The following is a 123048-nucleotide window of genomic DNA, read 5'->3' as shown; positions in this document are numbered from 1 at the left end:
AACTTTTGCTTCTATGTGGATGATTCCCAGATTTGTATTTAAGTCCTGATAACTTCTCTAGTCCCATATCACAACTGCCTTCTAAGCATTTCCATTTGGGTGATCTGTCACCACTGCAAATCAACATGAAAGTGGGTCAGTGAAAAGATTGCTAGACTTGAAGTCTTCAGGTTTGACTTGGCAGCTCTGACACTTTCTAGTTATTTGACCATTTGTGAATTGCTTTTCCTCTCTGAACCTCAATTTTATTGTAAAATTAAATATCAATAGGTGCACTAGCTACCTTGCAGTTTTTTTAAATGAAGAAACACTTTCTAAACCTTAGAACATTCTAGAAATGTTTGTTCAAAATGAAATTTAAAATATAGCTCTCTTTTTTAATTATCCCATTTTGTTTAGTGCTCCTACATCTTCTAGTCTAGAAACTGTAAAATCATCTTTGATTCTTTCCAACTCCTTTACTCCTTAATTCAGATTGTTGTCAAATCCTGTCATCTGTTTCTTTTTTTTAAGATTATACGTGTATATTCATTTTTTATGTATTTCCATCTGACATATATCAGGAGAAAAAAATCAGAACAAAAAGAGAAAACCATGAGAAAAAAAAAAAAAGAAAAGATATGTAAGGTGCTATTGTCTCCAGAGATTGCCAATTGCTATCTGGGAGGAGATATGCTGTGTCAACTCAAATCTTGCAGACAGATTCTTTTTTCTGTAGAGAGCCCTTGTCTCCAGACAGTTGCCGCCAACTCTGGTCCAGAGTAGTAACTTCTTCTTCCTCCAGAGAGCCACCTCAAGTCTGGCCCAGACAAGATTTTCTCTCCAGTGCCACCCTCTTTTATCCTCCCAGAGAATGGGCCTGGGATAACGCAAGGGTTTCTGGGAAAAATTATTTCAATCAATGAACTTGCTCCTCCTAAGCATGCAAGCTCCTCCCCAGGAGTTCACAGATGTAAAACTCCCAGTAAAGTCAGGAACTAGAGAATTGTTAAGTACCGACTTAGCACTTAGTAAGAACCTAATATCTCATTATCTCATTAGCACTTAGTAAGAACCTAACATCTCCCCCTTTCTTTTGATTTAGAACATAGGGTAGTCATGACCTTGAAACATAAATCCATCAATATGGGAGGCATTACACAAAATTACATAGATTACATAAACACATAGTAACATAAACACATAGTAACATAACACATGCTAGAAGTATGTAACAAATAACATGATCAAATAATCATAAATTGAGCATTTATAAATGTCCATAAGTCCATTGTCCATTAGTCTCATCTTGTGTTAGGAAATCCAATGATTCCTTCTGGTTTTAAAGTTCTTTAACAGTCTTCTTATTAGCCATGCTCTTTCAGTGTCAGGTGTTTCTTAGATTTTCTACTTTGTTTTGAGGTCTTTCTCTTTTTCTGTCTCTCTCCGATGGACAAGGCAAATACGACTCATTGGCACCCATCTGATTCCTTCTACATCTGAAGAAATACAAGCAAACCCTCTTCCCCAGGCAGTTAACCTGTCTGGTCCCTTCCATTCACCACTTTCTGGGTCTCTCCACATCACCTGGCGATTATCTAAGGACAGTGGAGCTGCTTGCACTGGACACTGCCCTTCTGGTTTAAAAGGCCTGTATTCTCTCCAAGTGTAATCCATTTTTGCAATCTGATTGCCTTTTGGCTGACTTATCAGGTAATCCCTTTCTGCCTGTGATTGCTTTTCTCCTGGTTGATCAAATCAGAGCCTTGACCTTCTAAAGGCTCTTTGGGTGTAACATCAGCTGCCATCATGCCCCAAGTCTTTTTTGCCTGGGGCCCTGGACCTGGGCCACTCATCCCGTTTCCCTGAATTATTCTACACTCTGATGCCCAATGGAGTCCCAATGGAGGTGAAAATAGTATTCTTCAATCTGCATTCAGTCTCCATAATTCCTTTTCTGGATGTGGATGGCATTTTCCATCCAAAAGTTTGCTGGAATTGACTTGTATCACTGAATTTCTGAGAACCAAATCTATCACAGTTCATCATCACCCAATCTTGCAATTGCTGTATACAATGTTTTCCTAGTTCTGTTTGCTTCACTCAGCGTCAGTTCATGTAAATTTTCCCAGGCTTTTCTAAAAGCAGCCTACTCATCATTTTTTTATAGAACAATAATATTCCATTACTTTCATATACCATAACTTATTTAGCCATTCCTCAACTTTTCCAATTCTTTGCCACCACAGAAAGAGCTGCTACAAACAAATTGTGCACATCTGGGTCCTTTCCCCTCTTGTATGATTTCTTTGGGATGGAGACCGCTATCATCTGTTCCTATACAATATTTCTTTGTATTTTTCCTTTTATTCCATTCCCATTATTACTACGTTCCTCCAGGTCCTTACCATATTTTGATGACAACAGCTCCTTTCTGAATGCTATTATTGTTCCAATTTGATATTTGAAGAACTGAAACTTAAAGAAGTTGTATGACTTATCCAGAGGCATATAGACACATCTAAATCTGAGGCAATATCAATCCAGGTCTGCCCAACATCATGGACAGTGATCTATATACTATACTATATAGTTTTTATTGTTTCAGCTTAGGTGAAACAATATTACAAAGGGCAATTAGTCCTGTAGGAAAAATGTAGTTTACACTTTACATAGACATTTGGCTGGCTAAACACTCTTACTCTGAGTTTCATGGCTTTACAGTAGGATTTGGTTAGAGTTTATTAACACAATTATTGAAAAAACAATATTAATTACATGTAGGAGGGACCTTAAAAATCATTCAGTCTAATGGTGTCAGACTCAAATTCAAACTGATTCCTGCAGGCTACCTATTGACTTTGTTATTATTCAGTCATTTCCAGCTCTTCCTGACACCATATGGGGTTTTTGTTTCTTTATTTGTTTTTTAAGCAAGATACTGGAATAATTTGACATTTCTTTCTCCAATGGATTAAGGCAGAGATGAAGTGACTTGCCCAGGATCACAGCTAGTAAACATTTGAGGCTGGATTTGAACTCAAATCTTCCTGACTAGAGACCTAGCGTTCTATTCACTGAACCATCTAGTTGCCTCATAGGTACTATGTTAGGGCAGTGAAGTGGCTGGCTTAGTGGATAGAGCTCCAGATTTGTAGTCAGGAACACTCATCTTCCTGAGTTCAAATGTGGCCTCAGATACTAATTAGCTGTGTGATCTTGAGCAAGTCACTTAACCTTATCTGCCTCAGTCTCCTCATTTGTAATAACAATAATGCTGCCATATTGTCTTAGAAAAACATAAATTAGCATTATCTGTGTTGTATTTTATTTTGTTAAACATTTCTCAATTACATTTTAATTCAATTTAAATTTAATTTTAATTCAATGGTTTTATGGCATCATGGGTTGAACACCTTTGATAATCCAGCCTCCTCATTTTACAGTAAGTTCAACAACTTGCTCAGAGACTCACAGATAGCAGGAGAAAGATCAGAACCCAGAAAGTCTGGCTCTAAATTTAGTGTTCTTTTCACTGAGTCTGACTATCTTTTGAGGCAACTTTATGTGGTAGATGTCTGTAAAGGAGAAATTCAGAAAATGATATTATCTCTGGACTTTGGGAAAAGCTTCATGGAAGAAGAAAGACAAGTTAGGACTTAAAGAGCATTGCACTTTGACACTAAAAATCCAGCCATAAGTTGTAGTTTTGTTAGGAACTACATCAGAGAAATGGAAATTTAAGTTCACCATGTATAAGGAATCTATTTGTTGAGATGACCTAGATAGAAGAATCTAGACTTTGCCTATAGGTAGAAACTGTTGTTCTTTGTGTTTCATTTTCAAAAAGGACCAATGACATCACAGAGTAATGCCTTGATTTGCCTCTGCAAACCTTCTAATGCTTAGAGGATGTCAGCTAATTTTAAGATCATAGTTTCATAGAACAAATAGCAGGTGGGAATATTCCTTTTATTTACTGGCTTCAACATCTCATTTGATACTTAATTACCATATGTCTTTTTGTTTATTGCTCTCTAATTGCTTCATTTATCTTAGTCTTGTCTCTCCAATTAGATTGATTGCAAAGCTTCCTATTTGATCTTAGGTTGCATTGAAAGAATAGCATCCAACAAAAGGGAGGCAATAATCATATCATCATCATGGTCAGAATGAATATATTGTATTCAATTGTGAATACTACATAGAAGGAAGGATATTGATAAAATGGGACTTTTCAGAGGAGAATGAATAGGATGAACAGGAAATTGGAGATCCTGCTTAAGGGTTAATTGAAGAAAAAGGGGCAATTTATGCCTGAAGAATAGAAGGGAGGGTTGGAAGAGGGAAGACATATGCTAGCTATTTTCTAGCATTTGGGCTGTCATATTAAAGGGAGATTAGATTTAGCCCCAGGGCAGAGCAATGAGTAAAAGGTAAAGATGAGTAGATCCGGGGTTGAAACAAAAACCTTTCTAACAGTTGGGGCTGACCCAAAGTGGAATGGGCTTCTTTAGGGAGTAGTGAGCTCCTTCCTCATTACTGAAAGGCTTCAAATGGAGTCTGAATGACCATTTGTGAGAGATATTATAGATAGGATTCTCCTTTGGCCACAGCAACTCCTAAAATCTGTTGTTCTATTATTTTATTATAACTGAGGGCAGGAATTGTATTCTCTAATTCTCTGGTAATCCACACAAAAGGTAACATAGTAATATGTACATAAAAAAACCTTCAATAAACACTTACTGGATGGCATTTAAAGTTTCAAATCGCTGTTGAAGGGTTAGTAGAGAATGGGATGGGGTCCCTGGGAGATCTTCCATTCCGTTAGTTGGGAATACAAGGCAAAAGGTAACCCAGAGTTCTTTGTGCCTTCCTTAACATCTGAGTTCAGGTCCTGACTTTTCCATTTCTCCTCTGTGTGCCTCACTTTTCTAATCTTTAAAATAACAATATTGAGCAATGGATATGGAACCAGAGAACCTGTTTCCCTCTGGGGCTAAATTTTATTATAAGTAAGAATTTGAAGTAAGTGATCTTTGAAATAGATGAATAGATCCTTTTTTATCCTAAATCCTGAAATATGTTTCTTATCATGAAGAACCCCAGATCTTCCATTCTCATTGCAGTATTTTCATTTCCAGTCCAAGATTCTAGCTCAATGCTGCCAATTTGGAGTAAATCCCTATTTCATAAAGACTAGAAATCAACAATCCTCCAAATCTCTTTTACACATACTCCACAGTCTATATTAGCTCAGGCATTTAATAAGTCTTATGCTCCAGATGTATTAGGTTATGGGTGTTCTCACTTGACTTAACCTCACCCACTGGTCTCCGGCTGGGCCCAGGGCCCAGATGCCAAGAAGCTGTTTGCAAAAGGTTTCAACTAGGAAAAGTACTATTAACTGTGCATACAGTGCAGTTGTCTACGGACTAGCAGGAAAGGTGGAGATCATTTCCCCTTCTACCTCTTTTTACTGGGATGGGTGGAGACTCCTCCCTAGCTGGGAAGCTGCTTCTTGGTCTACTGGAAAGACTTCTTGGCCAGAGTTCTAATACTCCAGAACTTGGTGTGAGATCCCACTATTCTGACCCTTCTACTTATATAACAGGGAAGGAAGGGAACAGAGAACCTGTGAAATAATAGCTCACATTTGTATAATGCTTTAAGTTAATAAATCAGTTCCCTCACAACCACTCTGCCTAAGAGGTTAGGTTTGTTTGTTGTTATTTACAGTTCAGGAAATTAAAGACTTAAAAGATAAAGGGACTTGCTAACAAAAGACTGTCACTAGATAACATACTTGCTTTTGCTACTTAAAAAGGCTCTGGTGGAGTGGAAAAAGGACTGAGGGGAGGAAAACAAACTTTTATTACCCTTATCACTATTCTTAATGCTCTACAATATCATCTCATTTGATTATCAAGATCACCCTGGGAGTTAAATTCTCTCCATTTTACACTTGAAAAACCAGGTTAAGTGACTTGCCCAGAGTCATATTGATAATAAGCATGTGAGATTGGATTAGATCTCAGGCCTTTCAGAATCTTCCTCCAGCATTCTTTATTATACTTATCAGCCAGATTTATAGCTAGACAAGCTATATGTTAGTGTTAGTTCTTCTGCTGAGGGCAGTTTGTGAATCTATCAGTTCTTAAACTTTTCAATGACCTGGACCCCTTTGGAAGTGTAGTGAAGGCTAAGAACTCCTTAGAATCATTCTTTTAAATGCATTAAAAATTTTACATAGGATTACAAAAGAGATCAATTATATTGAAATACAGTTTTAGAACAATTTCTTAAATGTTACCAAGCCACAATTTAGGAATCCTGGGAAAACGTTTGCTAACATTTGGATGGATGGGGGTTAAGGTTGTCTTTTTATTTATTTATTTATTTTCCCTTTTTCTAGGCTGGGGTTAAGTGACTTGCCCAGGGTCACACAGCTAGGAAGTGTTAAGTGTCTGAGACCAGATTTGAACTCGGGTCCTCCTGAATTCAAGGCTGGTGCTCTATCCACTGTGCCACCTAGCTGCCCCTAAGGTTGTCTTTCTATGTTGGATACTGAGAACCACTTTGGTACTAAGTTCCAGAGAAGTTATAGAACTGTCGCTTTCCCAGGGTTATGTAGCTAAGTAGTGAAGATATTGTCCTTTAAATTTCTCCCGATTCATATTTTTGCATTCTTCCCACTACACCCCATTCCACTATGATATGAGGCTGGCTTCCACTTCCAAATGTCATTCAGTCACTAAGCATTTTTTCTGTTGTTGTTCAGCCTTTTGTCCCTGACTCTTTGTGACTTCATTTCCTAAACTGGAGTGGCTGGCCATTTCCTTCTCCAGCTCATTTTACAGATGAGGAAACTGAGGCAGAGTTAAGTGACCTGCCCAGGGTCACACAGCTAGGAAGTGACTGAAGACAGATTTTAATTCAGGAAGACGAGTCTAGCCTGACTCTAGGCCCCCTGGCTTTATCCACTTCACCACCTAGCTGTTTTAAGCGTTTATTCACCATACTAAGTGTTGGGGATACAAATGCAAGACAATCCCTATCCTCAAGAACTTCCCAGTCTAATAGAAAAAGAGATCTCTGTAAATTGGGTGTAAAATGAACTGCAGAAAGAAATGGAAACCATTCCGATATCTTTGTAGAGGAAGCCTCCAATAGGGAGGAGTGGGACACACTGAGTAACAGTAACAAAAATGAATGAAGGGTCATCACTATGCCTGATGCTAATTCCCCATCCTCTGAGTTGTAGATCCCAGAGCATCGCCCCATTGCGTGAAGGAGAGAGAGGGCAGGAGCTCCGAGTAGTCCTCCCCGGACGCCAGAGCTAGGCCTCGAGGGCCGCAGCTTTTCCTTCCCGCAGCCATCTCCCCCTGCCGCCAGGGATTGCCCTCCGGGAAGAGCGTACCCCGGGAGACCCGGGAGAAGGGAGGGCGTCTGCACCGGGAGCATACCGGGGCTTCCCGGCCCCTCCTCTCCTGCAGCGGGGTCTGCGGCTCGAGCGCGTTCCACTCCGCAGTGGTGGGGGACTGTCCCGCAGAAGCCAGCCGGGCCTGAGGGGCGCACGCCAAAGCCCGGGGACCGAGATGGGGCCCGCTGGCTCCGCCCCCACCCCAAGGGGCGGGGCATCACCTGCGGGCGGACCGGCTCCAGGTAACCTAGGCTCAGCCTATTACAGTCTCCTGGGCGCGCGCGCCCTGCCCCCTGCACACCAGAGAGGCTATTCCTGCCGCAGCCTAGCCGGGCCCGAGCGAGTCAGGGAGCCGGCGGGGCCGCCGCGCTCTGTCCCCAGCAGCCGAGGAGGGAGCCGGCGCGAGCCGCGGCGCCCGCCCCCCGGGGTCGAGATGGTGGAGAGACGCTTCTCCAAACTCGTGCAGAAACTTTCCCTGCTCAGCTTGACGCGCCAGTACGAGCCAGTGGAGGATTCGGAGCTGGAAGGACTGGTGGTGAGTGGAGGACTCCCGGCGGGCGGGGAGAGGGGATGGAGCCCCCGGGGACGCGCGGAGAGGCTGCGGGCCCCTGCGCTCCCCGCTGCGGCGCGGCTCAGCTCCAGCCTCCAGGGACCGCGCCGGTGCCTTCCTCCGTGTCTCCTAGAGGGGGACCCCAGCGGGAAAGGAGGCTGCGAGCCGCAGTGTACGGGCGCCAGCGGAGGTCTGAGGGGCTGGGCGGCCGCGGCTGTCTGACTTGCTGGGGTAGGCTAGGCGGCTCCTCTGCAGGTGAGCGAACCTGAGCAGCGGCGCTGATCCGGGATGGGGCAGGGCAGGGGATCGCGCGCGTTCCCGGGCACGGGCGCGGGCACCGGCACCCCGGGAGCCGCCTGCTGGACCCCCTCAAGGCCCGGGACCCGGGAACCCCAAACCACACAGGCTGTGAGGCTGCTCGCCAACCGCGCAGGATTTCCCCGGCTGTCCCGCCGCTCTCCCTGGGGATTCTGAAATAAACAAATCAGGTTTCAAAATAAAATAGGTCGTGGAGACTTTAAAGTAAACATTTATTAATAAAAACTCCAAAACCTCATCTCTGGGTGACTCCCTCCCTCCACCTGTTCAGATTGTAACCCAACGCAAGGCTTCCTCGGGGTGGTTCTTTGTCCATGTCTTCCTGAGGCTGGTGAATCACAAGGAATCCCTTTTCTGATCCCACTTTCAGTTTAAATACTGTCTGCCCAGCAGCCTAAGAAGTGATTGAATCCCTGTTATTTTTAAAGCTTATATTAACCATTTTCTTGCACCAAGCACTGGGCTAAGGCAAGAAAGATAAAAACCATACCAGCCCTTAGAAAGCTTAGAGACTTCCGATCGACACAAGACAACTGCAGGAAAACTGTAATATCTGTAATGCAACAAGAAATGTTACTCACTTCGGTGAATCAACACGTACTCGCTCCCTTCTGGGTGTTAAGCAACTAAGCAGACACTGAGCGGAAGCAGAGGAAAAGAAAACTTTCCCTCATTGACTCCTCAGTCCAGTAGATGAAAGAAGCCTGAGAGAAACAATTGCTTGATTTAAATGAACTCTGTCTACTTTGAGAAATATCATTTTAGACACATATTAACAAAAAAATAATGCATGAGTTCTGATTGTTAATGCTATGATTACACAAAAGTAACCACAGCCAAAATCAGTAAGAGGGGTTTACTCTAGATCTCTGACTAAAATCTGACCTGCAGAAGGCAGTAGCTGATTCTTTCCCTCCCTCTGCTGATTATCTCCAATTTATCTTATTTATACGTTGTTGTTTGCGTGTTATCTCCCCCCCCCATTAGATTGTGAGCTCTTTGAGATTGGGATTATTATTATTTTTCTTTGTGTTCCCAGGGTTTTTTTTTTTTTTAATTGTTCCCCAAAAGTTAATGTGATCTTTATTTCTTTTTTTTATTAATTTTATAATTATAACTTTTTTTTATTTTATATATATATATTTTATAATATTATCCCTTGTATTCATTTTTCCAAATTACCCCCCCTCCCTCTATTCCCTCCCCCCGACGACAGGCAATACCATACATTTTACATGTGTTACAATATAGTCTAAGTACAATACATGTGTGTGAATATCATTTTCTTGTTGCACAATAAACATTAGAATCCGAAGGTACATGCAACCTGGGCAGACAGATATTAGTGCTAACAATTTACATTCCCCTCCCAGTGTTTCTTCTCTGGGTGCAGCTACCTCTGTCCATCATTGATCAACTGGAAGTGAGTTGGATCTTCTTTATGTTGAAGATTTCCACTTCCATCAGAATACATCCTCATACAGTATTGTTGTTGAAGTGTACAGTGATCTTCTGGTTCTGCTCATTTCACTCAGCATCAGTTGATTTAAGTCTCTCCAACCCTCTCTGTATTCCTCCTGCTGGTCATTTCTTACCGAGCAATAATATTCCATAACTTTCATATACCACGATTTACCCAACCATTCTCCAACTGATGGACATCCATTCATCTTCCAGTTTCTAGCTACAACAAAAAGAGCTGCCACAAACATTTTGGCACATATATGTCTCTTTCCGCTCTTTAGTATTTCTTTGGGATATAATCCCAGTAGTAGCGCTGCTGGGTCAAAGGGTATGCACAGTTTGATAACTTTTTGGGCATAATTCCAGATTGCTCTCCAGAATGGCTGGATTCTTTCACAACTCCACCAGCAATGTATTAGTGTCCCAATTTCCCCACATCCCCTCCAACATTTGTCATTATTTGTTCCTGTCATCTTAGCCAATCTGACAGGTGTGTAGTGGTATCTCAGAGTGGTCTTAATTTGCATTTCTCTGATCAGTAGTGATTTGGAGTGTTCCCAGGGTTTAATACGGTGCCTGGTACTTAGTGTTTAAAAAATAATAATAATACTTGATTTAACCTTGATCTCCTGCAAGGGAGCTTAGTTCTAAGTTTTTACAAACTACTGTCAGGAATACTATAGAAGAGACTATAGAAGAAGGTGGAAGCTTTCAGGAAGGCAATAAGCCTTTATTAAATGCCCATTTATTGTTATTGTTCTTGTCCTTGAGTCATTTTCAGTTATCTCCTACTGCCCACAGTCCCATGTGAGGTTTTCTTCACAAAGATACTGGAATGGTTTTCCATTTCCTTCTCCATCTACTTTTACAGAGTAAAACTGAGGCAAAGAGAGCTAAGTGATTTGCCCAGAGTTAAAAAGCTATTCAGTATCTGAGGTTAAATTTGAAATGTGCTAAATAATTCACAAATATTCTCACTTGATAATGAATCCCTTCCACTTCTAAGATTATTTGTGATGGGGAAAGAAATGCAACTTGACAATTATATTTTCCCTGAAAAACCAAGTTAAGGGTTTCTTATTTGAAAGAGAAAGAGAATCTGAAAAAAGTGTAGTATTTAATACTTTATGTAATGTTTAATTTATATAATTTATAATGTTTCATATATTTAATGTAACCTTCCCCATAGATTGTTCAGAATGTTTTTTTTTTTTTTTTTTTTTTTTTACTTTTTTTTAGATAATTGCTTAACATTTTAACATATCTCAAATGGGTAGTAATCAACAAGCACTCATCTGTCAACAAGATTTATTAAATCCTATGTGCTGACCACTGATCTGAGGTGCTGAGGACATATGCACAAAAGTAAGACTGTTTTGGCTTTCAAAGAGTCTACATTTCATTGAGTAATAAAGATTATATTCTGAGTATGGACATGGACCTCAGTGTGAAGACATGCTCTTTTAGTTTATCCTGTATTTTATAAAATGAATTATGCAAAGAAAGACTGTTTCTGACTTATTTTGGTAAAGTATCATATAATGAAATTCATAAAATCACAGACTAGCTGAAAGGAATGTGAGAGATCATCTTGTCCTTAGTTAACAGATGAGTGAGACCCAGAGGTCACCTATCCAGTTAGTGGCAGAATGAAGATTAGGACCCAGTTGTCCTGATTTTTGATGGACAGAATGGAATGATGGGATTTGTATTCTGGACTTTGTAAACTTGTGCAAATCATTTATTTAGATTTCTGTTTTCTTATTAATGAAAAGGAGATATCAATCCTTGCCTTGCTTCCCTCATTTTCTGAAGATCAAAGGAACTTGTGTATGTGAAACTCTTTGAAAATAGTTATTTTGATTGCCCAAAGATGCATTTTTTAATTTATGGAAGAAAGATAGAGACCAATCAATGGTAAAACCTCAGGCTCAAAGCATTCTACTTCCAACTTCCTTGCTTAATAATGAGATAAGCACAAAGAATGAATACAACATAGCCTTTGGATGTATGCAAAAAAAGCACATTAAAAATTGTTTTCTCTCAAAAGTTAATTGGAAGGGAAGAAAAATGGGACAAATAGGATCCCACTAGTCATTGGAAAAACTTAAAAAGCTGCAAAAATTTGTCTTTTTAGGCTACTGTAGTATAGCAGGAGGAGGCACAGTGGATAGAGCACCAGGCCTAGAGTCAAGAAGACCAGAATCAAATCTAGCTTCAGATTAACTAGCTGTATGACTCTGGCCAAGTCACTTAACTCTGTTTGCCTCAGTTTCCTCATTTGTAAAATGAGCTGGAGAAGGAAATGACCAATCACTCCATTATGTTTGCTAAGAAAATCCCAAATGGGCTCATGAAGATTTGGACTGCAACAAAAGTATAGTGGGAAAAGTTTTGACCTATGAGTCAATAGACTTGTGTTCTAACCCTGACTTTGTGATGTGACCTGGGGCAAGTAACTTCATCCCTCTGAGCCCTGATCCCTAAAATGAGGATCTTCTATGATCCTTCCCATGACAATATTCTATGTCTCCTTTAGGAGAGCTAATTTTTGTTTGTTTGTTTTGGAATCCCCAGTGTTCAGAATAACACATTTATTGAATTTCCATTGTGACATTGGAATACTGATAGTCAGTATTCCTGATACTTAGGACTTTTCAGCTCCTGATCTGCTAGTTTTGGAGAAGGATTGGAGTAGAGGCAGTTACATAATAGTTAACTACAAGACAAGAAGGAGACTTCTTTTTGGAGACAGTTATCATGATGAGAGGATGAAGTACCCCATTCCTTGTTTCTAATTAGCCCATGTAAGCCTTTTAGAAAAACCCACTCTTTTTTTCCTCCTAAGGTTGCATATTTTGCTTTTATTTTATTTAAATTTTTTTCAATATATTTTGTTTTTCCAAATACATGTAAAGACAGTTTCAACATTCATTTTTGTAAGACTTGTGTTCCAAATTTTTCTCCCTTCTTCCTTTACTCCTTCCTTCTCAAGACCGCAAGTAATCTGATATAAGTTAAATATGTGCAATTCTTTTAAACATATTTCCATATTTGTCATTTTTGTGTGAGAAAAATCAGATCCAAAGGGGAAAAAAAAAAAACACAAAGAAACAAAAAGGTGAAAATACTATGCTTTGTTCCACATCCCATGTCTATCGGGATTGCCTTGAATCACTGCATTGTTGGGAAGAGCCAAGTCCATCACAGTTGATCATCACATAATCTTGTTACTGTGTACAATGATCCTTTGGTTCTACTGCTTCACTCAGGATCAATTCAATTCAGTCAAGAAACCTATTCTCGACACTTAATAGAAGAAAAGGATCAAATATGGGAGAGAAAAGTTCCAAAAATTGGACCAACCAACAGTAGTACCCTGACAACCACTTGTGACTAAAATAATGAGCTGGGAATTCCACCTTCTCTGATTATTCAGGGTGTGCCCTGAGAAAGTTACTTAGGCTTTCTCCCAGTACCTCAGCTTTCCCTTCTGCAAAATGAACCTAAGAGCTACCACACCTGTTTGTCTCCCAAGAGATCATATTGCTGGATGAGACCTGAGAGGCCATTGAGTCCAACTTTTTCATTTTAAATGAGGATGAGGAAACTAAGGTATTTACCTAAAGGCACATGGCTAATGAGTCACAGAGAAAGGATTTGAATTCTGATTCAATGACTCCAATGGCTACATACCTGGCATGTAGACTATATTGCTTTGTACATAGTGGGGTATAGTGATATTATGAATCAGATTATGAACTGAGAACTCCATGGAAAAAAGTGCTCTCAGGCAGTTCCCAGATTATGAAAAAGTTGTGTTCCAAAGGGTCAGTGGTAAGGTCATCCATTGTTTGGAATTTGGAAATCATTTGCCATCGAAACAATATTGTACAGGATAATTAGCTTCCTGAACCAGACAACAAAGACCTAATTTAATAGTAGTAATATCTTATGTTTGCTAAGTGCTTTAAGCTTTATAATACATTTTTTCCCCCAACACATCTTTGTGGTAGAATGTGTAGGTATTAGCCCCCGTTTTATAGAGAAGGAAATTGACCCAGAGAAGTAAAACCAACTTGGGTCATAGAATTTAGAGTTGGCAAAGACTTTAGAGATTATCAAAGTCAAATCTTTTATGTAAATATGAAGAAAGAGAATCACAGGAGTTAGAACTATAAAGGATTTAAAAGATCATTGAGTATAAACCTTTCATTTTACAGATGAAAAAACTGAGATTTGGAGAAATTAATTAGCTTGCCCAGAACAGATTATAAATAGCAAAGCCAGGATTTGGACATAGATCCTCTTATAACAAAGGCCAGGAGCTCTTTCCATTCCACCAAACTAGATGTCTGAGTCTTCAAAAACTAGAGAAGTGGGTCATTCTTAGCCAAAAAAGATCAATAAAATGGTAATGGTAGGTCAAAGAAAGGGGTTAGGACAGCTTGTGTGCCTCAATGTGAACAGCTACTCTTCTGCCATAGTAAGTCTCCACATTATATAACTTTAAAGCAGAAAAAAGGAAAAACTGAAAAAGAGAGGGGGAGATGACCTACTGAAATTACAGCTAGGGAATAATAGAACCAAGTTGCAAAATTTCCATTACTGCTTTCTAGTGTCTCTTAAAGCTAGACTGAAATTCCAAATAAAAGCATTTCTTTTATTTCTTGGTAATAATTATTTCCCCCCTGACCCTTCCATACTTTTTAACTGTCTTCTACCTTAATATCTTGCAGTTATTTGAAGATACTTACTAGCTCTGTATGACCCTAGGTAAATCACTTAATCCTGTTTGCCTCAGTTTCCTCATCTGTAAAAATGAGTTAAAGAAGAAAATGGCTCCCTAAGACACCAAGTCCATTCTCCACCTAGACTAGCTCAACTAAACTGAAGTTTGAGGCTCTTTGGGCCTGGTCTGTTGCAGTTATGAAGGCTCCTACTGGATTAGCTGCTCTGTTTCAAGACACCAAGGCTGGAGTGGAGGTGGGGTGGAGAAAAGAGAAATCTTCCTCTATACCTACTTCACTCTACAAGAGTCCTGGGGGAAAATGTACAGAGTATCCTCAAAAATACAATCTGCTGACTTCTTTTTTTGATCAACTCTTAAACTAATAAGCCATACCAGGGTTTGACTAGTTTTGATGTTTCCATTTAACAAATGATTATCATTATAAATATCAGGCCAGTGCCTATCATACAGTGAGTGTTTGAGTGTTTAATAAATGCATGTTGCAGCAATAACAAGATTAAACGATGATCAATTCTGATGGATGTGGCTCTTTTCAACAGTGAAATGGTCTTGTGATGGAGTGAGCCATCTACATCCAGAGTGAGGACTGTGGAGACTGAGTATGGATCATAACATAGTATTTTCACTTTTTTTGTTGTTGTTTGCTTGCATTAGTTTTCTTATTTTTTCCTGATTTTTGATAATGATCTGTTTTGATCTGATTTTTCTTGTGCAGCATGATAATTGTGGAAATATGTACAGAAAAATTGCACATTTTTAACATATATTGGATTACTTGTCATCTATGGGAGGGACTGGGGGGGAAGGGAGGGAGAAAAAAATTGGAACCCAGAGTTTTTCAAGGGTGAATGTTGAAAATTATTTATGCATATGTTTTGAAAATAAAAAGCTTTAGAATAAAAAATACATATTTTGATTTGTAAAAGGAAATTTAATCTAATGAATTGGTGACTTCTTGATTACCTGTAATTTTGGAAAATAATTTGAAGTCTTCCCTAATTCTGAATAATCACTGAATGACTATAACGAATTGTAATGCCTTCCCCTTAGGAACTAAAACTGGTTTTCAGTCTTAAATCAGTGTCCAATAATTGATCATCTGCGTCTGTGTTGTAGGAGGCACTACAATGGATACATGGGATACATAAATTTGTTATTTATGATCCTTTCCTTCCAGTAACTTATTATGCATTTGGGGAGACAAGATGTGAATGTATACGTGAAATTATTATGTCCAGATGGCCCCAAAGATGAAATATAAGTCATTATTTTCTTTTTTCTGTGTAGAGTTAGGGGATTCTAGACATGGAAAATTGCATATAATGTTAGATTTGGTTAATGGATTGGCTAGTTTCACTGAAAAGGTTTTTTCTCTTTTATTTTGAAAGGGATGGTTCCCTGGGGGAAGAAGGAGCAGAAAGTGTATTAGGTAGTAGATAATATAAAAACCCCATTTTATAAATGTTTTAAGAAACATTTAAGAAACAAGTTTGAGAAAAAGATGTTCGGAAAACATGAAGAGAGGCCATTTTTAGCTGGGGCAGGATAGTTGGCAGAAGGTGGTAAGGAAGACTTCACAAAAAAGATGAGACTTTAGCTTTGAAAGAAACTGAAAATTCAGAAAAGCGGAGATGAGGAGGGTATGCAGTCCAGATTTGGGGGCAGGTTGTGAGAATGCATGATGGCAGGATAGGGATTCTGAAATCTGGAAAATAACTTAATATCCCAGTCTTTTTGGAAGGTAGAATTTGTGATGAGGAATGTGAATTGAGAATAGTAAAGTAGGTTGAGAGCCGGTAGGTGGCACACTGGTTAGGGTGCTGTTCCTGGAGTTTCTGAGTTTAAATTTGGCTTCAGACACAAGTTGTGTGACCCTGTTTGCCTCAGTTTCCTCACCTGTAGAATGAGCTGGAGAAAGAAATGGAAACCATTCCTGTATCTTTGCCAAGAAAAATACCAAAAAGGATCTTGAAGAATGGAAAGGAAACAAATAAACAAACAACTAGAACAAAAGTAGGTTGATATCTGAGGGTGAGGAGTTTGCATTTTATCCCAGAGGCATTTGATCAGGTGAATTTGAATCTTTGTGTCCAAATCATTTCAAGATGATTTTGGCAACTGGGTGGAGGCAGGATTGAAGAGAAGATCTTAGAAGCAGAGAAACCAAAGGTCCCAGGATTGTGCCGGGAGAGAAAGGCGTGGATGCAAGAGTTATTGTGGAGGAAGAATGGACCGGATTTAACAAATGATTAGTTGTGATAAAGAGTCAAAGGTGATAGAAAGATTTTGAGCCTTGATAATTGGGAAGGTGGTGGTCTCCATGGAAATAGGAAAGTTGGTTAGAAGGATAGGGAAAGGAGTAAAGGTAGTGATTTACTTCAGAAATAAAAGAGTTGTCACAAAATAATATATTATTCCATTATCAAATCAGTTGTATAAGTGGGCATTGCTTTATGAGTTCAAAGAAGGGAAAAATTACTGTGACCCATAGAAGGCTTTGGAGAGGAGAGTCACCTTGAGCTTCCTTGAAGAATGGGGACAGACACATGGTGTTGAAGAAGGGAGGGGAAGTTAAGGACAGAAAGGGAGAATAAAATAAGTTTAATGATTACACTACCCCTGTTATATAGGTAGCAGATGAGTAGTCTCATCCTTCCTTTAAAAGCCAGCTCCAAAGTGACATAGTAGGACCAGGTGTATAGTCAGTCAACCATTCATTGAGCAATTATTAAGCATCTACTATGTACCAGGCACTGGGGATACAAAGAAAGGCAATCAACAGTTCCTTTAAGGAGCTTACAGCCTAATGGGAGAGACTACAAGCAAGCAGCTATGTACAAACAGGATATTGGAAATAATCCGAGGAGGGAAGGAACTCCTAGCATTTGAGGCAATCAAGAAATAAATGCTTCTTGTAGTAGAGATTTTAGTTGGGTCTTTAAGAATGGCTGGTGGTAGAAAAGAAAACAGATAGGATTGCAAGCATGGCAGACAGCCAGTGAAAATGATTAGAGCAGAAAGATGGAATATCTTCTTCAAGGAACAGTAAGACCCGTGTCCCTGGATCACAGAGTACATGTGTAAAAAAACAACAAATTAGGAAGAGCTTTGAATACCAACCAAAGGATTTTTCTATTGATCCTAGAGGGATAGGAAGCCATTGGAGGGGTTAAATGGTCAGACCTGTGCTTTAGGAAGATTATTTTAACAGCTGAGTGGAGAACAGACTAAAATGAAAAAAATTGAGGCCAGAGGACAAAATAGAAGGTTATTGAAATAGTTCAGGTATGAGGTAAGACAGGCTCCCTTCCACCCCTCTACCTCCCCACCATGAAGTTTTTCTTGGTCCTTCCTGAGTTCTCTAAATCTCCCTTTCACCTGAACTCCTTTAGCACTCAATCTTTATGACAAATTAAGCCCTACTTATAATCATTCTTTCTTTCTTTCATTGGCAACAGTTGAATATGAAGGGGCCCTTAGATACTGCATTCCTTACTTAGAATAACACCTGGATTGGGATCCTTCATGACTGGGGGATGGTAGGACCTTCCACATTAATGGAGAAGTTCAGAAAGGGGAAGAGTGCAAGTAAAGATAATGAGTTCAGTTTTAGATATTTTGAACTTAAGATATCTAAAAGGCATTTGGAGATTCGAGTCTGGATGTGTGGAGAGAGATTAGGTCTGGATACATAGATCTGATAATCGTCAGCATAGAGATAATCACTGGAATCATGAGAGCAAATAGGTACAGAGAGAGAAGGGAAGAGAACCCAAGACAAAGCCTTACTAGAGTCAAAGGTTTGGGGGTATGATTTGGATGAAAACCAAAAAAGGGTCAGGCTGGAGAAAGATCAGGCAAGGAAGAGTCAGAAAATAAAGAGAAGAAAATATCAGGGAGAATTGTCTGATAGTATCAAATTCTATAGAAAGGTCAAGAAGGATAAATGTCATTAGATTTGGCAAATAAATCATTGGTAACTTTGAAGAGAACAGTTTCAGCTAAATGATGATATTGAAAGGGAATAAAAGAACATAGAAGATCATAAATAGTCTTCTCTAGGAGTTTCACCACAGAAGGGAAACACAGAATGATAGCTAGTAGGAGGAATGAGTCAAGTGAAAGGTCTTTGTGTAAGAAGAAGACACTGACTTATTTGTAGATAAATAGCAGCCAATAGACAACAAGAAACTGAAGATGAGAGAGCAGGGTGGTAGAAAGAACAACCTACTGGAAAAGATGTGTAGAATGGAATCACTTGAGCACATAGAGAAGTTTGCCTTGGCAAGAAGAAAGGCCATCTTGTTATGTGAGACTAGGGTGAAGGAGGAGATAGTAGAGAAGGAATCTTGATGGTGTAGGATGGGAAGAAGGGGAGAAGGGGGAGCTTTCAGCAAAAGACTTCAATTTTTTCAGTAAAATATGAGATAAGGTTCTCTATCTGTTGATTCCGTTTCACATGTAGCATTAAGAGATATGATCTGAGATCCAGTTGCCCTCTGAAGAATAGTAGTGTCAAGGATAATATTTGTAGTGTTGTTAGCCTGAAAAAGAAGAGGGAAAATAATCCCTAGGAGGGCAACCAAGGCTGGATTTGCTTCCAGTGAGAAAAGGGGATAGTATTACCCTTCTCCAATATTGGTAGTCTAAGAATAATAAATTCAGAACTCAATCCCTTCCCTGATCACTCTTACAGAGGAGGTAATTCTTAAGTTTATTTTGACCAGTTTAGCGGCTTCCCAAAAAAACTATATAAAAATCATCACAAAAGGCCCAATAGTGACTACACCCACTTATCCAAGCAAAACAGTAAATAGAAGTCAGAGAAGTTATACAGATTAAAATGGGTAAAATACACAAAAGTAAAGCAGCTTTTCATTTGAGAACAAGATAAGATCTCAGCTCAACCAAAGAGAGAGGGCTGGATCTCACTCAAGGGGAAGTTCTTTCTCTGAAGACTCTAGGAAAACAAACTGGAAAGTGGGAACACATAGAGGAGCCAGTTTCCCCTATGTGTCTGTGGGACCTCTCTCCGTATGTCTTCCTAGAAAATCTCTGGAACCAGCTCAGTAATAGCCTTCTGCAGATCCAAAACACTGTATTCAGGTCTTTGACAATTAGGAGTCTGGTTTACCTAGCATGAAAAAAATCTCCAAGCTCAGATAGAAGCTGGTTACACATTATACTATGTACTGTACTGTACTATGTTATATATTCATACATATGTACTACATAAAGTATGCATGTATATATGTAAAATAGCTTCCTCTGTGATATGTGTGTGTATATGCATGTATATATGTATGTATATATAATGTGGTCATATAGTTTCATTTATAATATATCTCAAATAGATATTAATATAATTAAATAATATATATTTTATCACAAATATGTATGTGAAATTATACATATATCTATATCATCTATTTGTCTACTATCATTTATAAAACAAAAATCAGGGAGGAAACTTTCCATTCATCACCTCTTCCTTTCTTCTTTCCCCTTCATCTTTCCAAATCCTACCTATCCTTCAAAGTTTAGCTGAAATTCTTTCCCTCTCCTCCATAAAACCATTCTTGGTCTTCTGGATTTCACTAATTTCTCTTTCTTTTTAATTTCCTCCTATAGGACTCTGCCACAAATTCACACTTAATTATGCTCATTCATTATTCTTTCATTCAACATCAATTTCATTGACTATATCTGTAAGTACTTTTCATTCCTAGGGCAAGCCTTCATTATTCCCTTCTTACACAAACAATGACTAACAAGTCATCTGTTCTCTTCTTCCTCCAATTAATTCAGTTCTTTCCTCAGAACCTTTCATTGGACCCTACTATGTTCAAAGCTGTTTGCCTGGTATTCAAGAATCTCCCCAGTCTGACACTATGGTTTCCTCCCAGTCTTATCTCACATATGACTATCTCTCTACACTCTATGATCAATCCCTTGTATTCTTTCTGCTTAAAAAAGAATTTTTTTAACCTCTCTGCTTTTGCTCACACTGTTCTTTATACCTCCCCATTCCCACAGAAATTGACTGAAAGTTTTCTCTTGTAATCTTTAAAAAACCCAAACAAAACAATATGCATATTGTTCAGTTGTTTTTCAGTCATGTCTGACTCATTGTAACCCCATTTGTTGTTTTCTTGCAGAGACAATGGGGTGGTTTGCCATTTTCTTCCCTGACCCATTTTATGGATGAGGAACTTAGGTAAACAGGGTTAAGTGACTCCCCCAGGGTCACATAGTTACTAAGTGTCTGAGGTCAGATTTGAACTCAGGAAGATGAATCTTACTGATTCTAGGCCTGGCACTTTACATAATTTATTCAACAAGGAATTTAAAAATAGACACCTCCCACTCCCACCCCACCCCTTGTCCTGGCTATTTTCTACCAATTAAAGATCATAGAAGAAATGGAAAGAGAGTAGGAAAAGAAAGCCAGGAAGACAGAATTAAAATGTTGTTAAATTCCTGACAAACTTGCAAAATGCCACCTCTTTCAGGAATTCTTCCTTGGTTTGTCCCAGTAATTTTGCTTCAATTGTCTAATACACTATATTTGTGTGTATATTTATATTGTTTTTTGTCTGTATATCTTATTATTATTCCCCTGCCTCCAACTAGGCCAGGAGCTCCATAAAAAAAGGGACTATGTTGTAACTAAAATTTCTAGCTTTCCTACCTTCCTCTATGGGGAAAATTATGGAAATAAGTTCTTTGATCCATATGTGCACACATATAACCATTTTGATTTTTAGTTTTTCCTCACCCCAAAAATATATGCAAGGAAATTTACATAAGAGGCAACTAGGTGGTGAAAAAAATAAAGTGCTGGGCTTGGAGTGAGGAAAACCTGCATCCAAAAGTAACTTTAAATCCTTATAGATTTTGTGTCCCTGAATTTCCTCAGCTGTAAAATGGGGATCACAATAACACCTATCTCCCAGAGTTGTTGTAGGGATCAAATGAGAGAATATTTGTAAAGCACTTAGAGCAAAGTGTGTGACATATAGTAGGCATTTAATAAATACTTGTTCTTTTCCTTTTCCCCTTGTCCATTTTTGTTCTAGGTAAAAAGTATTCCTAGTTATGGCTCTGATAAGAATTCAACAAGTATTTATCAAGCACTTTCTATGTTCATGGCAGTGCTTAAGGGATTGAGGATGTAAAATTGAAATCTATTAATCAAAAATAATGTGAAGAAAAGCTTAAGGTAATAAAAGGTAATTTAATCTAGGGCAATGATACTTTCTCCCTGGAGCTTTCACCAGACAAATTATGTTCAAAAGATTATCTACCCTTTGGGAGGTAATTGTTGGGGGAACAATATTTAGAAGAGTCTCTTTTGAAATTTAATAAAATGATATGAGCCTGTGCTAATATGATAATGGTTAATTTAATCAAGACAAGATAGAACAATACCAGACATTAGCAGTGTCAAAGATATTTCTGTGCTTTGTAGGATTGTTTTTAATTTCATTTCATTTTTCAAATATAATTTCAGATTTCCTTTGAGAAATTTGAGTCCTTTTAGTTATCTTAAACTTCTCCCTGAAACAAAAGGCCTTTTTTAAATACCATTTTTCTACTATTGAAATCATAGGAGTACAAACTCTAAAATACTATCTTGTTTTTAAATTCCATATTATTGAAAATCAGTACCGTCAGAGGGCAGTGGAAATGCACATGGATGGGTTTGAACAGGCTGCAACAAAGAACAAATTGAGCCCTACAAAGAAGAGTAAAAGTAAAGGACAATATCAAAGAACTACATGATTGAAAAGGAAGGTAGATTGATCACATAGTATACAAGAAGGAGAAGTGATACACAGTCCATGTGTTCCATTGGTAATTCTTCAGGGTCAGAAGAAATGGAGAAAGTTCCCCAGCATGTTGGATAGACTTCCTTTGACAAACTTGTGATAAGACATGAGCAACAGTAGCACAGAATGAGCAGCTCTTTGTGTTACCATAAAGAACATTCATTCATATAGAGGAGATTGCAGATCTATTTGAATATTTTTGAATATGGCAAAGGCTTGGACTTCTATTCATGTCTGCTACAGAGATGTTGTAAGTGGAGGAAAATGCTATTGCTCAAGCTACGATTGTTTCCTAGCTCCCTTCTGAAATTGTCCAACTCCTTCAGAGCCCAGCTTGTTTAAGAATAAGAGCAGGTGCCAAACTGTTAACATTGAGTAATCAGATTCCACCACCCATTAAACGGTAAGGTGTGAGTACAGCATCTTACCTCCATTTAGCTTATCTCCAAGACTACAGGACCTTTACTTTTTCTTCTTTTTATCCTTCTCCTGTTGTCTTCCATGTGTGTCTTTTTCTTTTCCCTCTTTGTCTCATTAGATTTTTTTTCTAACTTTCTTTTTATTTCCTTTTATCCCCCTTTATCTTTTCTTTCTCTTTATTAACTTTATTTGTTTTATCTTTGAATTGAATATATATGTATATATAATAAAGTAAATTTTAAAGTGTTGCAATACTGTTGTAAATATTGAATAAAATGTTCTGTTTCCTGTTGGATGAACAATCCATTGGATTAATCTATGAGCACATGTGTTTTAGCCACTATAGATTGACTGTTCAACAGGAAAGTCCACAAGTGAATATGAGGAAGAGATTAGGCAGAACTACACATCTTCAGCATAGTCAGTGATCCCAAGTTGCTAGGAACAAAATCTCATTTTTTAGCAACAATATTCTTCTTTTGATACAATATGACTGCAATTCATAGAATGCCACATTTTTCAAAGAAGCAAACTCGTGAGTAATCCAAAAAGCAAAGGCGAGATAAATGTTGGGTTTAAATAGACTGGAAGCTTGTCTAAAACATACCCAGAAAATAAACAATAAGAAAAGAAAGTGGAGGGAGCATGTAGAAAGCAAAGAATGAGAAATATATACCCTAATGTATATATATATTATGTAGGTTTTTAAGGTATTGAGGGTATATAGATATATATATATATCTATATACCCTCAATACCTTAAAAACCTACATAATTTTAAAAATCTAGAAGAAGAGTTCCAGAACACTGGATGGACCCTCACAGAAGACTTACATCAGGATGAGTACATGGCTTTTACAGATAAGTTGTGGGCAAATTGTAGTCTTTGCCATTGGGAATAACCATATTGATTTGAGGACCCATTGAGGTCTGAGGCTTCCTTTTGTCAATTAAAGAAATAAATTGGGGGTAGCTAGATGGTGCAGTAGGTAGAGTACTGATCTGGAAGGAAGGAAGGAAGGAAAGAAGAAAGAAAGAAAGAAAGAAAGAAAGAAAGAAAGAAAGAAAGAAAGAAAGAAAGAAAGAAAGAAAGAAAGAAAGAAAGAAAGAAAGAAAGAAAGAAAGAAAGAAAGAAAGAAAGAAAGGAAGGAAGGAAGGAAGGAAGGAAGGAAGAGAAATGGCCTATTTTATTCTGAGAAAGGAAAATGTTTTTTTTATTTGTGTATATCCTCTAAATTAGAGTCACTAACTCTCAGGGCAAAAATAGATCCTTCCCCATATTCTCTCTTTGTTTGCAACAAAGAGAAGAGACATAGAGATTGGTGTATGATTTTATTGATATAGGAAACTCTCAGATAAGGAAACTCTCCACCAGTCCAAGTTAATGTCTGTCAGTTTGTTTGTTTTTTGCTGAGGCAACTGGGGTTAAGTGACCAGGGTCACACAGCTAGGAAGTATTAAGTGTATGAGACCAGATTTGAACTTGGGTCCTCCTGACTTCAGGGCTGGTGCTCTATTTATTGCACCACCTAACTGCCCCTGATCTCTGTTTTAAAAGGCATAATCTTAAAAAATTGTCTGGAACACTTAGAAATTATGTGACTTGACCAGGTTCTCACAACTAATATGAGCCAGGGGTCTTCCTGGCCTTTACCCACTGTGCCATGTTAAGGATAATATTGCATTGCTCACAGAGCTGGAAAAGCTATTAAAAAATTTCTCTTTAAACTGTATATACTGAAAGTATAAAAAATTATTTCAAGTTTAACAAATCTTTTCCAAATTAATAATTGAGAGATTAATGGTTAGTATGAAGGCTTGAATAAAAATTTGGACTTAGTAGATCATCTAGTCCACCTCCTTCATTTTGCAGATAGAGAAACTGAGGCTAGGAGAAATTAAATTACTTCCCCAAGGTCATGCAGGAAGCAAGAGACAAAGCTGGTATTTAAATCCAAGACCTCTGACTTGAAATCCCATTTTTCTACAATTCAATTGTAGTACATGGAGGAAAAAGTCTATTTCTACTCAAGAGCATTTTGTGTATAACAGCATGAATTGCTGTTACATACAGTGCATGGGCAAGTCAACAGTATTATCTCGTTAAGGATTTATGATCTATCCTGCTTTCCCTTCATCCTTTATTGGGCCATATTCTTTGGGAAGCAGAGGAAAGAAACACATTAAATTCTGTTTGTTTTCACTCCGAAAAGGGAATTGTTCCTGTTGCTGACTGTAGCCCCATTCTCCCAGTCTGACAGGATACCTCAAAGGTGATTCATTCTTTAATGCCTTTTGTCATTCAGTCGATCTGTCATTAAGCTTTGTTAATACTTTCAAAATGTCTTTCAGGCTGTATTGCCCCATCAGGCCTATTAGTACCACCCTGATGTAGGTTCTTATGGTCTGGATTCCTGGCAGACTTGCTTCTTCACTGGACTGACCAGCTATTTTCCCCTCCTGCTGCACATGCACAGATAATGCAAATTGTTCTGCTGAAAATGTTATATTTGATATGATGTTCTTTTGTTGGGAACCCTCCCACAGGCCAACCATTTACTGTTAGCAGCTCAGATTTTTAATAACAAATCCATAAGGTAGGTCACAAGAGAATTATTGTCCCAATTTTCCAAATAAACAAATGAAATTCACGGAAATGAAATTACCATATAGGTTAAGTATAGTAACAACGTCAGGATATGAATTCAAGGCCCTGAGATTATCCTGAAATAACAAAACTGTAACATAAATAACATTTTTATATAGCTGGGGTGTGTGTGTGTGTGTGTGTGTGTGTGTGTGTGTGTGTGTGTGTGTGTGTCTTCCCAGAGCTACCACAGTAGGTAGCACACAGGTCCTGAAGTTAAGATCTAAGTTCAAATTCTGCTTAGACCTTTGATCGCTGCCTCAGTTTCCTTATCTGCATCCTTCATCAAATGAAGATTATAATAAAACCTGATTCCAAGGTTGTTGTAAGGATCAAATGAGAGAGTGTTTATAAAGTCTTTTGTAAACTTTAAAGCCTTACATAAAGGTTAGCTATCATTATCATCATCATCATAATTATTATATTATTGAAGGAATTTAATGTTATGTCTTTTTGTTAGTTATGGACAAAATGTTTACATATATAGATAGTTAAGAATTTGATCAATTTTATAGATTAAAAACAGTGTAACTCTTTGCACACTCTATCCCCTTTTGTCACTATAGAAGCAGGATGAGGATATAGCACTGAGTAATTTTTTATTTGTCTTTTTCCCCTGGGTTATCATAGCCAAGTATTTTGTCACCAAATGGCCAGCTTATTAGTGATGACCTCCTTCATGCTGACCTTGGCTGCTTCTTGAGAAACAGAACTAGGCTATTTCAGGCACTTTTCTCAAAGTCTGAGACTATAGCCAGGTAGAAACTCCCAGGCTTGCATTCCTCTGGCAGAGCTTTCCAGAGCCTCTGGCAACCTCCGGTAACCACAATGAGAGATCAGAGGAATTCTTTGTGGAATGGTGTCAAATCTGCTTCCTTGCTTGAGAGACTCTAGTTCACCTTGTCTGTTAACCATATTTTGTGCATTTGTGTCTAGGCATCTCAAATTGTGAGTCTCATTGCTGGCTCCCTTTCTTGTATTTTGTCTCTAATGGACTTCTGTGTCTCTCTTGTTATTCTTGCTATGTTGTAGCTATTCATTAGGGGACCTCACTTTGTGTATAAACCTTGGTGGTTTTCCCCTTCCCTCTTCCTTTTCTGGCAAAAGCCCTTTTAGTAAACTTTTTTTTTTTTTTTTTTTTTTTTTTTTGGCTGAGGAAATTGGGATTAAGTGACTTGCCCAGGGTCACACAGCTAGGAAGTGTTAAGTATCTGAGGTCACATTTGAACTCAGGTCCTCCTGACTTCAGGGCTGGTACTCTCCACTGCACAAATTGCTGCCTCCTTGGTAAACTTTTAAGATAAAAAGCAATACACTTTTCCTATCTTTGATTAAGTATGCTCCATTTCTAAACAGGAACCCATCATCCCTGTGTTTTTTTTTTTTAAATAATAGATTTTAATTGTCAAAATATATGCAAAGATAGTTTTCAACATTCACCCTTGCAAAACCTTGTGTTCTAGATTTTTCAACTTGCCTTTCCCCCAAGATAACAAGTAATCCAATATATGTTAAATATGTGCAATTCTTCTAGGCATATTTCTAGATTTATAATGCTTGTTACACAGGAGAAATCAGATCAAAAAGAAAAAAATGAAAAAGAAAACAAAAATCAAGCAAACAACAAAAAAAGATGAAAATACTATGTTGTGATCCACATGCGTCCTCTCTCTGGATGCAGATGGCTCTCTCCATGAAAAGTCTATTGAAACTGGCCTGAATCACTTCATGTGTGGTCCAGAAATTTAAATCTTAGGTAATGCAGTGAATAGAGTGCCTGGAGTCAAGAAGACGCATATTCCTGAATTCAAATTAGACCCAAATACTTACTAGCTGTATTACTGTGGACCAATCACTTCACCCCGTATGCCTCAGTTTCCTCATCTGTAAAATGAGCCGGAGAAGGAAATAGCAACCCACTCCAGCATCTCTGCCAAGAAAACAGCAAATGGGGTCTGGAAGAGTTGGAAATGACTAAAAATATCAACATCACCTTTTCTGTATTCATCGAAGTAGATGTTTCCCTTGCTCCTGGAAGTTCACTTTTTTTTACCCTAAGTAAACAGTTGTGCTTGCCTCCCCCTTTAAGTGACTTGTCTTCATCATTTGAAATAAATGTACCCTTCCCGGGTGCAAAGGTTATATAGCTTTTTGAGACAAGGCATGGCTATCTATTGCATGCACACCCCAAACACAGTTCAGATTATTTCCTGGATACACCCTGCATTCAGGTGTTTTCTTGAGCCACACATCTGGTGACTATCCCAGCAAACAACTTTCTTTATCCCTCCTTGAAAAATATCTTGCAGATAGTTAACTCCATTCTTTCCTTCCTACATTTCTCTTTTCTAATTAAAGACAAGTGTGTTAATTCTTAATCTAAATCTCCAATCCATTTGCTTCTTTTTATAAGAAGGGCTGATACTTTCCAGCATTGTTTTAGCCAAATCCCAGTGTCTTCTATATCCACTGTGTTATTCCTGAACAGAATGAACCATCTGTAATTTTGGCCTGAGCAGTAGAGTCACCATAAGGTTCTCTAGCCTTCCTGCTTCTTTTTCTGTTGATACATTTTCTAAAATAAGCTGACTATCAGGGCAGCTATGTGGTGCAATGGATAGAGCCCTGAAGTCAGGAGGACCTAAGTTCAAATCTGGCCTCGGACATTTAACACTTCCTAGCTCCATGACCCTGGGTAAGTCACTTTAGCCCAAATTCCTCAGCAGCAGCAGCAGCAGCAGCAGCAGCAGCAGCAGCAGCAGCAGCAGCAGCAGAAGAAGAAGAAGAAGAAGAAGAAGAAGAAGAAGAAGCTGACTATGTCTCTATAAAATTCCTTGCACTTGTGATTTAAAAAAATTTTTTTTAATATGAACTTTACAAGCAGGAGCATTTCAATAAACAGTAGAAAAGTGGATTTAATTACATAGTTTGATTTAAAAATATACATTCAATTTAATCAAATTGTGACAAAGCTACCATGCTTTTCTGTGTCTCATTCTGAGCTTCTTGCTGTTCTTTGCTCTTAAGAATTTGAACCCAGAAAACTTTATCAGAGGTTCTGATAAAGGCCTCATTTCCAAAATATATAGAGAACTGACTCTATAAGAAATCAAACCATTCTCCAATTGATAAATGGTCAAAGGATATGAATGGAAATTTTTCAGGTGAAGAAATTGAAACTATTTCTAGTCATTTGAAAAGGTCCTCTAAATTATTATTGATTAGAGAAAAGCAAATTAAGACAACTCTGAGGTACCACTACACACCTGTCAGATTGGCTAAGATGACAGGAAAAGATAATGACGAATGTTGTAAGGAATGTGGGAAAACTGGGACACTAATGCATTGTAGGTGGAACTGTGAATGAATCCAATCATTCTGGAGAACAATTTGCTAAAAAAAATTGTACGTACCCTTTGACCCAGCAGTGTTACTACTGGGCTTATATCCCAAAGAAATCTTAAAAAGGGAAAGGGACCTGTATGTGCAAGAATGTTTGTGGCAGCCCTCTTTGTAGTGGCCAGAAACTGGAAGCTACGTGGATGCCCATCAGTTGGAGAATGGCTGAATAAATTGTGGTATATGAATATTATGGAATATTATTGTTCTGTAAGAAATGACCAGCAGGATGATTTCAGAAAGGCCTGGAGAGACTGACATGAACTGATGCTGAGTGAAATGAGCAGAACCAGGAGATCATTATATACTTCAACAACAAGATTATATGATGATCAATTCTGATAGACGAGGCCCTCTCCAACAATGAGATGAACCAAATCAGTTCCAATAGAGCAGTAATGAACTGAACCAGCTACACCCAGCTAAAGAACTCTGGGAGATGACTATGAACCACTACATAGAATTCCCAATCCCTCTATTTTTGTCCGCCTGCATTTTGGATTTCCTTCACAGGCTAATTGTACACTATTTCAAAGTCTGATTCTTTTTGTACAGCAAAATAACTGTTTGGACATGTATACATATATTGTATTTAATTTATACTTTAACATATTTAACATGCCATCAGGGGAGGGAGGAGGGGAAAAGTTGAAACAAAAGGTCTTGCAATTGTCAAAGCTGGAAAATTACTAATGCATACAATTTTTGTAAAAATTAATTAAATTAAAAAAAAAAAGAAAAAGAAATGACCAACAAGATGATTTCAGAGAGGCCTGGAGAGACACATGAATTGATGCTGAGTGAAATGAGCAGAACCAGAGATCATTATATACAGCAACATCAATTCTGATGGATGTGGCCTTCTTCAACAATGAAAGGATCCAAATCATTTCCAATAGAGCAGTAATGAAGAGAGCTATCTTCACCCAGAGGGAGAATTGTGGGAAATGTGTGTGGACCACAACATAGCATTTTCACTCTTTCTGTTATTGTTTGCTTGCATTTTTGTTTTCCTTCTCAGGTTATTTTTACCTTCTTTCTAAATCTGATTTTTCTTGTGCAGCAAGATAATTATATAAATATGTATACATATATTGGATTTAACATATATTTTAACATATTTGATATATATTGGATTACCTGCCATCTAGGGGAGAGGGTGGGGAAAAGGAGGGGAAAATTTGGAAGGGAAGGTTTTGCAAGGGTCAATGTTGAAAATTTACCCATGCATATGTTTTGTAAATAAAAAGCTATAATTAAAAAAAAAAAAAAAAGAATTTGAACCTAGCTTCAAATTTAGGTTTAAGTTTCACTCTAAAATTCCATCCTGTCACACTCTGGCACATTCTGATTTTTCAGATCAGGAAATGAATTTTCAGAGAAGTGAATGACTTACTTAAAATCAATAGATTAGTCAAGGAATATAGCAAAGACTACAACCCAAAGTTTTCTTTCTACTCTACTACATGATATTTACACATTACATGTTTATCTTCTTTTTTGGCCTGGAATGAAACATTCAAAGTGAGGAACAAGAAATGAAAATTCCTGGGCCAGGTCTCAGTCACTGGAAGAGGTGCATACAGCTATGTATGGCTGGATTGGGGAGGGAAGAGCAGATGGTTATTAAAGCCATAGATGGGATAATTTTTAGGTCAAAGAAGGAAGAGCATTCAGGCTATACAGAAGCCTTGAAAATTACTCATTTTCACAGGATTTGTTAATTAAAATACATTTTTTGATACTAGATCTGTGATTTTATGCATGTAGAGAACTATAGGTAAGGAAATTTCCTCCACCAATCCAGATTACAATTTATTCTGCAATTTATATAGGAGTGCCCAGGAGTTATATTATTTGCCTGGGGTCACACAATCAATATGAGTCAGAGCTAAGACTTGAATGTACATCTCTGACTCCAAAGTCAGCTCTGTTCACTGGAATTCAACATGTAGCTGAAATCCATAGTGAATCAGTAACATTATTATTAAGTGGAAGAAAAAAAAAAAAAAGGAATACTAGGTGGTCAATAGTATATTTACATTCAAGTTGCATGGAAAAGTCCAAGAAGGATATATTCCAGGAAGATGACATAATGGCTACTTACTTTAGCTAACTAATCTTTCAGCAAATAACACTCTATTTCTATGCTTCAGTTGAAGTCTTGAGCCATCACTGGATTTTGAAAATAATGTGAAAAGGTATTCTGTGAAGGTCAGTTTCCTGGTTGGAGGCACTCGGTTATAAAAAGGACCATTTATCAATTCAGAACTCTGATATACTGACAAAAACTCTTATTTGTCCCAAGTAAACAACCAGTTGGAGGGTAAAAACAAAGATGGAAAAGTGGTATGCATGCAGAAAATTCTAGTTCTGTGCAATTGCAGATGTGGTAGGTAGAACATTGTCCTAATTTTACTTCAGCTCTCAAGTTATTTCACCAAGGCAGGCACTGTCCTAAGTGCTAGGGAAACAAAGGAGGGCAAACACAGGTACTACCTCAAGGAGTTCACACAGTCTACCCATGGGAGAAAATAATATGTAATAAATATAAATACAAGCAAATGAGGCAATGAATGCCTCAAGAAATTTATAACCTAATGGAAGGGGAAAGTAGTGGGCAGGCATTGAAAGAGTGTAATATGGGAAGTTGGGGTCTAGAGGAAAAAAATGATGACTTGAGTGGAGGCATCATGGTGTAGAAATGATAACAAAGTAAAATAGATTTATCATTTAGTATTTTGCATTTCAAAAGTCCTGGGCTTTTCATCTATCAGGTCTATTTTTCTGTCTTTTTTTTTTTTTTTTTGGTATTTGTTTTTTAATTATAGCTTTTTATTTTCAAAATATATACATGGATAATTTTTGACATTCACTCCTACAAAACACTGTTCTTATTTTTCCCTCCCTTCCCCCCTCTCCCAATCACCAACTGATCAATATATGTTAAATATGTACAATTCCTCTATACATATTTCCACAAGTATTATGTTCTACAATATAGAACAAGGAAAACCAGATCAAAAAGGAAAATAATAATGAAGAAAACAAAATACAAGCAAACAACAACAAAAAAGAATGAAAATACTATGTTGTAGTCCACATTTAGTTCCTACTGGCTTCTTGCTTGGTGCAGATAAGCTTTTTTCATCACAAAACCATTAGAACTGATCTGAATCACCTTATTGTTGGCATGAGTCATGTCCATCAGAATTGATCATATAATCTTATTGTTGCTATATATGATGATCTGGTTCTGCTCATTTCACTTTGCATCAGTTCCTGTAAGTCTCTTCAGGCCTGTCTGAAATCATCCTGCTGATCATTTCTTATAGAACAATAATATTCCATAACATTCATATACCATAACTTAATCAGCCCATTGATAGGCATCCACTCAGTTTCCAGTTGCTTGCCACTACAAAAAGGGCTGCCTCAAACATTTTTGCACTTGTGGGTCCCTTTCCCTCCTTTAAGATCTTTGGGATAGAGGCCCAGTAGAAACATTGCTGGATCAAAGGTTATGCACAATTTGATAGCCCTTTGGGCATAGTTCCAAATTGCTCTCCAGAATGGTTGAATCAGTTTACAACTCTACCAACAATGAATTAATGTCCCAGTTTTCCCACATTTCCTCTAACATTCCTCATCTTTTCCTCTCATTTTAGCCAGTCTGAGAGGTGTGTAGTGGTACTTCAGAGTTGTCTTAATTTGCATTTCTCTGATCAATAGTGATTTGAAGCACCTTTTCATATGACTAGAAATGATTTCAATTTCTTCATCTGAAAATTATCTGTTCATATCCTTTGACCATTGGAGAATGGCTTGAATTCTTATGCATTTGAGTCAATTCACTATATATTTTAGAAATGAGCTCTTTATTAGAGCACTTGAATGTAAAAATGTTTTCCCAATTTATTGCTTCCCTTCTAATTTTGTCTGCATTTGTTTTGTTTGTACAAAAACTTTTAAACTTAATAAATCAAAAGTGTCTATTTGGTGTTCAATAATGAGTTCCAGTTCTTCTTTGGTTACAAATTCCTTCCTTCTCTATAGAGCTGAAAGGTAAACTATCCTTTGTCCTTCTAATTTGTTTATAATAACACTCTTTATGTCTAAATCATGAGCCCATTTTATCATGTTAAATGTGGGTTGATGCCTAGTTTCTGCTATATAATTTCCAATTTTCCCAGCAATTTTTTGTCATATAGTGAGTTCTTTTCCCCAAAGCTGGAGTCTTTGGGTTTGTCAAACACTAGATTACTATAGTCATTGACTATTTTATCCTGTTTCTTTGCCTCATTGACTACTCTGTTTTTTAGCCAGTAACAAATGGTTTTGATGCTGTTGCTTTATAATATAGTTTTAGGTCTGGTACAATTAGGCCACCTTCATTTGCATTTTATTTCAATAATTCCCTTGAAATTCTTGACCTTTTGTTCTTCCAGATGAATTTTGTTATTAATTTTTTTTTTTTATCTCTGGGAAGTAATTTCTTGGGAGTTTGATTGGTATGAAACTGAATAAGTGGATTAATTTAGGTAGTATTGTCATTTTTATTATATTAGCACTGCCTACCCATGAACACTTGATATTTTTCTAAGAGTTATGGTCTGATTTTATTTGTGTGGAAAGTGTTTTGTAATTGTGTTCATATAGTCCTTGACTTTGCCTTGGCAGGTAGACTCCCAAATAGTTCATATTATCTACAGTTATTTTAAATGGAATTTCTTTTTGTATCTCTTGCTGCTGGATTTTGTTTGGTAATATATAAAAATGCTGATGATTTATGTGGATTTTTGTGAATTGTTTCTAGTAGTTTTTAAATTGATTTTCTAAGATTCTCTAAATATACTATTATATCATTTGTAAAGAGTGATAATTTGATTTTCTCCTTATGTATCCTAATTCCTTTAATCTATTTTTTCTTCTTTTATTGCCAAAGCTAACATTTCTGATATAATATGGAATAGTAATGGTGATAGTGTGCAACTTTGTTTCACCCTATCAGGTCTATTCTTTAGACATTTTAATATGCAAAATTATTCCTTGCCCAGTCTGAGAAAAATGGGGAATAAAAAAAAAAAGGAAATTAGGACAATGTTAGAATATATGGCCTTTAATTTGGATTCATTTTTGCCAGGTAAAATAATGAGCTGGAGAAGAGAAAGAAGAAGGGGAGTTAATGCCATTAAACTTCTGAAATTCCTTAGAAAGGAATCTAAATATGACATTCCTGGAAAAAATCACAGTGTAGGATGGGTCACATGCCTTGATTTTTGAGAGACATGCAAGGAGAAAAGTTGGAGGACTTCGGGTTTAAGGGAGAATAATAGCATTTCACTTTAGACATGAGTACAGCCAGTCACTATGAAAAGTTGGCAGTTGCTGGGTCAGTACAGCAAAGCAGAATGCCCCTTGGCATTGAGCCAGAGCACATATCTAGCTTTCTTTCTGACAGAGGGCCAAACTCTGTAATTTTATCAAGCTGATTGTGTGGGACTTAATTAATGAATTGTGCTCCCCTTATAATTCCTCTCTGCTCCATGCCATTTTAAAATGTCAGTTAATATTATTGTTTGATGGAAAAGAAGTGTGTTATAACACAAGAAGCATCAATCTCAGGTCTTGTGTTTAAATCTTGCAAAAGACACATGCTTGGTTGTATTGTCCTGTGCAAACCACTTATTCACTCTGTGTTCTAGACCAGGGATTCTTAAATTTTTTCTGTTCTTTTGCCCAAGAAATTTTTATGTGACTCCAGGTATATAGATATATAAAATAGGTATACAAATCAAAGAATTGCTGATAATAAATCATAATTTCATAATCCCCGTGTTCAGTTATGAAACCCCTTATGGGATTGTGAACCACAGTTTAAGAAACTGGCTTCCCTAGCCAGCTTTTCCCTAGCCCAGTTTTCTTTTTTTTATTTTCTGAGGCTGGGGTTAAGTGACTTTCCCAGGGTTTACAGCTAAGAAGTGTTAAGTGTCTGAGACCAGATTTGAACTCGGGTCCTCCTGAATTCAAGGTTGGTGCTCTATGCACTGAGCACCTAGCCACCCCTAGCACCATGATTCCAGAGGCCTAATGATAAAGAATGTTGCCCACTTGTGCCAGAGAGATAATGGACTCAATAGTCAGAAGGACATTTTTTAACATGGACAGTGTGGGAATTTGTTAGCTGGAGTATGGTTATTGTTATAGGGTTTTGATTTTCTTTTACAAAGTAGGAGATAAGAAGGGAAATAAAAACTTATTAAATGAAAAGAAGAAAAAAGTAATTACAAATAAATTATAGAGAAGGTATTAGTATTGACAGGAGAAGTTTCCTTACCCAGGAATTCTTTAGATGAATGAAATTATACATTTGGTCCTTTTTTCGATTGCAAATATTTGACAGAATTTTAAAAAAATTATAGATGAGGAAACTTAAAATGGCAAAACTGGAACCCTAGTGTCCTGACTGTTGTGATATTTCTACACTATATAGGTCACTGCTGCCTTTTTCTCCTTTTCTGGCTCTTCATTCAGGTTGCTCCCATTTACTGTGAGTGCCCCTTAAGGCTCCATCTTGGACTCTCTTTTCTATTTACACTCTTGCCTTGAACTCATAAGCTTCTGTGGATTCATTTATTCTCTCTATACAGATGATCCTCAGATATATTTATCAACCCAAAGTTCTCTTCTGATATCCATTCTTGAATTTTCAACCACTTATGGGACATTTCAAATCGAATGTCCTGTAGATATCTTAAACTTGTCTTGTCCAAACCTGAACTCATTCTGTTTCCTCCCCCCAAAACTTCTTCCTAACTTTCCTATTGTTGTCAAAAGCACTGTCATCCTCTCAGTCATACTGGAAAGCTCTCAACCTGGGTTATCAACTTATTTCTCTGTAGCTATCTCCCATATCCAGTCTGTTGCCAAAATCTGTCAATTCTTTCTTGACATCCGTCTCCCTCATTCCAATGATTCTGTTATGACCTTAGTGCAAATCTTCATCATTTCATACTTGTACTATTACAGTAGAATCCTGGTTGGGTTTCCTGCCTCAAGCCTATCCCATACTATTCCATCCTCCATCCAAACTGATCTTCCTAAAGTCCATGCCACTCCTCTACTCAGTAAACTCCAGTGCTTTCCTTTTGCTTCTGGAATCAAACATTAAGGGCTCTGTTTGGCTTTTAAATATTACTGATCCTACATTTCTGGGTGTCTTGCATCTTATTGCCCCCTATGCCTATCTATCTTCCCTATTCTCTGACTCAATGACAATGACCTCCTCACTTTTTCTCACACAAGATTCTTCACTTCCCTAAACTGGACATTTTCACCATCTCTTCCCCTTGCCTGGAATACTCTTCATCTTCCCTTATTTCCTTAAGGTCCCAGCTAAAATCCCATCTTCTCTGGAAAACTTTTCTTGCTTCCCTTTCATCCCAGTGCTTCCTCTTTGTAGATTATTTCCAACTTATGCTGCATTTAACTTGTTTGTAAATAGTTATTTACATGTTGTCTTCCTCATTAGTCAATAAATTCCTTGAGAACAGACAATGGTTTTGCTTTTCTCTATATCTCCAATATTTAGCAGAATTCCTAGCACATAGTAGATGCTTAAAAATATGTTTGTCTACTTATCTCTATAGTCAATTCTGTGAATGGTGAATGCATTGATGAAGCTATGATCTTCCTTGATGCAGGTAACAAGACTTCTGTCTTTGTTATAGTATTTATGAATTACCCTGACTGGAAAAAAAATATCATCACTTGATGGTCAGCTCTCTGGCACTGAGGCTGTCTGTTTTTAGTTAAGGTGGGAGTCAGACAAGAGCCTATGTCCATCCCTGGTGCCATCCTTGAGGAATCATGACATTTTCAGATTGGAAGGGACTTCAGTAATCACCAAGTCTAAGCAATATCTAAAATGAAATTCCCACCACAATACACCTAGCAACTGGTCATCCAGCCTTTGCTGGAAAATCTCCAACAAGGAAGGACCATTTAACTGCTGCCAGCCTCAGTTTCCTCATCTGTAAAATGAGAATAACCCTAAAGTTGCCCTGAGGATCAGATGAAAAAATATTTATAAAATACCTTGCAAATTTAAAAGGGCTATAAAGATGCAAGCAATTATTATTAACATGGCTATTTGTGTTTGGTATATTCCCATATTCCCTCTTAACTTTTGCAGAAAAGCATGATTATTATGATTATTTTGCTGAGGAAATTGGGGTTAAATGACTTGCTCAGAGTCACACAGCTAGGAAGTATTAAGTGTCTGAGGACAAATTTGAACTCAGGTCCTCCTGATTTCAGGGCTGATTCTCTATCCACTGTGCCACCTAGCTGCCCAAAAGCATGATTATTTTTAATTTTATTTCATCTAGTACCATCTACTGTATAGATCATTTTACCAGTTCATCCCAGACTATTCAAGTTCCAGTATGTCTATCTTTAAATGTCTATCTTTGCCTTTTATTTTTTTTATATTCTAGTCCTTTCTACTTAATCCTGGCCCCACTGAGCCCCCAATTTTTTTTTGTAACTAAGCCAATAAACGACATATGCCATATTCTGTAGCCTTAAGCCCCACTTTCTACCAAAAAGAGGTGCTTCAGAACTAGGGCTTTAGGACTGAGGTTGTTCATTACAATTTATCAACATTCAACTGCCTTGTCATCATTTGTATTACTGTCACTGTTGTGTTAATTGTTATTCAGGCTGTTGCCTTCAGTCTACATTATTTCATAAAAATCATTCCATATTTTTTTCACTTCTTTATATTCCCTATTTCACATTATCTGATGATATTCCATCATATACCTATAACATAATTTGTTTCCATCCCATTCTGTTTCTTCCACTCTTGCCTCCTTCCTTCCTATTCCTATACACATAATTTGTTTCCATTCCATTCCATTCTTGCCTCCTTCCAATTCAGCTTTCATATTATTTCTAAAATAATATTTCTTATGCAGAGACCTGACCAATTCATTCTTTTGCCCAAAAATTATCAATGGCTCCCTATTATCTGGCAATAAAACTTCTAACTTTGTCTGATATTCAGTAAGCTCCACAATCTGCACCCACCTCACCATTCTAATCTGCTGTATTGAGAAATGGTTGTCAGAAGAGTTATAGTATTCCAGGGGCATGTATTCTCAGTGACATGATTATGCTCTCCTTTCCATACAATCAGAAACTTCTAGAATTGAATAGTATTTTAGAGAGAATCTAGGTCAATACCATCTTGTCAGGTGTACAAATTCTTCCTACAACATCCCCAACAAGTAGTCATTGAATGTCTAATGTCCACCATCTTAAGCTGTGGTTCCCAACCCCATATGGAGTCTCATAACTGAATGTGGAGGTGTGAAATTAATTATAATTTATTATCAGTAAATGTTTTCTTTGTATATATTTACATATGTGGGATCACATAAAAATTTCTCAGGAGAAAAAGGGTTGAGAGTAGAAAAAGTTTAAGAAGTCCTGATATGGCTTACCTTCAAGGATGGGGAGCTCCCTTCCTACGAAAATAAACCATTCTATTGTCAGACAGCTCTAATTGTTAAGAAGTTTTCCTGGTTTTGAGCCAAAACCTACAGTATCCTTCTAACTTACTCCCTCCTGATGATGTTTGCCTTTTCAGCTTCCTGGTACACAGTTGTTGGGAAACAACCATTCTCTCATTTTTTTTCACTCTCTTCCCCTATTTCACATTCTTTTTAATTCCCTCCTGTACTTTATAAAAGAGGAGAAAGGATTCACTTTTTTGATGTTGTTACAGTTTAGTTTATTCTTATTCTTGAAGCATCTATATCTTGATTTTTGATCAAGAGGAAAACAAGTAGTTCTGGATTTTTAATACACGAAGAGATTTTGCTAACCACAACCTTTTAAAATATTTATGGCCCAATAAAACATCAAATAGGTCATGGGGAATAGGTTTGAGTCATTATAAAGAGGTAGGAGAGAGAGAATTTGTAAATTCTATTTTGAAATCCAGTATTCACATAGTATGTTTGTTGAATGAAGGTGTCAAAAGACACTGATCATTATAGTTTTTCTGGGTTTTGATACTGCTAGGATCATTTGTTCCTTCGTTCAACAACGAACATAGTTTTTTGAAATAGATATTCCAGTGCAGGTCTTTGCTCTGTTCTTTCTTATTATCTTTGTAGCCATGGACAAGTCTTCTCCCTTTTTTGAGCATAGAACCTCTAAACCAAAGTCACTGTGGAAAGCACCAACAGAAAAAAAGATTCATTTTTGGGGGACCCTCCCAAAGCTGTTGCTTGCCTCCATCAAGGCAAACAAGATCTTCAAGAAGGTTGCATTCTTTAGAAGGGAGGAAAAACTATATTAGAGCACCAGCTTGACAAAGAAAAATTAGAAGAGGCAGTTTCTTTCATGAGCAGATGAACTACATACAGACATCCCTATTTGCTTTTCAGTTGGTACCAGAGGGATTTTTCTTAGATATTCTTCCAAATGTTACTGTTCTTTGTATTCTCCCTCTCAGCTAGTCCTTCCTTGCCAATTGCATTAATCCTCCCTGTTTCAGCCTTTTCTATAATGATGACTTTCTGGTGTTTATCTTTAGTATACAACTTTCTTCCGAGCTAGAGCTTTGCATCTCTGGCTGCCTGCCAACACTGTACCTGGATATCCCATTGGCATTTCAACACATCCTGTTCTAAAGCAGTTACTTTTTCACCTAAAACTGCTCCTTCTTCTCATGTAACTCTCTCTCTTTGGTGCTGTCATTCTCCTTAATCCCCATAGGTGACATTTTGGAATTATTGTTGTCATTTAACTGTAGATCTCTCCCATTCTTGGCTTGTCGATTTCACTTTCTCTCAATGTCTTGCCTCCATTCTTCCTGATTCTATTATCACCACTCCCTTAGATACTAAGACAGAGATGTGTCCTTTACACCTGAGCTTCTTAATTGTGATTCATGACTCCATATGGGGTCAAATAACTGAAGGTGGGGACCAGAAAATTATGATTTATTATCAGTAAATGTTTGATCCACATACCTATTTTATTTTATATACTTATGTCTGTGAGGTCATGGAAAAATTTCTTGGAAGAAAAGGGGTCATAAATGGAAAATGTTTAAAAAACCCTGCCTTAAAATATGTTTAGAAGTATTGCACACATTTAACCTATATTGAATTACTTGTTATTTAGGAGAGAGGGGGTAGAGTAAAGAAGGGAGAAAAATTTGGAACACAAGGTTTTGCAAGGGTGAATGTTGAAAGCTGCATATATTTTGAAAATAACTTATTATTAAAATTTTTTAAAAAATCTGTCTTAGATAATTGCAGCCACCCTCTAAAGGGTCTTCTTGACATCGCGAATCCATTTTTTTATTACTTCCAAGTGAAATTTCTTAAACAGAAATCTGATCATGTTATTCTTTTACTCATAAATCTTCAGCAGTTCCCTGTTATTCACTATCTGGACACACTCAATCTTTCCATTCTTCTCTCAAATTCATTGGTCTCCTTCATATACTCAATAGTCTTGAGTTCTTTATTTTCATCACAGACTTCTTTGCCAATCTGGTAAAGCCTATAGTTTCATATGCATGAAGTAAAATACAAAGGATTATAAAAGAAACCAATTATATTGAAATATAGTTAATATTTTTAAATGAGTTCATGGATTAAAAATCCTTGCTTATTCCAAGATAATATCAATAGATTTTGGACAGAAAATGCCATCCACATCCAGAAAAAAAATTATGGAGGTTGAATGCAAATCAACACATGCTATGTTCACTTCTTTTTTTCTGTTTTTTTCCCCCTCTCCCATGTTTTTTCCCATTTGTTCTGATTTTTCTCTCCCAACATGATTCATAAAGCAATGTGTATTAAAATAAGCTAATTAATTTTTAAAAAGGAAAAAAGAGAGAATCCTTGCTTATGGTTCCCACCCTTTTTGAGTATGAGAGTCCAGAATTGTCACATACACACACAAAAAACAAACAAACCCAAACACATTTATTTCTAATGATGAGTTATATTATTAGTATCTATTAAGTATCTATTAGTATCTGTTAAGAAAATGTGATGACAGAAAGTTACTCAAATTTGATCACACTTTAAAAGAATGTGTATATTTATGAAAATATTATTCACATATATGAAAAATGGTAATATGTAACATGTGATATTACATGATACATAGTACAATAATACATGAGGCATGGCCAGATGAGAGTTTAGAAACAGACAGAAGAGGAAAGCAGGAGGTAGCTGACTGGGAGTGAAAAGCTTAAGATAGGAGGAATGAGTTGCTGAATGCAAAACAGAGAATACATACATGTGTAGAAAATATTATGTATTCAATTAACAGAGTATATATTAATTAATTTATTAATTAATTATGTTTGTTATTATTTATATTTATTAAAATATTAATTTATTTAAGTATTGAGTAGTCTCTTCTAATAACTTTGTGGTAGCCCAGGGGTCCAAAGCCCACAGGTTGGGAAGTGCTGATCCACTCAGACTGTTCTATTCTGTGACACCCATGTCTTCATTCACAGTGTTCCTTAAGCAAGTCTAGCTCCTCATCCTTTCCCTTTTTCATTTGTTAGATTTTTTTTAAATTTTCAAAACCCACACATAATTTTCAACATTCACTTTTGTAAAACCTGTGTTCCAAATTTTTCTCTCTCCCTTCTCTCCCCCTTCCCTAGATGACAAATAAGCCAATATATGTTAAATATGTATAATTCTTCTATATATATATTTGTCATTGCTGCACAAGAAAAATCAGATCAAAAAGGAAAAAAAAAAAAGAGAAAGAAAACAATCATTTATTGAATTTCTCCGCAACATTTTAAAGTCTGTGAGAAATGGATTTATTTGGTTTCCCCAGTTGTAAAAATTAAATTGGAGAAATGAAACCCACCGAGCTGTCAGGTGTAAGGGCTGGGGAGTTGGAGAGAGGGTGGAGATTGTCACCCAAAAGATAGTAATAATGTAAGCTCCTCAAAGGCAGGAACTGGGTTTTATAATCAGGGCAGGTGACCTGGGATTTGAAAAGAATCTTTAGTTCTTTGCCCCTAACTTTCCACTATTATCTTCTCCTAGGGAGCAGAGATTGGATTGAGTGGGAAGCACCCTGCTCCTTTAAGCATTTAAGAGCCTCAGGCTTTCTTCCCTCTTTATTAGAAATTGTAGGTTAGAAATCCTAGCCCCTGGGGAAAGGAGGTAGGAAGTTGGGGAGGAGAACTTGAGTTGGGTAATAGAAAAGAGAATACACTTTGCCTGGCTGTGTGTCTCTTTCAAAAACCATGTTTAATGTGTCAGAGATTACACAGCCTTTTTCATGAGAAAGAAATAAACTTTTTCCTCCACTCATATTAAGATTTCTGGTTGTTTTAGTGGTCGCTACTGTCCCACACAAGTCTGACCCAAATGCCTTCTCCACGAAGGCTTCCTTCATTGTAACCAATCACTAATCATTTTTACTCTCAGAGTTAAATTTTGTTTTGTACTTATCATATAATAATATGTCTATATAAATATAGTATTGTGTGTATTTGTACATATGTAACACATTTGCAATGTGAGTTGTCATATATTATAACTGTGTCTTATCCCCCATTTGACCAAACTCCATGAAACCAGTGATTATTATCAGAAAGTTTATTAACAGGTGATGGGTCTTTTTCAGCCATTGAGAAGGAGAGGGTAGAAGGTGGACCCACATTGATCAGATCATAAATCTTGTCAGGTCTGAGGAGCAGCTTGGTAACTTAGAAATAATAAGGAACTTGAAGGGCTAAGGGACCTAGCCTTGAACCCCAGCTGTCATACTCAGCTATGAGATGTTAAACAAGTCACTTCACATGGCTGAAATTCAGTGTCAACTGACAAGTACACTACTCGTTTGGTTTAATCATTTTTCAGTCACATCTGACTCTTTGTGATCCCATTATGGTTTTCTTGGCAAAGGTACTGGAGTAATTTGCCATTTCCTTCTTCAGTTAATTTGATAGATTAGGAAACTGAGGCAAACAGAGTGAAGTAACTTGCCTAGAGTCACACAGCGAGTAAGTATCTAAGGTTAGGTTTAAATTGACTAAGATGAGTCTTCCTAATTCCAATTCTGCCATTCTACCCACTGCACCACTTAGCTTCCCTGAATTCTACTTGTAATATCTGTCTTTCAGTCCACTGATGTGGTAGGGTGGATAGAGTGGTCAGGAAGACCCAAATTCAGTCAGATACTTTCTAGTTATATAACATGGGGAAAGTCACTTAATATCTCCTGCCTCAGTTTTACCTTCTTTAAGGTTAAACCTCCCCCGATTGTAATGCAGATAAAATGAGAGCATATTTGTAAAGTTATTAATTATTGATATTATAGGGTTGTGAGAAAAAATACTAGGTATATATGAGTAATAATATTTTAGAGTCATAGACTTGAAACTGGAAAGGACCTTAAAGGCCATCTAGCCCAATCATCTCATTTTACAGATGAGGAAACTGAGCACTAGAGGCATTGAGGAGTTTGCCCAAAGTTATATAGGCAACAAATAACTAAGCTGAGCTTTGAACCTGGGTCTCTAAGCTTCAAATTTTCCATTTTTTCTAAATTCTCTAAAAAAAATTTCAAAATTCCCTCTCCCCAAAATTTCCTTTCCACTCTGCCACCGATTTATGTGAGGTAATAATAGAAAGACCAAATCATTGATTTATTCCAGTAGTCCCTTATTTTAATCCACTTATGTGGTCTCAAAAGTAGGCAGAAGGGTCTGCCTGGTGCAAGGATTTTATCAGATTCACTAATTAACACCTTGGTCTCCTGGATGGTGATAGAGTTGGGAAGACTCACCTTCTTGAGTTCAACTGTTACTTAGATACTTATTGCTGTGTGACCCTGGGCAAGTCATTTAATTACAATTGCCTCACAAAAAATAAAATAAAAATAAAAAATGATTATCATCTTGGATGGGAGGGAGAGCCTGATCCTGAGGTGATGAGTAATTAAATAAAAAGGACCTTAGAGGTCTCAAAAGGAAAAAAAAGCAAAGACCTACCTTTGGGGGAGGTAAAAGAACAAGTATAGAGGTAGATCCAGGGCACAAAAATTTCCCAAATGAGGATACAATTAAGGAATGAAAGCCCAAGCAGGATTTTCTAAGATCTAGCAAGTTCCTAGTACAACTAGGCAATGGGGTAGTAAAAATGAGGCTTGATGCTAACTATAATATTTACTCAGGAATTGGCCCAGAGGTAACAAATACCTTTATTTTGACTAAAAATAATTCCCTAATCTGGAAATACCAAAACACATCATTCAGGAGCTACTAGTTGATAATCTTTAATTGTGGGTCCTGAAGGTTCTCATCCTGATAAGCAGGGTCTTGCCCTATGTGTTTCTTCATGTTTTATTGCTCAGAAACTCCTAGCTTATATTTTTAAAATGTTGCTTTATAGGCCACACTAATTTTTCAGTTCCTTAGAAGTCAGGTCACATGACCTTAAAATGGTAGGTTGACAAAAGGCTCAATTGGCCATTTAACTTTTTCTTGCTTCCAGCAATTTCCCACACTGTCTTCTCTTTGCCTTTTGCCCTTCTGCTATCTTCTACAATGCAGCAAGATGGAGAAAGGCTTTTCATTTCTGTTGGGAAATATGAAAAAGACTTAATTATTGAACAGGTCAAAACCTCTCTGCTGTGATTAAGTAACTTAATCACTTTTCATAATAGACATTAGATGTCCAGTAGTGCTCATAAGAGCTGTAATCAAGAATAGGGATAGAAAAACAAAACAGAACAAAAATATAAGTAGGAATGTAATTTCTGCTGAGGAAAAAGGCTTAAGGGCTTAGGATCACAGGATTTGAAGCTAGATCTAGCAGAGAATTTGGAATTAGGAAGATGTGAACTCAAATATTGCCTTAGACACTTTAATTGTGTGAATCTAGCAAGTCACTTAGTCAAATTTGCCTCAGTTACCTCATCTGTCAAATGAACTAGAGGAAAAAATCCCAAATCATTCAAGTATTTTTGCCAAGAAAACCCCAAATGGGGTGATGAAGAGTCGGACACAATTGAAAAATGATTGAACAACAAAACATCTGACCTTAATCATCTCACTGGGTTAGGATTTGAAACTGAAAGTCTTATTTTATCTTGGAAAAACTGAGTTCCAGAGAAATAAAACATCTTTAGATCCCTATAACATTCTGGTCTCTCAATAAAGTTACCCTTTTCTCTTTGGTTCATTCTAGAAAATGTTTTATGTTCTCCATAATAGCTCATGTCTCCAAATTCATTCAAAGGTACTCCAGGTTCTAATGTACATAGGGTATTTATGGGTAAAGGACAGAATGCAAAGATCTTGAGGTAACCATTAAACAGACACATATAGTTTTCAACCTATTTGATTTTCTCCAAAATTGGAGACTAAGAAATCCCTTCTTGTTGATGGATGGGAGGGAGGAAATGGCAAGTTCTGATTCCCAGGCCTCATGTTCAGCCCTTAGGATGTGGGAATTATGTCTGTGATCCTCTTCTTACAAGGTTATATACTAGTCAGATAACTTATGTAAAATTTCAAGTTTAGGAGCTCTTGAATTTGGGGTTAATATCTCTAGGAAATTTACTTCCCTGACTAGAAAGCTAGTATCTGTGATCACACTATTTAGACTATTTGTTACCTCTGGGTACTGTCTCCCATTTCCACATAGAATTTTGGAGTTTATGAATATTGTTCCATGAACTACTCTTCAACTAAGCAGGGCTGCAAACGTTTCCGGTTGTCTTGTGCTTTTGGTCCAGGTCCCTGTTTACTATTTGGGGGTGAGGGTGAAGGAAGAAGTGAAGAAAACCCCTCTCCTACGTTGCTATACTATAAACATCAGTAATAAGAGAGAAGGGCAAAGAGGAGAAAGTATGAGTTTAATTGATTTCATATCTCACTATATTAACCAGCAGGCAATTCATGGCATAGTAGTTAGAGTACCAGGCCTAGAGTTGGGAAAAATCATGTTTTTGAGATCAAGTCTGGATTCAGATAGTAACTAGCAAGTCACTTAACCCTTTTTGCTTCAGTTTTATTATCCATAAAATGAACTGGAGAAGGAAATGGCAAACCACTCAAGTGTCTTAGCTAAGAAAACCCCAAATAGAGTCTCATAAAAGAGTTGGACATGACAGATGTTAGATGTGACTGATTAAACACAACATTGAAAAGGCCTTCTTTGTAGACCACTCTTACTACAAGATATTGAACCCCTGACCCTTACTTAGTCTCTGATCACACTAGAAATAGCCTTAGGCATTGTGAACTTAGTCAAATAAATTCTCTATATATTATGAGCATGATTCATTCTTGCTGATTTCATAATAAATGTCTCTTAGATAAGGTTCACTCCCTATAGTCTCATCAAATGGATTTGGGAACTCTACAAGTTGATAAAACACTCCATTGTGTAACTCCATATGAATTAAAGAAAAGAACTGAGAAGGATCTTTGGCAAACAAAACTAAATTAAAATGTAGGTACTTATATCTTAATATGCTTAAAAAAAAAAGCTTGACTATGAAGGGAATTTCTATAAAGTGAATTCTATTTTTCCTTCATTTTGTAGTTGGAAATATGTTTCCAAGAAAAAGTCTTCTAACCAATTTATTTAAGATTTTTTTTATTAAGGAAGAAACTAAGGTTGTGATTCAGGTCTGGTATTTTCATGTTATGGTTCTGAAAATCCTTTTGCAAAACTTTATGGCATTTTTTATTTATAAGATATATGCAATGGGTATTTTTTCAGCATTGACTCTTGCAAAACCTCTGTTCCAACTTTTCCCCTCTTTCTCCTCCACTCTCTCCCCTAGATGGCAGACAGACCCATACATGTTAAATATGTTAAAATATATGTCAAATACAATATATGTTTACATAACCATACAGTTAGACATAAGATAAAAATAACCTGAGAAGAAAATAAAAAATGTAAGCAGACAAAAACAGAGGGAGTGGAAATGCTGTGTTGTAGTTCATACTCATTTCCCATAGTTCTTTTACTGGGTGTAGTTGGTTCTCTTCATTATTGAACAAATGGAACTGATTTCGTTCATCTCATTGTTGAAGAGAGTCACATCCATCAGAATTAATCCTCAAATAGTATTGTTGTTGAAGTATATAACGATCTCCTGGTTCTGCTCATTTCACTCAGCATCAGTTCATGTAAGTTTCTCCAGGCCTTTCTGAAATCATTCTGCTGGTGATTTCTTACAGAACAATAATATTCCATAATATTCATATACCACAATTTATTCAGTCATTCCCCAACTGATGGGCATCTGTTCAATTTCCAGTTTCTGGCCGCTACAAAGAGAGCTGCCACAAACATTTTGGCACATATAGGTCCTTTTCCCTCCTTTAAGATCTCTTTGGGATATAAGCCCAGTAGTAACACTGCTGGGTCAAAGGGTGTGCACAGTTTGATAACTTTTGGGGCATAGTTCCAAATTGTTCTCCAGAGTGGTTAGATTCCTTAACAATTCCACCAACAATGTATCAGTGTCCCAGTTTTGGGGGCATTTTTCTATCCTGTTGGTATCACTGTTTCCTGCCCTCAAAACCTCACAGTCCCTCCTAACACATAGAAAATTCTTTTACATTAAAATTATGTTATTCTCTTTCCCTGAGCCCAAGATTGGGATGTCCCCCTCCTTTTCTTTGACTATAGTGCAGTATTTCATGTATGTGAGGCTGCAAATTCCCTGAGTTCAAAGCTTTAAATCTTTGACTATAAAAATTTTTTGCCTACATAAATATTTAATTTCAAATTCTATAAAGTGAGATTACTTAAAACATCTATGTCATGCTATACCTTGTCATAACACATTTTACCTTCTATTCAATCATTAATTGATGCTTTTGCTTCATAGGCTGAAGAACAATGTGAGTTGAAAACCATTGAGAGAGAAAAAGCAGTGATACCTTTGCCACCCAAAGAAGCTTCTAAGTGTCAGAAAGAAGACTTGTCTAAAGCATTATATGTAAGTAGTCCATGAGAGTAACTAAAGTTGTTAAAATAAAAAGAAACTAATATTCACCCTAATCATAGTACACTTTTATGTAATACTATAACAAAATACTGTTTATTTGTAGTTGTTCTAATTACTTATGGCTTTTTTTGTTTGTTTGTTTTTGATTGATTTGTGGATTAATAAAAACATACACATATACATACACGTGCATTTATACACACATACAACATATATAATCATGCATGTGTGTATGCATGCACATATATGTATATAGATTGTGCAGAAGTATGTATGCATGTATATACATGCCCACATATGGCAGGTGGTGCTGTGGTTAGAGTACTAGCTATGGAGTCAGGAGGACCTAAGTTCAAATCCAACCTCAAGTACTTGGTACTTATTAGCTCTATGACCCTGAGCAAATCATTTAACCCTGATTTGCTCACCAAAAAATAAAAAATCACCAGATACAATATGTTGATATTCTCAGTGCTTGCCATTCCTACTTTTGAATTTATGATGTGAAAAGGTGTTGCCAAATTTCCTTTTTTCTTAATTGATAAATTTCACTTGACCCAGCACACAAAACCCATCTAAGTCTGCCAGTGTATAATCCCCCCAAAAGACAGGCAAAAGGCAGAAAAGAGAGATTGCGTTTTATTTTAAGAAGTATTACAAAATCCTCAAAGAATCCTTTAATTAAATTTGATTTAATATAAAGGTTGAAAGAATCTTTAAAGCTGAAGAATAATCTATCATTAGATAATGTTGGTAACTGAAAATAGTCCATGGAGATAATGGAGTGAGCCCTAGTGATGATCTTGTCACAACTAGCTGTGTGACTCTGGAGAAAAATCATTTTACCATTTCTGGGCTTCTTCATTTCCTCTTGCTGACAAATGAGATAGTTGAGTTCATTGATTTCTAAGTCTCCCCCAGGTCACAAAATCCATGTTCTAAAGGACCCTGGTAGCTTTAACACTCAGTGTTTTAAGATTTTTGAATCATAGTCTATAAATAACAATAGTAATTTATATGCATATCTACATATAACATGCAGATATAAAAAATACATATATACAAAAAATAAAGAGAGCAAGAAACAGAGAAAGACACAGAGAGCAAAAAAGTGAGAAAAACAGAGACAAAGACAGAAAGAGAAACAGAGAGAGACACACACAGACAGAGAGAAAGAGGAAGGTGGAGGAAGGAAGGGAGGGAGATTGTGAGCTTTAAGGTTGGCAAAGCACTTTATTATCTTATTTGATTTTTACAATAGTCTTGAGAGTTAAGTACTAGGGGGTTTATTCTCTCTTTTATTGAGTAAACTGGCTAATAGAGTAAATAACTTGTCCATGATCACACACAATAATTGAATTTGAACTCAGGTCTTTCTACCTCCAAATGGAGACTCTTTCCATCAGGAAATGCTGCTCCCTCTCTTTATTGGCTTAACATGCTAGCTTTTCATTGTTTTTTCAGGTTGATTTACAAAATGGGCTTTCAGAATTCTCTGTAACTCAACGCAGGCTAATCCATGGCTGGAATGAATTCATAGCAGATAACACTGAACCAGTATGGAAGAAATACTTAGACCAGGTAAGATCAGATGTAGGATAAAGGTCAATATTTCATTCCTTGTATTATGCTAATAGACTGCATTTCTAGGAAATAAGCAAAATCATTTTTGAAAATCTGAAGGAACAGGTAATGAATTCACCAGCATTAAGAGAAAGAGACAATAGGATATTTCAGTGCAAGGAAGAAGCAGGGATCTGGCGATCACCCAGTCATATATTCTTGGTCAGAGAATCAGAGAATCTTGAAGGTCCATGATGCTGAGTAATTTTCTCTTCTACGTGTTTGGCTGAAATTTTCAACAGAGTGAATTTAATTACAGATGTAAATGTTTTATTTAAGAAAACCATTGAAAAAAAAAATCTGTCAAGTATTTTTTATGTCCAAGACATTCTGCTAGGAGCCGGATAAGGAAATGGAAGGATTAGAAGGCACAGTCGCTGCCCTAGTGGGGAGGGAATGGAGGCAAAGGGCATGGGTGGCTGGGTTACAGACTAGTTTGAGAAGATAGAAAATAGACAAAAGAATATAAGCAACTAGCAGAGCCCTAAGATGTATTAATTACGTTAAACCTCACAGGTTGGATTAAATGATTTTCAAGCTTCTTATCAGCTCTAAATCCTAAGATAATGTATTTTAAGGAGAGAAAGATTCTGGTTGTGGTACAGCTGGCGACTGATGAGTACTTCAATACCAAGGAGGGGTGGTTCCGCCAGATGAAAATTTTTAAATAGACTATAGAGGCCATTATATATTCATCCAATCAGTTGGCAAATTCTCTACTAGCATTAGAAACAAGAATTTAGTTTTAATTCAAGAAGCACATATTAAATACCAACTATCTGCTGGTCACTGGAACTACAAAAACAAAAGATACAGCAGGATAAAAGCTTATTATTTATATTGGAGACAATAGGGGTCATTGAGGATTCTTCAACAGGACATAAAATGACATGATTGAATTTGTATTTTAGGAATATCAGTTACTCGTAGTGCTAAGAATGAATTGGAGAAAGGAGACATGGGAAACAAAAACACCTTTTAGGCAGTGGGGCAGTAGTAGAAAAAATTCTGAATTTAGAATTAGGAAAGATCTGGGCTCCAGTCTTTGACAGTTAATGGTTGTGCAACATTAGGCATAATCTTAACATTTCTGATCCTGATATAATGATGTATAAATAGAAATTCTGTTGCCTTTGGTGCCTACTTTCGTGTAGAAAAAATAAAGTAGAGACAGAAATTTATTTATACCCCTTTTTCAACCCTATCCCAGTGTCAATGAATGTTTATTAAAGGGATTATAAGGATTAAGTGTAATAGATATGTAATTATAGAAGCATTACATTATTATTATTGTTCTCTTTGAAGGCTGTTGTTGTTCAATTAAACCTGATCTAATTTATATAAAATAGAAGTGGTGACTTGAAAAGAGAAAAATTGGAAAATAAGTGATAGTCTAGAAGAGGACAGATCTGGAGGTCAAGGTAATGAGGGAAGGTTTCCTGAAGAACACTGTGGTGATTTGTAATCATCAATAAAAATAATAATTGATTACAATTACAATAGCAATATAGTAACAAGAACAAATGATAATTATTTAGATTGGGGTAGGGTCACAGAGGGATATAAAAGAAACTTAAGTCTGGAAACTCATAGTTCTACAGCTCTTCACAGTTTATAAAGTCCTTCCCTTTATCAACCAATAAGCATTGATTAAATAAGTTCTAGATTCTAGAGATCCTAGGAGAAACAGAAACTCTTTGCCCTCAGAGAGGTTACATTCTATTAATTTTTCTTAATGAAAAAGTTTACTGTTGTAATTTGTTTTTATATTACAAATACTTATTGATTACCCTGACTCCACAAGAAGTCTTCTGTAATAAAGTAAAACAATAAAATAAAGCTAACAGTGTAGTGACCTCAAGTGAAAGTGTTTGCGTCATTCCACACCTATGTCATCCCACTTCTATTTTTAAATAGTTTTTCTTAATGAACAAGAAGTCTATTTTCTCTTCTTCCCACTTCCACTCTATTGAAACAAAGAGAAAAGAAAACATTCCTTATAAACATAGATGTGGTAGTCAAGCAAAACAAAATCCCCTGATTGGTAGTTTACGAAAACACCCACACCTCTCATTCTGCACCCCAAATCTATCCATGGTGTGTTTCCTTACTGGTCCTCTAGAATCATAAACAGTCCTTTTTTTTCCCCCCAGAGTTTCTCCAACAATTATCATTATCTTTTTTTTTTTTTTTTTTGGTCATCTTTGCCAATCTGATAGTTGTGAGGTAGAAACTCACAACTTTTAAAATTTGTATTTCTCTAAATAGAAGTGATTTGGATTAATTTTTTTTAAATTTTGTAATAAATAGCCTGGATTTCTTCCCTTGAGATGAGAAATGCCTGGAGATAATCTTGGACCATTTATCAATTGGGAAATGGCTCTAATTCTCCTAAATATGAATCAGTTCCTTATATATTTTCGAAACGAGATCTTTATCATAGAAACATGCTGCAAAAAATTTTCCCATATAATTGTTTCCTTTTTAATATTAGCTTTATTGGATTTGTGGTAAGCCTTTTCAAATTTTATGTAATCAAAATTATCCATTTTACATTTTGCGATTCTCTTTGCTTCTTATTTAGTTATAAATTTTTCTTCTATGCACAAATCTGACAGATACTTTTCCCCCTGTTTTTCTAATTTGTTTATGATGTGATCTTTACATTAGTTGTTATATCCATTTGGACTTTATCTTGGTATAAGATATGATGTGCTGATGTAAATCTAATTTCTTCTATATTGATGTCCAGTTTTCTCAGCAGTTTTTATCATACAATGAGTCTTTATCCTCTAAACTAGTGTCTAGTTTTAAAACAATCTTGTGAAATAGATAAGGCTAGAGCCTAGAACTGGGATTTCATCAGTATAGGGAATTCTTGATGAAGAAATTTTTGGATTCCCTAGAGGAAAGTTATGGCAGATAACAGCAGAAGAGAAAAGGAATTAAGTAAAATAAAAAGGAGACCAAAAAATCACATAGGTAACATGGAGGGACTTGGATGAGTGAAGTAATCCTGGAGCTGAAACTGAAGGGAAGAAAGTTAATAAAATTTTGCAGAAATTGAAGACAAACTTAAGGACAATCTCTAGACTTTCATACTTGCCCAGATCCTAGTTTTGGTTTGTAAGTGATGCAGGATCAAGGACAATTAAGGAAGATATAAAAGTGATGGAGTATCAAGAAGGACTAGGGAATAGAATCTGAAGACATTGACTATGTTTTACTCATTGTTACCACTGAAGGCAAAAGATGTAGAAGAAAAAAAACTAATTTGGTAAGCGGGCAGCTGGCTAAAAAGATGATGTCTAAGGATGCAAATTTGATTTTTTGGACCATAGCCTATGTATGAGTGATCCAATGCTGGCCAGAGATGAATTACTCCTAACAAAGTTCAATAAGAATGTATTCATCTGAACAGTATTACACTAAAAAGAATGGCGGGAGGAAAAGACTTCCTGTGAGTTTTTATTCCCCAGAGTTATATGTTCTAAAGAATAACCACAGAAGGAAGAATAATAGCAACTGAGGGACTTGGGGCAAAGTTCAGGTTGCTTGTGATAGGGCATGGGGAAGGAGATGATGGTCCAAATCTATTTGGACATGACTTGGGATTTAGGTTTGGCGTCCAGAAGATCTTCCTAATGATAAGAAATATCCTAAAAATGTAATAGCCTGCTTCAAGAGGTGGTGAGCTCTCTGTCATTGAGAAACTTCAAGTAGATGCTAGATGACCACCTTTCGCTGGTGTTCTAGTGAGGATTCCTTTGATGTGTGGGTTGGGCTAGAATGCTCCTAAGGCCTCTTCCAACTCTTCAATTCTGTGATTCTTTGATCACTTTACCTATGCAGGGGGGCATACTTGTCAGGGTCACACAACCTAGATGCGCAGGTCTTTCTTGTTCCCTCTCCATTCCACCATGTTGCTTCTCACTATGAGGTAGGTAGTTTTTATTCCCATTTTAGTTATCAGAAAATGGAAATGAGGCTCAGAGAGCTCCTTTTTTTTGGATGATTATGTTTATCAGAAAGTTTTTTCACATATTAAGCCTAAAATTATCTCTTTTTAACTTCTACCCATTGCTCCTTGTTTTGTCCTCTGTGAACAAATGAGATTATATTTGTAAGTGTTTAACACAATACCTGACACATAGTGGGTATTTTACAAATTTGGTGATTGTTATTGTTCAGTTGTTTTCAGTCACACCTGACTCTTTAGGATCCCATTTGGGTTTTCTTGGAGTGGCTTGTCATTTCCTTCTCCAGCTTTTACAGCTGAGGAAATTGAGACAAGATAAAGTGACTTGCTTAGGATCACACAGCTAGTAAGAGTCTGGACTCAGATTTAAACTCAGGGAGATTAGACTTCCCAACTTCTGGCCCACACACTCTCCACTAAACCACTTAACTGACCTCTTAATAAATGCTGGCTCCTTTTCCTTTCTCACCCCATACTTCTTCAAGTATGTGAAGATTACTATCCTGTTTTACCAGGTGTGAGACACAACAATAACAGAGTGTGTTTATGTGTAGGGGTGGGGAAGGCTAGTTCCTCCAAACAATCCTATTGTAACATCAACTTGGAAGAACTTTCACTCTACTCACCACCCTCCCCTGATTGTTTTTCAGCCCACGACTAAATACAGTATTCCAAATAGGGGGAGACCAGGCTAAATAAGCAGAATTGTCACCTCCTTAATCCTGGGCACGGGCTTCTATTAAATTATGGCAAAAAGGTAATTTTTGCTGTGTAATACTAGCTTATATTGAGATCGTGGTTTATGAAAACCCTTGGAATCAGATTCTCATCAATCCACAGCTCTTAATTTTAAGGTGATAGAGACATGTGAATTATAATTGAGTAACCACTGAGCAGTCTCTGTGCTCTCACCTGAATCAGTTCTCATTTACTCATAAGTGTTGCAGACTTTGCAATAGGATCTTAGTCATTTTTTGATCTTTAAGATTTCCTCTGTAAAATGAGAGGGTTGGGATGGATTGTCTTTGCAGATGAACTCTAAGTTCATTGTGTCATTCATTATATGATCCCTGGAGCCAGTTAATAACGTCTATGAAGAAAGGCATGTGGGAATAATCATTAATTTGAGGCAACGTCTATCTAGAGTCATAACTAGGACATGATGATTGGAGCTTTGTCCAAAATTTAGAGGGCATTATTGCACATGAGCTCCTTCAAAACATGGAAATATCTGAGTTAAGCAAAAAGAATTAGTAAGAATATTTAACCTAGGAAGCTGTCCTATGAACTGTTTCTTCCTCTCTCCTTGACCACCTGCCCCCTCCTTTAACTCACCTCATCTCCACAGCAGTTTTTAAAGATGTGGTTTGTGCTACTTGCTCTGGGTACAAAAATTGCTAGATCTGTATAAAGCTTCCAAGAACCTTAGTTTAGAGAATGGAAAGTGGTTCTCGGGGCTTCTGGAAACTGTAGTTCACAGAAAAGCAGCACGGAGGAGAAACTGCTGCTACAAGGTCCCTCATTTTGTTCTGCAGGCCAGGCCCGAGGCAAAATGATGAAATAAGCCAAGTTGGTTTTGGCAATTGGCCTTCTTACTTATCACCCCTCAGGAGATTTGTGTGTAGCCTTGTTCTCTGCTTCCCTCCCCCCAAACCTACAGCCAACCCCTACAGGCACCTTGAGGTGTCAGGAACTGATTAGAAAGTATCCGCTTCCAGAGTAATTTCTACTTTGAGCAGGGATCAGAGCCTTAAGCTAGAAAAATAAAGGACTAATTTGGAATTTTAGTCTCCAGTTAGGGTTGGGGAAGAATTTAATAAAATCATAGGGACTGATAGATTAGGCAAAACAACAATTCAATTTGGGGGCAGAGGAACTAGACTGAATTCTGTCTTACTGTCATTAACTATCTGTCTTTATGGTCCTTGTTTCTACCTCCGTTAATAGAGAAGGGGGGGGATACCAGAGACTTAGCACCCTAAACCCCCAGTCTGAGGAAGTCCTGTCTTTCCCTTATGAACCTCTATTCTTTCTAATTTTGGAAGGTTTTTTGGGAGACAATTGGGGTTTATTGACTTGCCCAGGGTCACACAGCTAGAAAGCATTAAGTGTCCAAAGCTGGATTTAAAGTCAGATCTTCCTGACTCCATGCTCTCTCCATCTTTCTAGTTCTAAGAAATTATTCTGTTTAGGGAGAAACTGCCAACACAGACAGTTGTGTTTAGTTGTCTTTATCAAGATTAGGCTCAGTGGTGCAGGAGTCCTGAACATTTCTACAACCTCCAAAGTGTTTCCTAATTTATTAATTTCTTGAATTCCAAAGTTCACATATTTATGGGTTTTAGGAGATTACTATATTTATATAATACATGAGTAATCAAAAACTTTTCCTAGGAATTGAGTATTTGATCAGACCCCATTTTCTACATTTGATAACACTGTGCACGTATTCTAAAGGTCTTATGAACTCTTGTGCAAATAATTGCTTGCATAATCATTTTAAATGAAGGATTGAAATGAATATTCCTACATAGTGTGGCAATAATCCACACAGAGAATATAAATGAAATCTCATGATTAAAAAGATTTTTAAGGATTCTTATCCAATATAAATTTTTAAAAAGATCTTACGGCATCTTGAAGGACTATGGGGGTGGGAATTTTTAAAAAATGAATTCTTGTAAATGCACTTATGAACGTTAATCCCACAGCATAAGCTCCTCCTTTGTCCATTTGTCTTTAATCCAAATACCTTATGAAGAATTATCCAAATTTTTAATAATTCTACTCTTTAGAAAGGGATTTAGCTTTTTTTTTTTTTTTTTTTTTTTCTGTCTCATGAATCCCCTTGGCAGTACAGTGAAGCCAAAGGATTTCTTCAGTTGAGTTTAAATCATTGAAGGAAATGCTAAATTTCACCTAGAAATTAGTAAAAATAAAGATGTAATTTTTGTTCCATCCCAAGGTCAAGCATCCCGTAATCTATACCAGGTTAAAAACCCCTTAATAATAAAAAGGCAATATCATGTAGTAGAAAGAAAATTTGTTTTTGTGTTAAGAAGACCTGAATTCACATTCTCATTCTGAGACATATTGTCTGTGGGACAAGTATTTTAATCTTTTCTTTTCTCAAGGAAACCTCAGGGACTTTTCTGAATGAGTAAAATCACAGGATTGGTCCCTCCCCAGTATTCTTTAGAGACTACTATTAAATCTATGAAAGTTGTATAGAAGTCATTCATTATACTACTTTGCTATTTCATTGGGGCTTTGACCTCATCCATGTCCTTCCAAGAGCAAGAGGTGCTTTCGGTATGTTCAGAGCATTCCTGTGGACCTTGATGTTACATAAGTGGGGAAAATGGGTTGTCCATCAGTCATCCCTTGTTCTTGCTGCATAACGTTCCCACTTCCCTTTTCAGTCATACATCCTTCTGAGAACATCCCTGCCCCCTGCTTGTCTGGTCTGATTCTTCATGGTTAATCTTTTACAGCCTGCTCACACAACTGGGTATCTCTTTACTGTCCTTTGGGTGACTCACTGCTTTAATTTTTCAGTGACTGGTATTCTATGACTTGTAACTTTATACCATTACTAGAAGGATACTGATGCTGAAAGATGGGCCTTGGTTTGAGGTAGTAAAAGTGCTATCATCCCTTTTTTGCATTTTGAGGAAACTGAGGCTTGTGGAAAGTTCGGTGCAATTTTAATTCATAATCACCCACTTATGAAGTGTCAAAGTCAGTACTTGATTTTACATATTCATGATCTAAATCCAGTGTTGTCTCTGATGATAGATTAGTGCAGTAGCAGAAAACAAAAACCTAGAAGGGAAATGTAGAATCTTGCCTCTAATCACACCATTGAACAGATACTGGAGATATTACCGTTGTAGACCTTCCAGTGTTCTCAATGGGTAAAAAACAAGGTGGGATCCAAATTGGTCCAATGTGCAATAAAATCAACTGAGGCAGAGCGCCAGTCCAATAGCAATTTATTAAAGGGACTGATCTCCTTGTGATCTGAGATGCCCTCTGTCTTCAGGGTCTTAATTTTATAGTGTTTAGCAAGGTGACAAAGACGATGCAAAGGAAAATCCAGGATCTCATTGACTGATAGACATATACCTTGATCCTTCGGAAAAACTTACATTTAGCATTGGGCCTTTGAGTTCATAACTGGTAGAAAGGTCAAGGCAACAGTTATTTCATGGCCATTTCCTCTTGTTGCCAATAGGATAGAAGGATGGGGCAACAAAAATAAGCTGTGGGACTTTGCATATGATTAGGTCATCTCTGCCATGTTGGGCTTGGCCACTATAATTTATATTTGGGGTTCAGGTCCTTTAGTTAGCTTCTTGTGGTTAAGCAAGTTCTATAATCTATAGTTCAAAGTTCTGAAGCATAATATCCAGAACTTTTTAGGAGAAATAATCACTATCTCTATGGAATCATACCAAACTGAAAATTACTAATTGAGGTAAAATAAGGGAACAATTATTTGCCACATCAAGGAAAGAAAACAAATAGTTTTACAAACTTTGTGCCAGTGAAGACTGCAGGAACTAGTTATAGAAATGTTAATGTTTCAACTTTTGGGGGGGATCTTAGCTAGAATTAGGAGACTGGGTTGATATTAAATCGAAATTTTAAAAAATTGTATTCATTGACTTTTTTATTGCTCTGAAATAAATACTAGCAGTAAAAAAGTATGAGACCTTCCTTGGTTGTTATTTCTTAGGAGGGGATACAAGCACACACATCCACACTCCTTCTCCTTTGGGGATTTGACTGGACTGAATTCTTCCTGCTAGGATCCAGCACTCTGAACCACAATAGATATTTAATAGATGGATTCTTGATAAAAGTAGAAAGCTTCTCATTCAGAATGACTTCCAATTCTTTCCTCTATTTTTTGGTCTCAAAGCATTATCCAAATTTTTCATGATAGTTCTATTCTTTAGAGAAAGACTTAGCTTTTTTTTTTTTTTTTGGTGAAACTTTTTTTAAGTGAAACTTAGGGTCCCTTTTTTAGGATCATATGTTTAAATCATTGAAGAAAGTCGTAAAATTCAGTTAGAAGTTAGTGAAAAGATCAGTGACAACTTTAAGGAGGAATGGGGGCATCTCCTGGACGTAGACTTTGACTTTGGGACAGGCTTGCTCTTTAGAGTGTTCACTGACTGGATACTGCTTAGAATGCAAAGTCTGTGAAAGCAGGACCCTTTTTTTTTTGTTTTGTCTTTGATTTCTAACTCTTACTGTTGGGCATTACATGTAGCAGTTGGTTGTTAGACTGGATTGGGCAAGAAGGCAGAATAATGAGATCTATCAGAGAAAGTCAAAGAAGTGTCATATCCTTTGCCTTCATGGAGCTTACAGAATTTGGGGGCGTATAAAGTACAGAGGGTGCACAGGGAAACCAGAAGATCCCTCTTGCAAGGAGGTAAGATTTGAGCTAAGGTTTGAAGGAGGCTGGGAGTTGGAGATGAGAAGAAAGAACATTTGTGGTGGATAGCTAATGCAAAGACTTTAGACAATCAGAAGATGGAATATTATATAGGAGGATAGCAAAGAGGCTACTATTGTTAGATTATAAAGCAAAAAGATTTAAGTTAAGTCTAAGATGCCTGGAAAGATATGAAAAGGCAAAGTTGTTAAAGTTAAAATGACAAAATTTAATGGTAAATTGCTTCTGTGGGATGAGTAAGACAGTGTGACCAAGATGTGATCCTGGGTGATTGGGGTGGGAATGATGGTGTCCTTAACAGTAATAAAGAAGTTAGGAAGAAGGGAGAGTTTCTTGGACGAAATGATGAGTTCTCTTTCAAGCATATTGAATTTAAGATGTCTGTGTCATCCAGCTGCGCATTTTGATTTCAAAAAATATGGCATAAAGTGCTAATAAGAATGATAGCAGCATATTGGCTTTTTGTCTGCTTCCAAATATATTGTGTATATATATTCTTGTCATTTTTATGATTTTGCTATGCCTCTTTTCATATCCCTTTTCATATTTCTTTGTATTCATATTTTATAGAACTATAGTATTTATTATATAAGTGTCATAATTTATTCATTCATTCTCCAGTTGTTGGAATACAAATTTCTTTCTTCCAGTTTTTTACTTTTACTTTTAAAAATTCAACTATAAATATTAATAAAATTTTTGTTATTTTGGTGAATATTTTATTTTCCCCAATTACATTTAAAACACTTTGAGTTTCAAATTATCTCCCTCCTGCCCCTTCTCCCTCCCTGAAATGTTTAACAATTTGATAGATTATTATAAATACATTTTTAAATTTTTATTAATTTAGATTTTAATTTATGGTTAAAACAAGTATTTCCATGACATAGTAGAGTAACAAAATGATTGCATATGAAACTGTAAATCTATTATATGCAACTTGCTATTCCTTTTCAATATATTATTATCATGTAAATTTCCTTTTTCCCTTTTTCTTCTTTCCATTTCCCCCAGAGATGACTACCATTAGACATGAATGTATGTGTGTGTTTATATGGAAAACCATTCTCTACATATTTCTATTTATTAGTTATTTTCCTGGATGCAGATATCTTCTTCCTTCATAAGTCTTTTGTAGTTAATTTGCATATTTATAATGCTAAAAAAATGACATATTTACTCAAAGTTGTTCTTAAAACAATATTGCTGTTACTAAATATAATGCTCTCTTGGTTCTGCTCATCTCACTCTTCATTATTTCATGCAAGTCCATCCATGTTTTTGTAAAATCATTGAGCTCATCTTTTCTTATTGCACGATAGTATTCCATCATATATACCCCATCTTGTTCAACCATATTTCTTAGACCACAGGTGGGTATTGGTATTTGCAAAGAAAATGCTTGAGAAGTGCCTTGATGAAAGTTTAATTTAATGGATGAATTGGAAGACAGTATAGAAAGAATTGAACAATGGATATTTTTTGGAGAACAGAATCTTACTTGTACCCATTCCCTAAGCAATACTTATCACAAAGTCAGCACTGTATATATAGATAATGAATGCATGTCTTTCTCTGTCAATGTGGACCAGCATGACTGATGTAAGGTGTTTGTTCTGTTTTTTTTCTTTTTAGTTTAAGAGTCCGCTTATCCTATTACTTCTGGGCTCTGCTTTAGTAAGTGTGATTACGAAGGAGTACGAGGATGCTGTGAGCATCACAATGGTGAGTCAATGCAAAGCGGTAAATTAGTATTAATAAAATGGGGTTCACATCTTCTGAAGCAGAAATCAGACTATAGATAAATATCAGGGGGGAGAAATCTTGTCCCATTTTCTTAGTAGCGAGTATCCATTACACCAGGTATTTTGAGATCTGTTTTTGTTTTGAGCGCTGACAAACAGTAACCGGATGGCACAGTGGATAGAGCACTGGCTCTAGCATCAGGAAAATCCAAGTTCAAATCTAGTCTCAAACACTTACTGTCATGTGACTCTAATCAAGTCATTCAACCTGTCTGCTTCAGTTTCTCCAACTAAAATGGAGATGATAGCCCCGCCTCCCAGAGTTGTGAGAATCAGATGAGATAATAAAAATAGTAAGTGCTTAATAAATGCTCCTGTCCTTCCTTCTTTCTCAGTAATTTGTTGTATGACTTTTTCATCTTCTTTTACTGAACTGAATTTTCTTTCTTTGTGGAAAGAAGTTGAACTCCTTGTTCTCTTCCTTTTCTAAAATTCTTTGCTTCCTCTCCCATGGGCCCCTTCGAGTAAGTGACCTCAGGGCAGTTTACAAGACTAATCAAGCATGGTTCTGGACATTTTTGTAACTCAGAGGAGCCATTTCTCTTTTGTCCTGAAACAGCTTCTCATCTCACCCACTTGTCTGTTCAACTTTCCTGTTCCCACAGGCCTGTGGAATTGTTAAGGAATACTAGAGACCAATTTACACCTTATTCCATTTATCTCTATCCATTTCAAAGTTAATGATGTTTCCTATTTGTCTTTAGGCCGTACTGATTGTGGTGACGGTAGCCTTCATCCAGGTAAGTTATGCCATGAGACACCCCATCTTGGTAACCCCGTGAAACCTACCAACTTTAGAGCGACCCTCCTCAGGAACAGCCTTTCTAATGTGCTTCTTTTCAGGAATACCGATCCGAGAAGTCTCTAGAAGAACTCAGCAAGCTTGTGCCTCCAGAATGTAACTGGTAAGTGAGACTTTTCCTATGAATTTATGCAGCACCAAAAACAATCAGTGAACCTATAGTTCATTATTATGCAAGTTAAAGAATCTATAGTTCATTATATAAGTTAAAAGGCAAAAATGAGGTATTTGTGATGTTATTCCCAAAAAACAAGTGGTGGAGAGGGTATGGAACTTGGAATCAAGGTCTGAATTCTAGAACTATACTGATTCAGCAAGTAAGTAGTTGTGTGACTTTGGAAAAGTCATGTTATTTTTATTATATTAACAATAAATTAAATAATCATCAAATCAATAAGCATTTATTAAGAGCCAAGTTATTTGTAAATTTTTCATTTGCGAAGAAAATCCCTCTTAGAGCATACATAAAGAGAACTGATTAAGATTACAAGATTTTAGAGCTGAAAAGTGTCTAGATCCATTCATGGGAGAGCTACGGGGCCAGCCCCGTGCCCTGATTCTCGGACAAGGAGTGAAGAGGTGGAATTCAGGTGGCGAAACAGAGTCCATTTATTCAGTGTTTATATACCTAAGGTTTACACGATCACTTAGAAATGCCTAAGTGTTCAGTTAGATGACTACATCTGTATCCTAACAATAGTCAATACATCATACACAAAGGTATTCAGATAACAGAGAACGGGATGTCTGGCAGATGTCTTCCAGACACATTTAGAAGTCAGTAATCATGCCTTCCTCCAAGGCCCTGATACCAAGAATCAGCAAGGTCAGACACGTCCCTTGACTTCTCAGGACACCTGCCACCTGCAAGGGGGATGGAGAGACCGAGCCAGGCTTGTCAGCAGAGTTCTCCAAGGACAAAAGGGTGTTAAACCTTCCTCTACTTTCTGTGGCCCTCAACAGAAAAGAACCTTTGAAGTCATGTTATCCAATGTTTTATATTTTTCAGATCACTGAAGGACACTAAATAAGGGGAATGATTTTCTGAAGGTCAGCAGAGCCTGAGTGTTCTGAATGTAATTGTTATGGAGGAAACTCTTTTTGACCTGGGTTTCTCTCTAGTTTCCCACATTTAATTTTGAGAGTTATTATGGTTTTGGAAAATAAGCAAGAAAGTGATTGTACTTAGAGATCACTGCAAGGACATAGAAGAATTATTGGATCAAAAGCCAGAAGGCCCATGATTCAGTGCTTTTTGTGCCACTCATCACCTATTTATTTAGGATGGTTAGATAGAGCACTAGGAATTAGGAACATTCATTTTCATGAGTTCAAATCCTGCCTTAAGACACTAACAATGTGATTTTGAGCAAGTTACTTAATCCTATTTGCCTCGGTTTCCTCAATTTAAAATAAACTGGAGAAGCAAAAGGCAAATCACTCCAAAATCTTTGTCAAAGAAAACTCTTGAAATTGGGTCCTGAAGAGACAAACTGATTGAAACTACTGAATGACCAAAAAAAGGGCAATTTATTTGGGTAAATAATTTCATTCATCTGGGTCTCAATGTCCTCTCCTGTTAAGTGAAGGTGACCTTTTCTTGTTTCTGTTCTAGTTTTAAAATTCTATGGTCAGAGTCAAGGGAGAGCTCACTTAGAAATTCATTACTGAATGTTAATTATGTTGGTATTAATGTTAGAATTCACTATAATGGAGCTAAATTCATTAGAGTTTTTCCTTTATGAGCGAACAACCCTAAGTGTTAATCTGCATAGCTAATCATTCATGTTTTAAGCAGGAAGGTTTATATTCTTCAAATTTGCTGTGGAATGCTTTAATCCTTAGTTTCATCCAGCTTCAGCTTGAATTGTGAACTTGAACAATATAATTAAATTATTAAAATCTGTCAGAATTTGGTAATTCTTTCTTCCCAGAAATCAAGCACATCACCAAAATGCACAGAGGCCTTTCTCAGTTTATCTTGAAACTCAAGTCATGATACAACTGGAGCTCAAGAGAGGCCATAAAGCCTCTGTTGTTAATAATAATGTTTGGATTTAGGAAATTATCCCCCACAATCCCAACTCCTATCTGTGACTTCTCTCTCTCCCAACCCCATTAATTGTTGTTTAGTTATTTCACTCATGTCTGATTCTTTGTAATCCCCTTTGGGGAGAATTTTCTTGGCAAAGTTTTTGGAGTAGATTGCTATTTCTTTCTTCGGGTCATTTTACAGATAAGGAAACTGAGGCAAACAGTTAAATGAGTTGCCTGGGGTCACACAACTGATAAGTGTTTGTGGTAAAATTTGAATTCAGACCTTCTTGACTCCAGATCTAGCACTCTATCCATTGTACTACCCAGCTGCCCCTCAAAAATTAAGTCCAGTGCTCTTTCCAATGGACTATTTAGTCTTCGCACTGAGAGACCTTCATATGAGAGGTCTTGTTATCATAAGACAAGATTTCTCTTTGGAAAATAGTTTTCTAGTTTAGCTTAGAACCTTAAATTTGGGTGACAAGGTGGTGCTAGTGGACAGCCATGAAAAATGGAAGAGGAAAAAATAAAGACATCTCAGAAATCTTGCACTTGACTTCCACACTCATGTTTTAGGAGTTCTTTTGTCTTCTCTGGTTCCTAACCTGGAGATTTGGGATGAGCTTCTTCGAGGGCATCTAGGTGGTGCAATGTCTAGAGCACCAATCTGGAGTCAGGACTGACCTGAGTTCAAATTCAGCCTCAGATACTTACTAGCTGTGTGATCCTGGGCAAGTCACTTAACCCTGCCAAATGAGCTGGAGAAGGAAATGGCAAATGAGTTCAATATCTTTGCCAAGAAAGCCCCAAATGGGATCTTGATTGAAAGTACTAAACAACAACTTCATTTTGCTTAAACTTTCTCAGTTTCCTCAAATAAGCAATTATGACTGGGTATTCTGAAAATAATTTCCAGGTAAGGAAGTTATGTGTTAAAGAAAAATATTAGGAGAAGCTAAATAGCATAGTGGATAGAGCATCAGCCCTGAGTTCAAATCTGGCCTTAGACACTTAACATGTAGTAGCTGTGTGACCTTAGGCAAGTCACTTAACCCCAATTGCCTTGCAAGAAAAAAAAAAAAGGAAAAGAAAAATAATAGTTGTGTATATGCTTTTTCATGGGTCGTTTGTGTGTGATTTGTTAAAAGAACTGTAGACTTGAAATGAGATTATGGGTTCAAATTCTGGCCCTGACATTTCCTGGACAATACAATTAATTTTTCTGGACCTCACTTTTTTGAGCTCTAAAATGGAGATAATACTTGTTCTACCCATCTTACAAGATTATCTAGAAGAAGGAAGGCCCTTTGTAAAACTTAAATCAGTGTTATTTGAATAGGGAATTTTTTTCCCCCCTTGGAATAAATTTTACCTGACAGAAATGCTTATCATAAATAAAAAAAAAAATGTTTTTTTGATTCCTTGATCTTTCTGCCAACAGTAAACCCCTAAGGCCAAAAGAAAAAAAAAAAAGAGGTTGTAATTAAAAGGATTCTTGTTTCAGTAATCTGTTTTTGTTCAGAGTTATCGTCAGGACATAGAGTACATTTCTTTCAACATGGATGCTCTTGTTTTCTATCTGATTCAAATGTTCAGCATAAGAGAGGGGAAACTGCAGCATCTATTTGCCCGAGATCTTGTCCCTGGAGACATTGTGTGCCTCTCAATTGGAGACAGAGTTCCTGCTGACATACGACTCATAGAGGTAAGGATGCCCAGATTTGTGGACAGGAGATAGAATGTGCTTTTAGTCATTTTTAATTTTACATTACATACACTTACAGATTACTCTCACTTCATAAGAGAACTCTTATAAAAAAATGAAGCATTTAAAAAACTTAATCCTGAGATTGCTTCTCTGGCAATCTGAGAACAATGTAGAAACTGAAAAGAAACATATAAGTGCTTTTATGAATCTAAAATATATATTATTAGGTTCAAGTGTTTGGGACTCCATTTGCAGCAAAGACCCTCATTCAAAACTTATGTTGCTATTGTTCAGTCATGTCTGATTTGTCGTGACTCCATTTGGGTTTTTTTTTTTGACAAAGATACTGTAGAGTGGTTTTCCATTTCCTCCTCCAGTTCATTTTTAACTGAGACAAGGAGGGTAAAGTGGCTTGCCCAGGGTCACCAGCTTGGAAATTGTCTGAGGCTGGATGAAGATGAGTCTTCCTAATTCTAGACCTGGTGCTCTATGCACTGAATCACCTAGGTGCCCCAGAACTTATGTATTCTTATTTATTCACAATTGAGACAACTATGGTTATTTGATTCCCTAATCCTTGGCCAATTAGAAGTACCATATCACAAGGAAAAGAGTGTTGCTAGGATCATTTAGTATAGAGATAAACAGTACCATGTAACTCAGTGGTACTTGAGAGCATCACTATATTATAAGATTATAAGAATAATATATTATTATAATATTAACAGACGTCTATGATGATGACCCCGAGGTGTGTTATAACAGGAAAAAAAAATGAACTCAAAAAGACCTAAATTTAAATCTCTCCTCCCTAACTCTGACCTAAGTTAAGTAATTTTATTCTCTGGCCAGTAGTTTCTTCCTCAGCAAAATGGGAGCAGCCCAATATAGTTGGAAAACATTGAATTTAGCTCCCCAAATCAAATCTTCCACTTATTATCTATGGGACTTCAGACAGGTTTCAAGACCTCCTCCTCTCCACCTCTCTACCTGGAGATTTGGATGACCTTCAAGGTCTTTGCAAGGATGATCCCTAAAATCTCTCTTAGACCTAAAAGCCTCTGATCTCTTCTTCACTCCCAGGATGTCTCTGGCTTCAGATCAAGTCCTTTACACAGAGACGAGTACTTTGCAATGCACACTACAAAAGCATATATGCCAAATGCTAATTGCAAGTCATCATTTCAGTGTACATGGACAGCAAGGGCTTATTTCCAGTGATAGGTCTCAGCTAGTTATTGTCTCTATCCCACCTACTTTCCCATCCCTTCTCTATTGCCCCCAGCCAATTTGCAAGCATTGTATTCTTCCTCACCACTCTGGTCCAAGTCCTTATGTCGGAATAATAGACACTAGAAATTTTGTGGATTGTTTTTGAAAGGTTTTCAAACCATGACCTCATAAGGAATAGTAAATGAAATGGAGGGCAGATCAATAAACATGAAAAGTGATGGTGTTAATTTAAACTTCTGAAGGTCTATGATTTTTCAAGGCTTCCTGATGGCATGAATTTTCTTTAGTCAATCAATGAACCAATCAGTAAATATTTTTTAAGTACCTACTATGTGCCAGTCACTCAGACAAGCTGTGGGGTTACAAAAAGAGGCAAAAGATAATCTCTGCTCTCAAAGAATTTACAGTTTAAAGGGGGAAACAACATGCAAATAAATCTATTCTATGTGAGCTATTTATAAACTAAACAGGAAATAATTAACAAAAGGAAGGCACTGGAATGAAGAGGGGTTGGGAAAAACTTCCTACAGACTGTGTGATGTTATTTGGGATTTAAAGGCAGTCAGAGAGGTCATTTGAAGCTCAATGTGACTTTGAGCGTCGTTCTCATCTCTGGGATTTACTTTCTGATCTATAAAATTAGGAGATTAGGCCAGATAAGACCTGCTAACATCTATGGTCCTTTTTAGCTCTAACATTCTCTCTTACGTCCACTTCTATTTCTGACATCTATGTTCTAAGCCTCCTTCTAGCTTTAACGTTCTGTGTTCTAATCTCTCTGGCTTTGGTGTTGTAGGATCCTATGGTTGCTGATTTTACTCTTCATTTAGAGCTAAGACATTTGTTTATTTACAACAGGAACTGTAAAACTACTTGCTAAGCCAGGAAAATGTAGTCAGGAGGAGCTTTTAATGTGTTTTGAAACCATCTCAGTTTTAAGAATCAGAATGTTAAAGAATCAGCCTTAAAACTCACCAGCTTTCCTTGGAAGCGTGGGATTAACCAAACATTATCTCCTTCGCAGTTAAAGACAAAAGACAGGGACCTGATATGAGCGTTCCCTGACCTGGTCCAACCAGTAAGACCAGGCCACAGCTTTTTTATTCCTCTGCCATTTATAAAATAAAAGTTGACTTGAATGGAATCTGTCAGAACAACAAGTAATACTTTGTCTTCGGAGCAGGGGAAATAACTATTTAAGAGCATGAGTGTGACAAAGCAAACTGGTTTCTTTGTGTTTGGTTACAGGAGAAAATGACTGAAAATTCTTTTCTGCCATCCATCTCATGCATACCCTGTCCTTTTCAGTTTTTCTTGCTTGCTATCACAGCCACAGTGCGGCTTGTCTTTCTAGTCCCTGGAGGTCTTGCTCCTTTCCTTTTGATCACTCATTCTGATCCATATCGACTCCAGCTGCCTCTTCCTGACTTTCTGTTCTTAAATCTTGGCTGTCTGGCTTCCATTCCCCTTACTTACTTATTTTAATTGAATTCATTTGGCATTGTAAAGCTCCTTCTATATGCCAGGTGTGCTGCTAGATGCTTGGAATACAGGGGCAAACATGAAGTAGTCCCGTCCCTGCTCTTAGATAAATTCCATTCTACCGGGAAGCTCAACTTTTGGTTTCTTTGGGACTGGAAATACCTGCAGAGGAAATACCCCTTTATCAGCCAACTTAAGAGTTTTAGAGAGTTGTTTAGGAACAGTGTGATGTGCACGGGGCTACCCAGCTAGGATGTGGTGTGAGATCTGGGTTGTGTCATCTGGTCTTTCCAGGATCGTGCCAGGAGACAGATGAATCCAAAGTAACTTAGAGAGAAAGGGAGACTCAGAGCTGAGCTATTACTTCTTTGCTTGCCACCAGGGATGGGGAATGGGAAGGGAAGACAGACAGAGAGGAGGGAAGGAGATGAGAAGAGAGAGAGACAGAGAGAGACAGAGAAACAGAGATAGAGAGAGACAGACAGACAGAGACACAGAAAGAAGGAATATTAAGCATGGTGGAGAGGGGGTGGCAATCAGGAAAGGCTTTGTGTAAAAGATGGCCCTTGAGCTGAGCCCTGAAGGAGGATATGGATTCTAAGAGACAGAGGTGAGGAGGGGCACCTCCAGGGATGGAGAACAGACAACCTGGGCAATAACCAGAGGTAGGAGCCAGGAGCCAGGTACAGGAAGCAGCCAGTCTGGCTGGAGTGTAGGGATGGGAGGTACCATAATTTAAAGGAAGACTCTGGAGAGGAAGGTTACTATTTACTCATCATGTTGCAGCCACAGCCCAGCTGAGAAGCCAGTGCTAGTGTTCTTTTGGTACAATCACATGATCTCAGAGAAATAATTATTGTTATTATCATCAATCAAATTTATGTTATACTTTCCGAATGCAAGGCCCTTTCCTCATAAGTAAGCTATGAACTAGGTGGTATAAATATTATTATTCCTATTTTATGGGTGATAGAGAATGGAAATTAAGACACTTATTGTCAACTCAACTTTGTCTCTTATTAATCACATGATCTGGCCCTGTGACGTCTCTCTCAGCCTCAGTTTCTTTATCTGTAAAATAAGGCAGTTGTTACAGATGACCTTTAAAATATTTTTCTCATTGAATTTGGAGATGTGTCTTCCCCTCACTGTCAGCCATATCTAAGGGTCTTTTTTTTTATAATGCTAAGGTTTAAAATACTATTCTGCAAATTCAAAGCACCTAATTTGTATTAGGAGATGAAATTATCTTTTCTTTTTCCTTTTAACTTAGGTTACTGAGCTCTTGGTCGATGAGTCTAGTTTTACTGGAGAAGCTGAACCTTGTATCAAAACAGATGGCCCCTTGTCAGGGGAAGGAGACCTGACATCATTGAGCAATATTGTGTTCATGGGAACCCTAGTCCAGTATGGAAAAGGGAGAGTAAGTCCCCTTCTGATTACTTGACATTTTCATCCATCTCTCCTAAAAACTGTCTATAGAGTTACTGTTGCTATTTCCTTAATGCAGGGAGTAGTGATTGGAACTGGAGAAAAATCTCAGTTTGGAGAAGTGTTCAAAATGATGCAAGCTGAAAAGGTAAGCAAAGTGTATGATCCTGTCTTCTGGGCCAGAGGTGAAATGGGCTGCCTTAGATGATGAGTCCCCAGTCCCTGGAGGTCTTCAGGGAGAAAGGGAAGAAAACAAGCATTTGTTAAATATCTGCTATTTGCCAGGGAGTGTGATTTATAGATATCTCATCTGATCTTCACAATAGCCCTGGCAGGTAGATGCTCTTATGAGTGCCCTTTTATAGATGAGAAAATTGAGGCAGAGAAAGAGTAAGTGATTTATCCAAGATTACACAGCCAGAAAGTATCTGAGGCTATATGTGTACCCAGGTCATTCTAATTCCAGTCCCAGCACACTATCCCATGTGCCACGCAGCTGCCCAGGTACTTTCAGGTGAAGGCTGAATCACCACAGATCAGAGATGTTTCCTCACGTGGACTATTTGGACTAGATATCTTCTGAGCTTTCCTCCACGTCTGAGAACCTCTCATCCTAACTGATAGTGTTTAGATTAGAAAAGAAAGAACTTTGAGGAACACAATAACAAAGGAGTGTCTTTCTGCCAATATTTCTTCCAATAACAAAGGAGAAGAAGGAGAAGACTTATTCTCTGTGGTTCCAGAAAGCTGAGGAACAGAACCAGGACCAAAGTGAAGATAGGAAGACAAGGTGGAGATTGTTTGTACTTGTCCAAAGCAGAGGGATGGAGTAAATATGGAGCTGATCCATATATGGAGACAATCATTCAGTTTAATGAGGATGAATTTTCTAACTCTTAAAATAGTCCAACTAGCTCAGGAAATACTGAGGTACCCTTTACTGAAGAGGTTTAATTCAAGGCTGGATAACAATTTCAGTCAAGCAGCAAATATGTATTAAGTGCCTACTGTATGCCAGGTATGGCATGGCACTGCCCAGGGACTGAGGATACAAAAGTGACATAGTACCTGTCTGATCTTAAGGAAATTAGATTCTAATGGGAAGATATTTCATATTCACAAGTAAGCATAAGGAAAAATCAAATGTATACAAGATAAACATATTATCTTCTTCTACTGAAACTTAGACTCTACCACTGAAAAACTGGGCTTTCAACTTATCCCCAATCAAACATTTTTGTTACTTACCAATATCATGCTGCCTTGCAGATCTCCCCCCTTAATCTGCTTTATTTGTAATGTTCCCCCATTAGAATATAAGCTTCTCGAGGGCAGAAATTACGTTACTTCATTATAATTGTCTCACCAGTACTTAGCACAGTGTCTGGCTCTGAGAACAACTTAATCCGTGCTCTATCTACTTAGGGTGGTTATGACATGAATAGAGAGAAGGGATAAGTGCAAGGGATGTGGAGATGAATCAGTAAGATTTGGTGACTTATTGGCTACATGAGATGGGGAAAGAGTAAGGAGCTGAGAAGGATTTTAGCCTAAGTAACTAGAAGAATGGTGATGTCCTTAATATAAGGAAAGAAGTTGGGAAGGTGGGCAGGTTGCAGAGGAATTACAGAATTCAATTGTAAATCATTCTGTTTTAAGAGTCTTTGAAAAGTCTTATTACTATTATTATTGCATAAAACCAACCACCTTTTTTTTTTTTTTTTTTAAACACTATCAGACTCCCAAAACTCCCTTACAGAAAAGCATGGACAAACTGGGGAAACAACTTACAATCTTCTCATTTGGCATAATTGGTGAGTTAATGACCATTTACATTACAGTTTTATTGGTTGGGATTTGGTCTAAACGACCTTTAACATTTTTTCCAACTCTAAGATGCTCCATTCCCACGGAGAAAATAGACCCTTTCTCTTCATGGCTAACCAGAGATTTGGGATTAAGGTCTGTTGTTCAGTCATGTTGTGAACTCACTTGATCTATCTATGAAGGTGTGTGGAGAAGTGGTTGTAACAAATTCACCCCTCATTTTACAGAGGAGACAAGTAAGAGCCTGATGGGATTCACTCGGTGAATGAATGGCAGCCCTGGAGGTAGAACAAGATCTCTTGGCCCTCATCAGTCAGTCAACCAGTTATTCAATCCATAAGCATCTACTAAGCACCTGCTGGTGCCAGGGTCTATGCTAGATGCTGGGATCCTTGTCCTGCTGGCAAGGAGCTGTCCAGCATTTCTTCCAGCTGATAGCCCTGGATATCCATCCCTGTCTAGCACTGTCAGCTGTTTACCCCAAGTGAATTTTAGACATGGCTGAAGCTTTAAAAGCCTAGACTTTCTTCATCTTAATAATTCTTGATAACGGCCTCTATGACTTGTTCTTTTCCCTAGCTTTTAAAATTGTGTCATATTGAGCAGTATGACATTCCTGGGTAGAAAACCTAAAGTTCCACCTTTGCTTTGCTAAGTTAACCTTGTATAAATCCCTTCCCCTTTGGGGGAGTTAGCCTAAATCATCTCTTTAAGTTTTCTGATAGCTTAAATGTTTCATGACTTCATTCTCCTGAATATCATTTAGCTCCGGCTGGCTGTTATTCTTATGAGCATTCATTGCCCTGAAGGATGCTTGTACAGTCACATTTCCTGTGGCTCCCAGAGTATATGAGCCTGCTTGTTTTGTAGCTGATGATTCTTTAGTTTTGTGCTCTCTTCTCTGATATTTGTTGTAATGGTTGAGTGTTTCCTAACAATCTCCTCCTCCTCTCCATGGACTCAATTCCATTTTTCATCTTGTCTTCTGTTTCGTTACCTGCTAGTTACATTAATAAGTTTAGTTTTAACCCCCACCCCTACTTCTGTATCTTCAGGATTGCTCTAAGCTCCTCCTGCAGAGAATAAGACATTAATCCTCATAGACAGTGATTGAGATGGGCTTTAAGTCCCAGTTTTTCTGCCTCTAAGTGCATTATTCTTTTTACTATATTAGTAATGGTGTTACAATAGTAACATTTCATTTCTTCCTTCTTCCTTTCTGACATTAGATTAGAAGATCCTTGAGGGCAGGGATTGCCTTGTGCCTCTTCTTGTATCCCAGGGTCTAGTGCAGTGCCTGCTACATAGTAGGTGCTTAATGAGTGTTTATTGACTAACAGATCTTTAAAATTTAGAAAGCATTTTTCCCCCCAGTGCTATCCTGATAGTCATATCTATGATCCTGATGGTCATAAATTCAGATCTTTGGGAGGCCTTGGAGATTATTTAATCCAAATACCTCGTTTTACAGGTGGAAAAATGGACAGGGAAGGAAACTGCTTGAGGAAGATTGCTTTGCTAATTAGTGTCCTGATAGTGACTAAGTCATCTGGTCTTTTCCCCATCATCTCAGAAAATAACACTTATTGGTATCTAAGTCTTTCTGATTGGAGGGAGATTGAACTAGCTGACTTTAGTCTCAGTATAACCACATGAGTTGCCACAAAATTTTCACCACTTTTGTACTCATGGCAGAAGGATGGAGAGTCAGCAGATCTGAAGTCAGTCATACCCAGGTGTTATCTAACCCCTGGATCTCCAGCTACAAAACCTGCTTCATTCTACATTCTACAACCAGATAGGGCTGAAAAAATATTGGTTGCAAAATCCCACTTTGATGTCAATGAGGCTATTACTGAGATCTTTAATAGGATATTATTATTATTATTCATCCGCTTATATCCCATGTTGATGGCTCATTCCTGTGCAAAGGGGAACTTTCTTGCCCAAAGCACAATGCAGGTTCTGGCTTTTCCTCCTGAGTTAAGGCCATCCTCATCAGCAGAAGGTTGGCCAGAAAATGGTCAAATTGTCTCAGCCACATAAACTCAGGAAGATCTGCTGAGGTATGGAAGGAGTCAACAGCCTTTATGGATGAAAGAGATCACTCACATTGATGGGTCCATGAAGTACTGGAGAGTAAATATCAGATAATATTAGGCTCAGAGAAGTTAATACTTGCCCATGGTCACACAGCTAGTAAGTATCTGAGACAAGATTGGAACCAGGTCTTCTTACCCCGAGTCTAACTGTACCACACCGCCCTTCATAAAACACCATATAAATATTTGGTATCATTATGATAAATGGTAAGCATTTATTAGTCATAATTACCATACTAACAAAACTTTCACTTAATTGTAGAGAAAACTATTCCAATTCAATGTACTGTTAATTCTCCTTCCCATAATACTATTTAATAATGCTTCTTCCACCAAAAAAAAAAAAATTAAAAAAAATGCTGTTCCTGTCCCTTGAATATCAAATGATTTGAAGGCATGATTTTGTCATCGAGGGTGGGTCTTGCACTGGTGCAAATCCCAACTCCTCTACCCTTCATCAGATGATGTCGTGAGCTGCTGTCCCAAAGTTGTTAGCCAGCCTTCTGGTGCTGAGCCCACCTTGAAGCTTTCCCACAAAGATGGTGGCTTGTTTTATGGACATCAGTGACTCCCTAGTTAAGAGAACGTGGGCTGTGTCTTCAGCGTACAGATGGAAAGAACAATGTGTTGTTAAGCACTTTCATGTGTGGAATGTGTGTGTATTTATGTGTGTGTCCTCAGGAAAGTACATTTTTTAAAAAATTCCTTCAGTTTTTAGAGAATGTTCCCTGAAATCTCCTCTGTTTTTCTACCAGGTTTAATCATGCTAATTGGCTGGCTTCAAGGGAAACAAATTCTCAGTATGTTCACAATCGGAGTGAGGTAGGTAAGAGGCTGACTCCAGGTGTCCTGTTTTTAGTCAGAGAACATTGAGAAAGGCTGACGACCTCAGAAATGTTCGGTTCTTGTAGTCCTGCTTCCTCTTCCCATTCTGCCCTTCATTTGACTCCTTCCTAAAGTGCCATTTAAATTGGTAAAATTATTAAGCACTAGCCACTACAATGCTGAGGAGAAAAGGACCCCGAATAAAATACCTCTAAAAAGCCTGTGTGCTCAAGGAGCCTCCAGTTAACATTATAGATGGAAGGAAGGAGAATGGGGAGGGAGAAGAGCATAAACATTTATTGAGTGCCTACTGTATGCCAGAAATTGTGCTCATTAAGCACTTACACATATTATATCGGATGATCCTTGCAAGAACCCTGGTAAGATAGGTGCTGTTATGACGTGCTCCAGATAAGACAGCTCAGTTCAATGGCCAACAAGAATGGAGATGGAGGAATGAGGGGATCTCCCAGACCTGTGTCTGCTCTAGTATGCACATCTTCTTTTTCCTCTCCTTTGACCCTTCACCAAACCCAAAATGAATTAATGAATGAAAACACATTTCAGTGTTTGCTTCAGCCAAGCATTATGGATATAAACACAAAAGCAAACAGAGTCCCCACCATCCATGAGCTTACATTCTTTTGTTTTTGTGAGGAAATCGGGGTTAAGTTACCCACCCTGCATCACCCAGCTAGTAAGTATCAAGTATCTGAGGTTGGATTTGAACTCAGCTCCTCCTCACTCCAGGGCTGCACCCCCTAATAGCCCGATGAGCTGATACTCTAACAAGGAAGTGGTGACTTGTTCATCTGAAAAATGAGGGGGTGAGATTAGGATCCTCGATGACCTCAGGGGCTATCGCCTTATTTTCCAGATTCACAAACAAAGGCCAAAGGAAACGAAGGGACTGAGTTATTAAAAGAAACACAAGATAAAGGCCAGCTTTAAACCTAGGTCCTCTGATGTCAGATCTTGATGACCTTAGATGATCTCTCAGATCTCCAGATCCAAATGTCCTCAGATAAATAACTTTAAAAGATTTCTAAATTGTGGTCAATCTCTTAGTAGACATTTTAATGTTCCCCTCTTACTCACCCAACTTATCCATCACCTGGTAGCCAGCCTTCTGGTGCTAAAAAGTAGGCGATCTAAGACCACACTGAAAATAATTTCAGCAGCTAATTTGCCAGGTCTTAGGAAAAAGGAAAGAGAGCAGCTACTTTTCTATTCTCATAGGGAGGGGACTGGGGGAATGAACTGGGGTGGGAGGGTAGTGGAAGGACAACAGGACAAAAATGCAGAAAATCACTTGGGTGTTAGCTAGGAAATGTTTGTTTTGTCAATAAAATATAGCTATTACAAGTGATTGGTTTTTATTTTTGAAAAGAATGCAGTTGGGAATGTTGATAAATAACTTGTGACTACCTCAGGGATACTTAAACTTTTTCCACTCATGACCTCTTTTTTACCCAAGAAATTTTTATAGGATCTCTGACATATAGGTATCGGAAACAGGTATACAAATAAAATATTATAATTTCACAGCCCCCATAAAGTTATGCAACCCCATATGGGATTATGAGCCACAGGTTAGGAAGCTTTAGAATAAGTCACAGCAAGCTTTCAGAAGCAAATAATAGTCAAGAAATCCAGTCCCATTCATTTTAGCATTTAATATTATAATAGCATTTATATAGCACTAAGTATGTGGCAGGCACCATGCTAAGTGCTTTATAAATATCTTTTTTTTATCCTTATAAGTAGATACTATAATTATCCCCATTTTACATCTGAAAAAACTGAGGCAAACAGAAGTCAAGTGACTTGTCCAGAGACACACAGGTGGAAACAGGATTTGAACTCAGATCCTCCTAACATGGTTCAGGACTAACCTCTGTTCTCTGCCCCACCAGGCTGCATTGCTTTAGAACAGGTTGTAAACCTACGACTTGAGCTCAGGTGAGAGGCCCAGCCTAGAGACAAAAAGCTGGGGATCTTCAGTCTTTAGGTAAATAATAGTGACTGCCATGTGAACAAATAAATGCCCTGAGAGGGAAAAGGACAAAAGGGGAAATGGAAGAGAATTCCTACTACTAGAAGGTGAAAGGACAAAGAGCAGTCAATAGAGAAGCAGTTTTTTTTTCTTTTAGACATTAGTTTTTAGAGATAAACAGAGTAAAATTCATCAAGAATTTATTAAGCACCTACTATGTGTCAGGTTTATTAAGCACCTACTATGTATTGGGGGGATACAAAGACAAAATGACAGATCCTGTTCTTAGGGAATCAAACTTCTAATCCCTTACTGACTAGTGGCTTTTCAGGGAGCTCAGGAATGGTTTTTGTTCTGTTTTTTTACTGCTATATTCTAGTATATACTCTATTAATATGCCCTTTCCACTCAATTAAAAAAAAAAAAAGGGAAAAAAAACCTTGTTAATCTTCTGCAAATGTTAGCATTAGCAGTCTTATCAGCCTTTGTTAGAGAACCAAAAAAATTATTCTTATCACCAAATAGAAATTCAGGGCCAGGCCCCATGATCAAATACAGTACTATAGGAATCGGTAATAAACTGTTTATATTACATGGAGTTGAATGTCCTATTGTTTCCCAAGGTAAAGGATCGCCATTCACATGGCATTGGGCAATGCTGAGGTACAAAGGACTTGGGATGAGCCTCTTCTTTCAGATAATATGGCATTTAAACGACTCCCCCTCCGCCCATGAAGACAAATAACTCTCTGAGGCACCCTGGAAGTGGATAATAGCTGGTTTCCAGTCACCTGTGTGACCTTGAGCAAATTTCCTTCTCTGTAAATAAGAAAATTGGAGGAGATCATCTCTGAGGTCCTTTCCAACTCTACAGTTTTATGACTTATTCTCATCAGGTGCCATCTTTTCCCTATTTTTCAAAGACCTTTATTTGAGCAAATATTGTTTAAGTACCAACATCATACCAGATTCTGGCATTTCAGAGACAGAACTGAAATAGTCTCTGCCCTCAAGAATTATAGCTGGCGTTTATATGTCACACTAAGGTTCACAACGCATTTTACAACAGTTTTGATTCTCACCGCCACCCTGGGAGGTAGGTGCTATCATTATCCCCATTTTACAGTTGAGGAAACTGAGGCAGACAGTGGTTTAGTGACTTGTTAAGGCTGGATTTGTCAAGGACTCCAGTGCTCTCTCCATCCACTACATCACCTGGCTGCCCTCAAGGAGTTCATATTCTACTAAAGGAATACAGGTTCACAGATCAGTAAAAAGAGACTAATTAAAGGAGGGAGAGAACATGAGTAACCTAAAAGAAGGGGAAGATTAAGGAAAAATATTTCATTTGAGCCTTGAAGGAACACAGAGATAGAGAGAGAAAGCTTTCAGGTGTGGAGGAAGGCAAAAGCTGTCAAGTTAAACAGAACAACAAATAATTATACATAAGTTCTTTTTTTGAACTGACCTCATTCATTTTTTATGTAGTTTTAAGCATCTATTGCCATCAACTACAGTCTTCAATTAGTGTTATGTCCTGTCTCCAAATTCTCCCCCATTTTATTTTCTGTGGGAAATGACCCAGTTTTTGCACAAAAGTATTGGTCTAGGGGCAGCTAGGAGGTGCACCAGTCCTGAGTTCAAATCTGGCCTCAGACACTTAACACTTCCTGGCTGTGTGACCCTGGGCAAGTCACTTAATCCCAGTTGCTTCAGGAGAAAAAAAAATAAGGTGTTTCATGCCCCCTGATGAAGTTTCTGTGTATTTATTATTTTTTTTTTTTGAATGCTCCTGTTAAATTGACTGATCTCATCAAATCTAAAAGCTGGTTCATTTATTCTTCTTATTGATTAATTTATAGTAGCTAAATAGACAGCTAGATAGATAAATATGCTTATCTATACACACAGATACATAGACTATTAATAAGTGAGAGAAACTTTATTAGCAGTATATTCTATTTACTAATCTTGTGGTATTTTCAATCAAGAAGTCAATAATGTTTCCCATGATACAAGGGCAATGTAACTGAAAACATTAAACATTTGTATTGACTGACCTTTATCTCTAATCTTCAGACAGCAGCCACATGTTGGCTAGGTTGCCAGCATGGCTTCATGACTGTGAAACTCATAGTACAAAGCACAGTTAATGGGCACACAGTGGCAGTGACGGGTGGAGTGGATAGAGCACCAGGAAAACCTGGATTCAAATCTGGCTTCCAATACTTACTAGTTGTATGATACTGGGCAAGTCACTTAACTTCTGTTTGCTCCAGTTTCCTCATCTGTAAAATGTCTACCTCCCAGGATTGTTGTGAGGATCAAATGTAACAGTATCTACAAAGTAAAAAAAAATTTTTTTGATAATCATTTAATATAATTAGCTTCATTAGTAATCTCATGTATTTTATTTTATGTATATAAAAATCATGATTCTAAGAGGTCCTTGGGCTTCTCCAGACTGCCAGAGGATCCATGATGGCAAAAAAGGTTAAGAACTCCTACCCTTATAGAATAGTTTGAATCATTAATATCTGGAAATTCATCTGAATTCCAGTTTCTCCATCTGTTAGATGATGGGATCGGATTAGGTGACTTTTAAGATGTAGAATGTTATTTTCCCCAATAAGAATGTAAGTTTCTTGAGACCTGGGACTTGCTTACTTTTTTTTTTTTTTAATAGTGTTAATCACAATGCCTGATACATAGTAAATGTAAGTGCTTAATAAATGCTTGTTCCTTCCTTACTATATATACATATCATCCTCTGGTTAAAATCTCCAGTATCATTTAATTAATTAACATAAATGTAGCTTTTATAACAGAAAATTTGCTGAGAAGTTATAGCACATGAATTTTCATATTTTCATATAGAGATGAAATAATATAAGGAAGAGCAAGGTATGGAAAATGCAGGAGGAGGGCACCAAAAGCAAACTTCACCAGCTTCCCAAGTCTGTAGATCCTAGATATGGCGATACACAGTGACTAAAACGTGATCTTAACTTGCCATTTCAATCCAGCCTGGCTGTGGCCGCCATCCCAGAGGGCCTGCCCATTGTGGTCATGGTGACTTTGGTTCTGGGTGTCCTGAGAATGGCAAAGAAGCGGGTCATCGTGAAGAAGTTACCCATCGTGGAGACCCTAGGTAAGCCTTTGCCAACCGCAAAGTTAACAAATTGTGGCGAAATACAGATTCATTCTCTGAAATGTTGACTGCTGGATTAGCTGATTCTTCATGAAAGCAACAAGTAGCACCTTATTTTGTCAACACAATGAGTGGTTTGAATGTGAGCTTGTGTTTTGTAGAATTTACAGATGCTTTGGTATCTTATGGATGCTTCCTTAGTGTATCATTGTCCTGAGAATTGTTGAATTATTTAAGTTCTGACGAGCAGTTTTCTCCCACCAGGTTGCTGTAACGTCATCTGCTCAGATAAGACAGGTACCCTGACGGCCAATGAAATGACGGTAACTCAGCTGGTAACTTCCGATGGTCTCCGAGCAGAGGTGAGCCAGTTTATGAGGTGTGGGACAAAGACGTCCTGCTTTAACCCTGTGAGAAGGACTTGAGGAGAGGAAGCATGAGGCAGGGAGAAAAATGAGTCAAAAGGTTTAAGTTGGGTCTTTGTCCCTTTTACCTTTTTTCTACAGGATATTGAACAAAACATTTGAGCTCCAAATCTTAGTTTTCTTATTTGTAAAATAAGAATCGAAATATTTATTATTAACTTACAGGGAGGGATATTTTGAGGCTCAAAATGAGATAATATCTAAGAAATTGCTTTTACTATAAAGAACTTCATAAAATACTTATTCTCAAAGTAGCCAGCTGAGTACCCAAAGTTAAACTAGCTACTGCTTCATAATTCTAGATATAACTGCGGGGTCAATGTCTAGTACTATTGATTATGAGCCCCTATCTAGTGTGTGGTCCTGCCTGAAAAAGCAGCTGGGTGACTCAGTAGTTAAAATGCCAGGCCCAGAGTCAGGAAGACCTGAGTTTAAATATAGTCTCATATACTTACTACCTTTGTGACCCCCCAACCCGAGTGCCTCAGTTTCCTCATCTGTAAAATAGCACTTACTTCCCTGGGTTGTTGTGAGAATCAAATGAGATAATATTTGTAAAGTGCTTAGCACAGTGCCTGGAATATAGTAGATGCTTAATAAATGCTTGGCCCTTCTTTCAAGTCAGTACAATGTGGCCACGTGGTAGTCAGCTGAAGACGGAAAGTAGCACTTGTCAGTAGGGGCGGGGTGAGGAAGGGAAGGGGAGAGAGAGAGAGAAGAAAGAAACACAAGGAAAGAGAAGAGAGAGGAAGAGGAGCAGAAAGAAGAAGGGAGGGAGGCAAGGAGAAAGAGAAGGGGGAGAGAGAAAGAGAGAGAGCCCCGAGGTCCACAGTTAGGATGTATCAGAGACCAGGCTTGCACCCGTACCTTTCTGATAATCTGGTTCTCTGTTATGCCATATTACCTCTTGTTTATTGTTGATGATATAAAATTAAAATGAATTTTTAAAATGTCCCTTTCCACTGGAAGAGATATAGGGAGAAATAATTCAGAAGATTGTTACATAAACTCAGCAAGAAGAAAGAAAAACTTTTTGCATTATCATCATGTCACTACTCTGTTTTGAAAAGCCAGGACTTGAAGAAGTGGTGTAAAAAGTCCCAAATGTTGATAGCTGAATACTTGAACTAAATCTATTGTGACCTATGATTAATTCTCTCTCAGGTTACCGGTGTGGGGTATAATGGAGTCGGTACTGTGTGTCTTTTACCATCCAATGAAGTCATAAAGGAATTTTCTAATGTCTCAGTGGGAAAATTAGTAGAGGTAAGCATGAAAGGGGAGGGGAATTCTCTGTTTCAAGCTGGGAGATAGAGTGAGATAGTCACAACAGTACCAGGAGAGCTGGATTCCGATTCCAATTCCACTACTTAGTAGTCCCCTCTCTGAGTTAGATGAGGGTGGTGAAGTGCATAGAGCACTGGGTCCCAAATCAGGAATATGCCATTTGCCTCAGTTTTTTTTTCCAACTTTAAAATGGGGCTATTAACAGCACTTCACTCCCAGGAATGCTGTGAGAATCAAATGAGATGCTATTTGTTAAAAACCAAACCAAACCAAACCAAAAAAAAACTTGATGTGGCCCCTGGCACATAATAGTTAATCTGTAATTACTTATTCCTTTCTCTGATCCTCACTTTCAAAGCTTATAAAATGGGGTTAATGCTATTTGTTTTGCTTCCCTGTGGAGTGATTATATAGAAGGCACTTTGTAAAGATGTTACCTATGTAACCTTATTCAACTCCCTCAACCAGTTCCTCATCTGTAAATGAGAACTTTGGACTAGATTATTGTAACAACAACAATTGATATCTAATATTTTAAAGTTTGTAATATGCTTTACATTGATAATTTGATCCTTATAGCAATCATGAAATGATTGCTGATATTACCCCCATTTGGGATATGAATAAACTGAGGTCAAAAGAAACGAAATGATTTGATAAAGATCACATAGCTGGGAGGTGCCAGAACCTCTCCTCTGCTTCCAAGTCCAATTCTTTGATCACCACAGCACAGTGAGTTTGAAGCTTCCTTCAAGGCTGATTTTCTATTATTCTGATCCAAAAAGTGCTAACAAAATCAGGGAAAGTAATGGCTGAGACAGAAGGCTTTTGTCTTCAGCAGGGGATGTAGCACCATTTACCATCATGAAAACTATCACAAAATGAGTTACCAAAACCTTGAACTAACAGAAAAACCAATACTTTATCCCTACAAATAGTGAGAAAGAATGGAAAGTTACTAATTAAATATTCTACAGTAAAGTTCATGAGTACAAATCCATACAGTATGTTTAAGGTCATGCAATTTGGCATTTAATTGTTTCTTCCGTTAGCATTCAAAGAACCAATATTTATCGAGTAATTATTATTTGTTAAGCACTAGGGTATGGTGACAGGATACAATACATACTGGATATCAAGGCAGAAATGAAAAGTCCTTGCCTTTAAAATGTACACGTGTAAGTATATGCAAACTAGACCTAAGGTAACTTGAGATAGTGAGGTACTTGGAAAGTCCTCCTGCTGGAAGGTACCTTTGAGCTGAATTCTGAACTAGAGATTCTAAGAGACAGAACTATGGAAGAGGGGAGATGGCAGATGCATGCTGCAATACACTGTGTCAAAAATTGTACAAGCTCCATTTGGGCTGGACTCCAGAGTATTATAGAATAATGAATAGGAAGTGATGCATCCTAAGTCTGGAAGCAGATCAAAAAGGGTTTTAAAAGCCAGAAGTGGTTCTATGTGACCCTAGAGCCACTGGACCTTAGCAAGGACAGATGGGGTCATACAGTAACATCACTTTAAAATCTTTGTGGGGAGACTTGAGGAAGAATTGGAAGAATACAGCCATAGTCTAGATGAGAGGTGATGAGAACTAAGGTGCTGGCAGTGTTAATGGAGAGAAGCAAAGTTGACAGGTTTAGGGGAAGAATTGAGAAGAGTTGGCAACTGATTGGATATGTTGTGTGAGGGAGAAATCAAAGATCACTCCAGGGTTTCTAACCTGAGTAACTAAAAGAATGATGGCACACTCAACAGAAAGAGTGGGATAGATCTGGGGGAAGGGTCAATCTTCAGATGGCTATTGGACATTCAAGGAGTGGAGATTCCAGCAAGCCTGGTGCTAAGGAGAGATCAGGACTAACATGGTATGAAAATCTCCCGTGTAGAGCTGATCATCAAGTCCAGGAGAAATGGTTAGATTACCGGGTGTGGAGGAAAGATAAGAGAATTCAACATAGAGCATTGGGGCGTTTTCCCACTTTTAGGGGACAGGGATTGTTGATCATCCAATAAAGGAGACCAATTATGAACAATCTTCTCTGTGTGAGCAGTATCATGAAAACCCAGAGGCAAGTATCCAAGAAAAGAGGGCTTCAAAAGTGCAAAATGCTGCAGAAACATCTGGAAGGAATAAAACTGAGAAAATAGCATCAGTTTTTAGCATTTAAGAAATGACTAGAGTTTTGGAGAAAGTAGTCTTGGTTGAGTGCTCAAGTTGAAGTTACATTGCAAGGGACTGAAATGTAAAAGATGAACTAGAAACAGTAAGTGTAGACAGTGTTTTTAATGAATTTGACTATGAAAAGAAAGAAAGATGAATGATAATTTTTTTAAGTATAGGAGAAACTTGAAAGTGTTTGTATGTTACAGGAAAGAAACCATTGCAGATAGAGAGATTAAATACAAACTCATCATCCTGCAAGAACACATAGGTCATAATAGTTATGATTTTCCATCATACTTCTGAAATGAGTACCTTCCCTCCATGTCCCTCCACTACCTGCTTTTTAGCTTCCATTTGTAAGTTGTCTTCCTCTGTTAGATTGGAAGTTCTTTGAGGGCAGGGATCATCTCTCTTCTGTGTTTGTGCCTTCAGTGCCTGGCACATAGTAGGTGCTTAATCATTGTCTGCTAACTGATTTGAGAGAGGGGAAATAATTGTGGGGGCAGTCTGCTGGGAGAGATGGAAGCAGAAGGGATCAAGGGTACAAGCAGAGCGTTTTAGTCTTAGAGATTCGTCTGAGCCACTGAGATGACCTAACCAGAACTCAACGCAGTGTGTGCCAGAGGCAGAACTTGAATCCAGACCTCCCTACATTAACATCTGACTGATATTAGGAAACAAGAATCCCAGTCTCAGAACAGCAGTGTCATATATTAGTGTTTCCCCTGCCTGTGTCTGAACTAGACTGGGAGTCTGAGCACTCAGCTCCATATCCTGGCTAAAAATGATATTTGGCAATTCTTGGCTTTCAGGCTGGCTGCGTAGCAAACAATGCCATAATCAGAAAGAACACTGTGATGGGCCAACCAACAGAAGGAGCCTTAATCGCCCTTGCAATGAAGGTAGGAGGGCTTTGGGGTTTTTGCATCTGGCACTTTTCTAAGAGTTGTTGGGTTGTTGGGTAAAACTAGACCTTTTAGGATATTTACACATAGAATGAAATTTTCATTTTATGAGAGAAAATAACACTGAACTAATATGGATGTGGATTGATTTGAAGATCCCTGTTTTGTGGGCAGACAATTTTTAGAAGTCTCTGGATGAAGAGATTGAAATAGATGATCTCTTCCAGCTCCAGCTTCTATAATCCTACCCTACAGTGAACCTAATTCTGTCCTGGGCAATCTTTTCCAATTTATTGGAAGTAGCAATGGGGAGAAGGCAGACCAAGTATCTCATACTGGATAAGTGTTAGGAAGACCTAAGCTTGCAAGCCTACTCAGCTACTTACTCATTTGTATCCCTAGGCAAGTCATTTAATCTCTGAGCCTCAGTTTACTTAACTGTATAAAATGGAGTTAAGTCTTCATGGAGCAATTGCAAAGATTGCATTAGATAGTGAATGTAAAATATTTTGCATGACATTAAAAAATCAGTACCCAAATATCAGTTACTAATCATCATTATTTGTATCATTTTTTGAAGAGTCCAGCTAAAAGTGGTCTAAGGCAAGTCATTATCCTCCAATTTTTAAAATGTATTCTGCTGACTATTGCACAGGTGGATAAAATGGCTGCTTCTTATAATTAAATGAGAATTGATATATAAAGTCATCATCTGGAGAGTGACTGAAAGCATCTTTGGGACAACTCCAGGAGGAGACAGGAAAACAGGGATGGAATATATCTTTTCCTGTTGAATTATTATCTCTTTCTTCTCATCTTCTTTGATGAAGTTTAGGTAGGAAAAGCCCAAGGACATAAGCTTCTACTCTGCAGGCTACCTGAGGATGTCTTTAGAATAACTCCTAATATTGGGCTTAAATTGTCTCCCTGGAAAATGCCACTTTTCCTATTGATTATTTTTTCAAATATTATTGTGTTGGTGGTGTATTTTAAAAGGGAAAATTTTGGGTGCAGTATTAAATACTTTAGCATTCTCTCTACATGTGAACATATTTTATATTTGTAGTAAATGAATAAGCTATGAGTACAGATCAAAAACTTTGTGATGATCAATGAAGGTAGCACAAATATAGCACTTTTGGGAATTTTGTTCAATAATTGCTGAATAAACAGTAAGTTATAGTATATACTCCTAGGAATTTTTTATATGTGCTTGGTTGTTATTATTGCTCTTCAAGCAGTATATTGAAGATATTTGTTTATAAGATTTTGTTTTTAATGATACAAGATATGAATGCTTTGTATAAAGTACATAAACATGTCATTGGTCTATATTTCGAAGGTTGACATGTTCTATTCTTTTGGTAATAAGTAAGTGATGCCTTGGGTTAAAAAAGGTGGGATCAGGTTTACATTTAGGAAGATGTTGGCTTAATGCTTTGTCAGTGATTCATGTGACTGTGAATCACTTGAGTCAATAATTATGTATCTTATATGAGACTATTGCTTTCTAATTTTGTAGAGAAGCTAGAGTTTCACATCCTCCCTCAGGGATTTCCTTCTTTCTCTGATTTCTTTACTTCTCTATTCTTTATTGCAAAGTTTTCAATTAATATTGAATAATTTATTCTGCTTTGATATTATCTATCTCCTTGACTTTTTGACTTTTGAATTCAATGGCTGATTAAATTCTGTAGGACAATGTATTCATTAGTGATGGTTATAACAAATATCAGCTTTTTGAAATTATTCTGTTTGGGTATAATTGATCTGTTAGTTGCATTCATGCCATTATATACAAAAAGGAATTTTTAGAATTTCAGTCAATGTTTGTCCATCTTCCTTTCTACATGATATGAGCTATCTCTGCTGTTTTTGTTATTTGTTTTATTATTAGTATATTTCTGGAGTTTCCATTAAGTAAAGATTTTCCAGAGTCTTTTCTTTTTCCCTTTTCAGTTTATTTGCTTCATCTAATTTGGGAGTTTATATCCTGTATGATTTGGAACTGAGTGCCAATGGCAAAAAGCAATATAAAGTCCTTATCCCTTTCCCCTCCACCATGATATGGACAATGGATTGGGCTTTGAAAGGATCGTTTTTATTATCATCATCATCTCATGTGCTTCTTTCCCCAATAGGATATAGATAGAAATAGTACTGAGACAAGTTGCTATTTGGTTATTTCTTTACCTTCTTTGTACTATGGACTGCTACAAATAAAATAGTTCCCTTTTATAGTTGACTAAAAATATTAAGCTATTAGTTCTGCTCTGTAGGCTCAATAGCAGCATTCTCAGAATAGGTAAACAGGGAAGGGATATACCTCAGTCCATTTCCATATGATTCTGAGCTGCTAAATCAGGCCTCTAATTTTTAAGCTTTTTGCTTCCTGTGCCTTGGGAATCGTATTTTGGAAATTGGCTTCTATCTAAAATGTTATCAGTATTTTGAATCAATGTTTTGTCTGAGTAATTATGTAAGGCAACTGGGATAATGTTCTAGTTTTCATGCAGTTTGTAGGTTGAAATCTATATTAGAAGGATGGGTATTTGTTGTCTGTCAGTTCATGAAAGATAAACTTCCAAAGTATTATTCTGACTAACAGGTTACATCAGACTAAGATTCAGTATGTTTTAAATCATTATAGACTACTGGTTACTAAGTCTTAAAGATAACCCTTCCATAGTTTCCAATGGGAATGACTTAGTTTTTTATTGTTATTGTAAATCTGTATTAACAACTATATATAATTCTGCCATTGATTAAATACTTAATCTAAAATTATTTCAGCAAGTTTTGATCCATTCATAAGGAGCTTGAAGAATGTCCATCGATACTTTCTTTCATTCTTTTTTTTTTTGGCATCTGCAAGCTTTTATCTTTCTATAGTTACCTTAGTATGATGGGTTTTACATTTTTTTTTAATATTGTATAGGTTTTTATTACAGTACTTTTCCAATCTTGTGTGGCCCACTTTACAATTCCAGACACGTTTACTAAGGCTGGCATTGCACTGGTATTAATCGCTTTAAGTGTGTTCTTCCCATTCACTTTTGATTTCAGAATGTCAGTAAGCCATTTAACATATCTGTTAACAGTCTTCTATTTGATGGGTACTGCTTTCCATCTACTGGTTCCATGAGTTATTATTATTAATAGAGAAAAAATTATGCCTGGGAACACTGGAAGATGAGGAAAGGAAGTGGAATCAGAATGGAGAATAGGAAGAAGGACAAGTGGGTGATGGAGGGAAAAGAATAAAAGGGAAAAAAAGAAGGAAAAAAAAGAAGGTGTAAGGGAAAGAGGAGTAAGCAGAGATTTTAAAATGCTCATTGTGGAGACTTCTTTTTAGTTTTCCTCATCTAATTTTTCTTTCTGTTGCCTTATTGTAGTTAAGAATCAATTACCCTTTTATAATATTTTAGCAAGAAAATGGTAGGGTGAGGTCTTACATTATTTCCCCATTCCACCCCTTTTGAACTCAGAAGAGCCAATTTCTGTAAACATCTACTTGTAACTTATCCAGATCCCTTCAAACGCTTCAAAACTCTATTTTAGAAATCTACACTGCCAGAATTGGAGAAATTCAGGCACTTATTATTCAGCAAATATTGAAATATTATTGTGCTCAGCACTGCATTAGAAATTTTGTCAGAGTGAGGGATGAAACTATGAAGAAAATATGGCAGTATTTGCCCTCACACCAGGATTAGAACTCCTGCCTTCCACATCAATTCATCAACTTTTGGTCTCATGCAGACAAATGTGCTTCTGTAGAAAAGAAAGATGTTTATCAAAATCACAAACACCACTTTACCATATTGGGATTTGGAGACTGAGTGGGGCTTTAGAGAGCCTCTACTCCAACTTCTGTACTTTTCAAATGAGGAAACTGAGGCTCAAAAGAGCAATGACTGAGTTAAGGTCACATAGATAGTAAGTAGAAGAGCCAGGATTTTAATGCAGACCTTCATTCCAAATTTGACCAGTCTTAGTATGTGTTTTAGAGGTTTAATTTGGGCATTTAGAATAGTACCTGCCATACACAATTTTGGGAAATTGCTGAATCTTGAGAATTCTAAAAGCCTCCCTCCTTTTCCACCTCATTTCCCAAAAGCCTCAACAAAGCCACACTTAATTCTTGGTATTTATTGTAGTCGGCCTTTTTAAAGCTGCAAGTTATTACCAAGTCCATGAGGCTCTGCATTAGGAAAAGCTTGTAAAATAGGAGAGGGATGCATTGAATAATAAAACTATTGCTTTGGACCAAAAAAGCATCTTTTCTAAGACCCAGAATCACTTCTATAGTTAAGTGCATTGAAAGGAAATAAAATGGCCTCTCTTTGTCTTCAGAATCCAAATGCTTTAACTTCTCATCCATGTCAGATGATTTGAATAATGAATAATTCAACTTTATAAGAGTTTTCCCTCCAGAATAATTTGTAATGATTCATTTTTTTTACATTTTTTCCAACATTTACATTTTTTCTGTTATTTTAGATGGATTTGAGTGATATAAAAGATTCCTACATCAGGAAAAAAGAAATCCCATTTAGCTCAGAACAGAAGTGGATGGCAGTAAAATGCAGCCTTAAAAATGAGGTAAGTTTCTGTTTTCCTAAAATTATGAAAAGAAATAGGAATTAATATAAAGTTTCTAGAACATATCTCTATTAGCTACTGCAGAGGAGAAAGTTGGCTATGAGGTTCTGACATTGTTCAAAATCATTCAGTCTTAGTGTTTGAATTGGGAGGATGAGGAAGACCCAGTCCTTGCTGTCATGAAACTTACTGTCTAAAAAGAGGGGAAGTCTTTTGTGATTCTTGATTTGGGCTCTAAAGCAGGTATTGCACCTATGCCCTCAGAATGTCAGAATCTGAGAAATCATCCAATCCAACCCTTACCTAAACTCTAGTATTCTTGACCAGTGGGCATCCAGACTTTGCTTGAAGATCTCCAGTGAAGAATCCACCACTTTCCAAAAAAATCCATTCAACTTTGGGAAGCTTCAATTTTTTTTCTGACCTTAAAGCTTAAATTTGCCATTTTTTGTGACTAATGCTCTTTCCATGTCACAGCTTTTCAAATACTTGAAGATATTTAGCATCTCTTCTGAGTCTACTTTTCTCCGGGATAAACCTGCCCAGTTCCTCCAATTAATCCTCACATGTCATAGATTCAAGTCTATTCATCATCTTGGAGAGCAACTCTCCAGTTTATCAATGTCTGTTTGAAAATTACAGTGCCAAAAACCAAACATAAACCTCCAAATGAAGTCTATAAGGGCAGAATCTATGGGGAACTATCGCCTTCCTGTTTCTGGAAGCTGTGCATTTCTTAATGTGGACTAAGATTACTTTAGCTTTTGGCTACAGCATCATACCCCCAGTTCATATGGTGCTTTCAGTCTTTTAAAATCCTCTGATTCTTTTCAGAACTATTGTCTATCCGTGCCTTCCCCTTTCTTTTTATACTTCTGAAGTTGATTTTTTTAACCTAAATACAAGACTTTACATGTATCCCAACATCTTATTAGAGTGAGTCCAGTGCTTTCGCTTGTCAAGATCTTTTAGGATCCTGATCCTGTCATCCACTGAGTCACAGATCCTTCAAGATTTGTACACCTACAGATATCACCTGTACCTTTATACAAGTCATTGATAAAAATGTTAAGCAGCCCAAGCCCAAAAACAGATTTATGGACCTCTTCATTGGAGACTTCCTGCCATATTGACATTCAGCAATTAATAAATCCTTTTGTTGTGTTGTTCAGCCATTTTTTTAGTGACCCCATTGGGGTTTTCTTGGCAGAGATATTGAAATACCATTTCCTTCTCCAGCTTATTTGACACATGAAAAAACCGAGGCAAACAGGATAAAGTGACTTGCCCAGAGTCACACAGCTAATAAATGTCTGAGGCCAGATTTGAGCCTCCAAGCTCAGCACTCTGTGCACTTTCCCACCTAACTGCTCCAAATTTATCCTCTTAGAATCTGGCCATTCTCCCAGTTGTGAATCTATCTAAGTCTTTAATCATCCATCTAATCCACATCTTTCCATCTTCACAAAAATAGTAGGATCCACTTTATTCAAGGCTATGCTAAAATCCATATAAATTATGTCAACATTATTCTTGCCATCTATAAAATTATCAACCCTATTTTAAAAGGAAATAAAAGTTGATCTGACATGACCAGATAAGGATGAAACTTTGTTTACTTTTTGTAATCACTACTTCCATGTCTAGATATTCACTCATTATCCCTTTCTATAATTTTTCTAAGGAATTAAAAGTTAAGGTCATGATCTATGGTCTGCAGATTCTGTTCTCTTCTTTTTTGAAAACTAGAACATTTGCTCTTCTTCAAATGGGCGATAACTGTCCTGTTTTCCATGCCCTTTCAGATATTTCTGACAGTAGCTCAGCAGTCCCATTTGCTGTCCTTTCAATACTTGTAGCTCATCTGGTCCAGGAGATTGGAATTCACCAAGGGCAACTAGGTAACTCTTACTTATAGTGCATATTAACTGCATGTTAGCCTCTTTGGTTCCATCATTTCTCTTGCAAAAGTCATTCTCCCTGGCAGAGAAAACCAAATAAAAGAAGAAGCAAGTAGCTCTTCCTTCTCTCTGTTGTCCTTTATTATTGTCTCATTCATACCTAGAAAGATCTTGTCCTTTCTTCCATCCTTTTGTCCATTTAAAAAAAAAAAAAAAAAAAAAAAAAAAAACTGTCTTTATTTCTAACCTCCTTCTTTGACCTTAGCAGTCTTGACACTGTTTTTACCGGACTATTCCACATTTGAATATTCATCTTCCCTTACTTACCTTTGCTTCTTTTTGAATCTAATATATTCCCAGTGTGATTTCATCTCATCACAAAATTTCCATTTTCTTCTTCATTACAATCATTTTCCTTTATGTCATCATAATTTTGATCTTGAGCATCTCCCATTTCTCCTCTATCTCTTTCTTCTGAATTTGTCAAACTTAAGGTACATGTCAAACCATGCTCAGATTTCCCCTCCTTTATCATAGACTTTAGAAGGGAAAGGTTATTTGTCTCCACCCCAGAAACCAGTTCCTCCCTGTTAATATAAAGGACATTCAGGAAAGAATTTCCCCTTGCTGGTTGCTCCACTTCTGGAAGGAGGAAATGATCATTAAGGTAAGTCAAAAACTTACTAGCTACTCCGTATTTGGTGAAGAGAGAACTTTACTATCTCATTTATGTGGTTATCTGAATAATTGAAGGCCCCCAACATTACCATTTCATGCTTCTATTCCAGGCTTGTGATTATTTCCCAAACTCATCTATTTTTTCCTTTCTGTTCAGGTAGCTTCAATTATAAAATCCTTCTTGTTTCTCCTCCCAGAGATGTTCACCCAAATGCCCTCCTCCATATTCCCCTCCTACTAATAGTAGCTCATGGCAATTGACAGCTTCCATGATTCATTGCTTTGAGCAAATATTAGCCCTGATTAATGACTGAATAATTAAATGTTCTGCCCTGAAAATTAGTATAAGTTTCAGTGGGTCCCTGTTGCCTCTAGAATAAATACAAACCCTTTCACTTAATAGTCAAAGATTGACAGAATCTGGCCCCAGTCCAATTTTCTAATCACAGTTCACCCAATTCCCCTTCACACATACTTTGCTCCAGCCAAATCAGGCTACCATTTGTTTCCCATTTTATCTGTGTGTTTAGGCAAGTTATCTGCCATATCTGTAATGTATTCTTTTTTCCACCTGTTAAAATCTTGCTTTTCATTCACAACTTAGCTCATATATTAATTCCTATATGTACACCTGCCTCAGTCAAAAGTGGTCTCATGTTCTCTATACCAGATCATTTAAAAGTTTTTCTATGCATGACCCCTTTTCATCTGAGAAATCTTTATATGACCCCAAGTATATAGTATGTGACATAGATATACAAGTCAAACACTTGCTAATAATAAATCATAATTTCTTATCCTCTGTATTCAGTTATAAGATACTATATAGGATCCTGAACCATGTTTTAAGAAGCTGGGCTCTATCCTATGCCATACAAACTTCTAGTTTCCAGATTCTGCCTTTAAAAAATTTTCATTAATAAAGATTTGAGACTTGATGAGATGCCATATGAAATCATGTGGTCTATGTGAGTAACATGCCTGGATAGCCCCAACATCTAAAACCAGATAGGCAATTTTAAGTTAATTGAAACTTCTTGGGAAGATTCCAATCCCAGTTCTGACACTAATTCATTGTACGGTTGAATAAGTCACTTTCCTCCCTGGAATTCAGTTTCCTCCTCTGTAAAGAGATAGAGTTGGATAAGATGAGATGATTTCTAATGATGAACTTTCTGACATGATTCAGTTATGAGTCTTAACCTCTTATGGCCCAAGACTATCCTAATACAAAAGATTTTTAAAATGTTTATTGTTAGAAGTGAGGTCTTCCCTTAAAATGTATAAATATTTTTTGCCTCCACTTCACTTCAGATCTGCCTGTTTGGGGAGTTCATGAACATTTTAAGCAAAAGCATCCTCCACTCTGAGGATGTCTGCATGTCATCTGAGATTCCATGACTGCTAGTTGTCAGGTGGATGTCCTATCTGTGGTTTTATGTATATGAATGACTTCTTGTTTTTAAATAAGCAAAAACAACCTGGCAGGAGAATATAGAGCATGAGATCAGGATATATTAAGAATTGGGATTTTCATGTAAGCGATTATATTTTTACCAACAGGACAGCAGATATAAAAATAATCTGAAGCCTTTCACTAGTCAGAGATCACGCTGACAGATCATCTTTTAGTGGACTTCATTAAAAAGTACTTTTTTAAAAAAATGCATTATTTTTAAAAATAGAATTTTATTTCATTTGGGGGAAATTCAGTAAAACCAGATCTTCCCAACTTTTCTTTCACCTCATTTGACAGACACTTTAGGCATCTGCTTGCTGGAGCATCCTCCAATGCTTTCTTCTCATGTTTTGATATAACCAATCTCAGGTAGTTTTTTTTTCTTTGCTTGAACCTGCCTACCTCAGCATCTCTGTAGGATCTCGGGAAAGCCACAATCTTTTTGATCTTTTGTTTCTTCATCTGTAAAATGGGACTAATACTTGCTGTACTGATCTGGGACGTCCCCATACTACTCTAAAATTCTATGACTTATTGATCAGGGCAAGTGAGTCCTAGAATAATGAGACTATTGTTGCTTATTTTCTTTGATTTTAATTTGTACATGGGCACTATAAAATGCTCAAAGAATTGGTTTGGGGTTTGTCGAATTTTTTTCTTTCCCCAAGGACCAGGAAGAAATTTACTTCATGAAGGGGGCCTTTGAAGAAGTGATTCGCTACTGCACCATGTACAACAACGGGGGGATCCCTCTGCAGCTAACTCCCCAGCAGAAATCCTTCTGTCTGCAGGAAGAGAAGCGGATGGGTTCCCTTGGCCTGCGGGGTCAGTCACATGCAGCTTCTAAGTTTGCTTTTTGCTCCAGATCTGCTCTGCCAGCTGTCAGGCACTAAACATGCAACTGATAAGCTAGATTCATTCTGTAAAGCAGAGCGGTATCCTGTGTGAGGTTTAAGGGGGAAAAGAAAGTTAATGACAATCCAAAACAAAACAAAAACCCTTCCTAACCCATGCTTTTAGCATGATTTAGCTCTGCATACTCTAATTTATTTATTTTACTAGAGAGGACCTTCAAGTATAATGTTCCTTGTACCTAATGTAATATGCTCTACTTGTTCAGATTTCAAATTCATTTTATTGTTGCTAATTACACTTTTAGCTTACAGCATTTCCATGTATGGGAAGCACTTTACATATAACTCTCTGAGACTAGGAGTATGAGTATTAATCCCCCCATTTTACAGATGAGAAAATTGAGGGTCAGAAGTTAATTGATTTGCACCAGGTTACACACCTCCTAAACAGCAGGACTAGGATTGAAGTTCAGATTTTATGAGACCTAAATGAACTGCTCTTTCCTTTTTTAAAAAAAACAAAACAAAACAATTTTTTAAATTAATAGCATATAATTTTCCCAATTATATATAAAGATGATTTTCAATTTTCATTTTTTGTAAGATTTTAAGTTCCAAATTTCTTTTCTCCCTCCCTCCCTTTATCTCTCCCCTTCTTAAGAGAGCAATCAGTCTGATATAGGTTATACATGTACACTCATTTTTAACATAAACATAACATTTAACATAAAATCAGAACAAAAGGGAAAAACCACAAGAAAGAAAAAAGAAGTGAAAATAGTATGCTTTAATCCAAATTCAGTCTCCATAGTTCTCCTTCTGGATGCAGATGGTATTTTTCATCTATTCCATCCATAACAGGATGGTCTTGGATCATTGTAGTATGAGAAAAGCCAAGTCTATCATAGTTGATCATTATACAATCTTGCTGTTATTGTGTATATTGTTTTCCCGTGTCTGCCCACTTCACTCAGCATCAGTTCATGTAAGTCTCTCCAGGCCTTTCTGAAATCAGCCTGCTGGTCGTTTCTTTTAGAATATAACATTCTATTACCTTCATATGCCATAACTTATTCAGCCACTCTCCAACTGATGGGCATCTGCTCAGTTTCCAGTTCCTTGCCACTACAAAAAGGGCTGCTGAGAACATTTTTGCACATGTGGGTCCGTTTACCTTTTTTATGATCTCTTTGGGATACAGATCCAGTAGTGAAACTGCTGGATCAAAGGGTATACAAAATAAACTGCACTTTCTGCCTCACTAAGACTCCTTCTACCCACCCCCAGTATGTGGTAGAGCACAAATACTGGCTTTAAACTCTGCGATGGTCTGGTCTACCTTCAAATCTCATCTGCTCTGCTTATTTCCAAGAGAACCAGGTAGCAGAGTGTATAGTGCTAAACTTAAATCAAGTAGATTTGAGTCTGAAACCAGCCTTGGACAATTCCCACCTGTGTGTATGACTCTGGCCTGGTCCAACCATCACCATCATTATTTTTAGATATATCTGCTCTCTCATAACAATTCTCCCAACGATCCTGAGAGATACAACTCATAATCAGTTTTTTTGATGAGAAAACTGAGGCTAATAAATGGCAAATGACCTTGTCCAAGGTCCTATACATAAGAGTCTAAGATAGGATAGGAAATTGTGCCAAATCCAATGGTTCACCTACAAAATCAACTTCTCTAAGCCTGTTTCCTCAATTGTAAAACAGAAATAATTGCACTTACTTCATTTTTTGTTGTGAGAGATGAATAAGACAATATATAAACCTTTCAAACTTTGCTATCTTTTTTTTTCTTATTATTTTTTCCTTATAGCTTTTTATTTACAGGATATATGCATGGATCGTTTTTCAGCATTGACAAATGCAAAATCTTTTGTTCCAACTTTTCCCCTCCTTCCCCCCCCCCCCCACCTCCTCCCCCAGATGGCAGGTTGACCAATACATGTTAAATATGTTGAAGTATAAGTTAAATACAATATATGTATACATGTCCAAACAATTGTTTTGCTGTACAAAAAGAATCAGACTTTAAAACAGTGTACAATTAGCCTGTGAAGGAAATCAAAAATGCAGGCGGACAAAAATAGAGGGATTGGGAATTCTATGTAATGGTTCATAGTCATCTCCCAGAGTTCTTTCGCTAGATATAGCTGGTTCGTTACTGCTCTATTGGAACTGATTTGGTTCATCTCGTTGTTGAAGAGGGCCACGTCCATCAGAATTGATCATCATATAGTATTGTTCAAACTTTGCTATCTTAATGCCAACTATTATTATTATTATTAATTATTTATGACTTTGGACATAAATTCTTACTCTGTAAAATGAAGGGATTGGACAAGATTTATTCCAGCTCTAAATTCTCTGATGGCTTTATCACAAAATCTCTTTTCCCACTTGCCTGCCCAAAGTACCGTCATCAGGAGAAGTAGAAGCTTTTCCCTGTCCAGAATTCTTTTGCTGGGGCAGCTAGACGATGTAGTGGATAGAGTCATGCAACCACAAAGAGCTGTGCTTTGTATCTGTATCTCTAGCACCTATCACTGTGCCTAATGTGCAGTAGGCACTTCCTAAATACTCATATTCCTAGCACAGTGTTCTATATGCTATATGACTTAATAAGTGATTACTTAAAGAAGGCAGCTCTGGATTAATAACCATGTTGCATGTATATTATTTATGTATGTACATATATGTGTGCTATTTCTAGAACACTTTAGTGTTTATGAAATGTTTTCCTTGCAACAACCTTGTGAGTTAGTTAACATAAATATTATTATTCCCACTTAATAGATTTGAAAATTGATGTTCAATGAGTTGACCAGACTTATAGCAGAAACTCAGATCAAAATATTGAGGGCTAAGGGCCACTGCAAATTAGATTATTATATGGAATTCAACTCTATATACTTTTAGGTTTTGAAGAACCTGTGGCTTAAATCTTTCGTGCCAAATCCACTAAGACCTTTCCAACTCTGTCTTCATGATTTTGTCAGTTGGCTGGATTAATCTCATTGTCTTCCAGCATGACATGTTCCTTGCCCTAAAAGAACTTATGGTTATAGCTATAACTGCATTAGAAACTTTAAAAAGTAGGCCTGAGAGGGGATTGGGGGAAATTTTATGGAGGGGAGATTATACTTATTTAGGCTTTTTAAAAATGTACTAAAAGTTCTATTTCTAGCTTTGGGATTAAAAGAAATACCAAGAAGGAACTGGAAACTGAACGTTGGGGAATGACTGAATAAGTTTTGGTATATGAATATTGATAATAGTATGGAATATTGTTGGCCTAAGAGAAATGATGAGCAGGCTGATTTCAGAAAATCCTGGAAAGGATTGATGCTGAGTGAAATGAGCAGAACCAAGAGAACATTGTACACAGTAACTAGAAGATCAAGTGATGATCAATGTGATGAACTTGGCTCTTTTCAACAGTGAGAGGATCCAAGGCAATTCTAAAAGATGTGTGATGGAGAGAGCCATCCACATTCAGAGAGAGAACTATGGAGACTGAATGTGGATCACAACATATTATTTTCACCATTTTTGTTGTTGCTATTTGTTTACATGTCTTTTTTTCTCATTTTTTTCCCTTTTGATCTGATTTTTCTTGGGCAGCATTATAAAGGTGGAAATATTTTTAGGAGAATTGCACATTTAACCTATGTTGGATTACTTGCTATCTAAAGGGAGAGTGAAGAGGGAGAAAAATTTGGAATACAAGGTTTTTCAAGGGTAAATGCTGAAAACTATCTTTGCATGCATTTTGAAAAATTAAAACTATTATTGTTATTTTTTAAAAAGTAAAAACCATTTGTGGAGCATGTTATCAAGAGAATTATGATTCCTTTACTGATAGGTCCCAACAGTAAAAGGGACGTAAATACATATTGTGAAATTTTATGATGGGTCTTGTTTGTGAGGAATTTCCAAGAAGAAGTAGGGATAAAATTGAAAACTATCTAATTTAAGATCCTTTTATGAAAAAACCTTTAAGTGTTACTCTTCCAAGAATAACATTGACCTTGGCTAGAAAAATATTTTATGAAAAAACCCTCTAAATGTTATTCTTCCAAGAATAACATTGACACTGGCAATAAAAAGGTGATCTTCAAGATGTGTTCTAGTATAAGCATCCAATGACCTGGTTCAGAGACATGAATAAATGTTATTCTATATGTATTTGCTCTTCTTTTTCTCCATCTGAAATCAGATTCCATTACACTTGTGAACAAATGTTTTCAGATTGAAATGGGGGGAGAGGGAATGCCAAAAATTAGTTAATTAGTTAAATCAGTTAATCAATCCATTGTGTTTGAATTCCTATGTGTAAGACTGTGTGCTAGGGATTGTGAGGGGATACAGCCTCTACTCTTAGGGAGATGAGAATTTAGATAATTTAGATTTGGGAGTCACACACATACATATATACACATGTACACATATTATTATTACATAAGTATTAACCAACTACTATTAATTATTGGCAAGGTGAATAATACCAGTCAATAGCACAGACAATAACTTCTCTGGAGTTGGGAAAAGAAGAGATTTCCATGAGTGATCAGGAAAAGCTTCCCAATGAACTTGAGCTTGGTTTTGAAGGATGGGTAATTGAAAAAAATTTTTTATTTGATCCTTCTAATAGCCTTAATTAACTAGGTCCTATGAATAAATATTAGGTTCATTTTACAGTTTGAAAAAATATAACCAGAGGACAAAGTGACTTGCCTAAGGTCACACAAACCATAAACTTTGAAGTTAGAATTTGAACTCAGGGCTCTCTTGACCCCGAGTCCATGCCCTTACCACCGTACAACACTTTCTCAGGGTAGGATGAGTAAAGAGGGTCAGGGAAGACATTCCAGACATGGGGGAGTTGGGAGCAAAGACAAGCAAATGGTGTGAGATCTAAAGCACTCCCAACATTCATGTAGGGGATGCTGCTGTTATTCGAATGATTTAGGAGAGATTTCTTGGGCAGAGCCCCCAATGTGAGTACCAGTGAAAGAGAGAATGTTCATTAGAATCATAAGCCTAGAGCTAGAAGGTCTTTAGAAGTGATCCCCTCATTTTATACCTAGGGAAACTGAGTTCCAGAGAGGTTAAAAGTTACTCAAGTAAATAACTAATAGGGCCAGCATTCAAATTCAAGTCCTTTGACTTTGAATTTAATGTTTTGGGGTTTTTTTTTTTTTTTTGAGAATGAAAATGGAATACTTTATCTTTATATCTCCAGTTACCTATCAAACATATTCATTCATTCAATAAATATTTATTAAGTACATACAGTATGCAGATAATTGTGAGGGAGGGGGTGGCCAATACAAAAATAGAGAGAACCCAGCCCTTGCCCTCGTGGAGCTTACAGTCTAAAATAACCTAAGATATCAGCATTTCCTGAACATTACAGAAACTCACTGTCCATTGTCCTTTTCCCCCCTTTTTCTCCTGTCTTAGTGCTGGCTCTTGCTTCAGGCCCAGAGCTAGGTAAGCTCACTTTCTTAGGCCTCGTTGGAATAATTGACCCTCCAAGAGCAGGAGTAAAGGAAGCCGTCCAAGTCCTTACTGAGTCGGGTGTGTCAGTGAAAATGATAACGGGGGACGCTCTGGAAACTGCTCTGGCTATAGGTAATAAATTGCTGGTGGTGGGGCTTTTTATGCTGAAGAACAGTGTTCCATCTTAGCAAGAAAATTAATCCTTTTTCATTATTCCCGAAAAATGCTGGTTTGAGCACTTGAGGCAGTCCTGAAAGAATGCAGCAGAGCAATTCCACCTATTGCCTCAACCCCATGATCAAGGAGAGACCATACTAAGCAAATTCACTTTTTGGGGATACTGAGGAAATAGTTTTCAGGAAATTTCAAAACTTAGTATCTTTCTCATGCAAACAGTCCACCTCAGGGATTTTCATAGATTCATAGACTCAGAAGGAATCTCTGGGATCAAGCAATTATCTTAAGTCTCTCATCTCTGACATAATTTCACTATGGCTTAGGGTAAAAAAATTAGTTAATTGATTTGAGCCATTCTATATATAAACCCCTAGTATTTAAGTGCTTTGATTTTTTTTTTTTTTTTTGTAAATTCAGTTTTGCTAAAAGTGAAACTGTATCCTCAAGTCTATGTAGTATATTCTTAATATAACCCAAAATGCATGTGTTTCCTTATTTATCCCCAGCAACATTACAAACAGGGATCTGTTATTCATATTTCGTAGTTTTCTTTGTCTTTCCTTCAAGAGCTTGAAAATTCTGGGAAACTTGGTTCAGAGCCTCAGTCTTGTATATTCATATTCCCAAATGTTCACAGGCAATATTGCTCCCTAGCCTCCCCAATTAAATAGAACAGATCATTCATCTCCAGGATATTACCATAGAAAGAATAAAAACATCCTTCTTCTTCTCCAAAATGTAAAAAAATTAAAACCAGGATCCAAAGACATCAGACATGTCTAATTTCAGAAATCCTGTGGCAAGGTTCTGATTATTTTCTGACTTCTATTAAAGTGCTTTGTCCTTCAAACCAGTTTGACCTCCACTGAGATGAGATAATATAAGGCCTAGATTTCAGATCTAGTATTTTGTGATTCTGTGACTTTCTGAAGGGTCACATTTAGGTCACTGAAAATAAGAAAGATGGTCATGACTAATAACTGAATAAAAAAAGATTTTTAAACATAAATGTCTATTATGTGTGGCTCCAGAGGTTATTATTCCTGGTCGTTGTTGCTTTTTTCTGCCTTCTATCAACTGTTTATTAATAAGCTGGGCTTTATTTCAGAAAATTTACAGTGAATATAGAGATTGTGGGGAGGTGGAGGCTAGGGAAAAGCAGAAGGAAAGACTCTCAAACTCTTGATGGAACCAGCGTTTGGAGAGTATTTTTAGATAAAATCATCTAAACAGGTTTTTGTTTAAAGGCAGAAACATTGGCCTGTGCAATGGGAAATTAAAAGCCATGTCAGGAGAAGAAGTAGAAAAGATGGAGAAGCCTGAGCTCTCAGCTAAAGTCAGAAAGGTAATGACCCCTTTTCTGTGGATATAACTGTGGAGGTGGGGAACAGGAAGAAAGGAGCAGAGGGCAAAACTTCCTGCTATTGGGACTTGTTTTCAGAGTTATACATCTCCTTTTTTTCTCTATGTTATTCAGGTGTCAATATTTTTCAGGACGAGCCCAAAGCACAAACTCAAAATAATAAAGGTAGGTCTTGAACAAGGAGATGGATTCAAGTACAGTGTTGAGAAGTACCTACTATGGGCAGAGCACTGAATGGGTATTAGGTGAGATTGTGACTAACCCACTGCCTGCTTTCATGTAGCTTACAATCTACCAGGGGATCCACCACATTCACTGATCATCAGAGTACAAAGTAGTGCACAATCCATTCAGCAGACAGGTGGCTGCCAGTGGCTGCCATGTTCATTACAGGGAGATTGTTTTTAAGTCATGGCAGTTTATTAACACCTTACTTAAGCTATAAAGGGGATGAGAGCTACGTGATGAACTTTGAAGTACATTTAGTGTCTTTGGCAGTTTATTTCACAAAGTAGTTATTACAACTCATCAAGAAAAAAGTTAATGGCAAAAATTCACTCATAAATGAACAATTTCTCTACTGTCAAGTATATTGTAATTTTTTTTACACTAATAGGTTTAGATTGCAAAGAATCCCAAAGTATGTAAATGGAGGATGTGGGAATTAGTGTTGATTGTCCTTTTTTTTTTTTTTTTTGCTGAAGCAATTGGAAGTATTAAGTGTCTGAAACCAGATTTGAACTCAGGTCCTCCTGACTTCAGGACTGGTGCTCTATCCACCACCTTGATGCCCTAATTGTCCTTTTTCTTTCCAAGGCTCTGCAGGAATCTGGTGCTATCGTGGGGATGACAGGGGATGGTGTCAATGATGCAGTAGCCCTGAAGTCTGCTGATATTGGAATCGCCATGGGGCAAACAGGGACAGACGTCAGTAAAGAAGCAGCCAATATGATCTTAGTAGATGATGACTTCTCCACTATAATGTGAGTTGCATTTCAAATGTTTTCAGTTTCCAGCAAAAATGCCATTAGTAGAAATAGTCACCTTCCTCTGGTGGATAAAGATGATTATATAGGAATTCTGGCTCTGTTACTAACTAGCCATTTGACTAAAGGCAAATCATCTGAGCCTCAATTTCTTCATCTTTAAAATGGGGATGATACTAGCTGTCATGTCTATTCTCTTTAATATTTGCGTGATGCAGTAATTATAAAAACTCACATTTTAGTCCATAAAACATTATCTCCACAGTTACCCTATAAGATAAGCAGTTATTCCCATTTTTTTTTTTTTTTTTATTGAGGCAATTGGGGTTAAATGACTTACCTAGGATCATATAGTTAGGAAGTGTTAAGTTGCCTGAGGCTAGATTTGAACTCAGGTTCTCCTGATTCCATGTCTGGTGCTTTATTCACTGCTCCACTTTCCAGATGAAGAAATTAAGGCACAGAGAAGTTACTAAGATCTAAGTCTTCTTCTGACTCCAAGGCCACTATTTCTTCTCTTACAACTTTTCTGCCTTGAAAATGTGAACAATGGGGTAGCGAGGTGGTGCAATGGATAGAGCACTAGCCCTCAAGTCAGGAGGACCTGAGTTCAAATCGGGCCTTATACATTTAACATTTTCTAGTTGTGTGACCCTGGGCAAGTCACTTAATCTGAATTGCCTTAACAAAAAGAAAATGTGACCAAAAACTTAGAGCACAAAGACATTATCACATGTCATAATTTATTATTTCCATGAAATTCCTTATGAGCAAACACATTTGATCCCAGTTTTTTAAACTTTCAGAAAAAAGCAGATCCGAATCGGTTAGTGTTGAGATGGTTGCAAACCCCTAATTACAGAGAAGAGATATAGAATCTGAAGTCACGTGACATTTCAGGAGATGGTGTTTCCTCTACTTGGGAAAGCATTCCAAGCTAGAATCTCTTCCCCAGGGAGGCACTAAAAATACCTGACTCTGCAGTGCTTCTTTTGGCTGTCCAGGTCTCAGCTCTGATGCAGTCAGGTGGCCCAGATACCAAGGATCACACTAAAGAGAGGTTTCAAGTGACAGACATGGACCTATACTATATACTATTGATACATTATACATGTATTTAGTGATGCTTTGGGTTTGCAATTAGAGTAAATGCCTAGCTAGCTAGGTTTCCTTACAGTTCAGTTATATGGATAAGCTGTATTTGTAAAACCTGATATATAAAAATCTTAACTCATAAATTAAGTTAGATGGTTATGTTTTGTTTTACAATATAACCAACAATTTATTTTACAATCTCAAGATGAGAATCCTTTAAGTAGAACACTTAAGACGTGGTCTGTATGCTCAGTAGCTCTAGCAGACTATTTTATTACTTTTGTTACTGTTGTTGAGTCATTTCAATCACGTCCAATTCTTGATAATCCCAATTAAGGTTTTCTTGGCAAAGATGGTTGGCCATTTCCTTCTCCAGTTCATTTTACAGATGAGAAAAACAGGATGAAATGACTTGCTCAGAATCACACAATTAGTGTCTGAGGCCAGATTTGAACTCAGGAAGTTAAATCAGCCTGATTCTGGTCCAGCACTCTGTGCATGATGGCACCTCCTAGCTTCCCCATCTTATTCCTAAAAAGGGGCTTAATAATTGTTTGCAGGAGCATATTCTCACATAACTTTCCAAAACTGCTTCTGCTGTAAACTGATATCAGTGGAAATTGTGCTGCATTTGTCGTGAAAGGGCACTGGGTTTTAATCCAGATTCTGCTAAGCAGTTTAGTGACACTGGGCAGATCCTTCCCCTTCCCAGAACTTGTTTTCTCCATTATAAAAACCAGATTTGAACTAGGTCTTTTATTATTTATTTATTTGTTTGGGTTTTTAAAAAAAATTTTTTTTTTGTTTTTTTTTTACTGAAGCACTTGGGGATAAGTCATTTGCCCAGGGTCAAACAGTTAGGGAGTGTTAAGTGTCTAAGGCAAGATTTGAACTCAGGTCCTCCTGACTTCTGGGCTGGTGCTCTATCTACTATACCAACTAGCTGCCCCTCCCTTTATTTATTTTGTAACCCACTGATGGTTGCCTTCAATTTTCTGGCTCCATAGTCATACTCTTAATTGTAGCTATTATCATCATCATCATCATCATAATTATTATTATGTATATAATTCTTTGAGGTTTACAAAATACTCTATATATTATTTAATTTGATCTTCCCACAATCCTGTGAAGTAAATTTTATTATTTTCATTTTACAAAAGGGCAGATGGATGTGAAGTGACTTGCCCAGGATCACTTGGCTAACTTTTTAGGCAGGATTTGAATTAAAGTCTTCCTAATTCTAGGAAATTGCTATTAGGAGATAAGAAAAAAACAAAACAAAATGAAATGAAAACCTAAGATAAAACTCAATCTCTGTCTTGGTGGAGCTTATAATACGGCAGAGGGACAAAGGCCCATAACTATAGGGCAAAAAAGTATCACAAAGTAAATGTAATAGAGATACAAAGCATCTTGTTCATTTGCTCTCTTCTTCCAGGAATGCGGTCGAGGAAGGAAAAGGCATTTTTTATAACATAAAAAATTTTGTCCGGTTCCAGCTCAGCACGTGAGTACAGACTTATTTGCACATCAAGTAAAAATTGTTTTCCCCCATCTCTCCAACCTCCCCCCATGGAAGCAGCTCTCTACACTCTGCCACTTTCTGCTGGTTTTGTTTCCTAGGAGTATTTCTGCTTTAAGCCTGATTACTCTGTCCACAGTATTTAACTTACCCAATCCCCTCAATGCAATGCAGATTCTTTGGATCAACATTATCATGGATGGACCGCCAGCTCAAAGGTGAGAAGATCTTCAAATTGTTATAAACTCATAAGAAAATTTAGTAATCTACTAGGCCAAGGGATTTGTTAAAGGTCCCAAAATACTCCTTTCCCCAACATTTTCCTACTCCAACCAAACTGAGAATTAAAATTTCCTGACCCTCTGATCCATGTGTGGGATGAGATCCCACAATGTTGTGAACCCTTCCATGGGGTAAATTCCTTAAGAGGAAGACGGAGGGGATCTTTTTGAGCATCTAACCCAGTGAGGTGGAGAACAGATGCCTAATAAGTGTCTGATAAATGAATCTATGTTCTGTTTGTGATATTTTAAAGTATTGCGTTTTGTTTTGAATAGTTTGGGAGTAGAACCAGTTGACAAAGATGCCCTGAAGCATCCTCCTAGGAGTGTGAAAGATACCATTCTCAGTAAAGCACTCATCTTGAAAATCCTAATATCTGCTGTCATTATCATCAGTGGAACCCTTTTTATCTTCTGGAAGGAGGTAAGGAAGAGCCTAGCCCGTTTGCTTTCACTCACCTTCCTCTTCATTGATATTCCTTCTTAAGACAGTCAAAAAGCATTTCCTATTGGCAAGAGGAGCCAAGATTTGAGGGATACAAAGAAAAGCTCACATTCGAACTGGGAAGACTATAGGCAAAAAACTGTGCATCTATGAGATGTGTACAGGGTAAATTGGGAGTAATCTCAGGAGAAATTAGCAGTGACAGGATGGAGGAGAGAAGAGTACCTGGGAAAGGACTCTTGGAAAATGTGGGATCTGAATTGAGGCTTGAAGGGAACCAGTCAGTAAGCATTTATTAAGCATCTATTTTGTGCAGGGCAAATGACTAAGTGCTGGGGTATAGCACTGTCCTCAAGTTTACAGTTTAATGGAAGGGACAACATGTAAACAACTATATACAAACAAACTAAATATAGGATAAAACAGAAATAATCAATAGAGGGGAAACACTATGGAGAGGAATCAGGAAAGGCTTTTAGCTGGCTTTTGAAGGAAGAAGCCAGGGAAGGCAGAGATGAGGAGAACATTCCAGACCTGGGGAACAGACAGTAAAAGTGGACTTTCTCATCTGAAGAAGAGCAAGGAGATGGAGGGAAGGAGGGAAGAGCAGCCCATGGAAGGAGGGATAATCCATCATTCACTGGGCCCTGTTATTACCACAGGGCATAAATCACTGGAACACTACCACACAAGTAGGTAGGGCAACTATAAAGAGCAATGGACTTAAGAGTCGTGAAGATCTTGCGCTCAAATTTAACATCAGATACTTCCTAGCTATGTGACCCTGGGCAAGTTACTTAATGCTGTTTGCTTCAGTTCTTCAACTGTCAAATAGGACTAATAAAAGCAACTACTTCTTAAGGTTTTGTGAGAATCAAACAAGATTATATTAGTAAAGTGCAGTGCCTTTATTATTATTATTATTATAGTATTATATAATAAAGTGCAAGAGGGACTTAATAAATCCAGCCTTTCTGCTTGTCTTCCTTCCAATGAAGGGGAATCCAAATATTTGCAGAATTTGACTTGCAAATAAACTGAACTTAGTCCTGAAGAGATTGTGTTTGTGGTTTTAACTAGAGGTTCCCACAATGTACATTAATTTCTCAAATAATTTGAGTTTCTTTTTCCCCTTGGAAGTCAGATTCAAAACTTTTTGCCCCCCACGAAGGGCTGCTTTGTTTTTAGCACTGTTACCTATCACCCTTATCCTTATCCCAAAGCATCTAAGGTCCCTAATTTGTGCTTGGAACTGCCACAGACTGAGTCCTCAATGTTTTAGCTAATGATTTTAAGGCAGTCCCTACTTTATGTAAGAGAAAAGACAACCTATGGTAGAATACAACAGCTGGAAAAAAAGATCTGTTCAATCTGTCACTGCAAGATCCTAATTCTATGACAAATCAGTGAGAACCTGCAATCCTAAATGCGTATCCCCCACATATTTTTGAAAGATGATTTTATTTGGTGAGATCACTTACATCAAGGTCTTTGCAAACCATAAAACACTAATTAAATGCCAGCTATTATTATAGTTATTTTCAATATCAGAAGACTAAGAATCCCCAATTATATTGTACTTTGTTGTTTACAGTGTTTTCCTCACAATAGTTCTCTAGGCTAGATACTGTGAGCATTATTGCCATCATTTTATGGGTGAGGAAACAGGTTTTAAGACACAGAATGACTTGCCTTGGATCACTTAGGAGCTAGAAGGTGTAGGTCTTAGTGCTTAAAACCATATTTGGATTTTAGGGCACTTTCTGCTACACTATGAATTAAAGTTTTTGGAATTCCTTTTTGGAAACTTTTTTAGAGCTAGTCTGAATCATGCAAGTACGCTTACTTTATAAGTGCATTCTTGACCAATTTAACTTTAGTCCATTTCTAAAGATTTAGTCAAGTCAGCAATGGTGTGGTAAGCAGGGAGATGCCAAAATAAATAAGATGGGGATATCTGAATTCAGCAGTTGAATGCTTAGTAAAGTCTGTGTGATTAGATAACTCTGAAGGAAGTGAGAAGTATATTTAAGAGATACACCAAATAAAGAGCACTATGACAATTTGAAGAGAGATATGTCACACAGTTGGGTATAAATCAAAATGTGCTGTACAAATATGAGATGGGGATAGTGATCTGCTGCTCTATAACTTTGGACCAATTAGTGTTGTTCTCTGGGACTGCTTTTCATTAAAATAAGACCATTAACCAGATTATCTTTAAGATCCATTTCCTGCTCTGAGATTCTAGAATGACTTATCATCTTGTAAAAATATAACTAGGACGAGGAAATCCAGTTGCTCCATGCACTCATAATCTCTTATTGGCATATTGCAGTTGTATTATGTGTCGCTCACATTTGTTTATAGAGTTCTAGATTTCACTCATCTGTCTCCTAAGACTGTGTTTCCAGAAGGAAGAGCTCTACTTTTTTCAGTCTATTCTCACAAAGATAATTTATTTAATCCTTACAATGATCCTATAAAATAGGGAGAATAAATGGTAATATCTCTGTTTTATAGATGATGAGTAACTAGCTTTCAAATTTCCACCAAATCTTCTTTTCTCTAAACAGAACTTCCCAGGGCTTCCTTCAATAACATCATTAAGCTTCTTGCCATTACCTTTGTCTAAATGTTCTCCAATTCCTCAGTGACCATCTTGAAATGTGGCTTTTAGAATTTTCACAATGAATCAGATCCCGTGGCTGAGACCATCTACCAAAGTTTTTGTCTCTGTACATTATGGGGAAATTTGGAGACAGAGTATAACTATTCTCATTGGATCAAACAGAGATTTCGCTCAGGAGTCCAGCAAGAATAGCTCTGTGAATATCTTCACATAAACCTTTATAATCCCAGCCTTTTCTAACTTATGGCTAATAATGAGTCCCCTAAGTTTGCATTAACTATTGCACAAAATGGCATTTTCTTTGATTTTTCTTATGTTAGATTGTTAAAAGATCCAAGAAGGGTTTGGTAGACATTATCCTAAAATGTCGTGTTCTTGGAAATAGTAAATCCATTATCACCTTATCCAGATCATTTATAACTATAAATCTTGATCACATTTCATCTTGATTTTCATGCTTCAAGACAGAAGGGTCTTAATCTTTTCCATCTCTCCTTACACAGAATTTCCCCATCCTCCCCAACATTTCAATTGTTCCTCTCAAGCTCTTTCAGTTTCATCTTTTTTCTCTTGAGTTGGGATGTTCAGAACTACATAGGGCATATTAGGTTCCAGTACACCAAGGTTTTGTGCAAAGGCAAAACCATATCTTCTGTTTCCAATATTATCCTTGTAATGCTTGGCATCTTGCTGGTCTTTAAATGCAATAATACACTGGGTCACTATTTACAAAGAACACTTACAGTGATACCTGGGTCACTTCTTGGGCAGTTCCTGGGTCCCAAGGAATGGTTCTGAACCTTTTCTCCTGTGTTCTCTTCTAAGTTTAAGTCACAGATGCACACACTGATGCTTTTCAATGTTTGGTCTTTGATTACTTAGAATTGCTCAGTATTCCTGTAGACTTGGAGATTTTCCTATACTCTCTTTTTCAGATTATTATGAACATATAGAGATATACAGAATATGGTTCCTTTGAGAACCCAATTATTTATCAAATATATTTTATATATATATATATATGTTTATCAAATATATTATATATCCATCAAAAGAAGTGCCAGATTATCCTTGCTCTGTCTCCAAACTGGTTTCCTATTGACAATCCCTCTCCCAATTTTGGAAAAAAACATTTTGAAACAAAAGGGGGGTGGTTCCTTGGCATAGACATCTTAGAAGATGTAGAGAGATAATATAGCATCAATATTTTATCCATTTCATGCTTTACTTCCTCAGAGGTTAGCCAGGAACAATTTCCTTTAACAGAAATCACATCACCTTTCCCCTGATAGGTTCAATGGTTCTGTTCCATATCAATTTTTAGTTTTTGTTAATAGTCCTAATAGCCATCTTCTAGTTTACCACTTTATTTGCAACAAGTTGTGTGTTTTGGCCAACAAGGTCATATTGTCATCCAATAATTCCTTCACTATTTACAAACCAATCCCACCTAGTTCCAGCAATTTTTCATTTTTTTGACTTTTAGTTATAGAATATCATTGTGTATTTGATCCAATAACTCAATTCTGCATATATTGAGAGAATTCAGGAGCAGAAAGAGGGGGAAATCTCTGTCTTCATCCTTACCCAGGGATATTCTGATGGACTCTTCCATTGATGATTGCTTCGAGGCTAATAATTTTTCCTCTTTTGCAACATTCCATTTTACATACATTTTACCAGATTCCTGATGGCAAGGAAGTCACACCAAGGACGACGACGATGACATTCACTTGTTTTGTGTTTTTTGATCTTTTCAATGCCTTGACGTGCCGTTCTCAGGTGAGACAGATGTTGCCTGATTATTTCAGCTATAGAATCAGAAGCATTTTCTGTTTTTTTGTAGACAATGAAGCAATAAATGTATTGTGCCCCAAAGAAAATGTAACATGATTTAGCAGGAGACAGTGGGAGAGTAGAAAAAAAAAATTGGCTATTCAATCAGAGCAACCAAGCCCCAAGTCTAACTCTGAATACCTACCTGTGTGTGGAATTGTTGGGAAAGTCATTCAAGTGACTTGCCCTCAGTTTCCCCATTCATAAAATTAGGGGCAAGAGTAAATGATTTCTCTGGTTCCTTACAACTCTACAGCTCCTAGCAGCTGCTCATTGGTTTCAGATAGACACATTTTCAGTGATGATCCTTTCCCTTTTGACTGACAGACTAAAAATGGTGTTTTATTTTTTTTTCTCCTCACACTATACAGACAAAGCTGATATTTGAGATCGGGTTTTTCAGAAACCGCATGTTTCTATATTCAGTGCTCGGATCCATCCTGGGGCAGCTGGCTGTGATCTACATTCCACCATTACAGAAAATTTTCCAGACTGAGAATTTGGGAGCATTAGGTAAGTCAGTGAGGTGTGAAGAAAGTTATGGAAAATAAACAGGATGATGAATCGGGAGTGTTGTTGGCCAAAGCCAATAAGATATTAGGTTGTAACAGAAGCCAGTGTCTGAAAATGTATGGCAGTAAGAAGGTGTAAATTCATGGCTCAGCCAGTTATCCCCAAGATGGCTAGAACAAAACCATCAAATTAAATTGAAAACAGATTAAGTACTTTTAAGGTTTGCAAATTATTTTCTTCACAATTATATGAGGTTGAGATTTCTGTTATCTTTACTTCTGCTTTACAGTTGAGGAAACTAAGCCTTGAATTAAATAATGTGTCTGAGGATTCACAACTAGTATGCATTAGGATTTAACCAAGGACTCCTGGGGCCAGCATTGTCTTCACAATTCCATGATGACACAGATTCTGAATGGAGTTTATTGATCTTGTAAATAGAGAATTAGAATTCTACATCTGGAATACTACTTTAGCATCTGAATGATGAATTAAGGGGCAAGGAAACCTGTTAGGAGCAGATAAGGTGTAAGAAGAGTAATGATGCTAAGTGTAGAAGGGAAGAAGAATTCAAAGATCCTAAGAAGATAGAAATAATAGGGATTTGGCAAGGATTGGATGTGGGAAAACAGGAAGAGTTGACTCCAAGATTTGGGGGCTTGGGACACCAGAATAATGCTGCCTTAAGGAAAATATGTCAAAGGAAAAGATCACTTCTGGAGGGAAGATGGTAGTTTGAAGTGTTAATAGGATATAACCATAGAAGGTAGAAAGGATAGAATAACTTGATGGAATCACAGAAGAGAGCTCAGAAAACATCTGGAGCTGGATATATAGGATTGGTCTTTATTAAATGTAAGGAATTTGCTAGGATTACAAAGACAAACTAGTCCTTTAAGAAGCGGACATTTTATTGGGAAAGACAAAATGTACATATGCAAGTATCTACAAAATAAATACCCGATAGTGGTAGAGGGATCCATCCAAATAGAGTGAGCAATAAAGCCTTCAAAGGAGGTAGCACATGTCTGGGATTCTGAAGGTAAAATCTCTTTCAGAAAGGTAAAGATAAGGAAAGAATACTTTCCTAGATGGAGGAAGTCTGTGCAAAGGTATAAAGACAGAAGGCAAGGAATATATATGAGAAATAGTTGAAAAGGCAAGTTTTATTGGATCATCATGGGATAAATCATAAAAAAATCTTGGGACTCTTCTAGTAGCAGAAAAGCTTAAATGTGGGGACAATAGGGATGTTTGTAAATGTGTATATATTTGTATGTTATTATACACACATACAAATATGTGTGTATATATATATATTTGTATGTGTATATAAATATATTTGTGTGCGTATGTATGACAGAACTAGAAAAGTAACCTAGGATATAAAGGACTTTAAGTGCTACATGAAAGAGTCTATATTTGATTATGAGCCATCAAAGCTTCAGGAGGGAAGTGATCTGTACTTTAACTGTGAGAGAAGGGAGACTCTAGGAGTGGAGAGACCAACTAGGAGACTCAGCCAGTAATCCAGGCAAGAGATGATAAGGGCCTAATGTGGTCCTACAAATAGGGAGAAGAGAATGGAAGGGAGATTTAGGGGTAGGACAATATTGAGAATGTAAACCTGGATGACTAGAAAGTGGTGGTGATGATGGTGAGAAAGGAGGAGGAGGAGGGAGGGAGGGAAGGAGAAGGGAGGAATTGTTCCGGAGATGGGTAAATGATGAATTGTGTTTTGAACTCGGAGAGATTGCAGTTAAAGCCATCTAGGAATTATCTGCATAGATAATTAAAATCACCAAAGAGACAGCATAGATTGTGAAGCTCCAAGACTGAGCCTTAGGCTATGTTAAGGAGGATTAACAGAGACTGAGGAGGAGTTGGGTGGGCAGGAGAATCTAGCAGCTGCATCCCCAAAAATCTGGAGGTTAATCTCCAGAAGAGAAGGGCTCAGCAATGTGAGATGCTTCAGAACAGTCAAGAAGGATCATAGTAGGAGAGACCAACATCTGATCCAATCTCCTTATTGTATAGAGGAGGAATTGACGTGGTGGTATAAATGGAATAAATGGCAGAGCCAGAGTTCAAATCCAAATTTTAAGTCCAATTTCAGTGCACTTTTCACTATATCATTTACTTGGTTACCAGTTACATAGAAATGAAAAGCAACAGTGTAAAAATGGATATGGTCACTGTTTGAGGGAGAAGAGAATAATATTGAGGTTCTGAACCTGGGTATCTAGGACTCTGAAAGTAGCATCTTTGTTAATTTATTAACTAATTTGGGGGAGGCTTGGAAGGGGATATTATGAGTTCAGTTTTGGACATGTTGAGTTTGAGATGTGCAAAGGCTTGTGAACTTTAGACTTTAGAACTGAATATATGGATCAGAGAATCATCTACATAACTGAATCCATGGGAGCTGAGATCAAGTGAGAATGCAGAATAGGGGAAAAGGAGAGAAAGAGAAAGCCTAATTACAGAGTCCAGAAGAATATTAAAACTTAAAGAGGATGGAAGGACCATCTAACTCTCAGAATTACTGAGGAAAAGGTCCAGAGTTGAAATCAAGCTGTGTAACTAGTGGCAAATTTCTCTGGGTTGCTTTTCACAAAGAAATATGTGGATAGAGAAAAGGTGAATTGCTTTTGAATTTTAATGCAAGTTGTTAGGATCTTTATAAGGACTGAGTCAATTCCTCTGAATTTAAAAAAAAAAAAAGTTTTTACAATTGTCTCTGAAATATAATTTATAATTTTTCTTCTTTTTCCTCCTCAACAGACTTGTTGTTTTTAACGGGTTTGGCTTCATCTGTGTTCATTCTGTCAGAACTGATCAAACTATGTGAAAAATACTGCTGCAGAACTAAGACAGTCAAGACTCACCATGAAGCAGTGTAACAGATTCCACTCAGTGTAACATTTTTATAAATAGTGTATATTTTTGCTGAAACTGTGACCTCTTTTTTCAGAGATGTACACAAAAAAATCTATTTTTAGATAACAGCATCACTTGTGTTGAAGACCCTTTGGCTACCAGACTTGATTCTTCTTTGAAAAGCCTGTCATGATGTACATCAGTTTACCTTGGATGGTTTCAAACTATAGCAGGCAAAGGCAGTTCTCCATGTAAGGGCTATCATTCTGAGTACCAGTGCTGTGCCTGACAAAGAAATCTCACACTATTTATTTATTAAATTACAATGGTTTTTCTTAATAAAATATATTAAACTAAGAAGAGCATGTTTCTAACAAATAATCTGAATTTTTGGACTGATTTCAGGAGGCCAAAATGTATTTTTTATATCTGATGCATATATTAGAAAATTAAGAGACAGTAGAAAAAACCTTAGACTTAGTCCACAGACCTAGCCTTGTTTCCACTTAATAGCTGTATAATCTTGGGCAAGTCATTGAACTTCTCAAATTTAGTTCTTTACTTGTAAAACTTGGTGTACAGCACTTGCCTCATCTGGTTCATGGAGCACTTGTGAGGATGGATGTACTAAAGGATGTATGTGATGAGGCAGTTAGGTGTTAATGATGGATAGAGTGTTGTCCCTGGAGACAAGAGGACCTGCATTCAAATATAGCCTTAGAAACTCCCTCCTGTGTGACCCTGAGCAAGTCACTTAATCCCGTTTGCCTTGGTTTCCTCATCAATCAAATGAGCTGGAGAAGTAAATGTCAAAACCACTCCAAGATCTTTGCCAAGAACCCCCAAGTGGGATTATGAAGAATCGGACACTATTGACAAACAAAAAATGTATATTAAAGGAGTGCTAGAAAGTGTTAGAAAGGATGTTGATATATTGCAGCTACCTTTAACCAAAATATTGGGCCACTTACTCCATTCTGAAAATCAATATTACTTTGTCAATAATCCAGGAAGTATCATGGGTTCAATAAACATGAATACTCATGGGGAGAGGCCTAGTGATTATTTAAAAAATTCTTAGCTTTTTAAATAGACTTCTACTTCTCCTTTCCCCCTTCTGATGTGTCTCTTTTTCTCATCCTTTTAAAAATTATTCCAGCAATAACTGACCCTCATGAATACTTGCTATATAAATTTAATTACCCTAATAACGATAAAGTTCTTAGGACTTACATATATATATAAATCTTCCCATATAGGAATGTTAAACAGGTTAGCTTTATTGAATCCTTATGATTATTCTTTCATGTTTAACTTAATGCTTCTGGAGTCTTCTGTTAGAATATCAAATTTTTTATTCAGCTCTGGCCTTTTTATTAAGGAAGACTTTAAAGTTCTCTATTTCATTAAATATCTACTTTTTTTGTCCTGAAAGATTACATTCAGTTTTGTTGAGTAGGTGATACTGTGGCTTCATGAAATTTGAAATGTATCTTGATAACAGCATCACTTATGTTATGACCCCTTTGGCTACCAGACTTGATTCTTCTCCTTTGAAAAACCTAAAATAATTTAAATCAGTTTATCTTGGATGATTTCAAACTAAAGCAGGCAAAGGTAGTTTTCACTTGTAAGGACTATCATTCTGAGTATTAGTGAAATATGAGAAATGTGAAATCTAGGCTTTTTCTTTGATCATGACTTTTAAGTAGCCCAATAATTCTAATATCTCTCATCTATTTCGTGGGTCAGTTTTCCCAATTAAATATTTCACATTTTCTTCTGCATTTTCATTCTTTTCACTTTATCATAGAATCCTCCCCCTCTTGCCCAATTCTAAGTTTTAAGAAATCATTTTTTTCAGTGAATTTTCTTAAATTTTAATTTAGCCAATTCTGCTTAAGAAGTTCTCTTTGGTGGATTTTTATGCTTATCATTTATCTTCTGCTGTATTTTCTTATGCTTCTTTTATCTTTTTAAATAATTTTCTTGTATCACTCTCATTTCTTTTCCCAATTTTTCCTCTACCTCTCATCTCTAACTCTTCCAAGAAAATTCTTGTTGGGTTTGGGTTCAATTGGCATTTTTCTTTGAGGCTTTTTTTGGGTAGCTCTATTCACCTGAGAGTGAAGAGAAAAGCTTCAGGGATTTTTGGGTTTTTTTGGTACTTTTTTCAGAGCTAGTTCTGAAGGCCTACAAGTTTTTGGTGCTTCCAAGGCAGTCTGATCTAGGGAGAGGTGTGCTAGTCTCTACCCTAGTACTGCAACTTAGAACTGTGTATGAGCAATAGAGTTGACAGCTGTCCCCTGTGCCAGCAAAGAGTCCCCTAGAATCTCTTTCTGACCAGTTGTCCGATTTCCTTACCTTCTCTGGGCTGAGATCAGCTCCCAGAACTGCGGCTAATGCTGCTACTGTGGCAGCTAATATGTCTGTGAGCTCCAGACGGGTCAACTCGAATATCACAGACCTCTCAAATTTTCTTAGATAAGAAAACTATCTCACCCCAACCTTTTGTTAGCTCTGGTGTTACAAAATTTTATTTGAGGAATTATTTTAAAGTTGTTTGGAGGATGTTAGGGAATGTTAGGTGGCTGCCCCAATCCACCATCTCAGCTTAAACTCTCTTTAGACAGTGCTGTCAAATGACATATCAATATCCACAATCCTGCAAAAAGATGGTCAGAATGAAGACCACTCTTTGAGCTAGAAAGAGGATAAGACATCGATATTGAGAACAGAGAACTCAAGTCCAATCAGTGAATTTTAATTCAGCCTCCATATCTTAGCTACAGAATCTTGAGTGAATATTAACTCTTAGGTTTCCTTAAAGATAAAATGGAAATAAGAATGCTTGTACCACTAGTATGCATTACTGGGCTGCTATGAGGAATGTTCTTTACAAACTTTAACATCTCTATTATTGTTATTATTGGAGACATGGTATGTCCAAGTTTCATTACCAGCATGATTTAAAAACAGCATTTTTTTTAAAATGACAGGAGTAACCCAGGGTTCGGGGCTTGGCAAGGTATAAGCAGCAATGTCATAGTGGAGGGGGGCTTTGATAACTAGATCTTGATTGGGGATTAATTTGAATACCAGGAATCTCAAAAGAAGAGAGACTGCTTAGTGAGGAAGGTCAAGGGATGGAGCAAGGAGCATCCCAACACCATATCTGAGAATGAGCACAGAGTACTGGCGCTGTGATCAGGAGGTAGCCATGTCTCAGGGGGCTCTAGAAAAGTAACGAGAAAGAAAGAGGCTGAAACGAGTAGGGGTACACAGACAAGTAGTCAGGGAGAGCAGGGGGCAGAACAAGATAAGAATAGAGTTTTGGATCAGAGACAGAATGAACATGTAAGGGTGGGAGCACGCTAATTCTGCGCCAAGTCCGGCCTCTTGGCAGATGGAGTTTTATCCTCTGAGACCCAGGGAGGGTCCGTCTTAGCACAGGACCAGACAGAACTAAGAGCACCTGCACTGAAGGCCAGGGCATCTGTCTTGTCTGTAGAAGGCCTTGAGAGGCAGAAGATGGAAGTGATGCTGATGAGGTTGGAGGCAGGTAGTGACCTCTCCCCCCCCCCCCAATATAAAGCACAAGGGGAGTTCCAGGAAGCCAATAGGACAGGGAAAAGGAAGGGATCTTTACCCCAATTTGTGCACAATCCAGCCCTGCTGGTATAATTTTTTTCTGACTTGTTAACAAAAGTAACATTGAATGATGTTTAATATACACTTTTAAAAATTCTACTATGCCATCTAACTGTATAATTGAAAATAATGAGGCAATTCTGCACACATTATACTTTAACCAGAGTCAGAATTTAATCCTTTAGATTTTCATTTTCAAACATCTGCTTTAGAATTATATATAGAAAATATCTGAGTTAAAAACCATATAATATCATCCCATATAATACAGCATTGCATAACACAGTGCTAATAAAAATCTAGTTTTTAATAGGAATAATTCATCTGAAGCTCTGCCTCCTTCGATGCTTTCAGAGAACACCTTGTCCTGCTGAAGCAGATACTTCTATTTATAAGACTTATCTGCCCCAGAAAGGAATGGTTTACATATTGCTAACATAAATCAAAACATTACCATGAAGATATTCATGGCTACCTTTGGGGAATGGTTCTTGGTGGGTGGTTGTCCTTCATTTTCAAAGAGGTCCAAAATGTCATCACTATGTGAGAGTTGAGTTACAGTGTGTCCAACTGTGGCTGATCAAACCAGTACGAGCTTGGAATGCTCCGGCACAGGTCGGACAACAAGAGTCCCCATGAACATTTGGGGTGGATTCTCTTGACTTTGAGTATCTCATGTTTCTTCTGAGCTAATTCAATTCTGTTTTGCTTATAATGCACAGCACCTTCTCTGATGAGGGCACACCACGCCTCCAGTGGTTTAGGTAATCATTAAGTCTACCCACAACTACTGAAAATATCCCTATAAATCTTTTTTTTTTTTTAATTCAATTTTATTTTCAGCTCCAAATTCTCCATCCCACCATTCCCCATGAGAAAGTAAGAACAAAAACCATTACAAATGTGTATGGTTAAGCAAAACAAATTCTAGCATTAGTCATGTCCAAAAATTTTTTTTTAATTTGCATTCTTAAGTCCACTGATTTATTGCTGATCATGACATTGATTTGAATTTCTTTCACAATATGATTATATAAATCATTCTTCTGATTCTTCTCACTTCCCTCTGCACATCAAGTCTTCTCAGATTTCTTTTGAAACCATTCTGTTCATCATTTCTTACAACACGATAGTACCACCACATTCATATACTATAATTTGTTTAGTCATTCCCCAATTGATGAATACCCTCTCGTTTTCCAATTTTTTTGCCACCACAAAAACAAACAAACAAAACCCAATTACCACTGTTTCTGTACAAATGGATTCTTTTCCTCTTTGGGCTACAGATCTAATAGCAGTATTGTTGAATCAAAGGGTTGGTTTATTTGTACAAGTTTTCCTATAGCCTTTCCAGCATTTCATTTTCCTTTTCCCCCCAGCTTTGTAAATCTGGGTGTGAAATGGAATTTTAGAGTTGTTTTAATTAGTATTTCTCTAATTATTAATGATTTAGAGCATTCTTTCATATGGCTAGTGATAGCTTGCATTTTTTTCCCTCTGAAAACTGCCTATTTATAACCTTTGACCCTCAAATATCTTTTCATTTTAGTAGGTGGAAGGGAGACATCACAGTTCAGCAACGGAGAGATCTGTATGAGAGATCTGTATGAAAGTATGTTTTAGGATCTGTAAGTGATGTTTGAGCCCAACTTTAGGGCAGTTCTGCTAGTGCTTCTATTATTTTAATGGATTAGCTAAAATACAAACAGACCTTCTGCAACAGGGCAAATTTCATGTTGTTGTGAGTCATGTTACAGCAAGGGACCAGATTGCTCTACACCTGGGTCTATATTCCCAATTTATTACAATATAGTATTTTGCCTGATTGGCCTTTCCCTTCTCTAAGTCTCAGTTTTTCCATCTGGAAAATGAAAAAGACATTAAAATAAGAAGGGCTTATTAAGTATGCCTCCTATGTATTACTGTGAAGGAAACCAAAGACTGAACTCACAGAACTTTAAGGCCCCTTCAGGCCCTATTATTCTATGAGTCTCTGCCTAATGAGGGTTTAGGTTCATGAGCTGAAGGCTCTTCTAGAATAATCTTTTTAATAACATCAACCACCTTGATGTTATCCCTGAGTAAAGATACTCTAGAAATGCAAACTGTGCTTGCTACACTGATCCAAGGTTTCAAAGCTTGGAATGATGGCAAATACTTTTAGTTGAAATTATCAAAATCTTAGCATTTAAAATATTCTTTTTGTACTTATTTAAGCATAGCCTATTTATGACAGAACTTTCCCTAACTGCTTGAATAATTAAGATCTCTATTAGAAATTTCTGAAATAACCATAGGCTACAGAGAGGGTACTGTTTTACTCATCCAGCCAACAACCTTTTTCCCAATTCCAGATACTTATCTGACTCTAGATATGGCACCAAGGGGAAGATTTTCTTTACATATTGAAATTAAGCTAGAATGGGATTCAAAATTTAGTCCCAGCATGATTAGATCCTGTTGTTAAGAGAACAGAGCTGAGGATGGCACCTTATCAATCATCTTCATCATCACATGGATTTCGAACTCCTTCACTATGACGACATTTCCCAATCATTTCTAATAAGCAGTGCACCTCTTTTTCATTATCTAAACAATTCTTCTTACAGGTTGACTAAGGAAAGAGAAGAGGATCAAATATGTTTGTAACACTGATACTAACATACAAGTAATTAACAACTTAGAATGGACAAAAGCTAATATAAATTAATTTTTGAGCTTATTAAAATAGGCTTAAATATATTATTCACCATAAAGAAAAGAAAGAAATTGGACTAGATAATCTGTTTTTCCCTTCTTATTATAATGACATTTTAAATAAGTCATTTTGAGTTTTCAGAGAAAGTCCATCATGCTTATTTCTTCTGCCAAAAGACTCCATCCTCCCCTGTTGACGAGAAGGTGTAGTCCACTGGAAGAAGTAATGAACTTTTCTATGTAACTTGGAAGTCACAGACACTAAATTAGAATCCCAACTCTGCCATGGGATTACTATCTCAGTTCACTATCTGTGAGTTTTTTGGGGGGCAAGTCAGTTCCCACTTGTGAAAATATAAGGGATTGATCTAGGTGATTTTGAACGTCTCCTACTGGATTCTGTAGGTCTGTAGCTGCATTCAGATTTTATCCTCCTCTTCTCTTTCACAGAGTAGAGGCTCTGCAAGGTTGGAGCCTCTCTCTCTCTCTACTAACTTGCAGTGACACTAATTTGATACTCATAAATCAAAGGGAGGAACAAAAGCCACGCTGCCTGGGCAATGTGGCAATCTTCATGAAAACAAGAGAAGGAAAAAAGGGCTGACAGTTTGGAGCCTGCTTCATTGATATCAGAGTGTCTTTGTAAAACTTTTCTTTTTTCATTCAAACAGAAATAAGGCCGCACATGCTAAAATTATAAATGCAACTTACCAAGGAAAATCAGATTTAGAAGGGGTCTAAGTAAAAGCAGGTTTGGATTGTTCCTTCAAAAGTTAGCAATGAACTAATAAGCCAATAATGACAAACCTAAAGAAACAAGCTTTTGAGAGGTATTGGGAAAACCAGAAAGCAGTTTAACCGAAAATAGGCATAGATCAATATGTCATATTGTATACAAAAATAAGGTCAAAAGGGATAAATGATTTAGACATAAAGAATGATATAATAAGCAGATTGGAGTGCATGAAAAAATGTACCTGTCAGATCTATGGATAGGAGAAGAGTTAATGAGCAAACCTTGAAATAAAAAGATTAACGGGAAGTAAAATAGACAATCTTGATTGCATGAAATCGAAGTTGTTGCATAAACAAAACGAATATGGCCAAAATTAGAAGAAAAACAGGAAATTGGGGAAATTTTACAGGTTTCTCTGACAAAAACCTATCTCAAATATATATGGAATGAATCAAATTTATAAAAATACAAGCCATTCTTCAATTGATAATTAATCAAAGGATATGAAGAAGCAGTTTTCAGAAAAAGAAATCAAAGCTATCAATAGCCACAAGAAAAAAATGCTTGAAATCACCACTGATTAGAGAAATGCAAATTAAAACTATTCTGAGATGCCTCACATAAGTCAGATAGGCTAAAATGAAAAAAAAAAAAAATAAATTCTGGTGAGGACACAGAAAAACTGGGACACTAATGCACTGTTGGTGGAGTTGTGAACTAGTCTTACATTCTGGAGAACGATTTGGAACTACACAAAAGACTAAAAAACTGTGCATACTCTTTTGACTCAGGAGTTCCACTACTAGGTCTGCATCCCAAAGAATTCCAAGGAGAAGGAAAAGGACCTATTTGTATAAAAATAATAGCTCTTTTTGTAGTGGCAAACAAAGAATTGGAAATTGAGGGAATGCCTATCATTTGCAGAATGGCTGAATAAGTTGTGAGATATAATTGTGATGGAATTTGCTATAAGAAATGATGAGCATAGTAGTTTCAGAAAAATCTGGAAAGCCAGCCTCATATGAACTCATGCAAAGTAAAGTGAGCAGAAGCAGAACAGCGTACATAGTAATAGCAACATTTTCAGGATGAAGAACTGTGAAAGACTTAGCTATTCTGAGGAAGACCATGATCCAAGACAATTCCCAAGGACTCATGATGAAAAATACTATTCAGCTCCAGAGAAAGAACTGATAAATTCTGAATGCAGATTAAGACATACTTTTTTAAACTTTATTTTTACTCTGGTTTGTGTTTTCTTTTTCAACAAGGATAATATGGAAATGTGTTTTGTATGACTTCACATATGCAACTGATATCAAATTGCTTGCTTTCTCAAGGACGGAGGAGGGAGAGGAAGAGTATTTGAAACTCAAAATTGTAAAATATAGGATTGTTAATAAAATTTTTACATATATTTGGGAAATATTTAGTGAATTAAAAAAGATTTTTTCACTTAATAGTATTTTATTTTTTCCAATTACATGTAAAAACAGTTTTTAACATTCACTTTTGTAAGATTGCATTCCAATTTTTTCTCTTTCTTTCCCTTACCTTTTCTCAAGACAGCAAGTAATCTGATAGATATAGCCTATAAATTTCCATATTAGTCATTGTGAAAGAAAAATCAAAACAAAATGGAGAAAACACAAGAAAAAAAAGGTAAAAATAGAATGCTTCCATCTATAAGACCCATAGTTCAAAAATTATTTTTAAATGGCAATATAATGATAATAAAATGATGATAAAATAATGAAGACTTAGGGAGATAAAGGAATAAACTTATAGAGCTAACTCAGAAGGTGGCTTCCCAAGCCAATTATATGTCTTTCCCTAGAAATCAACATGGCAAAATGAACAAGAGGAGTAGCTTTGCAGTCATGAAGATCTTTAGGTTTCAGATCTGTCTCTATCACATTCTAGTTGTGTGACCATTTAACCTCTCATCACTGGGCCTGTAAATTGCTAATCTGTATTAGTAAAGAGAGGTTTAACACTGGGAATTCTCCATATGGGGGGCAGAGGCCATGAAGAAGCTGAGGAGTAGCTGAAAGGTAATGAGGTCCAAGAGAAAAGGACCATTCTTCAGAATCTTGTTACCTGTGCTGTGGGGCAAGTTATTTCCCTGGTCCAGGTCAAATGAGAGTCCTAATGATCCCCCCACCAGTCACTTCCAGCTCTAAAGCCTATGATCCCTTGATCTCGCCTTCCAAACAATTGTTTTATAAGATTTAAACTTATTTATTCCTGCCTTCAGGAAACATATTGGAGGGAGGGGAGAAAAACCATCATAGCTCTATGCTCAAACAATGGTTCCATGCCTAGAGAATTTTAGCCACTTACCTTCTCACATTGGAACTCTCCAACCGCCCATACCTCTACACAATCTAATTCAAAGTTTTCCCTGCATGAGAGTTGAGGGCTGTTATATGTAGAACATCTAGGATTTGCTTTGCTGTGTCCTTTTCCAAAATCACAATCAAGCCAAAATCCAAAGTAATCCAATTGACCTCCCATGCCCTATAAGAGACATGAAATAGCAAACAAATCCATATAAATTAATCCATCACAGAAAGATATGTTGTTATTTAGTTTGAAACATTTACTTTTAAAATACAATTCTGTTATTCTTTTATTGAAAAGAATCAACAACTTATAAAAGGAAGAATTTATGACCAAACAGTGTAATAAAATATAAAGTGGGTAATTTTGACTATATAAAAATAAAAAGTTTCTACACAAACAAAACCAATGAAACCATTATTAAGAAGAAAGGAAAACTGGGGGGGGGGGTGAGATTCACAGCAAATATCTCTGATAAAGATTTTATTTCTCAAATATATTAAAAAGTGAATCAAATTTAAAATACTGTAAGTCAATCCAAATTGATAAATGGTTAAAAGATATGAACAGGCAGTTCTAAAAGAAATCAAAGCTATAGTTATATGAAAAAAATGCTCCAAATCACTACTGATTAGAGAAATGAAAAATTAAACAAATCTAAGGTACAACTCTCACATCCATCAGGCTGGTTTATATAACAGCACAGGAAAATGACAAAATTTTGGAAGGGATGTGAGAAAACTGGGACATTAATGCATTGTTGGTGGAATCGTAA

At 37.1% G+C, this 123048-nt stretch overlaps 2 protein-coding genes across 5 annotated transcripts in view; one reads left to right on the top strand and one right to left on the bottom strand.

Annotated features, from left to right (window-relative positions):
- The first annotated feature begins 7565 nt into the window (after positions 1-7565).
- ATP2C2 (ATPase secretory pathway Ca2+ transporting 2) lies at positions 7566-113200 on the top strand. 2 transcript variants are annotated; one of them, XM_074286337.1, is made up of 28 exons: positions 7737-7944; positions 26546-26676; positions 47722-47832; positions 49306-49422; positions 60549-60638; positions 61423-61458; positions 61562-61623; positions 65154-65262; positions 69254-69403; positions 69491-69559; positions 71150-71225; positions 74096-74162; positions 79188-79312; positions 79577-79674; positions 80902-81003; positions 84007-84096; positions 88603-88704; positions 93411-93567; positions 99072-99242; positions 100535-100632; positions 100765-100815; positions 101467-101633; positions 104173-104241; positions 104358-104474; positions 104814-104961; positions 109298-109396; positions 109822-109963; positions 112748-113200. In XM_074286337.1, the coding sequence occupies exons 5-28, from the start codon at positions 60636-60638 to the stop codon at positions 112864-112866; spliced, it is 2427 nt and encodes an 808-aa protein (XP_074142438.1). In that variant the 5' UTR covers positions 7737-7944; positions 26546-26676; positions 47722-47832; positions 49306-49422; positions 60549-60635; the 3' UTR covers positions 112867-113200. The 2 variants fall into 2 exon arrangements, with proteins under 2 accessions (XP_074142437.1, XP_074142438.1); XM_074286336.1 differs by lacking the exon at positions 26546-26676 and having other exon boundaries at positions 7566-7940.
- Positions 113201-118796: 5596 nt separating this feature from the next.
- The window catches only part of MEAK7 (MTOR associated protein, eak-7 homolog), a 40543-nt gene continuing 36291 nt past the window's right edge, over positions 118797-123048 (bottom strand). For all 3 annotated transcript variants that reach the window (XM_074286333.1, XM_074286335.1, XM_074286334.1), the window contains 2 exons: positions 122274-122450; positions 118797-119111 (listed from right to left, as the gene is read on the bottom strand). In XM_074286333.1, coding sequence (XP_074142434.1) covers positions 118992-119111; positions 122274-122450 — 297 coding nt within the window. In that variant the 3' untranslated portion in view covers positions 118797-118991. The remainder of the gene's footprint in view (positions 119112-122273; positions 122451-123048) is intronic.

Source organism: Sminthopsis crassicaudata, chromosome 2 (assembly GCF_048593235.1).
Source record: "Sminthopsis crassicaudata isolate SCR6 chromosome 2, ASM4859323v1, whole genome shotgun sequence".
NCBI lineage: Eukaryota > Metazoa > Chordata > Mammalia > Dasyuromorphia > Dasyuridae > Sminthopsis > Sminthopsis crassicaudata.
Note: the sequence above shows the minus strand (reverse complement) of the source record. Positions and strands in the feature narration are given on the sequence as shown.

Coding starts and splice junctions, on each gene's coding strand:
- ATP2C2 (XM_074286336.1), top strand. CDS start 7,581: ATGGGGCCCGCTGGCTCCGCCCCCACCCCAAGGGGCGGGGCATCACCT. Junction 49,423..60,548: donor GGAAGAAATACTTAGACCAG/GTAAGATCAGAT, acceptor TTTTCTTTTTAG/TTTAAGAGTCCGCTTATCCT. Junction 109,397..109,821: donor CCTTGACGTGCCGTTCTCAG/GTGAGACAGATG, acceptor CACACTATACAG/ACAAAGCTGATATTTGAGAT.